We start from the raw sequence: 142,591 nt of genomic DNA, 5'->3' as shown, positions 1-142,591 counted from the left end.
AAGAAAAAATTTTAAAAATACTGCCATAGACTGGATGACTTACGAGCAATAGAAATTTATTTCTTATAGTTCTGGAGGCTAGTACTTTGGGATCAGTTTTCCAGCATGGTGAATCCTGGCAAGAGCCTTCTTCTGGGCTATACACTGCCTACTTATATCCTCACATAGTAGAAAGATGGGAGAGAAGTATCTGGGGTCTCTTTAAAAGGGCACTAATCCCATTCATTAGGGTTCCACCTTCATGACTTAATTACCTCCCAAAGTTCCCACATCCTACCTAATACTATCATGGACCACAGCCTCATCTAACTCAATGAAACTAGACCATGCCGTGTGGGTTCACCCAAGATGGACGGGTCATGGTGGAGAGGTCTGACAGAATGTGGTCCACTGGAGAAGGGAATGGCAAACCACTTCAGTATTCTTGTCTTGAGAACCCCATGAACAGTATGAAAAGGCAAAAAGACAGGAGATTGAAAGGTGAACTCCCCAGGTTGGTAGGTACCCGATATGCTACTGGAGATCAGTGGGGAAATAACTCCAGAAAGAATGACGGGATGGAGCCAAAGCAAAAACAACACCCAGCTGTGGATGGGACTGGTGATAGAAGCAAGGTCCAATGCTGTAAAGAGCAATATTGCATAGGAACCTGGAATGTCAGGTCCATGAATCAAGGCAAATTGAAAGTGGTCAAACAGGAGATGGCAAGGTTGAACATCAACATTCTAGAAATCAGCGAACTAAGATGGACTGGAATGGGTGAATTTAACTCAGATGACCATTATATCTACTACTGTGGGCGGGAATCCTTAGAAGAAACGGAATAGCCATCATAGTCAACAAAAGAGTCCGAAATGCAGTACTTGGATGCAGTCTCAAAAACGGCAGAATGATCTCTGTTCATCTCCAATGCAAACCATTCAATATCATGGTAATCCTAAATCTATGCCCCAACCAGTAATGCTGAAGAAGCTGAACAGTCCTATGAAGACCTTCTAGAACTAACACCCAAAAAAGATGTCCTTTTCATTATAGGGGACTAGAATGCAAAAGTAGGAAGTCAACCTGGAGTAACAGGCAAATTGGCCTTGGAGTACAGAATGAAGCAGGGCAAAGGCTAATAGAGTTCTGCCAAGAGAACTCACTGGTCATAGCAAACACCCTCTTCCAACAACACAAGAGAAGATTCTACACATGGACATCACCAGACTGTCAACACTGAAATCAGATTGATTATATTCTTTGCAGCCAAAGATGGAGAAGCTCTATTCAGTCAGCAAAAACAAGACCAGGAGCTGACTGTGGCTCAGATCATGAACTCCTTGCCAAATTCAGACTTAATTGAAGAAAGTGGGGAAAACCAGTATACCATTCAGGTATGACCTAAATCAAACCCCTTATGACTATACAGTGGAAGTGAGAAATAGATTTAAGGGACTAGATCTGATAGACACAGTGCCTGATGAACTATGGAATGAGGTTTGTGACATTGTACAGGAGACAGGCATCAAGACCATCCCCAAGAAAAAGAAATGCAGAAAAGCAAAATGGCTGTCTGAGGATGCCTTACAAATAGCTGTGAAAAGAAGAGAAGCGAAAATCAAAGAAGAAAAGGAAAGATATACCCATTTGAATGCAGAGTTCCAAAGAATAGCAAGGAGAGAAGAAAGCCTTCCTCAGTGATCAATGCAAAGAAATAGAGGAAAACAACAGAATGGGAAAGACTAGAGATCTCTTCAAGAAAATTAGAGATACCAAGGGAACATTTCATGCAAAGGTGAGCTCAATAAAGGACTGAAATGGTAGGGACCTAACAGAAGCAGAAGATATTAAGAAGAGGTGGCAAGAATACACAGAAGAGCTGTACAAAAAAGATCTGCATGACCCAGATAATCACAATGGTGTGATCACTCACCTAGAGCCAGACATCCTGGAATGTGAAGTCAAGTGGGCCTTAGGAAACATCGCTACGAACAAAACTAGTGGAGGTGATGGAATTCCAGTTGAGCTATTTCAAATCCTAAAATATGATGCTGTGAAAGTGCTGCACTCAATATACCAGTAAATTTGGAAAACTCAGCCGTGGCCACAGGACTGGAAAAGGTCAGTTTTCATTCCAATCCCACAGAAAGGCAATGCGAAGGAATGTTCAAACTACCACACAAATGCACTCATCTCACACGCTAGTAAAGTAATGCTCAATATTCTCCAAGCCAGGCTTCAGCAATACGTGAACTGTGAACTTCCAGACGTTCAAGCTGGTTTTAGAAAAGGCAGAGGAACCAGAGATCAAATATCCAACATCCACTGGATCATGGAAAAAGCAAGAGAGTTCCAGAAAAACATCTATTTCTGCTTTATTGACTATGCCAAAGCCTTTGACTGTGTGGATCACAAGAAACTGTGGAAAATTCTGAAAGAGATGGGGATACCAGACCACCTGACCTGCCTCCTGAGAAACCTGTATGCAGGTCAGGAAGCAACAGTTAGAACTGGACATGGAACACCAGACTGGTTCCAAATCAGGAAAGGAGTACGTCAAGGCTGTATATTGTCACCCTGCTTATTTAACTTATATTCAGAGTACATCATGAGAAATGCTGGGCTGGAAGCACAAGCAGGAATCAAAATGGCTGGGAGAAATATCAATAACCTCAGATACACAGATGGCAGCACCCTTGTGGCAGAAAGTGAAGAAGAACTAAAGAGCCTCTTGATGAAAGTGAAAGAGGAGAGTGAAAAAGTTGGCTCAAAGCTCAACATTCAGAAAATGAAGATCATGGCATCTGGTCCCATCACTTCATGGGAAATAGATGGGGAAACAGTGTCAGACTTTATTTTTTTGGGCTCCAAAATCACTGCAGATGGTGACTGCAGCCATGAAATTAAAAGACGCTTACTCCTTGGAAGGAAAGTTATGACCAACCTAGACAGCATATTAAAAAGCAGAGACATTACTTTGTCAACAAAGGTCCGTCTAGTCAAAGCTATGGTTTTTCCAGTAGTCATGTATGGATGTGAGAGTTGGACTATAAAGAAAGCTGAGTGTCAAAGAATTGATGCTTTTAAACTGTGGTGTTGGAGAAGACTGTTGAAAGTCCCTTGAACTGCAAGGAGATGCAACCAGTCCTTCCTTAAGGAGATCAGTCCTGGATGTTCATTGGAAGGACTCATGTTGAGGCTGAAACTCCAATACTTTGGCCACCTTATGCGAAGAGCTAACATTTGAGAAGACCCTGATGCTGGGGAAGATTGAGAGCAGGAGGAGAAGGGGATGACAGATGATGAGATGGTTGGATGGCATCACCGACTCAATGGACATGGGTTTGGGTAGACTCCTGCAGTTGGTGATGGATCAGGTGGCCTGTCGTGCTGCAGTTCATGGGGTTGCAAAGAGTCATACATGACTGAGGGCTGAACTGAACTGAACAAATACTATCACAATGAGTGATAGGATTTCAGCATATGAATCTGGAATTTCAGTCCATAGCAGGGGTAATAGTGAGCTTTTAGTTTGGTGCCAGTTGAGGCTGGTGGAAGATGGCATCTACTCTGTACACTGCATCAGCTAGGCATATGAAGTTCTCCTTTGCAATCCCTCAGCAATCTTAAGGCTCCATGGGGGCCACCTGCAGACCATTCCTCTAACAGAACCTGTCTTTAGGGAATAGCCATGAAACCATCTCTTGACCGACTATCTCTTTCACAGCCTGAGCAACCACATCTTCCTTGCCCTTTCATTTTTTTCAGGGATCAACCCTGGGAATGGCCAACAAGCATGTCTGAGCTGAGGCTCTGCCCCCAGAGATGCAAAGGGAAAAAGGGCAAAAATATAAAATAAAGATTATGCAAAAGAATTACCCTGCATGTTTCTCCCATCTCCCTCATCTCCCCGTGTAAATTACCCTATTATTTTGCTCCCTTAGGACTCCTGATCAGCCTTATTTCTTCTTTTGAGCTAAAGTCATTCATGCAGTAAATTAGTTCTTTGCTTCGAAATAGCTCTGATTGTAGCAGTTGCTGCTACCACCAGCAGCAACACCACGTCCCCCGGACAGTTTCCAAAAAATAAAAAAGGAGAAAAGAAAGAAAAAATCTTCAACAACTCTCCCTTCCTCCCACTCTATTCACTCACATGCACAGAGAGACATGGGGTGCCTATTTCCTGGGAAATGCTTTCTTATAAAGGCAAATAAATGCATGCTGAGAGGGACTGCAGATGAATCCTGAGTAACAACTGAGGATGGGACAGGGGGGATTATAGTCATCAAGACCAAGGGTCAGCAGCCTGAAAACTTCCACTCTGTTCTCCTTCATCAAACACCACGTCTTGGGGGGACTTCCCTGGTGGCCCAGTGGTTAAGACTCCATGCCAAGACTCCATGTTGCTCCCAATGCACAGGCCCGGGTTCAATCCCTGGTCAGGGAACTAGATCCCACATGCCCTAACTAAAGATCCCAATGCAGCAACAAAGCCTAAGTGCAGTCAAATCAAACACACAAACAAAAAAACCAGTCTTGATTCACCATGGGTTACTGGGGAAGCAGTATAACACAGAGGTGAAGAACCCAGGTTTTGGGTTTGAGTCCTGGGTCTAGATACTTTTTAGCTGTGTAACCTTAGGGAAGTGTCTTAGACCTGAATATTTGTTTCCTTACCTCTGACATATCTCACTCCAGCCTCATGTAATCAGTTGCCTACTCAGGATCTCTTCTTAAACATCTAACAGGCAAACGATAGAGGGAGAGGACATATGTATACTTATGACTGATTCATGCTGATGTATGGAGAAACCAACACAACATTGTAAAGCAATTATCCTTCAGTTAAAAACAAATACATTTAAAAAGAAAATAAAAGAACAGGAGGGCTCACTTTGGCAGCACTAAAAAAAAAAAAAAAAAAAAAAAATCAGGAAAGAAAAAAATAATGGGCAGATAAAGTCTTGGTCTTCCCCTTCCAAATCTGCTCCTATAGTCTCCCTTTCCCAGAAAATGTCAACTCCATTGATCCTTTGCTCAGGCTAAAGTTTTCAGTGTCATCCTTGACTCTGCTCTTCTCTCACACTCCAAGCTGTCTGTACATCCTAGTGACAATATTTACAGACATGCAAATTACTTCTTACCACCTCCACTGCTACATTCCAGGTCAAGCCATCATCATTCTTGACCTGGTAACTTCAATAGTCTCCTAACTGATTTCCACGCTTCCCTCCTTGTGTCCAAAGTGGTTCTTTAAAAACATAAGTCAGTTCACGTCCCTTCAGAACTTTCCAATGGCTTTTGACTTAGAGTAAAAGCCAGCTATCTGCACAATCTGTGCCACGCCCCCAATATTGATATGATTGTAATTCATCCACGTTGCAGCGTATGTCACAACTTCATGGCTGAATAATACCCTATTGTGTGTGTATACCACGTTTTGCTTGTCCATTCACCCATCGATGAATGTATGGGCTGTTTCTACCTTTTGGCTACCGTGACTATTACTGCAATGAACACTGGCATACTATTATCTGTATCCCTGTTTTCAGTTCTTTTGGGTGTACCAGAAGAGTAAACCTAAGAGTGAAATTGCTGGGTCATACAGAAATTCTATGCTTAGTTTTTGGTTTTTCAACCAAACTGTTCTCCAGAGTCTATACCATTTTTACACTTCTACTTGAAATGCACAAAATTCTAATTTCCCCAAATCCTCACTGACACTTGTTGTTTATTATTATTATTATTAATACGATCTTTGTAGATGTGAACTGGTACCTCACTGAGGTACCGATACACATTTCCCTAATGATTTATGATGTTGAACATTTTTTCATGTATTTATTGGCCATGTGTATACATTCCTTGAAGAAAGGTCTCAATTCAGTTCAGTCATTCAGTCCTGTCCGACTCTTTGTGACCCCACGAATCGCATCACGCCAGGCCTCCCTGTCCATCACCAGCTCCCGGAGTTCACTCAGACTCACATCCATCAAGTCAGTGATGCCATCCAGCCATCCCATCCTCTGTCGTCCTCTTCTCCTCCTGTCCCCAATCCCTCCCAGCATCAGAATCTTTTCCAATGAGTCAACTCTTCACATGAGGTGGCCAAAGTACTGGAGTTTCAGCTTTAGCATCATTCCTTTCAAAGAAATCCCAGGGCTGATCTCCTTCAGAATAGACTGCTTGGATCTTTTTGCAGTCCAAGGGACTCTCAAGAGTCTTCTCCAACACCACAGTTCAAAAGCATCAATTCTTCGGTGCTTAGCCTTCTTCACAGTCCAACTCTCGCATCCATACATGACCACAGGAAAAACCACAGCCTTGACTAGACGGACCTTTGTTGGCAGTGTAATGTCTCTGCTTTTGAATATGCTATCTAGGTTGGTCATGACTTTCCTTACAAGGAGTAAGTGAAAGTGAAGTCGCTCAGTTGTGTCCGACTCTTTGCAACCCATTGGACTGTAGCCTATCAGGCTCCTCCGTCCATGGGATTTTCCAGGCAAGAGTGCTAGAGTGGATTGCCATTTCCTTCTCCAGGGGATCTTCCCGACCCAGGAATCGAACCCGGGTCTCCCGCATTGCGGGCAGACGCTTTACCGTCTGAGCCAGCAGGGAAGCCACAACGAGTAGGCATCTTTTAATTTCATGGCTGCAGTCACCATCTGCAGTGATTTTGGAGCCCAGAAAAATAAAGTCTGACACTGTTTCCACTGTCTCCCCATCTATTTCCCATGAAGTGATGGGACCAGATGCCATGATCTTCGTTTTCTGAATGTTGAGCTTTAAGCCAACTTTTTCACTCTCCTCTTTCACTTTCATCAAGAGGCCTTTGAGTTCCTCTTCACTTTCTGCCATAAGGGTGGTGTCATCTGCATATCTGAGGTTATTGATATTTCTCCCGGCAATCTTGATTCCAGCTTATGTTTCTTCCTGTCCAGCATTTCTCATGATGTACTCTGTATATAAGTTAAATAAGTGGGGTGACAATATACAGCCTTGACGTACTCCTTTTCCTATTTGGAACCAGTCTGTTTTTCCATGTCCAGTTCTAACTATTGCTTCCTGACCTGCATATAGGTTTCTCAAGAGGCAGGTCAGGTGGTCTGGTATTCCCAGCTCTTTCAGAATTTTCCACAGTTTATCGTGATCCACACAGTCAAAGGCTTTGGCATAGTCAATAAAGCAGAAATAGATGTTTTTCTGGAACTCTCTTGCTTTTTCCATGATTCTGCAGATGTTGGCAATTTGATCTCTGGTTCCTCTGCCTTTTCTAAAACCAGCTTGAACATCAGGAAGTTCACGGTTCACGTAGTGCTGAAGCCTGGCTTGGAGGATTTTGAGCATTACTTTACTAGCGTGTGAGATGAGTGCAATTGTGTAGTAGTTTGAGCATTCTTTGGCATTGCCTTTCTTTGGGATTGGAATGAAAACTGAGCTTTTCCAGTCCTGTGGCCACTGCTGAGTTGTCCAAATTTGCTGGCTTATTGAGTGTAGCACTTTCACAGCATCATCTTTCAGGATTTGAAATAGCTCAACTGGAATTCCATCACCTCCACTAGCTTTGTTCGTAGTGATGCTTTCTAAGGCCCACTTGACTTCACATTCCAGGATGTCTGGCTCTAGGTGAGTGATCACACCATCGTGATTATCTGGGTCATGAAGATCTTTTTTGTACAGTTCTTCTGTGTGTTCTTGCCACCTCTTCTTAATATCTTCTGCTTCTGTTAGGTCCATACCATTTCTGTCCTTTATCGAGCCCATCTTTGCATGAAATGTTCCCTTGGTATCTCTAATTTTCTTGAAGAGATCTCTAGTCTTTCCCATTCTGTTGCTTTCCTATTTCTTTGCATTGATCGCTGAGGAAGGCTTTCTTATCTCTTCTGGCTATTCTTTGGGACTCTGCATTCAGATGCTTATATCTTTCCTTTTCTCCTTTGCTTTTTGCTTCTCTTCTTTTCACAGCTATTTGTAAGGCCTCCCCAGACAGCCATTTTGCTTTTTTGCATTTCTTTTCCATGGGGATGGTCTTGATCCCTGTCTCCTGTACAATGTCACGAACCTCATTCCATAGTTCATCAGGCACTCTATCAGATCTAGGCCCTTAAATCTATTTCTCACTTCCACTGTATAATCATAAGGGATTTGATTTAGGTCATACCTGAATGGTCTAGTGGTTTTCCCTACTTTGTTCAATTTAAGTCTGAATTTGGAAATAAGGAGTTCATGATCTGAGCCACAGTCAGCTCCTGGTCTTATTTTTGTTGACTGAATAGAGCTTCTCCATCTTTGGCTGCAAAGAATATAATCAACCTGATTTCGGTGTTGACCATCTGGTGATGTCCATGTATAGAGTCTTCTCTTGTGTTGTTGAAAGAGGGTGTTTGTTATGACCAGTGCATTATCTTGGCAAAACTCTATTAGTCTTTGTCCTGCTTCATTCCGTATTCCAAGGCTAAATTTGCCTGTTACTCCATGTGTTTCTGGACTTCCTACTTTTGCATTCCAGTCCCCTATAATGAAAAGGACATCTTTTTTGGGTGTTAGTTCTAAAAGGTCTTGTAGGTCTTCATAGAACCATTCAACTTCAACTTCTTCAGCGTTACTGGTTGGGGCATAGACTTGGATTACTGTGATATTGAATGGTTTGCCTTGGAAACAAACTGAGATCATTCTGTCGTTTTTGAGATTACATCCAAGTACTGCATTTTGGACTCTTTTGTTGACTATGATGGCTACTCCATTTCTTCTGAGGGATTCCTGCCCGCAGTAGTAGATATAATGGTCATCTGAGTTAAATTCACCCATTCCAGTCCATTTTAGTTCGCTGATTCCTAGAATGTCAACATTCACTCTTGCCATCTCTTGTTTGACCACTTCCAATTTTCCTTGATTCATGGACCTGACATTCCAGGTTCCTATGCAATATTGCTCTTTACAGCATCAGACCCTTGCTTCTATCACCAGTCACATCCACAGCTGGGTATTGTTTTTGCTTTGGCTCCATCCCGTCATTCTTTCTGGAGTTATGTCTCCACTGATCTCCAGTAGCATATTGGCCACCTACAGACCTGGGGAGTTTCTCTTTCAGTATCCTATCATTTTGCATTTTCATGCTGTTCATGGGATTCTCAAGGCAAGAATACTGAAGTGGTTTGCCATTCCCTTCTCCAGTGGACCACATTCTGTCAGATCTCTCCACCATGACCCGCCCGTCTTGGGTGGCCCCTCAGGGCATGGCTTAGTTTCATTGAGTTAGACAAGGCTGTGGTCCTAGTGTGATTGGATTGACTAGTTTTCTGTGAGTATGGTTCAGTGCGTGCCCTCTGATGCCCTCTTGCAACACCTACCGTCTTACCTGGGTTTCTCTTACCTTGCTGCTTCTGCTCTTTGCCTTGGTTTCAGTGAATCTGGGGGACTGGATGGGAGTATCACATAATTCTCTTATGTATGTTGACCCCAGAAATGCACTCAAGTCTCTTTTAGCAAAAGTTAGTTGTTTTGTACTGAAGAGACCCTTTACGTTATCTAGTCTGCTACTTCTGGAAGCAATACAAGAGGACATTTTGAAAAACTCTGACATAGAAAATGACACATTAGCTCTCATGGCCCAGTTTAATGGCCCTCTCTCCATTTCATCCAGAATAATAATAACAAGGAGTATCATGACAATAGAAGCTGAGTCACAGAGAAAATCTGGAAGTTAGTCAAGTTTACAGGGGTCAGAGGTATCTGTGGGTTGGGGGCAGGGACTAGGGAAGCTAGTTTGAAGGATGAGAGATCAATAGCTCTTGTAACCCATATAGCAGCCAAATTTGTCCCATTTCTCAGCCAGGTGTCTATTCTAGTGTCCCATATGTAGCACCTTGCAAATGTGTCTTCAGTTGCTAGGGAACTTACCCTTGTGAACCGAAATCATATTTAAGTTTAAGCTGCTTGTCTTTCTGTGTGTATATGCATGAGAGACACACACACACACACACGCACGCACACACACACACACACGCACACACACACACAAAGGAGAGCGACTGGGGAAACATATTTTGGCTCTTCCCCTCTCTTCTCTTGCCTGTTCTTTTTCCTGGGGCCTCAGCATCACCCTCACTTTCTGGGTCTCTGGGTACACCCCTCCCTTAGTTCCTGTAAGCCCAGGTGTGTGGAGGTGGCTGTGATTCCTCCTGCCCAATAAGCTATTGAGATATGTGACCTCCTGCTGATGCCTGGGGGTGATGTTGCCCAGCTACAGTTGCTGGGGGAACCTCAAGTTAGAATTTCTTCACTTCAGGGTATATAAAGTCTCAATCACTCTGGTGAATTAATATCACTTTTCCCTGGCTAAATGTGAAACCATATAAGTGAATGTCTGCTTCTGGGATGATTGAAGTTAGAGCATTCTTGCTTGGATCCTGTCAATCACCCTTCCCTCCTCTCTGCTGAGTGTGTTCAAGCCGCAGAGCTCAAGTGGGAGTCTTGAAGGAAATAAAGAGAAATGACTGGCAGCCCTCTGAGCAGCTCCTATCAGGTGGCAGATACATCCAGAGAGGCCTTCTGGTCTGATGACAGAATTAGTCCCCATTAGTCTTCCACAGGCTGATGGAAGATACATAACTTCTAGCCTAAGGAAGCTCCTGGTATGATGGGAAAGATCTATGTCCTGCTTGAAGTAAGCTTCTGGACTGATGCGGAAGACCTAGTGCCTGCCCTGGAGAACCTCTGGTTCAAAGAGAAAGACACCCTCCCCTGGAAGATGGAAAACGTGATGAACCATGCTGTTCTCAGGTATCCTATTGGGTAGGATCAGGCTGGCTGGGGGTGACTGTTGACTAGTATTGACATGTGTCCTTGAGAAAGTACACTGAGTGCCTTTCTTACAAATAAGGTCTATGAACCCCAGCTGAACCCTCACTGTCCCTGGAAAATGCTGACCACCCCTTCCCGAGCTCACCTCAAGGCTCTTCTGAGTTTTTCCCCGTTCTTGACAAGTCCTGCAACCCCTGTCTCGACTTCCCTATTGAAATTCTAAGCATAGAAAATTGGATAGAATGTTGAGTACTCACAATTGAGTCTTTGGCATAGAGATTCTACAATTGTTAACATTTTGCTGTATCTCTTTCATCAAATACCTCTCCATATATCTAGTATTCAATACATCTTATTTCTGGTATATTTTAAAGCAAAATGCAGGCCATCAGTATACTGCATTCCAGACACTTCAGCATGCATATAATTAAGTAGAATTAATATTTGCATGTGTTTTTTTGGTGCATATGTATGGGGGAGGGGTGTTACACTTACATGCGTGAAACTATAAAATGCACAAATCACAAGTGTATTTTCTGAGATTTCACAAATACTTTGTACGTGTAACCCCAATCCATATAAAGTTATGGAACATTTCTATCAGCTAGGAAATCTGTTCATACCCCCTTTCTAGTCAATCGCTGCTCTCATCCTGCAGAAGTAATCCATTTTTATTTAAAAAAAAACTTTCTAAAATTTCACATAAATGGAATCAAATAATATGCACTCACATTTTTGAGGTCCATCCATTTACTTATTTTTGGCTGCGCTGGGTTTCTGTTGCTTTGTGTGGGCTTTCTCTAGCTGCGGCGAGTTGGGGCTACTCTTTGTTGCAGGGCATGGGCTTCTCACCGCGATGGCTTCTCCTGTGGAGCGCAGGCTCTAGGTGAAAGTGCTTCAGTGGTTGTGGCTCCTGGGCTCTAGAGCACAGGCTCAGTAGTTGTGGCGCACAGGCTTAGTTGCTCCACAGCATGTGGACTCTTCCTGGACCAGGGATCGAACCAATGTCCCCTGCATCGGGTTCAAATCCACCACATCACCAGGGAAGTCCAAGATTCATTCATTTTGTTGCATGTGTTAATACTTTGTCCCTTTTGTATCATCAGGAAGTGGTTAACAATTTGTGTATCCATCTGTCTTCATGAGCAGTTTATTTGAGGTTGTTTTCCAGGGGTTACCATAAATGAAGTGGCCATGAATGTTCTTGTACACATCTTGTTGTGGACCTATGTCTTCCTTTCTTTTGGGTGAATGCCTGGAAGTGGAATTGCTGGGTCGTAGAACGGACATGCGTTCAGTCCACCTAACTTATTGTGAAAAGTCTGTTCAAACATCTACCCTTCTTTTTCCTGGGTTGGTCATGTTTTGTTTATTGCATTGGAGCTCTTTATATAGGAGAAGGCAATGGCACCCCACTCCAGTACTCTTGCCTGGAAAATCCTGTGGATGGAGGAGCCTGGTTGGCGGCAGTCCATGGGGTCACTAAGAATCGGACACGACTGAGCGACTTCACTTTCACTTTTCACTTTCATGCATTGGAGAAGGAAATGGCAACCCACTCCAGTGTTCTTGCCTGGAGAATCCCAGGGACGGGGGAGCCTGGTGGGCTGCCCTCTATGGGGTCGCACAGAGTCGGACATGACTGAAGCGACTTAGTAGTAGTAGTAGTAGGGATTTTCTACAGAAACAATTATGCAGTTTTCGTATATAGTTTTACTTCTTCCTTTCTGATTTTTGTGCTTTTTATTCTTTTATCTTGTCTTGTTGCCCTAGCTAAAACCTCCAATGAAGTGTTAAATAGAGGTAGTGAAGTGGCCAGCAGCCTTGCTGTGTTCCTGACCTTAAGGGGAATGGCTATTAAATCACATTGAATATGATGTTAGCTGTAGGTTTTTCATAGATGTCCTTTCTCAGATTGAATAAATTCCTTCTCCTCCTAATTTTCTTTAAAACATATGAACAGGCATTGGGTTTTATAAAAACAATCATCTGGGTTTTCTTCTTTATTCTGTTAATACAGTGAATTATATTGAGTGTTCAGACAATTTTTCATTCTCAGGACAAACCTTGGTCATGATGTATTTTTATTTTTGTGTATTGCTGGATTTTACTTGCTCGTAATCTGTTAAGGATTTTTGACTTAAGTTTGTGGTGGATATTATTTTGTCATTTTCTGCCTCTTTTTGTAATTTCTCTGTCAGGTTTTAATATCACAGTTAATCTGGCATCATGAAACAACTTAGAAATATTCATCTTCCTCCATTTTCTGAGTTTGTGTAGGATTGACAATATTTATTTCTCTCATATTTGATGAAATTCATAGTGAAATCATCCATGTGGAAATTTTGTTTATGGGAAGATTTTTGACAAAAAATTCCCTTTATTTAATAGATATAGGGCTATTTATCTTCTTCTGTTTTATCTTGTGTCGGTTTTAGAAACTTGTATTTCTCAAGGAATGTATCCGTTTGTTTAAGTTGTTTATGGTGTTCTTATTTACCTTTCTCATGTCTATAGGAAATGCAGTAATAGTCCCTCTTTTGTTCCTGATATTAGGAATTGTGTTTTTTTTCCTTGATAATCTAGCTTGGCTGGGCCCCTTAACCCTCCCTAGTTTTTTTGGTTTTAATGAATGTCCTTGCCTCTGACTTTTCTGGAAAGGCCATGGGTGGACTTCCTAGGCCTGTCAGTTCCCACCCCCTAAATCAAAGTGTTTTGCCTTTTTTTTTTTTTACTTTCTTCCTTCCCTCCTACCTTGAAGGAAGAATTGTCCTTGATTTTCTCCAGTCGAACTTTGCTCTTATATGTCTGATTCCAAACCCATACTGTAAACTCCTATCTTTTGCCCTTTCCGGTTACCACACCCTGATGTAACGCTCTTCTTGACCCTTCCCTCTTTCTGTGTTATGATCCACACTGTTGTCCAGGCCACGGTCCCTTGAGGCATCTCCAGCCTCAATTCTGGATCTGATAGTCTTGAATATCAGAGAGACTTATAAGTCTAGGATGTGACATAGCTTTTCACTCACTGGTATTTTTCTCACGCTTTCCTTTCAGACAGAGTATGTTTTCCCCTAGCTTCCTGGAAATCTACTCAATTGATGAGTACCTTGGCTTCCCTGGTGGCTCAGATGGTAAAGCATCTGTCTACAATGCGGGAGACCCGGGTTCAATCCCTGGGTTGGGAAGATCCCCTGGAGAAGGAAATGGCAATCCACTCCAGTACTATTGCCTGGAAAATCCCATGGACAGAGGAGCCTGGTAGGCTACAGTCCATGGGGTCACAAAGAGTTGGACATGACTGAGCGATATCACTTTCTTTCTCACTCACTTTCTCCTTGAAGCCTGGTGAAATCAATCATTTCCTGGTTCAGCAGCTACTTGGACAGATAATGTGGGTAAAGCAGCTGTTACATGTCATTGCATGTATTTGGGATGTCTTTGCTACCCCCACTGATACTACAAAGTCCTTAGGGGCAGGAACCATGTCTGTTCATATTATTTTTTTCAGTATTTATTTATGTGGCTGCACAGGGTCTTAGTTGTGGCACGCAAGACCTTCAGTCTTTATCATGGCATGCGGGTCTTTAGTTGCAGTGTGTGGGATCTTGTGGGATCTAGTCCCCCAACCAGGGATAGAACTGCGGCCCCCTGCATTGGGAGCACGGAATCTTAGCCATTCTTTAGTCCTCATATTTTTTTCCATTAGTTTTTCTTGCTTTATTTTTCTCCCTTTTATTTTGGCATAAACATTTTTCCCCCCGCAAAAATCCTCAACAAAATACTAGCAACTGAATCCAGCAATACACTAAAAGAATCATATACCATGATCAAGTGGGTTCATCCCAGGGAGGCAAGGATTTTTCAATATTGGCAAATCAATCGGTGCCATACAGAACACCAACAAATTGAAGAATAAAAGTCATATGATCATCTTGATAGATGCACTAAAAACTTCTGACAAAATTCAGCACCTATTTATGATGAAAAAAAAAAAAAAAAGACTCTCCAGAAAGTGGGCATAGAGAGAACATACCTCAACATAATAAAGGCCATATACCACAAACCAACAGCTAGCACCATAGTCAACAGTGAAAAGCTGAAAACATTTCCTCTAAGATCAGGAACATGTCTGTTCAAATATATATTCTTACTGCCTAATGCACTGTAGGTGCTCAAGACACGTCTGCCAACTGAATAAGGAATATTTATGTTGTATGAAGATCAGGGGTCTCCACTCCTCCTTATTCCCACTGGCCTCTTTTCCTTCTGTTCTCTCAGTCCCCCTCCTTTCCCTACAAGTGTAGAGCCACTGGTGAGTCCTTCTTTTTCTCCATCACCAATTTTGTTGTTACCAGTTTGTTGCCAGCTTTGCTGTCTTGGGTCTTCCTTCAGGCTGCCTCCTTTCCTTTTTCTTCCTTTCAGCCTCTGTCATCTCCACTAAATTTTGTAAGCGTCATTGTCTCACTCAGGAACCACTGTCTCTAAGTCAGTCTTTCAGCCCTAATAAGTACGAAGCGTTGGGGAGACAGCCAGAGTCGAGGACAAGGATGAGACAATGATGGTGATGGTAGCGCGTGGCTACCTCAATCCTAATCACAACTCAATCCTCACCATAACTCTAGGAGGTGAGCACTACTTCAGCCTCATTATACTGATGAGGAAATTGAGACTCAGAGAGATTAAGAAATTGGCCCACGATTACACAGTAAATGGCAGAGCAGAAGCCAACTGTCTTGGCCAAATCCAATCCAAACAGCTGGGGAGGGACTTCCTTAGAGGTCCAGTGGCTAAGACTCTGAGCTCTCAATGTAGAGGGGCTTGGGCTCAATCCTTGGTCAGGAAGCTAGATACCACATCCTGAAACTAAGAGTTCTCATGCCACACCAAGGATCGAAGATGGAAGATCCCGTGTGCCACAACAAAACCTTGGCCTGGCACATCCAAATAAATAGAATATTTTTTAAAAAGCCATGCATCTGGGGAGCTCCCATTTCATTGTAGGTTTACTAATTATAGAATACTAACAATAACCACTTATCAGATATTCAATATGGGCTAGGTACTGTACTAAGCATGTTAGTTACATTGCTTCGTTTAAATCCTTTCCAGAAAATCCTACAAAGCAGGTGTTATGCCTCACATTTTACAGGTAAGGAAATAGAGGTTCAGAGAAAGTTAACTCGCTTAAGGTCACATGGCAAGTAAGATGCAGAACTGGGACCTGAGCCCAGGTCTGTCTGACTCCAAAGCACCTGCTTGTAACCATTGTTCTTCTTTTGCCTCTGCTATTACAAGATACCAGAGTTGAAAGAGCTGCCTTTGGAAGCCACCAGGCTCTATCTCCTGTTTTATGGGGGAAGTCATCAGGAAGTCATCCTGAGCCACTGATGGGGAGCTCCTATTTCACTGTAGCTTTACTAATTATGGAATATTAATAATAACCACTTGTCAGATATTCAATATAGGCTAGGTACTGTACTAAGCACTTTAGGTACCTTGCTTCATTTTAACCCTTTCCAGAAAATCCTACAAAGCAGGTGTTATGCCTCACAGAGTCACTGATGGAGGATCTTCTCAGCCCAGTTTGAATACTTCCAGGGTTGGGGAGCTCACTCTTTCCTGGGGCAGCCCACCTGTGGTTAGACAGTGATGACTGCCAGAAAACTCTTTTTTTGTAAGGAGCCCAAGAAATCAGCTTCCCTCAGCTGCCCTAGCCTCAGCTGCCAGCGCCCTCTAGAACTGCCCATACCCCTCTCCCTTCAGGACAGACCCTGCATTCTCCTAGCTTTGCCAGAGGCAGAATTGAGTCAGATCCCTTGGGCCAGAGAGGGGCTGACCTGCCTGAGGCTGTGCCGTGGGGGTGGGGAGCCGGAAAGTCACAGGCATCCCTGGGGAAGAGATGTACAAATGTTCTGGGTCTTTCATCTTAAGTGGTTTCTGATGCGTCTGGCTGAGTGGTTGCCTGGAGCCACCCCGTTTAACATTCATGTAGATTCTGGGCTGGGCTATTGCAGGAGTAAATCACCCGTGTCTGCCTTCACCCCCCACCCAATTCCTATCCCCTCAAGATAAGTAGTTCCCTGGTCTCCATGGCAACAGGCTCATCTGTTTTACATGACATCCCAGGCCAGGAGAAGTTCATTCTATCCCAACTCTGCTAAATTATGGGAAGAAGCAGGAGAAGGAGGAGGACGAGGGGACAGAGAGTGAGCCTCTGTAGTTCCTTCTGATCCCGCTTAGAACACTCAGAGCCGAAAGAGCCCTCACGTCCACTGGCCCAACGCTCTCATGTTGGATGCAGGAAACTCGCTTCAGAGAGGAAAACTGGTAGTCACACTGTATGCACATCAGTGACAGAGATGGGTCTAACGGGCAATGAAGAAACATTTGTTCAATGAAAGAATCATGGAATCCTCAAGAGTTAGAGACAGCTGACAGATGATTCCATCCAGTGCCCGAAAATGTCCAGAAATTATACTCTACAACAGATGGCCATCCAAACTCAGCTTGGGTGTTTGAACTGAGCTGTATTACTATCTGAGGGGCTTCTATTGCTGGGCAGTTTGAAGGCAGAAAGCTCCTTTACACACTGAGCGTAAGCCTGACCTCCTGTCCGTTACCCATCAGTTCAGATTCTGTCCTTTGGAGCCATGGAGATTCCAGTCCTGCACTTGCCCTGTGTGACTAGCTCTGGGGGAGGTATGAGAAAGGTAAGGGGGGTATGGGGGAGGTATGTGACCCCCCATCTGCAGGGGTGAAGTAATTGACCAGAGCCAGTTAAAGCCCAGGTGCTCTGGTCCTTGGATGGGGTGGGGGACAGTTGTCTTTATCTCCTCTGGGTGCTTTCCATTCTCCTCCCATTTGGGAGATGGGGGCTAGCCCAGTCCATTTCCTGTCTGCACCATTTGTGGAGTTAGTTCTTGAGCCTGACCTCCCCTCTTCACCCCCAGAGCTATCGTCTCTCTAAGACAAGAAAGCAGTTCCTCTGTTCAACTTCAGGCCAAGGCCTTGTGGGTAGGTGAAGATGATGCCAGGTTCCATCTCCCCAACCCAGCCATTGACCACCGCCCCCCACCAGCTCCTCTATCATGGCTAGAAAAGCTCCCGTGATCCTAAATGGTGTGAAGCTGGAGAAATGCACAGGTTCAGAGTGTCTTCCATCTCCCTGCTGGTAGTGACTCTGCTCTATAATTTTTGGAAGGCCACTAAGCCCCTCAAACATATCCCTTTTCCCTCAATGTCCCTTATGCCTTGTATTTCCTACAGGAAGTTCCACGGAGGTGGGTGGGGAGGATCTATGGAGTGGGCCGTGGGCACAGTGCCAAAAATGCGGTAGCCTTGGTGGAGAGGGTCAGAGGAATAAGGAGTGGCTGGGGAAGGTGACAGAGTTAGGGCTGACAAGGGGGCACTATTTTACTTCTTAAATTCCACCTCTCATTTCTTCCAATTAGTCTGAGAAGCCTCAGACCATCCTTTGGAGACCTCAGCACGAGCTGACAGCCATTGGATGGAGGGATGCCTGGATTCCCTCTGCTTTAACTAGGAGTTTACTTTCTACCCCAGGGGTTTAGCCAGTCGGTGCAAGCATGCAAATGAAGGAATCCTGAGTAGACTTTCCTCCAGCCATTCATCAGCTGAGTTACAACTTCGGCTCTCTGATTGGCCCAACAGAAGCGGGTGGGGGCTTGGGCGGTCAGGCTGTTTCTTTAATGGGCCAGTGGGCAGGGCAGAGAAAAAGCGCGTAGATAGTTAGAACATACACACACCCTTTCAGTTCAGTTTGGAACACACTGCATCAACATTTTGCAACATGTTTGACATAATAATTGATCGACTTTTGCTCTTTGGAGGATATGAGAGATTGGAAGAGGGTTGAGAAGGGCAGACCAGGATAAACGTGGGATGGATAAGGGAACTACCTCCTCCCTCCATCCCCACCAGCTACACTTCCCCGCATTATATTTTGTCTTGTTTTTTATGGTGTCAACCCCCTCTCGTTTGCCCCCTATTTAGAGGTGTTCACCCAGACCTTTCCAACATTTTGCACCAAGGTCCCTGGGTGTGCCTGGAGCAGGGATGTGTGTGCACAGACCAGACATGAAGATGGATTGTTCCCAGCAATAAATATCGACTGATTCATAAATCTGGTTGCCAGATTCGATCACAGTCACTGCCTGTATAATCCAAGAGCAGGAAGATGCCAGCTAATTCTGTGCTGGGCCCGCCGATTCCCAGTGGAAGATGTTGAATAAACGTCAATGTCTCTTAGCCCTGTGCATCTTGGGGTTGTGTGAGGGGCTTGGGGAGAATGAATCCTTCCAGCCTTGGAGGAGGCAGGTGGCAAAGACTCAAGTGAACCGAGGGACAGACAGTTTCACAGGACAGGACTGTGGCCGCCTTCTCCCCCACCATCTCCGCCCCCCTCCCTCCCTTTAGCTTGAACCTGCCTCTACAGCAGCCACAGTCAGGCTGAGCCAGGTAATGCTGAGCATCTGGACGAAAAGCAGAATCAGCCAGCCCATCACCCAGATGTTTCTTCTAAATACCTAGAGCTTTGTGCAGAGAAAAATAAAACACTCTGACAATGATGATCTTTCACTTTTCATCCAGATGTTGGATGTCAAGTAAATACAGCCTGGGGGGGCTCTTAATTGCTCTTTCCTAGAATCTCCATATTAACTCAGGTCCCACAGCCCCTGTGAGGGATTTACTAGAAGGGAGAAGGCAGTTGTTCTTGCTGGCATATACCCCTTGGGTACCATGGGTCTGTGGCTGCCAGTTGACTCTGAATATGTTCTGCTAAAAATTTCTCTCGTCTCCCTCTCCCTCTCCCTCTCTGTCTCCCCTCCATTCTCTCTCTCCCTCCCTTCTTCTTTCCCTCCTCTCCCCCCTCTCTCTCTGTCTCTCTTTCTGTTACACACACACACACACCCCCTCAGTGTTGGTCTAGACCCTCTGAATAGAAGCATATGCTGCGATGGAGAGAAACATGAGGCTATAATTACCGTGATAATTGGGACCACCCGATGGAAATTTCCCTCCTGCCCTGGCCTGCCTCCCACCACCCTCCCTCACACTCTCTTGTTCACAGTTGGGTGATCTTACAGGTGCTTGGATGTGACAAGTGGTTGGTGTTGGGAAGCGGTTGGTGTTTGCCGCTTCCAAACACCAACTCAGACTGTGGCCCAGGTGACGCTGGCTCCTGCCTTCAGAAAGCTGAAGACCTCATTCAAGGGCTGTGCGGCTATGCGCCAGATACTGTTGGAAACTCCAAGAATGGAACAAAATGGATGAAAGCCCTGCCCTCGCAAAGCTTGTTTTGGGACAGACAAACAAATGCACGCATCCGTTAGAACAAAATATACTTGATGGCCATAGATATTAAGGAGAAAAGGCAAGAAAGGGTGGTCGGGCAACTGTGGGCTGACTTGCGATTCTAGATTGTGTTCCGGACGAGAAGAGGTGAATCAGCGTGTGAGGTCTGGAGGAGGTGCAGGAAGAGGGAACTGCAATTGTGGAGGCCCAAGGGCAGAACTGGGCCTGGGGTACCTGAGGAATAGTGAGGTGGCAGATGTGGCTGGGAGGAGCAAGCACCGGGGACAGAACAGGGCATGAGGTCAGCGAGGTCACAGGGCCCTGACGGTCATCTCAAGATAGTGGGCTTTCACTTGGATGAGCACCAGTCCCACGGAGAGTCCCCCTAAGACCCAAGTTCCAAGGAGAGAGAAGCTGCATTTTCCCACCTGCCAGAGCCTCCTCCCTCTCCCCCTCCTCCATCAGGGCAGGACTTTATGGAATGGGGACAAGTCCATCCTTGGCCCTGGCACGGCCTTGTGGTTTAGTCGCTAAGTCGTGTCTGACTCTTTTGCGACCTCATGGACTGTAAGCCTGCCAGCCTCCTCTATCCATGGAAGTTCCCAAGGAAGAATACTGGAGCAGGTTGCCATTTCCTACTCCAGGGGATCTTCCCCATCCAGGGATTGAGCCTGCGTCTTCTGTATCGGAAGGCAGATTCTTTACGGCTTCCATCTAACTTTACTTTGATGCCACCCAACCCCATGGTTGGGACCACGCCCCTCTTCTGGGTCACGTATCTGTCTTGGCCTGGGAATGGCTGGGAACACGCAGGCAGGGCCAGCTTCCAGGGGAAGAGAAGACAGGCCTGATCCCAGGTAAGCGTCTGATCTGCTGATGCTGCCGGCTGGCATGCACCCTGGTTGGCCATGAGGTCAACCACCTGCTGATTTGCATGGCCCCGGGCACTCCTGACAGACAGGATTTTTTTTTTTTTTTAAATTAGTGGAAAGAATGGTCTTTCAGTCCTATTCTGATTCTGCCCCCCGGCTCCTTCTCGGTGGTGGAACTCTAAAAAACCTAATTTGAGAGAAATATGGGGAAGACTGTGGAGTCTGGAGCCAGGCAGCTTCTGATCCCAGATCTATACTTTATACCTGCTGTGTGATCTTGAACAAGCTACTGGGTTCCTCTGAGCCTCAGTTTCATCATCTGTAGAGTGGGCACAATGGAATGTGCCCACATCCAGCCTCATGGGGTCATTGGGAAGGCTGGATGTGGCTGTGTGTGCAAAGGGCCTGGCACCTAGTGAACCTCCATGAACTTCGGGCTCTGTGATGACAGCAGCCAGACGAGGAGTAGACCCCGGGATCCTGGCCTCACCCGGAGCATCAGGGAGGCAGAGGCATCAAGGCCACTATTTCTTAGTGCCCAAGACCCTGCTTAGGTGCCAGGGGGCTCCAGAGGCAGCTGTGGTTCTAGTGCTGTCCCCCAGGGCCCAGTCGCCAGCTCTGGTCCTGCAGGGACTGTCCTCCTAATTGTGCTGGGCTGGTCACTTCCAAATAAATAACAACAAAAGAAAAAATCTGTTATGAGCAGATTGCTCTACAAGAAATAGTAAAGGGAGTCTTGGCTTTTGCCTTTTCTTGTACCGTGCTTAGTTACTCAGTTGTGTCTGACTCTTTGCGACCCCATGGACTGTAGCCCACCAGGCTCCTCTGTCCATGGGATTCTCCAGGCAATACTGGAGTGGGTAGCCATTCCCTTCTCCAGGGGATCTTCCTGACCCAGGATGGAACCCTGGTCTCCTGCACTGCAGGCCGATTCTTTAGCATCTGAGCCACCAGGGAAGCCCTCTGCCTTCTCTTGGGTGATGCTCATTGGTCTAGTTCTCTCCTGTTTTTCTGTTTAAGCACATAGTTTCTGCTAGTTATAAAAAATGACCATCTGCAGTTGAAAGAGGGGAGTGCAGAAGAGGGATGTCGGGGGACCTGGGTCCTCAGCCCACCTGTGCTATGGTGCTGTGTGACCTTGGGCAGGTCACCTCTCCTCCTGGATCTGAGCAATTATTTTTGTAAAAGCTCTAGCTTCGTCCAGAGGATCAGGGGGTCCCTTTGGCTGGGAAAAAGAAAATTCTATTCTGAAAATCTATTTTGAAAAAAAAAGATCAAACAATAAATAAATCAAATTCCAGTTCTAGTGCCCAAATTGAAAGCCTCTCATCTATGGAAAGAGGATTGATATCACCCTGTGCTTAAAAAAGAAGAGAGGGGAAAAAATGAATGGGGTCTAGAATGGAAAGTCCAAGTCAAACCCTGCTCTGTAGACAAAGGGAGTGAAGGTGGGCAGGATTATTATCTTTAGCTTCTGAGCATTTTGACTGTGATCTCTGCTTTAAAAGTCTTTGCAGGTGTGGCAAGGTGGTGGGAGAGGAACCCCCACCTGAGTTCCAGATTAGGTGTTAAGAAGGGGAGGGGGTGGGCTCCAGAATGAGAAGCTGGGGGAGATGGGGGCCCATGGGGGAGTCTGGCTGAATCGGTCTGGCCTGAAGGTGGGAGGTTAGCTTGAAGGCTGGGCTGGCAAGGATACACTGTCTCATTCTAGAGAGGGGGTCATCTTTGCTGTGGAAAAGCCTGGTGGGTGGTTTTTCCCAGTAAGAGCCTCGCCAGCCTGACTGGGTCTCCAGAACTTGCATTAGCTTTTCCTTTACTCAGTCCGTCTGGACATCAGTGCAGGGCATGGTAGGGGGTGGGGTCAGGGTGGGGAGATAGACCGGGGTGAAAGGTGTGGTGCTCGGGCAAACTGGGGCTGGGCAGGACCAAATCCATGTGTGTGGGAGGGAAGCCCAGACAAACCAGGAGGGAATCACTGGATGAGGCCATTGGTGGGAGAGGTGGGAGAGGGGGCCATCCCAAGGTGTTGAGGGTCGGGGGTTGTTACCCAGCTGGAGGACTTGGAGAGCTACACCATGAAGATCTAAATCATACTTGGTCTGGACCACGAGGGACAGAGATCTGTGGGCAGGGTGTTCCAGGCAGAGGGGACAGTGAGAGCAAAGGCTGGCACAGATAGGTCTGTGCGAGGATCAAGAAATGGCCCAATGTCAACCGTGGTTCTAGGCTCGCTGCCCATTCTGAGAGACCGTGGACCCTTAGACAGGACACAGTCCTATGTCCAATGAACACAGTTGCTTTTCAACGGAGCTGATTGGACCAGGCATGGACACGTGACCTAATGCTGAGCCAATCAGAGCCCTGCTCTTGGGAATTTGAACCTAGAGACCTAATCAGATGGATGGTGGTGAGCAGGTGAACAGACAGGAAGCTCATCCCAGGAGCGGGAATTGGTGCCAGCTCAGGGAATGTGAGTAGGCAGAAGAAGCGGGAGTGCTTGAGGAGCAGAAGGGAGCAGAGAGAAGCCTGGGTCCCCCCATGAGCTGTCCTGTGTGTTTCCCTTGCTTGGTTTAGTCACTAAGTTGTGTCTGACTCTTTCGCAACCACATGGACTGTAGCCCGCCAGGCTCCTCTGTCCATGAGATTTTTCAGGCAAGAATACTGGAGTGGCTAGCCATTTCCTTCTCCAGGGGATCTTCCCAACCCAGGGATTGAAGCCACATCTCCTGTGTCTTCTGCATTAGCAGGTGGATTCTTTACCATGTGTTCCCCTTAACCTCCCTTGAATGAGAATGGATGGCTTTATGTTCCTGGCCACCAATGATCCCTGCGTGGCTGTAGGATGGGGTGTGTGTGCTGGGAGGTGCTAGATGTTAGAAATGAAACTCAGGAGTTTGGGGCCCCATTGGGCAGGGCTTTGAATGCTTGGCTGAGAGACCACAGACTGTGTGTATGTGTGTATGTGACTGAGGTTTCTGAGCAGCCTTGGGAGCCCCAGTAGTAGAAGAGAAGTCCCCAAAGCTTAGACCCTGAGTGTCCCCAGAGAGAGAGCTTCAAGGGCCAGGGGACAGCTCAGAGAGGCTTGCTTGGGTGCTCCCTATAGGGCTTGGGCCAAGATCATGAGCATGAAGGGGTCTGATTCCCTAGTATCCCCTCCCTCCAGTATGGTCAGTCTCAGGTAGCTGGCCCCTCAACCTCACAGCCGGTGATCACCTACCACCCATGGGTCCATACCTGCCCTGTCCAGCCCGAGAAAATAAGACCCTTCTCCACCTCCAGCGTGGTGGCCTCAGAGGAGCCCAGGGTTTGGATTCCGACAGATCTGGGTTCCAGTTACAGCTCACGATTCCAGTGGTGTGACTTTGAGCAAATCCCTTAACCTCTCTGAGCCCCGGGTTCCTCACATGTAAATCATGTGCAGTGTTCTTCCTCCTAGAGTGGTCATGAGGACTAAACCATACAGTGAATGTAAGAGGTCAGCATACGCCTGGCACCTGCACATATTCAGACAACTTCCTTTCCTCCTCCTTCTTCCTCATTCAACGGGGTAAGTCTGGCAAGTGGACACAGCTCTTACTGCTGTGCTCTGAGTTCCGAGAAGGCAAAATGCTGGTTCTCATTCATTCTCCCGCCCCTGATGATGAGAGTGATCCTGGCACTTCAGAGACAGTTAAAACGTGCTCATTGAGTAAATGAACTCATGGAAAAATAGTTCCTAGAGACCCAGCACCTGGAAGCCAGAGGCTGCCGCTTCCTCCCCCAACCCTTCCCTCTCCCCACCATGAGCACCTAGTCTGCAGAGCGGGCCCTCTGCCCACGTCCTGTCGATCCTAACCTCACAGGGTCCCCTGGGGCTACACACAGAGCTTCCAGCTACTTCCCATCCTCTGCCCAGTGCCTCTCCCACTGGAGGCGGGGGACCACTTCCCCCGTCCCCACCCCAGGCCTCTGGCTAAAGCTTCCTGCCTTGCCGGTGTGGGGTCCTCCCCCGCTCCCCACTGAGTGTGTGGGTGTTTGCTTCCTATCTTATAACTTGACACCAGTCTTGCTGACACCCTATCCTTTCCTCTTTCACCCCCCTCAACCCTCTCTCCTCAATGATAACCACTATTCAGAGCATTGTTGTTGTTTAATTGCCTACTTGTGTCCAACTCTTTGTGACCCCATGGACTGTAGCCCGCCAGGCTCCTCTACCCATGGGATTTTCCAGGCAAGAGTGCTGGAGTGGGTTGCCATTTCCTACTCCAGGGGATCTTCCTGACCCAGGGATAGAACCCGGGTCTCCTGTGTTGGCAGGCATGTTCTTTACCACTGAGCCACAAGGGAAGCCCATTCAGAGTATACCGATATCTTTTCAGACATTTTCCTACACAGAGTTCAAAATCCTTCAGTAGCAACTCGTTAACATAGCATTCCAATGCCACACCATAGCTGCAAAGCCTTTTCTGATCTGGCCCCTGCTTTCCTCTCTGCCCAACACAGAGAGGAAAATTGCAATTGCTCCCAAAGGCTTTCTGTCTGTTCCAACACAGCAAGCTCATTCCCACCTCAGAGCCTTTGCCTAAGCTATTCTATTTTTGCCTGAAACAGTCTCACCCTGATTATCACACGACTAGCTCATCACTTAGGTTTCAACAAAAATGCCACCTTCTTGGAGAGGTCTTCCCTGGCCATGACATTTCTTGTTGCTCCCCATTTTATTCCCCAACATGTATTATTATTTGGAATTACCAGTTGCTGATTTATTCGTCTGTGACCCATGGCTCCTTCTGAAATGTAACTTCCAGGAGAGCAGGGTCTTATCTGTTTCCCCATCCTGTATCCCTAGTAACCAGATGAGATCAGGCACATAGAACTCTCTGTAAACACCTGTTGAAAGAATGGATCTTTCTACGTGCATTTGTGTAGTGTTCACTCAACTGAAATGGGATCACGCTGTAGAGATTTTTCAACTTGCCTTTTTCACTGAGCCCTAGGGTGGTTGCTCAGTCGTGTCCGACTCTTTGCGACCTCATGAACCGCAGCACCCCAGGCCTCCCTGTCCATCACCAGCTCCCGGAGTCCACCCAAATCCAGGTCCATCGTTGGCTACCTTCAGCGGTCACTATTGGCTCCCCTGCCTGTCAGTCACCATTCGGAGAGTTTCTAGCGGGTCCGCCCACGGAAAGGGGAGGGCCTACCTTTAGCTTCTCGCAGAGCTGGCTTTCCTTCCGCCCTCCGCATGCCCTGTGGCCCCACGCAGGTTCCCTGGGAGCCTCTGTTGTCTCAGCCATGATCTTAGGGCTCCCATCTTCCAGCTGCTGAGAGTGAGTGACGGTGTGTATTCAAGGCCAAGCCCAGCGGCTTGGATTCGTGCTCCACAGAAGGGGTTTAACCGGATCTGCAAGCCCGCCGCCCCCGACCCCGCACCAACACCTCCCACCACCTGCGAACGCTCAGGGTGGCCCCAACCTGCAGCTTAGAGCTGCACCCTCTGGCCTCCTTGCTCTGTCCCCTCTAGGATAACAGGCAGGAAGGGGACTTCAGAGGCCCGGTGGGAGAGGAGGACTGCCTCAGAGAAGGCCAGACGGGCCCTGAGCAGTCAGCCTGGCCCACTCTCCAGCACCTGCCCTGTCTTCTGGGAAATATAAGAACGAAAATAAGCCTTGCTGTCATCAAGCAATTAGGCAGAAATCAAATAATCCCAAGGACAGAAAAGCCAATTAATAAAGGAGCAACAAAAACTAACAGAACCACAGGGGCTGCGGGGAAATACTGAGAAAACACAAACAGGGCCAGGAGGCTGGAGGCTGTCAGGAGAGGGCTGGGCTCTAGAATGTGATGTCTAACCTCAGAGGAGGCCTTGCAGGGCCCTGAAGTAGCTCACACGTGGAGGATGCTCTCGTCTGATGGGGGAGATGCAGGCACCCCCAAGAGAGCTCCTGGATCCACCAGGAGACATGGCCTCTGCCCTGTTAGGGATTTCGGTTTATTAAGCTACTGCTGTGTTTCAGCCCTTGTGCTATGTATTCTTACAGACCATTAATTCCTGAAAGGTTATTATTCTCAACTTCACCATCTCAATTAATGTAAAACCCAAAGAGTCCTCCCCCATAGCCCACCAGGCCCCCACTGTGACCCCATTACCTCCCCACAAAAAAGTGAAAAATGAAAGTGTTAGTCACTCAGTCATGTCCAACTCTGTGCAACCCCATGGACTGTAGCCCACCAGGCTCCTCTGTCCATGGGATTTTCCAGGAAGAATACTGGAGTGGGTTGCCATTTCCTTCTCCGGGGATCTTCCCGACTGAGGGATGGAACCTGGGTCTCCTGCATCGCAGGCAGGTTCTTTACCCCTGAGCCACCAGGGAAGCCCTTTGTCTCTCCAGGGTCCTCACAACTGGCTTCCTTTCACCACCTTGGTCTCCTTGCCGCTCCTCAAACTCTCCGGGCACACTCCTGCCTTAGGGCCTTTGCCTCTGTTCACATCTGCCTGGAATGTCCTTCTTGATATTCATTCACAGGCCCTGATCCATCCACTCACTTTTTCCAGCTCAACTCAGAGAGGCTTTTCTCGACTATGCTTCCTAAAATAGCTTCCCATCCTACCCTTCAGTCCTTATACCCTTACCCTGCTGGTCTACCTTTATAACAATTATTCCTACCACCTGACATTTAATATATTGATTTGGTTCTTTTCCATCTCCCTCCCACTAAGACATAGTTCCTTGAGAGGAAGTCTTTGCTCAGCATACCTAGGTATTCCACCATCCTTGTTGAGTGAATGAGACAGCTGAAGCACAGAGAGGTTAAGTCACTTATCTAAGGTCACACCAGCACTGCGGGGCAGAACACTTTGTGAGCCGAGACCTCCGTACTCTCCAGCCCACACTCTTTTGCCCTCAGTATGCTGCTTCCCTGGCTTCCGTGGCTGTTGGCATAATGGTGTAGGCAGACAATGGCCTCTCAGAGACGTCCACATCCTTATCCCCAGGACCTGTGGATGTGTTAATTTACGTAGCAAAGGAAATTAGGGTTGCAGATGGAATGAAGTTTGTTAATCAGCTGACCTTAAGGTAAGAAGAATGTTTTGCATTATCCTTGTGGACCCCAAATAATCACAAGGGTCCTTAAATATGGAGAAAGGAAGCTGAAGAGGCAAAGAGGATATGATGGCAAAAACGAGGTTGGAACGATGGATGGTGAAGACTCGCCCTCGAGATGGAGGGGTCACAAGCCAAGGAATGCGGGCAGCCTCTAGATACTGGAAAAGGCGAGGAAACAGATGTTCCTCTAGAGCCTCCAGAAGGAGCACAGCTCAGCTGACACCTTGGTCTTAGCCAAGTGATATGCTTCTGGCCTCTAGAACCGTAGAATAACAAATGTGTTTAAGCCACCAAGCTTGTGGTGCTGTGTTATAGCAGCGATAGGGAAACAGTCATGGCAACTCCCTCCAGTATTCTTGCCTGGAGAATCCCACGGACAGGGGAGCCTGGGGGGCTGTGGTCCATAGATAGCCTCGCAAAGAGTCGGATATGACTGAAGTGACTCAGCATGCAAGCGGGGAAGGAGTACGTGTAATGACCTCAGGCTGGGAGCCCAGCCACAGGACTGAGACCGAAGGGGTGGTTGAACCTGGGGACGGCCCAGTACACAGACCGTCAGTAAACCCGAGACCCTTTGGGGTTTGGGAAGGCAGCTGGGGGAAGGCATTGCCTGTGGACTGGGGAGGTGCCCAGCAGGAAGACGTGGCCAGCCTACATTCCTGGTGATGCTCCCCCTGCCAGGACTAGGGCCTGTTGGCTATGAATGCAGGCTGGGTGGAGAGAGCTTTCCAGAGCCCTGGGAAGCCATGCCCCCGATCCACAGTCCTTGTGTCATGGCAGGGCTCTCAGCCCTCGTCCCATCCCCCCCATGCCTGCCTCTGGCTCACAAGTAAGCCCACACAGGCCCCCAGGGGTGCTGAGCTGTAGTGGACCTTTGACCCTGGCCTGCGTGAGGCCTGGGGGAGGGACATTGTCTGGGAGATGGCCTGGGCTGGGAAGAGAAGCCAGCCAGGCAGGCAGGTGGGGGGCAGAAAGGACAAACCCCTGGAAAGGTTGCTGCAAAGGTCACGCCCGAGTCTTGGACTTAATGCCTTGTTCACAGACATTAAACCTTGCCAGTTTGCCACTCAGAGGTTGCCAGGATGGAAAAGAGGACTTGATAGGAAGGCGCTGGATGGGAGGCAGAAGACAAAATTATGTGCTGATCCCTCTAAAAGGTAAGGTGGCTGTGGAAGGCCTCAGGTCCCAGATGCAGTTGGACAGACCTCAGCCTGGGCTGAGGACATGGGCTGGGCATCTTGGGGCAACAAAGCCTGAGTCCCCTCTCTTGGCTCTGTCACCGCATCTCTTAAATGGGGACAGTAATTCAGTGTACACGTGTTTAGTCACTCAGTCGTGTCTGACTCTTTGCGACCCCATGGACTGTAGCCATCAGGCTCCTCTGTCCATGAGATTTTTTTCAGGCGAGAATATTGGAGTGGGTTGCCATTTCCTATTCCAGGGTATCTTCCCAACCCAGGGATCGTACCTGCATCTCCTGTGTCTCCTGCATTGCCAGTGAATTCTTTACCTGCTGAGCCAGGGAACCTGCAATTCAGGAAGCTAAGGATGCCGGAAACCCGAGCTTTGTTTCAAAACTCATTTTGTGGAGACTTTGACCAGAAATGGAGGGCTTCCCTGGTGGCTCGGATAATTTAAGAATCTGCCTGCAATGTGGGAGACCGGGTTTGATCCCTGGGTTGGAAAGATCCCCTGGAGAAGGAAATGGCAACCCACTCCAGTATTCTTGCCTGGAGAATTCCATGAGCAGAGGAGCCTGGCGGGCTGCAGTCCATGGGGTCACAAAGAGTCAGACATGACTCAGTGACTAACGCTTTGACCAGAAATGAGGCTGTAACCATACTGTTTACTCATGTTGCTTCCTGTCAATAGTCAGGTGATTCTCTGCAGATACATACATGAGTGTCTTTGACTGTGGCGTGCATCCTTGGGATCAGCATGAAAGAAACAGAATAGGCAATGAAAGATTTTTTAAAAATCTGGTTCCAAGAGTTTTGGGAAGTGGATTTGTACCTGTTTGTGGGGCTGACTTGAAGCACCCCCCATGGCTCCTTGGCCTCACTAAATACCCAGGTGGCCCTTGTAAGGAGGCAGTAGTATTCTCATTTTACACATTGGAAAACAGAGGCTCAGAAAGGTTAAGTAACTGTCTCAGGGAGCCAAACGGCAGAGCTGCAGTCACACAAAATTTACAATCTTAGACACGACGTAAGGCACTAAATTGAGATGTCTGTTAACCCAGAATGAGTTCTAGCCAGTGACTTGTGCCCTGCCCACCCTCCTTGGCTGTGGCTGCTGCTGGACACAGGACTCAGGGAAAGGCTGGCTGGAGTCCTGGGATATTCTTCTGTGTTCAATTTGACACAGGTGGAATTTGGGAAAGCTACCACATCCCTGGGAGACCGGGGCCTTGTGCCGAGAGCTGTTAAGTACCAGCGCGTGGAAATGATCTGCCATCCAGTAGCTCCTCCTCCCACAGCCGTTCTCATCAAGGCCTCTGGACATCAGAAAGGCAGGCTCTTGCTTCATCACAACTGGTGGGAGGGTGCCGGCTCCTGATTTGCTGTTTGGAGCCTGTGTGACCTCTGATTTCCTCGAGCCAGGGAACTGTGGGGTCCGAGAGGGATGAATGAAGGTGACTCAGCATCAGTGGACCATGCTGGGCCGTGTGGGGGCCTGCCCAGTGAAGCCAGTGTCCCCGCTCTCTGGCATAGCTAGGCCACTATGTGTAGCATGAGTGGGCACTTGAAGGCGGTGGGCAGTTCAAAGAACCAAAGCATTACACACATAGATCACCACTGAGGAGCAAGGGGAGACACAGGAGCCTTGTGCTTAGCGACACCCAGAGTGTCCCCAGCAGTGCCCCTGAGTCCAGCCCAGAGGTTGAATGGAGCCCAGAAGGGACTGCAAATAAGCTGAGTGCTGCAATCAGGATCTAAGAGCATCTCGGTTGTTTGTAGCAAAGACTAGAATCTGACAAGATGAAGTTTTACAGGGACAAAGAGGACATCCTGCTTTGAGGCTCTGCCAGCAGGATAACGAAGATTTGGGGGCTTTAGCAAATAAGTCAGCTGATACGTAGCAGCAATGGGTTGGTAGGGGAGGTATGGATACCCAAGCAGCTAACTTCTGGGATTTTGTCATACAAAACAGGAGCCAAAGTAAGTGGAAGGCGGTTCTTCTTTGGGCAAGTCTGGTTCCAAGTGAAGATTTAGGAGGGATATTGACAAAGTGGGCCAGTCCAGAGATGGGCACACAAGGGGCCTTGAAACTTATTTAAAAGGAGGGCCTGGGGCTGATACTAGACATTGAAATCCAGGGATAGGAAACTCCCTGAGAGGTCACCGTTTTCACACAGCTGGGAAGACTCAAATCTAAAGGCTGGAAGGCGTGGAAAAGCCTGAGAGACTCAGGCTAGTGACAAAGAAGAACTTTCTAAACCCATCAGAATACCAGTGCCAAGGTTTCACCTCCCTCGGGCTTCTATTAAGAATAGGATACTCTCTTTCCTCCACCTCCTTGATACAACCACTATGGAGGACTGTATGGAGGCTCCTTTAAAAACTAAAACTAGAGTTACCAAGGGAAAAAAACTGAAGGTTGCTCAGTTGTCTGACTCTTTGCAATCCCATACACTGTAGCCTGCCGGGCTCTTCTGTCCATGGAATTCTCCAGGTAGGAATACTGGAGTGAGTAGCCATTCCCTTCTCCAGAAGATCTTCCCAACCCAGGGATCAAACCCAAGTCTCCCACATTGCAGGCAGATTCTTTACTGTCTGATCCACCAGGGAAGAGCTACCATGTAACTCAACAACTCCACTGCTAGGCATATACCTGGAGAAAAACAGAATTTGAAAGGATACATGCACCCTGATGTTCATTGCAGCACCATTTACAATAGCCAGGACATGGAAATAACCTAAGTGTCCAACAACAGATACATGGATAAAGATGTGGTACACACATATATATGATGGAATATTACTCAGCCATAAAAAGAAATAGCATTGTGCCATTTGCAGAGATGTGACTGGACCTAGAGACCATCATACAGACTGAAGTAAGTCAGAAAGAGAAAAATAAATATTGTATAATATGGCTTATAGATGGAATCTAGAAAAATGGTACAGATGAATTTATTTGCAAAGCAGAAAGAGACTGACAGATGTAGGGAACAAACTTAGGGTTACCAAGGGGGGAAGGAGGGTAGAATAAACTGGGAGACTGGGATTGACATAAATACACAAATCTGTGTATAAAGTAGTAACTCATGAGAGCATAATGTATGGCACAGGGAACTCTACCCAGTGCTCTGGTGGCCTAAACGGGAGGGAAATCTAAGTATAACTGATTCACTTTGCCACACAGCAGAAACTAACACAACATTGTAAAGCAATTATATTCTAAAAAAACCTATTAATAAAATTATGAGTACACTTTAATAATAATAAAAAGAATCAGATGCCCTCTCTGTGCAGGTGGCTGACACAGTGCAGGGCAGAGATCGAGGTGTGGTGCTACAAGCCCCAGGGTGTGGCTATGGGGAGTTGGATGGAGGGCCAGGAACCCGGGCCAGACAAGCGGCCTCTGCTGGCTCCCAGGCCGGCAGGGGAGGAGGTGGGCAGGGGGCTAGCAGGCATACTCTCCCTTTTAATTACCCCTCTGCCTAATTGGTCTTTCAGCCTCCCCTCCCGCTGCTAGGAAAAGGTCTTTGTTGGCTGTCTGCATGTTTACCAAGCAAATGGTTTTTAAAAGCTTTCATAGACACAGAGAACCCATTTAGGAGGCTTGGTGGATAAAATTATTTATAGAGATTAGTGGTTATCGTTCTCATGCCTTTAGGAAATCAGGAGCCATGTGGGTGGTGGGGCTGGCGGGGCCAGGATGCTTCTGCGGCTGCCCTTTCTCCTGCTGGCCCCGCTCCCGGTCCTGACAGTCCTCCTGCTTCTCTCTGTCCGCTCTCTGCTGCTGTCTCTTCTGCATCTTGTCCGTTTTCCTTTTCCAGTTTCCCTTTCGCTCACTCTGTTTTTCCCCTCCTCCCTTCCCTTCTTCCTCTCTCTTGCTGTAGATGATAGGTTCCCTATTTTCTCACTGCCTGTCTTCCTCCAGGTCTATATTTGGATTTGTAGGTGTATCTCTGTGTGTGTGTTCTCTGTCTTGGTGAATCTCTTTTCGCTCTCTCTTTCTTTCTCTGCTTCTTTGTAAGTCTCCATCTCTCTCTCTCTCCTCCATCTCTCTTTCTCTCTGTTATTTATCTCCCTCATCTATCTGGTCTCTGTCTCTATCTTTCCCCCTCTTCTCTCCAGCTGGATCCTGTGAGCTTTGTCCGGATAACCACATCAGGCCCCAGGCGTTGGTGGGCAGCTCTTCTCTAAGGGCCTTTCATATGTGTCTCCTGCCCCAGTGCAAGGGCATCTCAGTGGGTGGTGGGGTGGGTGTTCCTGAGAGTCTTGGACCCTTTGCCTCCACTGGGGTGGGTTCCCTTAAGGGTCATTTCGTGTGGGGCCTTCAGGGTGGGACCCTCTGCTTCTCCTGCAGAGACAAAGCCTAGAGTGAAAGAACCTGCTGCCCAAGGTCACCCGGGAGTGGAGGGGAGCAGAGAGAGGCGAGACTGGGAGGCAGTGCCCCCCTCAGGCTGAGACCATGAGGCAGAGTGTAGATCCTAAGTGGGGGTGCAAGGGGGCTCCCAAGGGTCAAGGGTTCCAGAGGGAAGTAGGACTGTCATCTCCTGGGAAAATCTGACTCTACTCTCCTTTTCATCCCTCCATCCACCCACCCATCCATCCATCCATCACTCCCTCCCTCCATCTCCAGGCTTGCAGTCGAGCCTCAGAAGCTCTTTACTGAGCCTTTGTGGGGGCTTTCAGATCACCTGCTTTCCAGGAAACCAGCTTGTGGATTCCAGCAGAGCGGTGCCCGCAGCGGCGGGTGGGGGCGGGGTGGGAGGTCATTCCGAGCAGCGGGTGGAGGGGTCTCTGCCCCTACGCTCCCTGGAGGGGGTGCCTGGAGCACTAAACCTTGGTCCCAGGAGCAGTTTGCTTGCCTACAGGGCCCCCTAACTACACTGAGGTGGGCATAGCAAACTGGGCCCTGGACTCCTGGGATTTTGATGGCCAGGACTTTGCAGCAGCATAATCCTTCTGCCCCATCTGCTTATTAAATGGCCCTGGCCTTTTTCTTTCCTGGGGAATTGATGGGGGGAATTCAAATTGGGGTGGGTGGGGGTCCTCGGTTCCTGTTTTCTGGCTCTGTACTTGAACTTACATTTGGAGACATTTTGAATCTCCTTATCATCCAGATTTCAATTTGCCAGTTTATAGGATGGAATGAACAATGCTGACCTCACTTGACCTTTCCTGGGGGGATTAATAATTAATAAAGACAATGCTAGCCGCCAGCATTTATTCAGAGCTTACTGTGCTCTGGGCCCTGGGCTGAGATTTCTCAGCATGGTTCTAGTTCATGCTCACAGCCTCACGGGGTGAGGTCCTGTCCTCTGTGTGGGAAAATAACAGGTGAAGCCCCCGCACAAGGCCCTCAGAGACTAACAGGTGTGTGATGCGCTGCCCGCTTCTCTTTTCACTGACCCCACAGGGGCCCCAAAGAGCCAGAGGTTTGCCAGGGGCTTTGGTGGGAAAAGGTGCTGATCTCCTCCCTGGAGAAGGAAGCGCCGATGTAAGGACGTCTTCCCTGGGGTTGGGGAGAGTGGCCGCTGAGGCAGGTCAGCTGCCCAGGAGTCCAGAAGCCCCCACATCCCCTCGAGGATCTGGGGGACCACGCTTGCTCGGGGTGGAAACAGAGGGCCTGTCTGGGCCCATCTGAAGGCGGGGCCGGTTGGGAGGTGAGTGACAGCAGGGCTGAGGCCTAAGGAAGGTGAAAGAGACCAGATGGGGGCCCTCCTGGTGGTTTCCACTCTTAGAGCTCCTGGCACGCAGCAGGTGCTCATTTAATGCTGCCTGAGGAGCCCAGCGAAAGATCCCGAGTGCCCGTTTTCCAGAGCCCTCCTCTCTGAGACCCACGGACTGGGCAAGACTGGGAAGACGGCCCCTTTCTGCTCAGAATGTGGGACTGGGGCTTCCCTTTAGGAGGAAGCACTGACGTCTTTCCACGCTTCTGTTAGCAAAAACATACTGGACCAACTGTCCAGAAGAATCACTAGGACCCCTCTGGCCTCGCTCCCCACCTGTCATGCCTGATGACAAGGGAACAGCTAGCCAGGAGCAGCAGTCCTGGGGCCAGTCAGACCTCTGGGGTCACACTCTTGTCACTTGGGGGCACCCTGCCCCTAACCCCCACCATCCCAGGGTCCAGATGCCAAGCTGGCCGCTGGAGTATTAAAGGATCATTTATTTTGAAAAAGTACCATCATGACTCTCATACCGAAATAAAATGAACATGTGTCAAGGATTGTATTTAACTCATTAATTAGTGAGGGGCCCCATGAGATGATACAACCTGTTCGAAGGAGAATTCAAAGTACCTCACGTATAGAGTCAAAGAAGGCATCCTGAAATGAATTTACAAATAGATGCAAAACCTGGCAAATCTAGTCTGTAGCCACGGAACAACAAGCAATGGCATTTGGCTGAAAACAATTTGCATTTCTATGGGCAAGAATTATTTGCATTATTATCAGTTGGGATGTGAATGACAGCAGGGCAAGGGTCGAAGGAAAAAGCTCAGAAAAGGGGCCCTGCATTTGCATGTTTGCATGGCAGCCTCCGGCTGGTCTGGCTTGTCCAGACAGGGCATCACCTGCAGGGTCTGTGCGCTGCACACCTGTGCCCAGTCCGGAAGTGGGCTGAATCAAGCTAAGGATCTGAGACCTGTGTTTACCTGCCGATGAGCAGTTCGTGACCTGAGCACTGTACGTGGACTTGTAAATGAGCTCTGCATCATGGACAAAGCACACAAGAGCTGGCAGGGCAGTGAATGGAAGGCCAGATGCAGGAGGAGATGGAGAGATGGGGAGCCCTGGGTGACAGGAGGTTAGGAGTTTCCATAGCTGGTGGGGTGGGACAGGGAGGGGAGGAAGGGGTTTGCAGGGACTGAGGGAGATGCGGAGGGAAAAGGAGAAAAGAGGGGAGAAACAGAGAGGTAGCTTGCCATGGGAGCAAAAGTCCTAGCCTGGAAACCTGGGGCTGGGGTCCCACACTCAGCTCCAGCTGCCTGGCCTTTGGGGTGGGGCCCACTGGGGACTCAGCTTCTCACTGGTTGGAGGTGGGGGTGACTCAAGAGAACCTGCATGGCCCCATTAATTCTGATTGCTCTTGGGTCTGGTATACTCAAGAGCTTGATGTTCCCCAGACCTGTCAACTCTTGAGTGTTCCTTGGACTGCAAGGAGATCCAACCAGTCTATCCTAAAGGAAATCAGTCCTGGGTATTCATTGGAAGGACTGATGCTGAAGCTGAAACTCTGATACTGTGGCCACCTGATGTGAAGAACTGACTCATTGGAAACGACCCTGATGCTGGGAAAGATTGAAGGCAGGAGGAGAAGGGGATGACAGAGGATGAGATGGCTGGATGGCATCACTGAGTCAATGGACATGAGTTTGAGTAGGCTCCGGGATTTGGTGATGGACAGAGAGGCGTGGCGTGCTACAGTCCATGGGGTCGCAAAGAGTCGGACACGACTGAGCGACTGAACTGAACTGAAACCTGTCGTGCACCTCTGTGCCTTTGTGCATGCTGTTCCCTTGCTTGGAATGCCCTTCCTTCCTTGGCTGCCTGGCAAAGTCCTGTTCATCTATCAAGGCCAATCTTGTTGGAACATCATCTCTTTTTAGCATTCAAGATGCTCCTAGGCATAAAGAATGGCTCCTCTTCATTCAGCTGCATTATAATGTAGTAGATGGAGAGCAAGGTACTTAAAGTCAGGCAGGCTGAGTCTAAACTCTGGTTCTGCCACCTCTTTGCAGAGCAAAGATAGTCTCTCTGAGCCTCAGTATTCAAATCTCTAAATTAGCAATAGGGGACTTCCCTGGGGTTCCAGTGGTTAGGACTCTGTGCTTCCAATGCAGGTGGCATGGGTTCGATCCCAGGTCAGCGAACTAACATCCCACATGCAGCATGTTGTGGCCCCAAAAAAATTTAATGGCAATGGGACCATTTCATTTAAGTAACGGCACCCACCTCAGAGTGCTGTGATATTTCCAGGCGATAATGCTTGTAAATCCCTCAGCCCTTCCCTGGAACCTGGATATGCTCAATAAATGTTAGCTGTTACTATGACCTATGAGATTACAGGTTATAATATAACAACTAGCTGAGGTGCCCTGGCCTGAGCCCCAAGAGTAAAGTCCCTGTCCATCCCATCATCAGGCTCCTTCTGGGCCTCAAACTCGACTTCCCTGGTGACTCAGATGATGAAGAATCCGCCTGCAATGCAGGCGACCTGAGTTCTGTCCCTTGGTTGGGAAGATCCCCTGGAGGAGGAAATGGCAACCCACTCCAGTATTCTTGCCTGGAGAATCCCATGGACGGAGAAGCCTGGAGGGCTACAGTCAATGGGGTTGCACAGAATCAGACACGACTGAGTGACTAACACACACACACACACATGCACATGCACATGAGACAGCATATCAGCTTCCATCACTGGGGTCAGTTTTGTCCAGAAGCCCCACTGAGAAGGGCCGCGTCTCACTTCCTCGTGTGTCAGCCTTGCTTGGTGCAGTGCCTGGACCTCAGCGGGCCGGCTGCGAATCCCCATTGGATGTAATGACTTTGGAAACAGGATGACAGCAGTGGAAGGACAGGGAAGGACTGACAGAAGCAGAGAGACTTAGCCAGGCCAGGTGTGGCGGTCTGAGCTGCCAAGCAGAGCTGCCAGGGATGGCGATAATTGGCTTGGGAGGGAGGGAAGGACCGACCAGCTAAGGCTGGCTGCTGAGAGGAGGGGCGGGCATCTGCTTGGGAGCTTATCTCTCAGGACAAGGAGCCCCTGGACTTCCTCCAGGACACAGGAACTCGCCCTGGAGATCTCTGAGGATGGCTGGAGATGGTGAGGGTATGTGAAATTCAAGCCTCAGCTTCCTCTAAGGGCAAAAATGGAAACTTCGCCTTCCTTCCAGGCAGCTGCTGCTAGGAGATGCTCTTCCCCTTTTAGGGAAGATGGAGATGTGGGCTGGGAGGGGAGGAAGTCCTACACTCATCTTGTCCAAGCACTGCCTCATAGAGCTGAGGCACAGAGCAGGACCGCCGCACAGCGGGTAGACCCACATGTGAGTGTATCCTCTCTCGTGGTCTCATTTCACAATCACAGACTGTGGGAGGCAGGGCGGCCAGAGCTTATTCTTCCCATTTTATACATGGGAAGGTGGACACAGAGAAGGGATGCTCAAGCCCAGGTCAAAGAATGGAATCAGTGTTGGGGCAGTGAATTCAGGATCTAGACTCCCATCCAGCCTTCTCCATCTGGGGTGGGGGCTGTCCCTGGACATGGGCTGGGGCTGTGTTCCAGGTCAGTCTGTAGTCAAGTCTGAGAGCCCAGATGCAGCCTGGTGATGGGATGGACAGGGGCTCAGGCCTGGACACCTCAGCTCGTGGTGGCTGGCTTGGCAAGGCCCTGGGCTCCCAGGTTGCTCTGGAAACCGAGGGGCCAGAGGCTGCCAGGCTTGTTGGTGGCATGGCTGCCACACTTTGGGAATGGGGACAAGCTGGGACTTGGGAAGTGGTGATGGGCGGTGCTCCAGCAGCCCTTGGATCCCTTGGATCCCAGCTGCTCTGGGTTGGTCCTGCCACCACACAGGGTCCACCCTGGCGGCCTGGATGCTCCCAAGAGGAGCCACCTCTTCCCTACCCTTAGCCACACGCAGATGGGAACTGAGCCACTGAGTTCCTCTGTGGGCCAGGGAACTCAGGACTCCTGAGCCTCCAGCTCCTCTCTCTGCCCTTCACTCCCTGCTTTAGCTACCTGTCTGCTCTTTCTGGCTGGTTGCAGAGACTACAAGGCCAGGTGAGAGTGGTCAACTCCAGTTTTATGAGGATCCTGGACCTCTAAGCAAAGGTGGGAGGCATGGCGGGGGGTGGTGGTGTGTAGGGACTGACATTTACTCAATCTATCTGTGCCATAATTAATCATCACAAAACTCTACAAAGTAACTATCATTGTTCCCATTGTACTGACCAGAAAACTGAGGCTCAGACACAGTCATCCACCCAGCTAATGTCTTAGAGCTTCTAAGAGGTGGAACCAGGTCTCAAACAAAGCTCTCAAGCACACCACTCTTTCTCCATCCCCCTACACCCCAGTGGTAGGAAGCACAGAGGCAGAGACAAATGACTCCCCAAAACATGATATATGCAATGACAGAAATTCAGGGAAGGTGCGCTGGGAACTCAAGGGAAGAGGCCGAAAATTCAGATGGGAGACACCAAGGAAGATTTCACAAAGGGGAGGCGTTGGAGCTGAGCTTTGGTGAATGAGTCCAGGCTTCTGTATTTGGAAGAAAGAGCCAGAAGAGCTTCTCTGGGGGAACGGGCGGCAGGAACAAAGGCTTGAGTGCCTGTCTAGAAAGTTTGGGCTGGATTCTGTAGGTTTTATCCCTTGCAGATGTGATTATTTGATTATCTTCTATCAATTACCAATAAGCCCCTTGAGGGCAGAGGGGACGTCTTTTATTCACATTTTCTCCATCATCCACCTGAACCTTAGCACACTGTGGGCATACAACAGGTACTCAAGAAGTATTTGTCAGTCAAATGAGCAGGGCTGGTTTTAGCTCACCGTCTCGGGACCCTTTGATTTGCCCGCTCTTCATGGGTCTCCTGCACACCTTGGACTTCTCACCTTTGCACTCGACTCCTGTGTAAGGGATTTCTCCACTGGCCTTCAGACAGCTGCAGCATCCTCTCCAAGGAAGCCCTGGAGGCTGAGTCCCACCAGCCAGACCAGGCTCCTGAACTACGGAAGGTGGAGGCTCCACTCTGCAGCAGCTCTGACCTCTGCGTCCCCTCCCTCCTCAGCCAGACCAGGCTCCTGAACTACGGAAGGTGGAGGCTCCACTCTCCAGCAGCTCTGACCTCTGCGTCCCCTCCCTCCTCAGCCAGCCCATGCCTACCATCGGCAGAGCCCAGGGCGAGTGCAAATAATGACCACATGCCACGTCTAAACACCGGAATGTCATTGATTCAGCAATCAGACAGGCAAATAAAGTGTATTTTCTCCCCCTCCCTTGGCAAACATACCCTCCTAATGACAAAACTGAAAAGAATATACAGAACTATAGTGGCAAATCTTGAAGAGTTTTTTATTACCATGAATGTATGTCCCGGTGTCCTTTGAAGGGATGTCCTGATGTTGGGATGAGGAATACAATGAAGATATATAAAAGAAGCCAGACACCAAAGTGATAATGCATGATTCTGATGATGTGACGTTCAAGAACAGGCCAAATGAATCTATGATGATAGAAATCAGAAAAATCAGTTTTCTCAGGGATTGAAAGGAGTATGAATGACCTGTGTGGGCTGATGAAGTTGTTTTATATCTAGATCAAAGGGTTGGGAATATGCGTGTTTACACGGATCCAAACTCATCCAACTGTATTCTTAAATGAGGACGTTTCACTGTATGTAAATTGCACCTCAAATGCTACCATAAAAGACTTGATAACATCAGAATCATGAGAAAGTTAGAATAGATTAGTGTCAAAATCATGTAAAAAACAAGATGTGAGTAATGCTTAAATGATCACATATTTACTCCGTAAAATTTATCTTTCTTGCCATTATGTCAGCAAAATCACTGATATTGTTGTTATAATCAGGATTTCATATAATTTGTGTTCTCTTGACAGTAATGATCTCAAGCAGTCTTATTGGATAGAAATATGTGAGCCACAAATGTGAGTCACGTATAGAATTTTATAGTCTGCATTTTCAGTTTAGTTCAGTTGCTCATTTGTGTCCGACTCTTTGCGACCCCATGAACCGCAGCATGCCAGGCCTCCCTGTCCATCACCAACTCCTAGAGTCCACCCAAACCCAAGTCCATCGAGTCGGTGATGGCATCCAACCATCTCATCCTCTGTTGTCCCCTTCTCCTCCTGCCCTCAATCTTTCCCAGCATCAGGGTCTTTTCCAAATGCAAAAAATAAGCAGGTGAAATTAATAATACATTTATTCAATCCAAGATGTCCAAACTGTTATTTAAACAGGTAATCAATATAAAATATTATTAATGATATATTTTATGTTTCTTTTTTTCATATAAGTTCTCCTAGTGGTAAAGAACCTGCCTGCCAATGCAGGAAACATAAGAGACATGGGTTCAATCCCTGGATCAGGAAGATCCCTTGAGAAGGAAATGGCAGCCCACTCCAGTATTCTTGCTTGGAAAATCCCATGGACAGAGGAGCCTGGCAGGCTCAAGTCCATGGGGTCACAAAGAGTCAGACACAAATGAAGTGACTTAGCACTAGCGTATCCCAGAATTTAGTGTGTGTTTTACACGTACAGCACATTTCAATTCAAACTGGCCACATTTCAAGTACTCAATTGTAATCTGTAGAGATTAGCTACTCTTATTTGACAGATCAACTAAAGAATAAAAAGATAAAATGTAATTTTATTCAAAGTATACAAAATTTGAACACATTGGAGATCAGCCCTGGGATTTCTTTGGAAGGAATGATGCTAAAGCTGAAACTCCAGTACTTTGGCCACCTCATGAGAAGAGTTGACTCATTGGAAAAGACTCTGATGCTGGGAGGGATTGGGGGCAGGAGGAGAAGGGGACGACAGAGGATGAGATGGCTGGATGGCATCACTGACTCGATGGACGTGAGTCTGAGTGAACTCCGGGAGTTGGTGATGGACAGGGAGGCCTGGCGCGCTGCGATTCATGGGGTCGCAAAGAGTCGGACACGACTGAGCGACTAATCTGATCTGATCTGATCACTAAACACTTAAGTTCAAATGATAACAAAAATTTAAAAGCTATATATGTTCCAACAAAGTATTAATAATGATCTATTAAAGTTAAAAGGTATAATCCATATTGTAATCAATGAATATAAAAAATTAAAATTATTTAAAGAAAGCTGAAATTAAAAAAATTTTTTGAAAAGGTATTAGAGTGTGTGCATACTCAGTCACTTCAGTCATATCCGACTATTTGCAACCCTATGAACTGTAGCCTGCCAAGCTCCTCTGTCCATGGGATTCTCCAGGCAAGAATACTGGAGTGGGTTGCCATGCCCTTCTCCAGGGGATCTTCCTGTCCCAGGGATCAAACCCAAGTCTCTTGCATCTCTTGGATTGCAGGTGGATTCTTTACCACTGAGCCACCTGGGAAGCCTTGAAAAGGTATTTAAGTATCATTAAATATTTTTATTAAAAAGATGTTCACAACTCTAGTGTTAAAAGTCCAATTTTTTTCCTTAATGTAATGAATTAGTACCATGCCTTTTACATCTAGACCTACATTTACACCGTATGATTAATAAGAATTGTTGAAGGTAGCAAAATGTTCCTTAGCTGCCCTGTCAACTAGAGCCAAGACTACAAATAATAACTTGATAATTGTGAGTACTTCCAGAACCATTAATTGGAACAGTCAGACAGCTAGAAAAGGACACTCGGCATTACTTAGAAATGATACTTTGTTTTTTTTAAGGATCTTTGGCATTCATGCTATCTGAGAGCAAGGATTTGAAAAGCTAATTAACTCATCTTCTTACGGAAGGGCTTCTGCAGCTCTCATGAACCCTGTGTTCTCCATCCCACCCAGAGGAGCCTGAGGCTGGCGGCAGCAGACCCCAGAAATCTTCTTAGCATTCTGACTTGGTCATCTCCGATTCTGCAAACCCAGAGCAAAAGTTGTGAAGACCCCCATTTCCCTGGAGCCTGAACAGTGTTATGAGAGCAGGGGTTTAGGGTTAGGGGCTGTGCCACGCCAGCACTGAGCATAACAATCCTGAGTGACAAGAGGGGCCCGTGTGCTCTTTAAGGTGTGTGTTTGCACGTGCGTGTGTGATATTAGAGTTCCAGCAGACAGCCGCCTGGTTGTATAGCTGCACAGCCACGCCCACTTGTTCAGGCATTGTCTGTGGCTGTTCTTGGGCTAAAAGATTGGAGCTGTTTTAACAGAAATCAGACCCTATAGCCTGAAAGCCTGGAATATTCGCTTTCTGCTGCTTTAAGACATTTGCTGTCCAGGGTCTTGACTGGGTCTGAAAGGTTCCCCTCCTTGGGGCCTGTTGAGGCCCCCAAGTTCAATTCTTAGGGGTTCAGTTGTCCTGTAGTGAGTCCCCATGTCATTTGGGATAACGTTCTCTCACCAGTGAGACCAAAGTAACTAAGTGGTTGAGAAGACCAGGAGAATGGTCCTCTCCCCTTCCTTCCTTCTGCCAGCCCCTCCCCAGCCTTGGTAAGAATAGCCATGAGGGAATTTCCCACAATCCTCCACTCTCCTTTCCAGGAGCGCATCTGGCACTAAGCTCTGTCTTCTGGTCCCAGTGTCCTGGGCAGAGGTGGTGACGGCCAAGAGATCTTGCTGTGCTGGGCACCTTGTCTGCCTGGGGGGGCCTGAGTGTGTGCCAGTGTGGCCAGAGATGTAGGGTAAATAGATAAAGGGCATAGTGTGGGTGTGGGGGTGCCCATCTCTGTTGCCTCACTGGTCATAGCAGCATTTTGTTTGATCTTGCACCTGTCACTTCTGCTAGATACATTGTTCTTGGTCAGCCCCTTTGTGGCTACACAGTGCTGGGCACGAGTGGACCCACCATCAAGAGATGCAGTCTGCTGTCTTGGCACGTGTTCTATTCCAGGCATGGTTGGGGTTAAAAAGGAGAATGAAAAGGGTTTGGCGCCTCAAGTAACTCACCCCCCACCCCAGGAAGAGGCAGAGGGGCCAGTGGCTGGAGCCCTCACTCTGAGGACAGACGCCTCAAGCAAACGCTCCCTCTGATGGTTCCAAGCAGGGCACATAATTCAGCTTGGAGGGATGGGGAAGCTTCGGCAAAGGGGTGACAAATTGAGCTACTTGTTGAACGAAAGCGTGAACAGATGAGAATGAGAGCCTGATGCTGGGGCTGTGGACTTTAAAAATGTGGAAAGGGATTGCTTCTGAAGTTTTAAATGGAATTCATTTAAAATGTCCCTCGGCTGAAAGGAGGGCAGGAGGAGAGGGTTGGAGGGGCAGGGCTGCTGGGAGCAGGAGGACCAAGGCAAAGGAGACGGAGCCCCCTGTCCAGGCTCTCAGTGGGCAATCCCTGCCTCAAGCTGCTGGCCCAGGAATCCCTCGCTGTTGAGCGAGAAAGGGATGAGCCATTGTAGCTTGAGGACAGATGTCTTTTAATTTTGTTCTTCGTAGGAGGGGGTGGGCCAGCGTTGGAGTGAGAGATTGGCTTGGTGAGGAACGGCTCTGCTGGCTCCACAAACACCCTCGGTGGGAGAAGAGAGAGAAATGCCCCCTCCCTTCCCCTTTCCTGGCACTGGAGGCCTGGAGGGAGGAAAGGACTGCTCTCCTGGGCACACAGAAGTAGTGCGTCTCAGAGAGTGAAGCTGGGGTCCTTGGTTCCATGGACTCTTTCATGGGCTTCTGACATAATCTGCCTGGAGTTTTAAGGGGAAGTCTGTGGGAGGGTCCTTAGGGGTCCTCCGCCCTCCCTGAGTAGTGTGTGAAAATTTGTATAAGTAGAAAAGTGCGGGGAGTGGACCCAAGTTAAGATTTCATGGATCCTGCTCTCTTGCTTAACAAATGGAGAGGGGAGGGGCTCGTCTAATACCACGCGGCAGGTCTGTGGATCTGGGTGCACGGCTGGGTGGTACCTCCCCACCGTCCAATGCCTACCTGGCTAAAGAGGGGCACTGAATGAGAGAACCAGGTCTCCTGGTGCCCCCCCGCATGCTCTTTCTCCTGGTGATCCATGGGGCAGAAGGCCTGGGGGGGCAAGAAGTAGGGATAAGACTAGGGGGTTTAAGCAAAGTCTTGGTATGTGTAACTGTGTGGATGAGCTGCCCTCCCACTTCCCCAGGAGGTCCTAACAGTGGGGAGGGGGGCACTGGTGATCAAGGACACACACCAGAAGCACCTACAAGGACCTCTCACCTGGGGCGGAGCTTATCTCCCCTCTCCCCACTGCAAACAATGCCTACCTAGGGCAGGGAGAGGGGCGGAGGGCAGGTCAGATACAGATTCGAGGTGATTCTGAAATCCAAGTCTGCAGTGGGGAGAGGTGGGCGGAGAGGCCAGGGAGGAGGGTGCTACGGTGGTCCCAGGGTAAGGAGGGGCTGGGAAATTAGATAGAAAGAGCACTGGAGTCAGCCTGTTCCTGCTGGTGACAAAGGAGCCAGCAGGGGCCCTCACGCTGGGGCTGGGAGCTTTAAAAATGCAGAAAGGAATCGCTTCTGCAGGTTCAGAATCAATCTAGCTCCAGTCCCTGCTCCGACTTTGTGTCACCCTGGGCCAGACTTGGTGTCGGTCTCAGTTTTCCCATCTATTAAGCAAGATAAGACATTTGGACCCCATCTGTTAAATGAAATAATCATAGTTGCTGCTCTTCTTAGCAAGTGAGGTTCGGAGACAGAAGTGTGGACGTGAAGGCACTTTGCTGCTGAGAACAGACAAGGACTCAGCAAGAAGGTTGGTGTTGAAAGAAATGATGGGGCAGGGGTAGGGGAGGAGGGGAGCAGGGAAGGGGCGGGCCGGGAGAAGGCAGCGTCGACCCCACTCAAAGTGTCCAGGTGTTTTCCTGGAAGCACGATGTACTTGACACTGAGCCTTTGACAGAACATGCCAGGGGGTGGCCTCTCATCTCGGAGGGAAATGGGGAACTTTGGTTTTCTGAGAGTTCCAGCTGAGACCTTGATTGCCCTAGAATGCAGGTAACTCACTACAGGGAAAGCTGGGAGGAACAAGGCTCAGAAAAGATATGCCTGTGGGGTGGAGGTGGACACAAGTTATTCAGCTACCTAGAAGCCTACTTTAGTGGAGAACCTCTGAGTTCTGGGAGATAAAGCTGGGAGGATCTGGGAAGGCCCCTTGAAGGAGGTGACGTGTGTGCTGGTTTATGGGTAGGCTCCCCAGAGTCACATGGACTGGGGACCAGCCCAAGGCAGGAGACTGCTTGGGGGAGGGCACGGCTTCAGGAACTTGGAGGGGGCCCAGCCACTGCCCCCTTGGATCCATCACAGAAGTGAGAACAATTATGAAGCAGAATTTATGGTCCATCTCACTTGGTAACTTTTGGTTTTTGAAGGTGCCGTGTGACTCCACAGAAGGTCCCACCCAGTAGGTCTGCACCCAGGAGTCCTCCCAGCCTTGGGCACCCAAGGAAACAAATCCCAGTGCTTCCTTCCAGCCTCCCAGCCCCTGCGGGAAGCCTGCTGAGCTGGGCTCAGCTCCAGGCTGCTCTCCGAGAGCGCGCCTGTTTACCGCTTCGCTGCAGAGCGATGGATGACACGGAGGCCACATTTTTCTCCCCTCGCAGCAGGGAAATGAATCTCACCAAGTGCTGCCGACACCATCCTACCAGGTTCCACATCCATCGTGGGCCGGGGCTGCTGACAGGGCACAGGCCCATCCCTCAAGCCGGCTCTGAGCCCGGGGGGAGACCGTGGAGACGAGATGAACATTTCGCATCCCTCCTTCCTCAGCACTGCTCTTCCTCTCCCTTCCCTCCCCCGCTGCAGATCATCCACCCACTCGACCAGGTGGTGCACCCCCAGAGGCAGCACCCCCGGCCTCGGTTCTGACTGCACTTGGCAGCAGACGCTCCATGACATAGAAGATGGGTGGTGATCGGGAGAGAGGCGACAAGAAGGCATTGGGTTCAAACTTGATAACCCAACACAGTCTGAAAGCATGATGAGGGGCAGTCACGTCACTGAAACGCCTGGAGGTCAAGTCCGCCCCGGAGGGGGACAACTGAGAAGATGGGACAGAGGTCAGGAGACCCGGATCCCCATCCCAGTTCCTTTAATTGATGAAACTCTAGGAATCTGGGTGAATTGACCCATGGTTCTAGGTCCAGTTTTCTTCCAAAACTGGAATGGATTCCTTCCGGTGCTGGTAGTGGGTCATGTGCTGGGGATTTAAAGACACGATACTAATACTCACCCATCTGTTGAGCACTTACTATGTGCCTTCCATGGTACGAAAAGAGCATCGATCCTCACATGAACCTTGTTAAGAAGCTAACTTCCGCCTCATTCTACAGATTACGTAACTGAGACACTGACTTGAAGTCACTTGTAGGAAGCAAATGGCTGAACCAAGATTCAAACCCACCCTGTTAACTCCTAAGTCCTTTCTTCTTACTAGATGATGTGATGATCCCAGGGCACAGAGACTCTTGGGGGCATGGGCCCTTAGGGAATCTAATGAAAGTGAAAGTCGTTCAGTCTGACTCTTTGTGACCCCATGGACTATACAGTCTATGGAATTCTCCAGGCCAGAATACTGGAGTGGGTAGCCTTTCTATTCTCCAGCGGATCTTCCCAACCCAGGGATTGAACCCAGGGAATCTGGAGGAATAAATAATTGAAAGGAAGGATTTGAAACCTCAAGAGAGCCATTTGGGAAAGCATTTCCATTCTTGGCTTCAGTTAACACTTAGCATAGCTCCATCTCTCATCGGGCCCCAGTCCATCCTCATCTCTCTGCATCATAACCATCTTTCCAAACCCTCATCTTCTTTTCTTAAAAAAACTCCAAAACTATTTATTATTTATTTTTACTTATTTGGCTGCACTGGGTCTTAGTTGCACTTCGAGGGAACTCTTAGGTGCTGCACATGGAAACTTTGGTTACTGCAAGTGGGATCTAGTTCCCCGACCAGGGATTGAACCTGGGCCCCCTGCACTGGGAGTGTGGAATCTTAGCCACTGGACCTTCAGGGAAGTCCTGCAAAATCCAAAGCCCAGTCTTCTTGGACCACTCTGTACAAGTTTCCACTGAGGCACATCATGCCTGCCTTGCCAGTTTGCTCACGAGCTCATGGGGAGCAGTCTTGTGAGTTTCCAAAAATCCCCAGGACCCTCTGTTGCTTCTGAGTCTTTGCTCGATTCTGGGTTTCCTCCATTGCCAGCACAGGTCCTCCTTGTGCTGCTTCTGGGGAAAGTTCTGACCTTCCTGGTACCTTTTCCGTTTGGCCAGTTGGACTTTGTTCTCGTCCTTCCATCCTCATCCCGGCTCCTCCCTCCCCGGGGGAAACCATCCAGGTGAGACCGTAGAGCCTCTTTTCACAGGAGGCTGAGTCACAGGCAGGGGTGAGCCTGAGCAGCCCAGGGTAGGGCTCTTCCAACGCAGTCTTTGAACACAGCTCCGGTCATGCCTGCCTAGTGGCTGTGCGTTCCATTTCCACAGTGCAAGGGACACGCTCCTGGTAGTGGACACCAGCCTGAGACAGAATCTCATCAGACCACCTCATAGACAGGGAACTGGATGAGGAAAGAGTCAATTCGACTGCCTTCCAAGCTGGATCAGATTGTCCAAGGTGACCCCCAAGCTCACCCGGGGTGCCCTTTTCTCCCAGCCAGCCTCTGCAGGGGTCTCTCCATCCACAGGTGTTTTCATAACCTCTCCAGGATCTCCACCTGGTGCTTTCCTCCCAGAAGTCTTCTTGGCTTCTACGTCAATCAACCCAGGCTCCAGGGCACACCCTCTGTGTGAAGGTTTCTGGTTCTACCTCACCTGGCATGATCCCCAAATAAATCATTTTGTTAGGGTTAATAACATAGTCCCTTTAACTGCAAAGTGTTTCCAAATAGAAGGCCCTCCAGTCTGCTTTAATGAACAGATAAGAATCTTTGTAATTAACTCAGTGATGGCTTGTATGTAAGTATTCTTCTGAATGCTGTGAGACTATTTGGTTATTGTTTCAAGTATAGGGTAAACATGCCCCATCCCTCTCTCCAACAAGCTCTTATACAAACAACTGCTCTGTAGGTTATTTATAGGATGGGCAGCTGCGCCTGGCTTCAGACACCCCGTGGGTACACTGGAACCTAGAGGGCTGTCTGTCTTTATTCCAGCCTCTCTTTGTTGGGTCCACCCATCCATCCTTGACCCACAGCTCTGGATCTGGCCCCCACTCCTGTGATCTCTGCCTTCCCTCCTGGCAGGGTAGAGGGGCTCTGAGGACTCTGCCCCTTTGTGTGATCAAGCACGCCTCCGGTGATCACTGCACTGGAGCTATGGGCTCCAGCTGCCAGTGTGCATGCGTAGTATGTGTGTGTGTGTGTGTGTGTGTGTGAGTGTGTAGGGGCATGCTCCCATCTGTGCGGTTGAAGGGCTTGTGAATGAGTAGGGGTGCTCAGAGAGTTTGCATTTGTGATGTGTGCTGTGTGTGCGGGTAGGGTGGGTGTGCACGCGTGCTCTGGGTGCCCCGCCCACAAGAGCCTGGTTCCTCCTCTTCTAACAAAGGCAGCACTTTAATCGCTGGATGCATCTGGTGCTTTGTCATGTCTGTTCCTGGAGCAGGTTTGCTGAAGTGGAGGGTCGCCCCGTGGCTCTGGCATCTCTGGAGATTTCCTCGAGACACTGCAGCTGCTGGAATGTCCTTTCCTCCCCCTCCTTCCCTTCTCTTCCCTCCCTGGGAGATGTGGTCCCTGCCTGGTGCGCTAACCATGGTCCAGCTTCCCTCCCCTGGGCCCGCCCTTTCCCTTGATAGAGAGCCATCTCATAGGGGATTGAAATCTGGAATGGAGCCCAGATGGGGTGGGGAACAGACTGCGGAAGGAGGACCCCGTGGGCGAGTGTGTGTGAGGGAGGAGACCCTGGAACAGCATCTCAGCTTCTGTCGATGCTGATGAATTGCATCTCATCAGGCGAGGGCTGGGTTCCACTCTGCCCTTTGGAGGGGTGGACTGTGTGTCGAGGTGGCGGTAAAAAATAAATCAGAAGGGGCAGAGAGGGGGAGCCATGCCAGACCCTTCCCTTGCTCCCTCCCACCATCGGCATCCCCCCAGGCTCCTTCGTCCCTGATCTGTCTGGGCTGGGGGTCTGCAAATGGAGTCCATTTCAGGACCAGGGCTCAGCTGCTGGCTTCACTAAAGAATGGAAGCATGGGGGTCCACTCTCAGGACACTGCTCACTTTACCTTCGCTTCCAGTCAACTCTCCTAACTGGCAGGACCCCTCCTAATGGGAGAAGCCACAGGAAGCAACCCCAGAAACCCTGCCCCAGGACAAATCGTAGGAGGTCTGTTGGGAGCTGTTGCAATGAAGGAGAAGGAAAGTCACTCTAGAACTGTAGAAGGTTGAGAGGGAGAGGGTACCTCCATGAAGCCCAAACCGAGCTGGGTGGGGGGCTGCCTGACTGTGCACAGGAAGATGGCAGCAGACCTGGGGCTCAAGTCCTTTTGGCCTCAATCTTCTGGGGTCCCCACAGCAGCCTGCCCCATGGGACAGGGGCCTGAAGACCCCTCTGTGCCCCAGGGAGGGGCTGGCAGGCACCGTGAGTCCTGTGTTTGAATCCACTTGACAGATGGGTTCACAGTTGGGCTCCAGACAAGGGCACAGAGGGTCAGTCCAGGGACAGACCTCAGTCAGAATCTAGTCCAGACCCTTCATCTCGCAGCAGAGGGCCAGAGACTCACGCAAAGTCACCCTGCAAGTGGTGGGGCACTCAGGAGACTGGGACCCAAGCAGCTCAGCAGCACAGGGCTTCTCCAGGGTCACCCGTGGGAGGGTCCCTTCCTCACCTCCCCTGCCCACGCCTCTCAGCCAGGCCCCTGCAGACCCCATCCCCCAGCTACCAGAGTAAATCCAGCCCACCTCCTCATCCCCAAATGTCTGTTTCTGACTTCCCAGCCATCTGGTAGACCCCTCCTAATGTCTTCCCTCAATGCCGCCTACAGCCTTGTCCAGGCTGCGTTTTTGGGAAATAAAATTTCCCAGCTTCCACGTGCACTTCACTTCTGCTCTGTGGGCTAAGTGTATGTGTAGGTTACTTTGTGCTTATTTGCACGTGTTCCTATATTTTGCCGAATGCTTGATGGCATTTCTTCAAGTGTCAGTCTCTCCTCTCAGACTAGGAGCTGTTACAGCACGGGCCCTGTTCCTTTTCCATCAGATGGGGATCTCCTGTGGAACAGACTCTGGGGCCCTTCCATCAGACTGAGAGCTCCCTGTGGGCAGGGGACTGACAACTGGAATGCTTAAGCTCTGTCTTAGCCCCAAGACTCGCTGCCTTTCTGGCACACACAGGGAAGCTCCATCCCAAGCTCCCCCCAGGCTCCATCCCTATGGACCCCTCGCCCACAATCCGGCAAATCCCAAACCTACAGAAGCAACTGCCAGCGGCAGCATCAAGCAGAGGATGGCAGAGACAGCAAAGCTCAGAGAGCCGCTGAGGACATCAAAGCTGTTACCCCCACTCCTGCCCGTAGCATCTCTCTAAGAGGGTGGAGGGAGAAGGTGCGAACTGGCAGGGCTGGTTGGTGCTCCAGGCTTCACACCTCCAGATCTGAGGACCATCACAACGGAAGGCACTGGAGGGACCATCTGGCTCTGGATTCTAGTTGAGGTCCTGGCTTGTCCCAGACATGGGCGGTGCCAGACTCATGGCCACATGACCAGTCAATAGCAGAGAGACAACTCCCACCAAACTACTGGACTCCTGGCCTTGTGCTCTTGACACACTGCATCAGAATGATTCTCTGAGCTCCTGGTCCCCACAGAGGGGGGCAGCATGGGGCTGAGGAAAGATGGGAAGCTTGAACCAGTGTAACCTAGGTTTGAATCTTCCTGCTGCTATTTGTTTGCTGTGTGGCGTGAGACAAGTCATAGAACTTCTGGGCCTCAGTTTTGTCATCTATAAAATGGACATAATGATACCACCTACCTTACTTGGTTATTGTGTAGAGTCAATGGAATGATGACTATAAAGTGGTTAGCATGGAGCTCCAATAATTTGGCCGCCTGATTCAAAAAGCTGACTCATTAGAAAAGACCCTAATGCTGGGAAAGGCAGGAGGAGAAAGGGATGACAGAGGACGAGATGGCATCACAGACTCAATGGACATGGGTGTGAGCAAACTCCAGGGACAGTGAAGGAGAGGGAAGTCTGGAGTCCTGCAGTCCATGGGGTTGCCAAGAGTTGGATAAGGATGAGCAACTGAACAACAAAATCAACAACAACAAAGAATGGAGTAAGCTCTCAGGAAATGTTAGTGATCGCTATTTAATCCTTTTGCTTCCTCTGTGCTTGGCACGCCAATGGATCCATGACAAGGGCTTAATAAATATCCACTGTGCTACCATGCCCAGGGTGGGAACATAAGGGTTGGCCTCAACTTCCCAATGTCTCTTACTTACTCTCCGCAGGCTGAAGGGACTGCCAGTTCCCCAAGGGAAAGGGCAGTACAACTCACACCCACTTCCTTGTCTGTGGGACCCGCTCTCCTAACAAGCCCAGCTCACCATCTTGCTTGGGAAAGCCCCGCTGGCTCTCTGCTCCTAGGGTGACCAAGAGAGGGTTGGATGGCGGTCTGTTGTGATGGTCAGCTGAGGGTGGAGCTCCTAGTAGAGGAGGGAGCGAGTCCCCTCTAACAATGGGAGAGGAACCATAGTGTTCAGCGTGTTCCATCTGCCCCTCAACAGTATCCACAGTCTATGCCTTAAATGGGAGTCCCACAGCCTTGCTCCCATCACATGCCGTCACTTCAGTCGTGTCTGACTCTTTGTGACCCCATGGACTGTAGCCCACCAGGCTCCTCTGTCAATGGGATTCTCCGGGCAAAGAATACTGGAGTGGGTTGCCATTTCCTTTTCCCAACCCAGAAGGGGATCTTCCCAACCCAGGGAACTGCACCCCCGTTTCTTACGTCTCCTGCATTGACTGGCGGATGCTTTACCACTGGCACCACCTGCTTCCATCACCGAGCACATCAAATCCTTACAAGACCCTCCACCCTCCACCTTTTGGAGGCCCTTTCCACCTCCAAAACTCTCCAGCGTCACCTCTCCTTCAATTGTTAATATCATCAGTTGCTTCAGGTTGTAGCAGAAAGGCAGCAGGTTTGTAGCTGCCTGCCAACCTACTTCTAAGCTGGAGGTCTTGGGCAAGTTACTTGCCCTCTCTGTGTGCCTCTCACCTCCCCTAGAAAATAGGAGTTAATAGTTCCTATCTCCCTGGACTTTTGCTTAATACAGGCGTTGAGCCCCTGCGGAAAGATCAGTGGATATTGTCTGGTATATAGTGGCAGCTTCCATGTTTGCACAGCTGGAGAAACGAGGGCCCAGAGCTGGTCACGTTCTGGCTGAAGGTCGCACAGCAAATGCACTGTCAGACCCCAGGGGTCCTTCTCACTTGTCTGAGGGTTTCATCCGTTTAAATGAGAATTTCCTTTTCTGGCCCCTATGTTGTATTTCCCATGCTCTCAGTTTGGCTCCAAGTCTCTCCCCCTTCTCTTAAGGGGGGCATAGTACCCGGCACACAGTAGGTGCTTGTTAATATTTAGTGAAGACAGGCTTGGAGGTGCGTCCCAGTGTGCAGGGTGTGACAGGGAGCACTGACGGGTGGGGGAGCGGGGAGAGCTCAGCATTTCTTTCTGCACCCTGACTCTGCCCTCACGCGCCGCCGGCTGTTGGCTGCCTGAGAAATCTCATTTGGCCACTAAGCTGATTCATGGGCCGGGTTCCCCGCTGCTCCCTGAGCAGCTCTCTTGTCAATAACTGTTCTTTACAAGCTCCCTTGATTCGTTTTTGGGGTTGAAGACAAATTTTTAAAGCAGAGTTCAGCGCCCAGGCCATTCCAGAGGGGCTGTTAACTTAATGTCCTGCCTCGTTCCCTCCAAGCTTCCTGCCTCTTGATTCCTATGTGGGTCAGGACTCGCCATTTCCAGCAATTGCTTCTCTGGGTCCTTGCCTTAGAACAGGGAGGTGAAGAATGAAGAGAAAGGAACCCAAATGACAAGCCAGGGTGGCAGGCAGGGCTCGGGCTCTGCTGCTAGGGTGGCTGTGTGACTGTTGGCCGAGCGCTCCCTGTCTCTGGGTCCCCGTTTCCCTGTTTGTGAAAGCATGGATTCTGATAAACACCATGACATCGCTCCTGCGGTCGTCCCTGGAGCAGCCGGTACTCTGAGGCTCCTTTGGGAAGGAGATCTCGGTGTCAGTAGCATCTCATGGCTCATCCCTTCATCCTCACGTGGGGTGATGCAGCTGGCAAATTCTGCAGTGAATGCCATGGTGTCCACTGGCTCTCTGCTGCCCCTGCCTTTCTGCTGTAGCCTCCTCCTAAATGGTCCCCTTGCCCCTCCAACCCTTCCTTCCTTCACCCAGTGAGAGGGAAATGACCTGAACCTCAAGCCTAAGCCTGATTCCCCAGTCCATTTTGAACCTGTTGGCCTCCGCTCCTTGGCATATATGTTTTGTGTGTTTCTCCATCACCAGAGACCCATGGTCCAGGCACAGGGAAAGCACGTACAGAGACAAGGCAGCAAAAAAAAAACAAAAAAAACAATGCCCCTGGGGTGTCGAATATGCAGCCTCTGGGCCCCCACACCCACTGTTCTCCCTTCCAGGAATGCCCTTGGCCTTGTTCTCAACAAACTAAGTTTGAGTATGTCTGCCCCTCCCTTCTTTGCATCCCGCCAACCCAGGGCAAAGCTCTATCATCAATCATCCCAGGCGACTGTGGTCAGATGACATGTTCATCGTCCCTGTGGGGCTGAGGCTCCTTGGGGACAAGCCCACGCTTTTGCCTCCTCTCTCCCTGGCAGGGCCCAGCACACAGTAGGAGCTTGATGTGTTAAATAAACGAATTGGACCCTCATTCCAGATTCCACACCAGCACCTTCCATGCAGACACACCCCAGCTGACATGTTCCTCCTTCCTTGACACACACCTATGTCCTTCTTGTTTCTCCCTGAAACTGTGCGTGGATAAGTGGTGAAGTGGCAGAGTGGATGGGGATTAATGGAAATAAAAATGGGAAGCCATTGAAATGGAAAGCCATTCATAGCTTGCATCTGAACTTTAGTTACCAAATATTTGTTGAGCACTTGCCAATCCTGGGCACCATGGGTGAAAGAAACTGACAGACAGCCCCCTCCCCGCTCCTCTAGGACCCTCTAGGAGGCCACCATCAAGGCATATTGGAACAGCAGGTACCTGGTGTCCTGGACATTCCAGGAGCGCCCTCATGCCAAGCCCACCTATGGGTCTGCCCTACATGGCTTTCTGGCAGCTCCCGGCTTCCCTGCCGCTGAGCCACACCTGTTCTTTGTTGCCAGCACATCTGGGGCAGAGCTAGCCTTCTTTCAGGCTCATATATTACCTGAACACGAAGACCTGAATGTTGCAATCTCCGTTTACTGAACACCTCTGCTTGCCAGGATCTGTGCCCGCAGCTTTGTCTGCTGCTGGGCACCGTGCACAGCACTTTACAGACATGATCTCATCCAATCCTCATCCCAACCCCAAGGCTGCCCCTGTCGGTTGAGCAGAGGATCCTGGCTGGCAGTCTTCCTTTGGTCGTGGGCAACAGCCGTTTGGGGCAGTTGCAAACACAGCGCTCGTCTTGCCCCTGATCCCTTCTGGGACAGATGCAACCAGCTGGAGCCACCTGTTCAGGGTGCTGAAGGCTGGCCAGGGCGCCTTGGCTGGGCTCTTGCTCCCCCCAGGCTTCTGGTGGTCCCCAGGGCTGCGGCCTGCACTGGAGAGAGGTCTCACAGGGCCAAGGGAGGCCGTGAGTAGCTGCGGAGGGGCTCACCCAGCAGACATTGCTCTCTCCCATGTGGTTTTCTGACCCAGAGACCCCCAGATTGTCCCCATCAATCCCTGGAGAAGAGAGGCTTCCCTGGGAGAAGTTGATGGTGACAAGGAGGGTCACCCTCTGAAAGGTGGACTGAAGGCAGAGGAGGAAGCTGGTGTGAGCTCTGCTGTGCACACAGCCCTCTCACCTCTCTCCTTATTTTTCTGTCCCCCCTACCCCTCTCCTAGAGGAGGCATCTCTTTATAAGGGCACACTTCTGGGTCTAAGAGTCCTCCATCCCCGTGTGGACATCCCTCCAGCATCAGAGGATTTAAAGGGACCCGGATGTTGGAGAAGGAGGCGCAGAACCCCAGGCGGCTCAACCTGTTTCCATCTCACGTCATTTAGCGTGATCTCCGTGTGTGTGTGTGTACACGTGCGCGTGTGCACGCACCTGCAGGGCAAGGAAGGGACACAGAGCCAGCCACCACGTGCTGTCTGTTCTCCGGGAGCTGTTGCCCCACCCCCAGTCTTGTTGCCTCCGTTTATTTAAGAAAAATCTGACACAGTGGCAGGTAGAACCCCAGAGAAGGGCGGCCGTGGGATGGGGTCAGGGAGCCGCGGTTCCCTTTGCCTTGCTCATCCCACAGTCCTTCCCAGCAGATGCCTGGTGCCCTCGCCCCCTCTCACGGGACGCTGCCCGGTGGGGGAGGCGGTGGCCACCCCTACAGAGAGGAAGGAGGGGGTGGGCGGAGCGGGAGTGGGGGCTAAGGCGTGGTGTTGATCTTGCTGAGGGGTGGGCGGGAGGCACCCAGGGCTCCTGGGCGCCCAGACCACAGTGCTCTGGGGTGGACCCAGGACTCCTCCCCCTGAGGGCCTGCCCACAGCCCTTGGGGGCAGAGGATGGAGTCCTGAGATCTCAGAGAGGGGTCTGGCTTGACCCCAGACTTCTCTATAGAGTCAGCTCCCAGATCCTAGGAAGGGACTTGATGGGGAGTGGGGGCACCCGGAAGCCAGCAGATGCTACAAACATTCCCTGCCTCCCACCACCCCCAATGTTTTGTCCACAGCAAGATCCTCGGCAGGGCAGGCAGCCGCTGCCTCCCAACCCTGCAGGACAGAAATCCCTGAATAGTGGTTTGAGAAAAGTCTTTGTGCAGCTTGTAACACAAGGCTCCCCCCAGAACCCCTCCCCCTGAATGGGGGAAGCAGGAGACATGGGGGGAGGCGGGGCCCTCTCGGCCCAAACTTGACTTCCGTGCCCCACCTTGGGGCAGGGGGGGTTGTCTAAGATGGGAGGAGGGTTGGAAAGGGGAGAAGGAGGGCTGGGATCGCTTTCCTCTTAGCCAGCTCCAGGAGGAAGGCGCCTCCACCTTTGGGGGCAGAGGAGGGGTAGGGGGAAGCGGGGAAGAACCACCGTGAGGCGGGGGCGGCCTTCCCCACCCCGGAGGAGCAAAGCTGCAGGGGCCGGACTATAAAATCCACTCGCTCGCTCCGGCCCACATCACATGTGAGCAGGGTCCCGGCTGTGAATCACAGAGCCCACCCTGCCCTGGTCGGGCTGGGGGAATCGGGACGGCACCTCTACGCAATCTCTTTGATTCTGCGCATGTAATTGTGCAGGTCAGGGGGCGGGGCGGGCCGCGTGGTGCCGGTCACATCCGGGCAGCCCCATCCCAGGTCCTCTTCGTCTTCCTCGTCCTCTTCGCCGGCGGGCACCGAGTCATAGGCCAGCTCCTCCGAGGGCAGCGTGGTGAAGGTGGTGAACTTGACCCGCTTGCGCTTGGAGGTGGGCGAGCTGGCGGGGTCCTCGGCCTGGTCCCGGGCCGAGCCGCCGGAGGAGCCGTCGCCCCGCCCGTGCACCTGACTTTGGACGCTGGTCTGCGAGCTGCCGCTGCTGTGGTGGTCACCGTGGCAGCAGGCGGGCACGGTCTCCATCGGGTTGCTGGCGGGCGGCGACAGCTCCCCCTGCACCCGCAGCGGCTGCCCGTTGCCCAGAAACACCCAGTGGTGAGAGTGGTCCATGCTGGTCTGGCCCTCGGGCGGGATGCGCTTGTGCCGGTAGCGCAGCACGAAGACAATGCAGTTGATGAGGAAGACAAGGATGGCCAGGCAGAAGACGCCCAGCAGCGCGTACATGCCGATCTCCAGGTCCGTCAGCCCCCGGGGCATCTGCAGGAAGCCGGTGGGCAGCGGCAGGAAGTCTTCCGTGGGTGGCACAGCCGGGCTGGCAGTGTCAGGGCCCGCGGCCTCGGGTCGGGGTCCCGCCGTGCCCGGCGGGCCAGCTCCCCGGGCCTCGTCCTCGCCCCCGCCGGGCCCTGGCTGGCTGGGGCCCGGGTAGTCGTAGGTGGGGTCCTCCTCGTCCCGCCCAAAGTGCACCCGCAGGCCCACGCGGGTCGTGGCCAGCACACTCTTGCGCTTGGTCTTCTGGCAGCTCTCGGCGATGGTGAGCTCTGCGCGGAGCAGCTCCCCGGCTCCCTCGGCTTCGGCCACCACCAGCGGAAAGGCCCGGTCCTGGGTCACCGTGGCCACGCGCTCGTCCAGACTGCTCACCAGCAGCCCGTAGTCCCGGGGGCTGTAGAGGGAGAGTGGGGCCGTGGTGCCATCGCTGTAGGAGAGCCAGAGGCTCAGGAGGGCTTCCTGGAGGTGGAGGAGCAGGAGAGGACGGGAGTCAGAGAACTCTTAGGGCTGGCTTCCCTGCTGAATCTTGAGCTCCCTGCTATTCCCAATGCTGGAACAGAGCCTGGTGGGTGACCAGTGCTGGGAACCATTATTTGCATGGGAGTTCTCCTTTGGAGGTGGTGGAGAGGGCACACAGAATAGACTCGTACCTCCCCGAGAGTATCCTCGCCCATTTCACCCTTCTCCCCTGGATGAGTTGATGGTAAATCCCACCTTGGGTCTAACTCCAATCCTCCTTCCTGCTCTAGGAGCCACACCCCACCCCCTGCCTGACTTTGGGATCACCCCCAGCAGACACATGGACATCGAGAACACAACATACTCAGCCTCAGCCTTGTCTTCTGTGTGTGACACCTCCTGAGAACTAACCTCCTGACCTCCTTGTGGATGGAGACGCAGGGCCCAGAGATAAGCCACTGGCCTGGGGTCACAAAGCAAGTTGAAGCTGAGAACTCCTGAGTCCTGACTTCTGGCTTGGTGCTCAATACCCACCTTTGCCCTCCCTGTGTCCCCACATGTAACTTTTCACCTTAGACCATGGCCAGTGTCCTGATATATCTGTGGGGAGGGGCAGCTGTAGTTGATTGGTGGGGGGCCATCCAGAGATGGGTGAGGGTAATTCCTGGGGGTGGAGGAAAAGTTAACGGGCCTTCTGAGAATCCAGGAGGGAACCCTCTGCTGGAATGCCTTGTGGTGGCAGATGCAGGAAGCGAGACCTTGGCCAGACTCCTATGCAGCTGGCAGGGTGATGGGGTGGGACAGGCTTGCTGGGCATGAAGAGTAAACGGACCTTCCATTATCAGAGCCCCAATCTGGGGGGACCTGCAGCCAGAGCCTGCAGGTTCTCCTTCCACACTCCAAGCCCCAGGCTGGCCAGTTGGGCATCTGGTTACCTGCTTGAGGAAGCTGAGGGTCTGCTGGGCGGCAGCGGTGGCCAGGATGGTGTGGCTGCTCCCAGGGCTGGGTCTCAGGGAGAGGGCGAGGCTGGCCACCACCTGGGCCTGCAGCTGTGTGATGCTGACCTTCTCCTCCGTCACTGTCAGCAGCGTCTCCCCGAGCACGGACTCCGTCAGGGGGGACACCACCTGCAGCAGAGTGGGGTGAGAGTGGGTGAGAGCCAAGAAAGCAGGACGGCCCCCCCAGATCCCCAACCAGGGAGGAATCCACAACCAGGAGGGTCCAGAGGCAAAGTGAGGGTCAAGGGCTCACAGGAGCACAGACGAGAGGGGTAGGTTGAGTTTTAAAGAAAACAACAGTCCTCCCCCCAACCCCCACATTGGTAAATAGCAATTGGTGGTCAGCCTCGATGTCAGGGAGACAGAAGGGAGTGGTGGGGACTGGGGCAAAAGGGAGAATTCCTGCATATGTCAAAAAGGCATCAGTACTGACTCTGGCTGATGAATGCCAGGTCAGAATGCAGACCCAGTGTGGCCAGATTCATACTTTCTAAAATCAGAAATTTACATTAAAAAAAAAAAAAAGGGAAACCTCCCAATTTTTAAATGGTGGATCCATTGGTTTTTAAACCAAATATGTCTACAAGCATATTTCAGCCCATGAGTCACTATTTATAATCCTTTAGGTGGATGATATCTGCCCAGGCACCCAGTTATCAAGGAGGAAGGTCAAAGTTGAGTTCCTAGATCTCCACAATTCCCTTTCCTGGCCTCTGGGTTGGCTGAGCCCTCCCCCCGCCCCACCCCCTCCTCACCCCCATCTACTCTCAGGGACCACACCGAGCCATGCGAGGTTGATGAGCCTGGGAGAGAGAACCTTCGCCAAGGTGAAGTTGACCTTGACCTTTGATGATGGAATTTCCAGCAAAAGGGCAGGTGGGGAAGCAAATGTGTTTCGGGGGCTGTCTGGAGTTACTCCCTGAAGCTGAGGCCCCAGAAATCCTGTCTTGGGGATGTCGGTATCATGGTGCACTCCCTACCACATGCATACCTTGAAGGGAGTGGTGCCCGGCTCCAGCCCAGCCAGCGTGCTGCTGTCTACCATGCGTGCCACTCGGGGGTCACCCACCCGCATGAAGTCGCTGACCAGGTCGGTGACCTCCACCAGCCAGTCCGGGCCCAGCATGGTGACCACCTGGTCGGTGCCCTCCGATGACGTCGTGTGGAACTGGGTGAAGACCTGCAGGGTGGCATGCTGGTACTGCAAGGTGCAGCCGCGACTTGCGCTCTGCGGCCGCTCCTCCTCCTCGTCCTCATCCTCGCTCTCCCGGGCTGACCTGGGTGGGAGAAGCCGGAGATCAGGGCTCCCCACCTTGGCTTGGACCTGCACAGGTCCCACTCTCTCCGTTGCCCTGCCGGCCCCTCCCCGGCTCCCGTGGGTAGAAGCCTGGGCTCAGCCCTTCTGTCTCTGCCAAGCTTGAAGCCCAGAGTCTCAGGCTTTGCTATCCCAGATGGGTAGCTTCTTGACCCTCCCCATCCACCCCAGGTCCCTCTCCACCCCTGCTTGGCTGAATCCACACCTGTGACTAGCTGGCATCAAATATCAGCAAATGCTGCCTCTTTCTCAGCACTAAGCACGTGCTGGGGCCTGGGCTCAGCTCTAAATTGGAGCAAAGGCGATCCTTGCTCGAGTGCCAGCGGGCTTAGCTGCCTCCTGTCCTACAGCTGTGTGGCAGGCAGAATTTGGATGTTTAGTTGATGAGATTTCCAAGTCGCCACTTGGGAGGTGTGTCCTGGCTTCCTGTGACTGCTCACAGCGAAATGCAAGAGGAGAGGGATAAATGGAGGGAGGAACTGGCAAGCAAAAGGGAACCCAGACTTGACAATTGGGGAAATTCTCAAACTCTCCAGATTGCCAAAAAATGTGAAAATCAGGAGGTTCACCCAGGAAAGCAGGCTTTGGAGAGAGAGGAGGGTGTGGCTAGTGCTTCACAAGGATCAAACCACTGGAAAATTCATTCACATAGAGGGTTCTTTATGTTAACTAATTTAAGCCTCACAGCAGTCCTCTGAGTTAAGTGTTAATGTGCCCATTTCAGAGATGAGGAAACTGAGGCACAGTAGCCTCAGGTTGCCCAGTTAGCAAATGGCAGAGTCAGGATTTCAATCCAGGCCATCTGGCTTCAGAATTCTGGTTAATTCTGACAACAAATGAGAGTCTGGCATGCTAACTAGTTATGAGACCCAGGTGGCCAGTGTTCAAACTTTGTAGGGTTAGGGTCCTCACTACTCAAAGCAGCTTCAGCATCACCCAGGAGCTGGCCTGAAATGCAGGCTTACAAGCCCTGTCCCAGGTTCACAGAATCAGAATCTGCATTTTAACAGCATCCTCAGGTAATTCATGTGCAAGTTTGAGAGGCTCTGGTCTACACCCCCTTGCTTTTCCAAATCTCTGCAGAATTGAGCTGAGCCCAACTCTCACTGTGCCACCTGCTTCTCTCCCCAGCCCCACCCCTCCCGCTCAGCTGCCTGCCATTCTGCCTCTCTTCTCTTCTCTGCTGGCTTGTCTCTCCAGCAGCAATGAGTGGGTGAGTGAGCATGCTGAGTACCCATGAACCTGCCCCACAGATGGGCACACGTCCAGGTGTGTGAGCCTGGATCCCAGTGAGGGGGCCTAGTGTAAGTCACTGTGTACCTGGCTGACATACTCACAAGTGTGTCCCTATTGTGCCCAGGCTGGGGCACGCATGTACAGTTGTGGGTATGCCTGTGGTGGTGTTTCTACTCCATTCTGTCTTCTCCTTGACTGCTACTGGGCCAACTCCTTTTTCACTTATCCTTTAAAACATAGCTCCAGAGTCACCTCTTCCAGGAAGCCTGCTTTGATTTCTCCTGGAGGAAGAGGTGGCTTTCTCCTTTGTGCCATTTGATTCTCTGCACTCGGGGCTTCCCCCATCCACTGCTCAGCAGCATATATATGACGGCTTCCCTGATGGACCCAGAGCTTGGCTGGGTCAGGCTCTGGCCACACTGACCCCATCCCCGCCTCAGAGCCTGGCACACAGTAGCTGCTCCATAAAAGTTTGTTGATTGCATAACCGACCTGCAGACTGTGTACACCTAGGATCATAACACACACATGCAGACGAGTCTCCCCAACATCCGTGGTGTGTGGTGGGGCTGTACCTTCGGTCGGGAAGGATAGGAACCCTCCAGCCCTTAACTTGGCTGAGGCGGGCATCCGAGAGCTCGATGTGCAGGGGCAGCTTGGGCACCCAGACGGTCATTTCCAGGGGGGCGTTGAGGACGTCGTAGCGAAAGGTGACCCTGGCGTTCATGGATCCGCGGGATTCCTTTCCGCTAACAAACACATAGTCACAGCTACTGGATACCTGGGGGGTGGGGGGTGGGGAGAGAGCTTGGTTGGCCTATTTTGCCCTACAGGTCATCCTAGGGGCAGAGCAGGGGAAGGACTTCAGTCTAACCAGGAAAGTCAGCCAGAAGCCCATTGGATAGAGAAAGTGCTAGTCACAAGAGGCTGAAGGGGCGGGACTGGGAAGGAAAAGGCTCCTAATTTAGCTCCTCTGGGAAGAAGTGAAGTGAAGTCGATCAGTCTTGTCCAACTCTTTGCGACCCCATGGACTGTAGCCCACCAGGCTCCTCCATCCATGGAATTTTCCAGGCAAGAGTACTGGAGTGGGTTGCCATTTCCTTCTCCTCTGGGAGGAGGTGTCAGCTTTCCTTGTCTCCAGAGATCATCTCTTAGTGGCTCCTGTGGGAGGTTTTTTGCTCCCTGGCAAGAAGTCAATGTGCCATTCCTTTGAAAGGGGCTGCTTCTGATGTGCCAGGCCACACCGAGGGCAAGTCTGCAGGCTGAGGGTCCCCTGCACTGGCTCCCCTCCCCAGCATGACCGCCTGGGCTCTGGAGTAGGTGTCTGATGGCAGAGGAGTGGCCTGTCCTGAGCAGGACACTGGGGTGTGACTGGGTGGGGAGGAGGTCATGGAGGAGAGGGTGGCGGAGGGGCAGGCCAACGGCTCCTCCAAGGTGCCTCTGGCCCCAAGGTTCCGGGCAGATGGGCCAGCTGGTTAATTTCAGGAGGGGGCTGTTCCAGCCAGAGGTGGAGGTGAGGGAAAGAGAGAGGGAATTTCAGGACCAGAGAACCCTAAGCACAGACAGGTGGATGACTGCCACCAATGGGAGGAGCTTTTTTGCAAATGCATGCCCACCGGGACACCACCTTGCACTCTTAGAGGTTCCCCGGTGAGCATATGCTCACTGAACACATCTTGGCGGAGAGCTGTGCCCACTCACCGAGGTGTCCGTGCTAGTACTTCAGGGTAGATGCAATTGGTGTATGTGGAAGTGCCCATGTATACACCTGGCACGCCTGGAGAGAATCCTGCGTGCAATGCAATTAGGTGCTTCAACCTGTGCACACCCAGGGGTGTCCATCCCTGCATTTGGAAGAGGGTGTATCAGGCAGCCTGTAGGCTGAAGACACCCTGAAGGCTCCGGTGGGGGGTGGTGAGGAGGGGGCTGGGATGGCGGCTCATCTGTAGAGAAGAGCCCCTGACGGTCCCAAGCTCCTCCAGGCTCTCTTAGTCATCTGGCAGTGGGTGGTGGGTGAAGGGGCGTGGGATGGCGACCCCGCCAGAAATGCTCATTTCCCACTTTGGAAGGCAGAGAATCCCAGCTGAAGGCTGGCAGATCCCATTTAGAATATTGGCAAACTCCAGAAAGAACCTGAGCATATTTCGCTGAGAATGGAAACTAATTCCATTTAGAATCTTTGCTAATTCCCTTTGGTGTCTAAGCCACGGTGACTCTTCTGGTCCACTCTGGGGTGGGGCTGGGGGAGTCTGGGTGGCAAAGGAAGGTGCTGGGTGAGGGCTCTTGGGGGCAGGCCCACTTCTCCCCATCCTAGCCTTCCAGCAGTGGAGAGCCCCACGGGCCTGGGCAAGGCTTCTGGTCCTCAGGAGGCTGTGGGCGTGTGGTACCAAGCCATCTGCTCTGGCTCACTCTGGGGACATTATTCCTGAATGTGGGGGAAGGAGGAGGTGAGTCTCGGGCACCCCCATTCCTGGAGGGATCTAGTGTAGAGCGTGGAGAGAGACAGCACACATTCCCAGGGAGGGAGAAGGAAACTCATATCCCCGGTGCCCCCGCTGAAGGATTTGCAGGAACAGAGACAGATCCTGCTGTCTGATCATTTGATTTTGACACCAGCTGGCAGCTGCATAGCAAGCAGCTCGCCCACTTCCAGGTACCAGAGCTGGATGCCTCTCGCATCACTGCCTGCTCCGCTGCCTTCTCCCCACATCTCACCTCTGGCCACAGTCTAAAGCCAGGGGAAATCTGAAGGCCTTCCGGGGGGAGATGGCAAACTGGGTGGGATGGCCTTCACTGACCATCCATGGCCACCATCCATGGAGGATGTTCGGCCCAGATGGGGTCCCTGGGGAGGAGCTCAGGGAGAGCTCTTCGGGAGTTGGAGGGATTGCAGTGGGTGTTCCCAGAGTGGGTCCTTTCATAACAACCTTCACTCCTGGCCTAACTAATGAGCTGCTGCTTCTTCATTTTAAAAATATTTGTAATATTTATTTTTTAAATAATTTTTAATAATATTAAATCTAGTATTTAATATTTACATTTAAATAATATTAAATTTTATTTATTTTTAAGTTTATTTTTATTTATTTATTTATTTTAATTTTATTTTATTTTTAAACTTTACATAATTGTATTAGTTTTGCCAAATATCAAAATGAATCCACCACAGGTATACATGTGTTCCCCATCCTGAACCCTCCGCCCTCCTCCCTCCCCATACCATCCCTCTGGGTCGTCCCAGTGCACCAGCCCCAAGCATCCAGTATCGTGCATCGAACCTGGACTGGCATCTCGTTTCATACATGATATTTTACATGTTTAAATGCCATTCTCCCAAATCTTCCCACCCTCTCCCTCTCCCACAGAATCCATAAGACTGTTCTATACATCAGTGTCTCTTTTGCTGTCTTGTACACAGGGTTATTGTTACCATCTTTCTAAATTCCATATATATGCGTTAGTATACTGTATTGGTGTTTTTCCTTCTGGCTTACTTCACTCTGTATAATAGGCTCCAGTTTCATCCACCTCATTCGAACTGATTCAAATGTATTCTTTTTAATGGCTGAGAAATACTCCATTGTGTATATGTACCATAGCTTTCTTATCCATTAAATAAAATATTTTAAATAAATATTTAACAACATTATTAAATGTTTTAATATTTATTTGTCCGCATCGAGTCTTAGCTGCTGTGTGCAGGCTTCTCTAGTTGCTATTCGTGGGCATAGCTGCCCCACAGCATATGGGATCCTAGTTCCCCACCCAGGGATCAAACCCACGTCCCCTGCGTTGCAAAGCGGATTCTTAACCAATGGACTATCAGAGAAGTCTCCTAACTCATGTTCTTCTGGAGGCTTCCACCCTGGGCTGGATCTCCATCTGTTCACCAGCCCCCAGGTTTAGGGCCTGTCTCTGAGTACCCCCAGGACCCCCTCCCCTATTGCCTTACCCAATGTTTGCCAGATAGCAGGGGTCCATAGCGACTTGGGGATTGAATTCAAGTTGTCAACGCTGCCGTTTCCCATCAGCCTGCCAGAAGGGCTCTTCTAGGGCCTCCCCTTGCTCAGGCTGGACGTGGGATGCTCTTCCTCCCCCATCCCCTACCACTTCCCTCCTCTTGTCTACCAAAGGAGCCTGTCTCAGATGTGAATTGCCCTCTAGATTGGTGTCCTACTCCCCCTGAAGGTCTGAGGCCCTTCTCCCAGGGCCCCCACCTCCAGGAAGCCCACCTTGATGATGTCCTCATTGTCAGATTCGCATTCCACCAGGGCAGAGACGTCTAGGACAAGGCCGGTCACCTCGATGGCGATGACCTTGACGGGGATGGCCACTGTCCGGCCCGTCAGGATGGCGGTGTTGATGATCTCTGTGTCCTGCAGGGAGGAGAGGAGGGTGGGCTCTGTGAGTTGCCTGAGGCCCCCTGCTCTCCCAGGACCACCAGCCAAGGCCCCCAGCTCCTGGCTGCCCCAACCCCACAGATGGATGTCCTTCTTGGAAGGACACCGGTACACATGCACAGACAGATGCATCTACCCAGCCTCATGTGTCTTCTCTGATGCTCTGCTCACGTGGACTCCCATGGGTGCCTTCAGGGTCTACCCCATTCTGCTGCCAGAAAACAATGCTTCCCTAATCCCGCACCATCTTTTCAACATCTTTGATGCTTGTCCAGGCTCAGAAGAACATCCAGCACATTTGCCTGGCTCTTCCACGTTCCCCTAGGCTGGCTCCACTTCCTCCTGGCCATTCCAGATGCCCCTGGGCTGGTCCCAGACAATCATTCCAGTGCACTCTCCCTAAAACCCATTGCTTCTTTGAATAAACTATTCCCTTTCCCATCACTGCACATTTGTGCACAAGATCCCCTGCCTAGAGCACCCTCATAATCTTCGCTGTGTGAGTTCTTCCTCCATGAGTCCTTCAAGGCTCCATTGTATGCTCACCTCCTCCAAGAAGCCCCCCATGGTGACATCTCTCACCTCCGTGCCCCTCAGCAGTCACTGTCCCATTCCAGCACCAGGCACAGAGTTTGCCTGCCTTCTGCGAGGGAAACTCACCATGGCCAGGGGCAGGATGGCCTGCACATCCCGCTGGATGACCGTCAGCTCAGTCACGGCCCTCTCCAGGTCCGGCAGGGCTCCATGGCCCCGGTAGTCAATGTGCCACATGATCCTGCGCTTGACTGACTGGCTGGTGAAATTCTCCATCTCAAAGTCCAGCTGCAGAATCTCCAGGGGCCCCTGGCCCTCCCTGCATGGTGGGAGAAGGGACGAGAGCCCAGGAAGAAGAGCTGGGAGCAGCTCAGGGGCTCCGAAACCTTTGCTGGGGACTCTATCCCTCCTCAACGGCCCGCCCCGGGGCTCTTTGAGCCCTCCCCAGCCTGGGGAGTCCCTAGAAACTAAGCCCCAGCCCTTCTGCCGGCTTGGCCTCCTCCATCAAGACTTCCCCTCACACTCCCCCGTGGTATCCTGCAAAAAGGTGGACAGAGGAGCCACCCTGGCTCACCAGGGGGGCAGCGGTGTGCCCTGGGCCCAGGACACATCCACGGTGGCTGTTGAATGCTTGGCCCCGGTCAGCAGCTCTGAGGTCACGTGCCATTGGCCACTCCGTGACTTGGTTCCTAGAAGGGTCACACCCTTCTTGGCCTTCACCCTGGGACAAAGCAGGAAGAAGAGGGAGAGGGTCAGCCTGGGGTCCCAAGGCTGCCCACCTGGCTACCATGCTTAGGCTGCAGCTGGGAGAAGGGGGAGCGGCTGAGTAAGTTACCCCAAGTTCTAGACTCAAAGCTTGAAACTAATCTGGGGACTCTGGTATCACATAGCTGCAACCTCTGCCCTCAGTGGAAGCTGTAGTCCCTTCTATTATATCTCTACCAGGTCTTGCCATACGTCCATTTGCATACCTTAGTGACAGGGGACTCACTACTTCGGCACACATCACATTGCATTTTCAGAAAGTCCCTGAAAGGAGAAGCCTCTTCCCTATAATTAGCTGAAATAGAACAGTCATGGGCTCTGTTAGGGCAAGAGAGAGCAATTCTCCACCCAAATAGACACCTGGGGAGGTGAGCAGGTATTCTCTGAATCTTCTTTTCTTCAGGCCTAAAAGCTTCAGGGCCTCCAACTGTCAATTTTGGCCATAGTTTCAAGTCGCCCGTAGCCTAGTCACCCTCCTCTGGACACTCGGAGATATATCTAAAGTGTAGTGTCTTCAGCGGTGCTCTAATTAACACTAACTAAAGCAAAACGATTATCACCTCCCTAATTCTACACCGGAGAAGGCAATGGCACCCCACTCCAGTACTCTTGCCTGGAAAATCCCATGGATGGAGGAGCCTGGTAGGCTGCAGTCCACGGGGTTTCGAAGAGTTGGACACGACTGAGCGACTTCACTCTCACTTTTCACTTTCATGCATTGGAGAAGGAAATGGCAACCCACTCCAGTGTTCTTGCCTGGAGAATCCCAGGGACGGTGGAGCCTGGTGGGCTTCCGTCTGTGGGGTCGCACAGAGTCGGGCATGACTGAAGCGACTTAGTAGTAATTCTACACTCTCTACTCCCATTAATGTAGCCTGAGATCTCTGAGGACTGATTTAACTCACATTCACATTCAGGTATTAATCACTGAATTAGGTATCACCCTGGGCATGGCAACCCACTCCAGTACTCCTGCCTAGAGAATCCCATGGACAGAGGAGCCTGGCTGGCTGCAGTCCATAGGATCGCACAGTGTCGGATGCGACTAAAGTAGCTAAGCAGCAGCTCTCCAGGAATATCTGTACTTCAGGGTAAGACATTCAGGAGAGAAGGCAATACTTGAAGAAGCTGGAGGTTAATGGTGCTGTTTCGGGCCCCATGTATCGTGTGCTTGGGTTGGTGGGGAGCATTTTGGTGGGGCTTTTCTTATATCCTCAGAATCACTCAGTAAGGCTCAAACCATGGATTCTGCTTGCGAGACATCATTATATTTTGTGGGGATGTGATATGATTGAAGGCAATTCTGAATCTGTGAACTGTATCATTCTCAGGGTGTAGAAAAAGCTGGGACTCCCCCCAACTTTTCTCCTAACCCCAGGATTAACCAAATGTCCTGACACATGGACACTCTCCTGTTCCTATTTTGGCTTGCAGTCAAGGGGCTGCTCTCAGATGTCCATGTCTCCTCTTTGGCCTCAGTCTCATTATTTGTAAAATGGGGGAGCTGCACCCATTAACGTCTAAGGGCCCTTCCAGCCCCAGTTCTATCATTTTGGATGTCCTTGCTTGTGAAAATAGATATTTCCTCTCTATCATGACACTAAAGAAAGCTGAGCGCTGAAGAATTGATGCTTTTGAACCATGGTGTTGGGGAAGACTCTTGAGAGTCCCTTGGACTGCAAGGAGATCAAACCAGTCAATCATTCTAAAGGAAATCAGTCCTGAATATTCATTGAAAGGGCTGATGCTAAAGCTGAAGCTCCAATACTTTGGCCACCTGATGTGAAGAACTGACTCATTGGAAAAGATCTTGATGCTGGGGAAGATTGAAGGCAGGAGGAGAAGGGGACGACAGAGGATGAGATGGCTGGATGACATCACCGACTCAATGGACATGAGTTTGAGCAAGCTCCAGGAGTTGGTGATGGACAGGGAGGCCTGGTGTGCTGAAGTCCATGGGGTCACAAAGAGTCAGACACGACTGAGTGACAGAACTGACCAACCATGACCCTATGTCTGTGAGATAGGGAGGTCAGAGCTGCTATTTTGTGGCCATGAGGCAGAAGAGAACACTGAGGCTCATCAGTGAGTTGTCTTTCTGAAGTTGCTAAGTGATAACAGGAAGAACTGAGACTAGGATATTGGAGGAGCAGGTCTGGGCGCGCCCCCTACAAGGTTTTCAGGTGTACATCAGATCTTGGGAGGAAGCCAGCCAGCTCCCGCCCAACCCTCCCCCTCTACCACGCCCCACACCCCACCTCCCAGCCATAGCCCCCTACCTGAGAGTGAAGTGCTCCAGGCTGGGGCTGGAGGGAGAGGAGGAGTTGGGGGCCAGGTAGAGCACGATGCTGAGCACCTCCCCCGGCTTGAGGGGCCGGTCTGGCAGGCGGATCATCAGGTTGCTGTCCAGCCTGTGCTCCTGCAGGGTCCTCCTGGGGGGCGGGCGGAACAGGCTGATGCTTCCGATGCGTAGCAGCGGGTGCTGGGTGGGGCTCTCGGCCCGGGCCCCGACTCCGGGTCCGGCGCCCCGTCGGGTCCCCCCACACCCACCAGACGCATCGGGGGCATGAAGTGTGTAGTAGAGCTCGGCTTGCTGACTCTCCCCGGTCGCCTCGGGTTCCAGCCCATCCGGAGACTTGCGGCGGGCGCTGGGCGGCGCGGCCGGAGCCGGGGGCCCGAACCAGGCCAGGGGCAGCTCGGCCCGCACGAGACAAGTGGCCAGACCCCCGCTGAGGCGGCAGGAGCTCTTGACCTCCCGGGCGTCGCGGAAGGCGTGCAGGCGGACGCAGGGCAGTCGCTCCGTGACGCCGAAGTCATCCCAGTCGCGGCCGGCCACGTAGAACAGCACCTGGGCCACGGGCTGCGAGGCGGGCACGCGGGAGTGGACGATGAAGGCGCGCACCTTCCAGCTGACCGTCAGGCGCTCGGGGATGTCCAGAGTGCTGGACGGCTGCAGCAGCTCCCGGGCTACTACCTGGCTGGTGCTGAAGGGCCCCAGGGAGACGTTGAGGACGGGCAGCTCCTTGGTCTGGAACACCACGAAGGGCTCGGAGCGCTGCAGGGAGCCATTGGCCACCGTGGGCGGTGGGGGCCGCGCCTCGCGCAGGAAGAAGGCCAGTCGCGTGTGCGACAGACGGTAGCTGATCGGCAGCACCGGGCTGGCCTGCGGCCCTGGCGGACTGGGGCTGGCCGGGTGGGAGCGGCCAGAGGCTGGGGACAGACAGAAGAAAGACCCCAGAGTGGTCAGGAGAGGGGGCTCTCGGACCCCAGGGCACCCCAGCCTCTCACCTTGACAGAGGGCTGGCCACTCCCTGCCAGACCATGCTCTCCATCCTTGTGGCTCCAAGCCTGGCCCCACCTTAACTGGTGTGTTAATTGCCCTCTTTGCTGATTCCTTCATCCCGGAGGTAAGGGTAAAGCTAATCCCTGTACAAAGCACTGGAAAGCTTTAAAGAGGCTTTTTCCTCCCGCATCCTCATTTGTAAAATGACTATAAAAATTGTTTCTGCCTCCAAGTGCTCTTGTGAGGACTTACCAAAGTCATGTGTGTAGAGTGCCCAGAGCAGAGTGTGGTGCTGAGGCAGTAAGTTTTCTCTTACTGTTATTAATGGTACAGTGCAATACATATTACCGGCTTTCCCAGTGGCTCAGCGGTAAAGAATCTGCCTGCAGTGCAGGAGCCTAAGGAAATGTGGGTTCGATTCCTGGGTCAGGAAGATCCCCTGGAGGAGGGCATGGCAACCCAATCCAGTATTCTTGCCTGGAGAATCCCATGGACAGAGGAGCCAGGTGGGCCACAGTCCACAGGGTTGAAAAAAGTCAGACATGACTGAAGTCACTTAGCACGCACACGCAGTACATATTTAATGGTTTAAAATTGTTTATTAAAATCAAATGATTATTTGTGTATTATTATGACAGGCAGTGACTTATTTGATCCTCCAATTAAGCCTTTGAACCAAGTATTATTATGATCTCCATTGATTCAACCAGTTTTCTATCAGCAAGTTCTCTTTGTTGAGGGCCTATACTTATCCAATACTTATCTCTTAAAAATGAAGGGGCTGGAAGCTTAAATAACTTACCCAAGTCCACATGAGTGAAAGGGGCCAGCAGTAGGATTCGAACCCGGGGCTACCTGGCTTTCAGACCCAAGCCTTTATGGCTCCAGCTGCCTCAGGTGGTGCAGGGTCCCCAGCGATTCCATATGCTCCCCCCCAACTCCCTTTATGCTTACATGAATGCTCAGTTGCTAAGTCGTGTCTGACTCTTTTGTGACCCCATGTACTATAGTCCACCAGGCTCCTCTGTCCATGGGATTTTTCTAGGCAAGAATCCATGAGTGGATTACCGTTTCTTTCTCCAGGGGATCTTCCCAACCCAGGGATCGAATCCACATCTCCTGCATTGCAGGTGGATTCTTCACCACTGAACCACCTGGGAAGCTCTACCAGCCCACAGATACACACAGGGAAGTGGATCGCCACTCCCCAAACCCACACGTGGGCCTTCGGGTTTTGGGCTTGACTTCCCCCTCCTCTTGGCCCCTCTCCCCATCCTCACAGGATTGCGCCAGGTTCTAGCAACTCCACCCCTTGGTGCTCCGTTTCTGGGTTTGAAAGCCAGGTGGGCGCAGGTTCAAATCCTACTGCTGGCCCCCTCCCCAGGTTCCTGCTCCAGCTGTGGCTTCACTCTTGTTGTTATGACAACATAACAGAATCTAACTGGGTCTGTCCTCTCTCCAGCTCTTCTCTCATCCCCTCCCTGCATCGCAGCCAGAGGGATTTATTTCCCCCAAACACCAATGCTTGGCTCCTCATTCCCAGCTCAGCACCTGTTTGACACTGTCAGGGGGCAAGAAGGACCGATGTGGGGAGGTCTGAGGTTTGAGAATCGGTTCTGGATCTTCCGACGGACCTCTGAGCTGTGTTCTTCACTTTTGATGTTGTGTTGTCATTTGTTTTTGAGAATCAAGAAATTCCCCTATAATTCATGCAACACAATGCAAACGTGTATACTGTTAAAGACTCTCTTCTTTCTTCTAACAGAATAAAATTCAAGCTCACCTTGCGCCTGAGCATGGCATTCAGGGTCCTCTAACAGTGGGCTCTAGGCTTCCCATTCCCCAGCATTCCTCTTCCTAAGCCCCTGCTGCTAGCATAACGAAACAACTTCTGGTTAGTGCTTGCTGATGCTGCCTTCCCTGGAGAAAGGCATGGCAACCCACGCCAGTAGTCTTGCCTGGAGCATCCCTTGGACAGGGGAGTCTGGCAGGCTACAGTCCATAGGGTTGCACAGAGCTGGACACGACTGAAGCGACTTGGCATGATGCTGCCTTATCGCACCTCCTATGCTCATGCTGTGCTCTCTGCATTGGATTCTCTCCTATCTGCCCACATCCAAATCCAAACCGTCCTCCAGGGCCCTGCTTGAATGGCGCCTCCTCCATGAAGCCCTCTAAGAAATGACTTACACTTCTGGGAATTTCTTCAGAGTTCTGCCCTTCTCTGTGGGGACCTCTTATCCTGCCTGGCGGGACAGTTATCTGTGAGGCCTTGCACTCAGCAAGCCTTTAACAAATCACGATTGATTGACACTGAGTGATTCACAGAGACCTCGAGCCCAACGAGGAGACTCCCAATTGATTACACGGTGGTTACTGCCACATATGCATATTATTATTTTACTACCGTCAAACCTTGACAGTTTCACAGACATTCACACCCAATTCCTCATAAACCCAACGAACTAAAAATTCTCTGCTCTTGAAGTTCTGATGTCTGTGTCTGATTTTTTATTTAAATCTGTGGTTTAATTTTCTAATTTAACAAATGAGGCAATGAGCTAGGGGCATGACAAAGACCCTGGGTCAAATGTCCTAAGAGGAGTGGAACCTGGTGTCTGTGACCCTTTAGGGCCCCTCCCAAGCAGCCCTTCCCATTACCTGGGGAAACCTCTGGTCCCTGGTCCTCTGGACAGCCTGTACTTTAATCATCAGACTGCTCCCTCGTTTCCAAGAGAACTCTGTTCTCAGGCCACCCTTCCCCACTAGACACTCTGCAGTGCTGCAAAGTAAGCCAGTTTTCAGTGATGGGGTGGAGGTGGGGGCCGGGTCCCAGATGAGGATGGGAAGGTGTCTGGAGAGACGACAGAGACTTCCTGGCTGGTGCCTGGAATCCCTGCCCCATGGTTACCACTGGAGTCTCTGAGAAGGTGTGTGTGTGGAGGGGCTGGTCCCAGGCACACAGGTGGGATCTAGGATGGTGACCTGGGTCAGGGCACACAGCCAACCAACTGCTTTGGAAGTAGCAGGAAGCAGGCAAACAGAAGCTTCGAGACTCAAATTCAAGGCTTATCCTTGCCACACTCAAACGGCAACTTGCTTCCCATTTTGAGCCTCAGTGTCCATCTCTAAAATCGAGGTGGTAACATCAGGCCCCTCATGGAGATGTTGAGGGGAGCTGAAAGACCAAAGGTGGGGGCACTGCTACACGTGATGGGATGTCCAGGGCCTGTGGGTACTGAGCCGAGATGGGCAGAGGCCACCGTGCCCGTCCTGCGGGGGTGGAGCAGGGCAGCGGCTGTCAGGACTGTGCTCAGGCTGGGTGGACAGGGCGGGGACATGGATGTCAGAACCACCGGCCCCACCTCGCTTATCATCCCCAGGAGACCCCGAAGGCTGCTAAGTGGCACTTAATCCCCTTGAGCCGCTCACCGTCCCAACCTGAGGGCTGGCCATCTGGACCCCCCCAGAGGCACAGTTGGGGCGGGACCGTCAGATGGGCAGCAGACGTGGAGGGGCGTGGAGGAAGGGGCATGGAAAAACATGCCTGCCTGCCCTCCTCCACCCTCAACAGATTTTAGCTGGACGAATGCAGTTCTCTGAATGAACCTCTCAGCACCAACTGGGAAAGCACAGGCTAATGAGAGCACCCTCAATGGGGCTTCCAGGGGAGACCTGATGGCCAGTGGGCAGAGGGTTGCTGGCCCTAGGCTTGGGACTCCTGACCCTTCCCAGCAACCTTGCAGATAAGGAGACTGTGCTTCTGAAACGGGAAGCAACTTATCTTAAGAAACCAACTAGCATTTAGAAAAGGGAGCCAGGAAAGAAGATAGTGTGCGGGTACCACAGTTTTTGTACTGATGGCATCACGACACACAAACATGCCCCCCATCACTACCATGAATCATTCTATCTTCTGGGGCCCTGAGGACCTTCTGTGGGCTGAGCGGGGATGGAGGTGTCCCCGAGACCCCCGCGCTAATCTCTGCTCTCCGGCTCACTAACTCTGGAGCCTAAAGGAGGTGGCTTGATCTCTCTGGGCCTCAGTTTCCCCAGGGAGGTGGAGAAGGCCCTGGAAGCAGTCTGGTGGGGCTGCGGGGAGGAAGGGGAGACTGGTGGAGCTGCCAACAGATCAAGTTTTCAGGGACACGGTGTGTGAATGTGTGTGCACGTGTGCATGTGCCGACGTGCACGCTGGCCTCCACCTCGAGCTAGGTCCTGAGGTGGGGAAGGGGTCCTGCGGGGGTGGATGTGCCGGCCTGGATTCACCCTGCCTTGGAAACAACTCAACTCCCTCCAGTCTAGTGGGAAGCATACACACACACACACACACACACACACACACACACTCGTGCTCACATAGAGCCGGGCACACACCTGTCTGTCAAGCCCCACAGCAGGCACCCCTTGACAGGTGGTTCTGAACCCCTGCTGCCCCGGCTCTCATCGGTTCCGCTCGACTTGCCAGACCCCAAACTCCACCTGCTGACTTCTGATTCGGCTCGGCTTGCCCTGTGGACCAGACAGCATTGTCTTCCTGTAAGTGGCCTCCCCTCCCCGAGGAGCATCACTTGGATTGTCCCCTGCCCACCCCACCATCCACACAGCCTTGGGCCTGCAGAATCATATGGGTCTGCTCCTGACCCCGTTGCTGTTTCCCTAGGAAGGCGGTTCTCCCTGTCTCATCATATCTCATGATCAGCATTATGGGCTGAGTTGTGCCCCCTCCAAGTCCCAACCCCCGGCACCTCGAAATGTGACGGTGTTCGGAGATGGCGATCTTTGAAAGAGGTGATTAAATTAAAATGAGGTCATACGGATGGGCCCTAATCCAGTAGAACTGGTGCCCTTAAAGGAGGAGATTAAGACACAGACACACATGAGATGAAGACCCACGGAGAAGGCGGACATCTACGGGCCACAGCGCGAGGCCTCAGAAGGAACCCATCCTGCCATCACCTTGATCCCAGACTTCCAGCCTCCCAAACTGCAAGGACATAAGTTCCTGATGCTTTGCCACCCTGTTCTGGCAGCCCAAGCAGGTTAATGATTGGAGGGATGGGCTATTTCCGCCCCTCACATTCTCAGTTTCCCCAGTGAGATGTGGACACACTGTAAGGGGGTGGAGGAGGAAGACAGGCTGGAACCATGCAACTTTTTTTCTTGGCCGCTCGGCGTGTGTTCCCCAACCAGGGATCGAACCTGCAGCCCTTGTGTTGGAACTGTGGAGTCTTAACCACCGGACAACCAGGGAAGTCCCTGGAATCATGCAGCTTTTGTCTTCGGTGATAATGAAGGTACATTCCCAGCCCCCTCCCCTGACTGTGCCTGGCCTGGGACCCTTCCCAGCTGAGCTGAAATCACTCCTTCCTCCCGCAGCCCTGGGAGGGTGCATACAGGTCTTTACCATTTGGGGACTATGGATGGGGCTTCCCTGGTGGCTCAGACAGTAACTAGGATGGGGTGTCTGTGAATGTAAGAGGTCTGAACTCCCATCCCCAACCTCCATCAATCTCCCGCCCCCTCCCCTGGGCTCTGAACCTGCCCAGGCTTGGGGACCCTTGGGAGCACCATCCTTGAGGCCGCTTCTGGACGATGCCCAGCTGGGAGGCAGCAGGCTTCATTCTTCCCCTCTTGTTCCAGAAAGAGACTAAGGCACCACTGGAGTGAGAAAGACACTGGACCCGCCAGCACTGAAGAGAAGATTTGCACAGGGTGTGGGGGGTGGGGTAGTGAGGACCCCCATTCTGCCATGCCTGGCCCAGGCATCACCTCCTCCCTGAAGCCTTCCTGTATATCTCCGCTGGCATCACCTGGGTAGTAAATTGTTCTGTGCAGCTCCAACTCTGGCTAATCTGGAGCTTAGCCCTGGTATGAGCGTGAGATGCAAAATCGATGTTGTGTCTCATTGGTCACCTCTGTGAATGCTCCCTGCGGGGTGGGGTGGGCAGGATGCTGGTCCACGTGCCTCTTCGTCTCTCAAGTCACCTCCAGGACCAGAGGGCAGGTACTTATTTATGCTTTCGCCTTTCCAGCTGGCTTGGGATCCGGGCAGATACTGGACTTAACCACTTTCACGTAGTGTGCAGAGTGGTATGCACGTAGGTGTGTGTATGTGCTTAACGAATGTCAATTCTATCCTCTTCTAAGGCTTGGGGCACATGCTTAGGGCCACTGGCTGGGACATAGGCCCTTCGTTTTCGCCTTAGCCTGGCCCCAGGTGTCTAGGAGGGCAGCAGGGGCCTTTGCTACCCCCAGATATGCGTCATACCTTCTCCCCAGACACAAAGGCCATCCTTCCAAATCTATAAATGAATCTGCGTGGAGGCTAGGGCCAGGGGAGGGGGCACCTCTGGCCATCTCCCTGCCTCTAATCAAGATCAGATGCCTCCTGCTTCTATCTCTAATTGTCCCCAAATTAAAACTAATCACTTGCAAATCAGAAAGAAAAAAAAAGATTGTCATTAGCTTTATGAATTTGAGGCTGTGGGGTCACAGCAGGGCATGTCAGCAAGGCCAGAGGGTGCAGGTTTGTGCTGGGAGAGCGCCTGCTCACATGTGTGTGTGTGTGTGTGTGTGTGTGTGTGTGTAAGCACCACACCCAATGTCTGGTGCTTAGGGATCCTTCAGCACTTACTCTTGAACTTGCCTGAATGTAAGACACAGCCACAGAAAATAAAACAGCCACAGCAAACAGATTCTAGAAAGGCTGGACTCAGGCTGACACAGTCACAGTGTTCAGGGAGAGACCTGGCCCCTTGTATGCTTATTAAGCCTCCCAGGCGTTGCCATTATCATCGGAGTTTGGACCACACAGCACTAAGCAGGCGGGATTGGGAGATGCTGAAGGGCTGTGGCCTGCATGCCATCAGGTGGCCATGCTGACGGTGCAGGATGAAGCGTCCGGAGCCTAGAACAGTGCCAGGCACACACTGGTGCCAACTCTAGAAACAGATGGGTGACACAAGAGAGGAAGCAAGAGGCGGGGTTGACGCAGGTGGTGAGGATGCTAGTGAAGCTGAGCAGGACCCTGTAGCACCCTTCTGGGTACAAAAGCCTTTCCCTGCCCCCTCGTTTCTTGTCTGTAGGGAAAAGGCTTCAGTCTCCTAGTTGGAACTTGGGGAAATCTTCCCTGAGTTCTAAAGAGCAGGCACAAGCAGTTAACGATTCGGAGAATAGAGTCACAGAGCTCCTGGGTCCTCCTGCAAGGATGAAAACAACAGTCTGATGCATGTCTTTGAGTTGTTCTGCAGAAACTAAGACTCCCCTCCTGACCCAGGTGGAGGATGGTGACTATATGCTGACCACAAGCACGCAAACCCCAGAGTGGCTGGGACTAGAAGGCTGAGATTCCCAAAACATCACCCTATGACCTCACCACCAGCCAATCAGAAGAAGGTCTGTGAGCTGATCACCCATCCTCCAAACCTCCCTCTTAACATCATCTTTAAAGACCCTCACCTGAAAGCCATTTAGGAATGTGGGTCTGTTGAGCACAAGCCACCCATTCGCCTTGCTTGGCCCTTGCAATAAAACTTTCTCTGCTCCAAATGCCAACCTTTTAGTTTGTTTGGCCTCACTGGGTATTGGGCACATGAACTAGGGTTTGACAGCACTGGAGGCCATGTGGTCTAGAATCAAGAGCCCATGGATGGGCTATATCCAGTGACCCCTCCTAACCCTGACCTCCAGGCCCACAGGAGGGGTATGACCTACAGAGTACACTCCCCTGGCCCAGGAGTTGGCAGTGGAGGAAACTCTCCACTGAGGCCCTGAACTAGAAGAGAGAGGAGGGATGTCTGGCTGATGAGTGGATCTGATCCAGTGCAAGCGCATCATTTCTGCATTCTGAGGCCCTACTTCCCCATCAGCAAAATGATGATTTAGCAACCAGTGTACTAGTTACTGGGCTTCCCTGGTGGCTCAGACAGTAAAGAATCTGCCTGCAATGCAGGAGACGCAGGTTCGATCCCTGGGTCAGGAAGATCCCCTGGTGAAGGGAGAGGTTACCCACCCCAGTGTTCTTGCCTGGAGAATTCCATGGACAGAGGAGCCTGGTGGGCTACAGTCCATGGGGCTGCCAAGAGTTGGACATGACTGAGCGACTAACACACACACACACACACACACACACACACACACACACACACACACACACACTAGTTACTCCAAAGTGAATGTTGGAGTAGGAAAAACCTACATCTTGAGAAAGACTTTGTTTTTTAAATTAGTGATATGTGGTGTCAGTAAGGGTTTTAAGATATAAGATGTTCACATGACCTACTATTGGGGGCTGAACTGGGCAAACTTTCTAGAACGCAATTTCAAAATATGTTTTAAAGGCTTTGAAATCATTCATGCTCCTTGCCCCAGTAACTCTGCCTTTGGGAATCTATTAAGCAGAAACTGGTTCAAAGATTTTTGCTGAAAGATATTCACCGCAATGCTATGCCTATTAGTAAAAAATTAGAGACAACCTAAATGTCCAAAAGCAGGGTATTGTTCAATAAAAGCAAATGCCTAAGCATGGAGGTTTTCAAAAAATATTTACTCAGGTGGGAAAATGCTCCCCAAATAGTTTGAACTGAACAAAGGAGGATGCAAAGCTGGCAATATGGCAGCATATCAATTTTTTATAAAAATATGTAGACACTGGGAGGAAATGCATCAAAATGCTAATGGTGGTTATCTCTGGGGGTGAGGATTATGCATGATTGTTATTTTTTACTTTATGCTTTTATGTATTTCTAGTTGTCTGCAAAGAACATGTATTGCTTGTAAAATTAGAAAGAAAACAATAAATGTCATTAAAAATGAAGGAAAGTGTTTGAAGCTGTTCCAAGAATTAAAAAATAAATAAATAAATAAGGACATTAAAAAATAAAAGGAAGAAGAATCTATGTGGTTTGGGAGCCACACAAATTCACATACAAATCCCAGATCTGACACTTCTTAGCTGTGTGAACTTGAGTCAGTTATATAACCTCTCTGAGCCTCTATTGCCACATTTGTAAAATGAGGACGTGTTGTGTTGTGCTTAGTCATGTCCGACTCTTTTCGACCCCATGGAATATAGCCCTCCAGGCTTCTCTGTCCATAGGAATTGTCCAGGCAAGAATACTGGAGTGGGTTAATTATCACGCCCTCCTCCAGGGGATCTTCCCAACCCAGGGATTGAACCCAGGTTTCCTGCATTACAGGTGAATTCTCTACAGTCTGAGCCACCAGGGAAGCCCCAGAATACTGGAGCGGGTCGCCGTTCCCTTTTCCAGGGGATCTTCCCGACCCAGGAATCGAACTGGGGTCTCCTGCATTGCAGGTGGATACTTTACCAGCTGAGCTATCAGGGAAGCCCAAAATGAGTGTAACAGAATCTATTTCATAGAGTTGTCATGACTAAATAAGCAAATTACTTGGCATAGTTTCTGAAACAGAGTCAGTGATCAGTGCTCATTCATTCATTCATTCATCACTTATTGGTTCTTTGGTTCTGAGAGGAGGGAAGTGCTGACCTGCTTTTCCCCAGAACTTGGTGCATTGTTTAGCTCCTGGCAGGTTCCCTGTCAACATCTGTTAAGTTAAACAGGACAAGTGCTGAGGTGACAGGCACATGGAGCAGAATGTCTCGAGGACCTGGAAAGTGGCATTGAGGCTGGAACGAGGGCTCGCTGTTGGGGTCCCTGGAACCCAGCCCAGGAACCTGACCTCAGCAGTTTCCTCCTCCCTCTGGGCATCAGTGTCCTCACCTGGGAGAAGAGGCTAGTCCCTGCCCTGCCTGCCACATGGGTGACCTTGGGCTGGGCAGGGGCCATGTGTGCAGGGAATCCTGGTGGGTTCTCATCCAGGCAGGGATGGCCGGATAAAGGGGAGGTGACAGCTGGGCCCAGCAGGCCCCAAACACCCCCCGCCCCCACCCCTCCGCTAGGGTAGGGCTTCTATGTACTCTAGAGCAGTCTGGGTCTTATACAAAGATGCTGAAACCCAGCCCCACCTCTGCTCATCAAACCCAGCCCCACCTCTGCTCATCAAACCCAGCCCCACCTCTGCTCATCAAACCCAGCCCCACCTCTGCTCATCAAACCCAGCGCCTAGTGCGAGGCTGTTTCTGTCTCTTTTCAAACTGACAAAGATGCTTTATAGGCTGGTCCATACAGGCAAGACCGCACCCGAGGTGGGACGGTGATAATCCACCCCTTGGAGAAGGAGTCCAGCAGAGGAGAGCTCCCTGAGGTCTGGGGCCTGAGACAGATGTCCACCTCCGCTCCGAGCACTCCTGCACCTCCCTCCTCCACTTAGCTCTACCCCTTCCCAAAGCAGCGCCCTTGGGGCAGGGCTGTGTGTCCCCCCACCAACCTGGAGGCTCCCTGTCCTCTAGCCCCTGTGTCCCCAGCACTGAGGGCCCCTGTGTGCCGGCAGCCTGGGCTGGGCTGGGAGCAGCAGGAGCTGGTGGGAAGGACTTCCATTCAGTGAGTATGTTAATAACTCACTGCAGGGGCGGGGGCAGGGTCAGGGTGGCCCCTGAAGTCTCCAGTGGCCCCTGTAGCCCCCAGGGGCTCCTGCTGCCTCCTTGGAGGCTGCAAATCCTGGGGCAGCAGCTTCCCAGTACTGTCCCATCCCCGGTGGGGCTGGAGCACAACACCAGAATAGTGAGCTGGGGGAGGGGCAAGTAGGAGGGGCTCCCTTCCCCCACGTTGCCCTAAATCCTGTTGGCCTGCTTAGTCCCAACAGCACTGGGTGATTGGCCAGGTCATTTCCGGCCATCTGCCTGGGAACTCCCGGAGTCTTACCTGAAGGATGGCAGGGCCCCTTCCCCCATATTTTACAGATAAAGCAACTGAGGGTCAGACAGGCTCTGTCATTTATAAATTGTGTGACCTTAGGCAAGAGGCCTAACATCCTTCTATTGGATTTCCTGGCTTCCCTGGTGGCTCAGCTAGTAAAGAATCCGCCTGCAATGCAGGAGACCTGGGTTTGATCCCTGGGTTGCTAAGATCCCCTGGAGAAGAGAAGGGAAAGGCTACCCACTCCAGGATTCTGGCCTGGAGAAGTCCATGAACTATACAGTTCATGGGTTTGCAAAGAGGTGGACATGACTGAGCGACTTCTACTTTCATTTTCACTTTCACATTGAAAAACTGCAAAACGAGGTGATAGCAGTCTCCTTTTTAACTATTAAAAATATTTATTAATTTTAGCTGTGCTGGGTCTTTGTTGCTACCCACGGGCTTCCTCAATTTGCGGAGAGCGGGGGCTACTCTCTAGCTGCGGTCCTTGGGCTTCTTGTTGAGCTGGCTTCTCTTGTCACAGAGTTTGGGCTCTCGGGTGCACGGGCTTTGTAGTTGTAACCCATGGGCCTAGTTACCCCGTGGCATGTGTAATCTTCCCCGACCAGGGATTGAACCTGGGTCCCCTGCATAGGCAGGTGGATTCTTAACCCCTGGACCACGAGGAGAGTCAGAGATGCCTCTCTGAGAGGCTTACTTTGATAATTAAATGCTACTGTTATAAGAAGCAAAGCATTTCAATGGTGCCTGACACCCAGCTATTGTTTAGTTGCTAAGTCGTGTCTGACTCTTTCGCAACTCCGTGGACTGTAGCCTGCCAGCTCCGCTATCCATGGGATTTCCCAGGCAAGAAATACTGGAGTGGGTTGCCATTTCCTTCTCCAGGGGATCTTCCCAACCCAGGGATCGAACCCACATCTTCTGCATTGCAGGAGGTCTCTTTACCACTGCACCACTTGGGAAGCCTAACACCAGTTAGCCCTCCTGAAATGTTAGCTATTGTTTGGGTGTTACTACCTGCGTTATTAAATGGATCCCCACACAGCCTCCTGAGTCCAGGCCCGGAGATCCTTGGAAACCCAGTGACGGGCTCCCCTTCCCCATACGTGAACCCCTACCCTAATCGTCTCGTGCTTTGACAGGTGGCTGACTTGGTGCCACTGAGGGTGGGTGCCTGTTGCTTTCTTTCTCCCTGGCACCCTGCACAGAGCCATGAATGAATGAAACAACGGCTGGGGTGGCCCTATCCCAGGCCATCTCTCCTGACCTGGCCATCTCTCCTCTCCTGACCTTCTGCTTTCATGGCCTAAAATCCATCCTTCCACTGGACCAGATACTGCAGGAAATCAGAAAGACACAGGTGAAAAAGAGCGGAGGGAAGGAATAGATGCTGGTGGATGAAAGAAGGAACCAAACTCAGCTAAGGTGGGAGGTAGGGATGCTTCTTGAGGGTCAAAAGAGGACTAGGACACCAGAAGATCAGGCAGCCATGGGCCCCCAAGGAGGTGCTCCTGGGACAGCCCCTGTGTGCTAGGACCATCTAGTCCTGCTTCTGGGCCCAGGGGAGGGCGCCTGAGGCTCCAGGATGGAAGGAAGACCTGCTGGGTACACAGAAGAGTAGGCCACAGGCCCAAGGGAACAGGGTTCTTATTGCCCTGCTTCTCCCAGGAGCATCTTCTTACCGGCCCCAGAGCCTCGATGCTAGACAGAAGCAATCCCAACGGGAGACTGAGGAAATGTCTCCTGGTCCCAAGAGACTGGTTGGGCTGAGATCACTCCTTCCCCTCCAGCTTCTGCTCTCAAGGAATCCTGTGAGCTGCTTCCCTGATAGCTCAGTTGGTAAAGAATCTGCCTGCAGTGCAGGAGACCCCGGTTTGATCGATCCCTGGGTCGGGAGGATCCCCTGGAGAAGGGAATGGTTACCCACTCCAGTGTTTTGGAGAATTTCATGGACTGCATAGTCCATGGGGTCGCAAAGAGTCTGACACGACTGAGTGACTTTTTCACTTTCATACATGACACCAAGGTGCAGAGCCTTGGGACCCACGACATAGAGGGAGGGTGAGAAAGGGTAGCCCGGGAGGTGAGGATGTGGACCTGCTGGGGGGCGAGGACCTTGAGAAATGGACCACTCAGACGGTGAACCTGGGCTGCAGGTGGCCACCTCCCTAGGGCCTGCTCCGTGAGCCTGCCCTTGTGAGCTGTGAGCAGGTGTCTGTCTCTTTGTCTGCATCTGTGACCTCACGATCAGAACCAGAGGCTCAAAACAGGCTCCTGAAGACAAGGAGGCCTGTATTTTCAGGCAAGCATCGCTCACCGCCCCCCTCCCCACCCGGAACAGCTCTTTCATTTACTTCTGAAAATCTGGAGGGGCCCCATCCTCACCGCTGGCCCCGGTGACCACCGGCAAGGCCAGGGCACGACCTCAGCCCCAGACCTCAGTCTGCCCCGCCTAGTGGGCCGGATGTGACGTCTTTTCAGTGACGCAAAGGCTCTGTGGGGACCCAGCCCTCGGGGAGCCCCCGCCTTCACCCCAAACACACTCGCCTCTCCTGCAGCCCGGCTTCCCCCGCTTCAGGAAGCCCCTCCCTGAGTGAGTGAGGGACGGAGCCTCACTGATGTGGGAAGGGCCTTTTCAAGACAAAGGGCTGCCTTTGCCAGTCCAGTCCTTGAGCAAGCATCAGGAGCCTTGGGCAGGGAAGAAGGGCGGACAGCCGCGGGGCGGGGATGGGGTACACTCAAAAGGAGCAAGCCTGAAGGAGGTCACACCACCCAGGAGGACCGACCCCACCCCAAGGGCATGGAAACCCGGCCTTGAGCCGCTCACTGACCGACCTAACCAGACCACTGGTCAGGCTGCCAAGGAGGGCTCGGGGAGGGAGAAAGAAAGAGCAGAAATAAGGCAAGGATGGCAGGAGGTGGGGGGGAAGAGCGGTGCGGGGAGGGTGGTGGGGGACAGAGAGGAGGTAACTCCATCTGAGCGGGCGGCCAGTGGGTGGAGGAGGTGAGCAGAGGGCAGGGGATGAGGCGTGGGCATAGGACGGAGGCTGGGGGCTGGGGGCCCAGGCCCAGGACCAACCCCCCAACCCTGCCTGACCCAGGAACCTGGGCAAACCTGTACAGCCCAGTCTGGGGCTGCGGCAGGAGCGATGGGGGAGGGGAGCCCGGGGGAGGGGGCTGCTCTCCGAGTTACACTAAATGACTAATGTGCATTATCCTAATTATAGCGGAGCAAGCTGAGCCTTCCCACTGGCGCAGCCGCCTGCATCTCCTAATAAACAATTAGCCGCAAACAACAGAAAAAGAAAGTGTGTGTGTGTGTGTGTGTGTGTGTGAGAGAGAGAGAGAGAGCGTGTTCCTGAGTGTGCCTGCGGTGAGTGGGGGTGGGTTTGGAGCTGGGCCTCCCTCGCCACACACACATACACACTCTCCTGCTGCTCCCGAGGGGAAGGCTCTGGGGGAAGCTGGAGAACCACGTCACTGTTCTAGCTCATTCCATCAGGTTGGGGGTCAGGGCTGCAGCCAACAGCAGCCCCCTGCCCCTCCGGAGGTGGAGGGTGGGCCCGGGGTTCATATTTAGAGGCTGCTTATGGAGAGCAGGCACTTGGACTGGGTCCCAGATTCCTCACTGATAACCCTGGGGACTAGCATCCTTGCTTTTGCCTATGAAGGAACCCAAAGCTCCCAGAGGCTAAGGGGCTTGCCCAGGGACACACAGCTGGGGTGAGGCCCCACCTGCCCCTCTGAGTTCCCTGAGCTCATTGAGAAGGAGCATTGGAGCCTGGAAGTTGGAGACCAGGCGATCAAATAAACTATGTTCCCAGACTGGCACTGCAGGTGGGCATGACTTTTGCTCAGTTGCTAAGTCGTGTCTGACTCTTTGTGACCTCATGAACCACCGCATGCCAGGCTTCCCTGTCCTTCACTCTCTCCCAGTTTGCTCAAACCCATGTCAACTGAGTCAGTGATGCCATCCAACCATCTCATCCTCTGTCACCCCCTTCTCCTCCTGCCCTCAATCTTTCCCAGCATCAGGGTCTTTTCTAATGAGTTGGCTCTTCTCATCAGGTGGCCAAAGTATTGGAGCTTCAGGCATGATTATGAAGGTAAGATTTTGTTGCTGGGCCACAGAAGCATCCCTAATGTCTTGACAGCAGTCCTGAGATGGGAGCCTTTTTCCTTGCACTTAGGCGGTTGGGAAGGAGGAAAGTGTGTGTGTGCTGGAGATGGGAGAAACTCAAGGACCAGGGAACCGCCACCTGCAAGGAGAGATCTGGGCTCCCATCACCTGCAGAATGCACGGGGTACCAGTCCGTCTTGGTTTGCTCAAGACTGTCACGGTATAATGGGCTTCCCTGATGGCTCAGTGGTAAAGAATCCGCCTGCCTACATCGTGCTGCACCTTCCTTCCCCTCTGTACTGTTCGTTTACAGATTTTGCTTTCTCTTATTTTTTCCTAAATAATTTATTTAGGCTGCACTGGGTCTCGGGTGCTGTGTGTGGGCTTTCCCTAGTTGCAGTGAGCAGGGGCTACTCTCGAGTTGCGGTGCATAGGATTCTCACTGAGGTGGTTTCTCTTGTTGAGCAGCATGGGCTCTAGGCACGTGGGCTTCAGTAGCCGTGGCGCGGGGCTCAGTTGCTCCACAGTGCTAACTCCTGGACCACCAGGCAAGTCCTCTGCTTTCTCTTAGACTGAAGCCTTGCTGAGGGCAGGGAGCGGGCCCTTCACTCTGCAGCCTGTCTGCCTAGTACCGTATCATAACCAACACTCAATATAGTCAACAAATAAATATTTATTCAGCCCTTTCTCCGCTCACAACCCTGCTGGGAACTGCCTAGGGAGACAGAGATAAAGAAGCTGGTTTCTGCCCTTAAGGAATTTGCTGGCTACCAGCGAGACCAGACAAGTACATAAATAACCATGCTACAAGGTAGGAAGTACTGTAAGGCTTCCCAGAAGAGCAGAGCTCCCTGGGCATGGGAAGAAGGGTCAGATGTCTACACAAGCAACGTGGGAAGAAGGAGGAGGAGGAGGAGGGATGAGAGCATAGTGTCTTGAAGAATAAGTGGGAATTCAACAGCTGCCTGGATGTGTTGGGGACCTTTCAGGTGGAGAGAAGAGTGTGGCAAAAGGGCCGGGGGTGTTAAAGGCCGCTTTGGATTGAGTGCCATGTCCCAGGGAGAGCTGAGACTGGGTGGGCATCAGGGAGCAGAGGGTTTCGAATGCCAGGCAGAGGCATCTGAGGATTTCATCCTAGGGATTTTCAAACTGAGTTCTGTGGAGCTCTGAGGCTCCGTGGAAGCATCCAGGCCCAGCGCAGGGAGGATTCACAGCCATCGTCATCAGCTTTGGTAGTCATGAATTTCCACCTAGGAAATAATGGCTCCTGCGCCTTTGAACGTCTGCCCACCATGCCATGGGCGAGGGGGAGCCGCCAGGGTTCTTGAGCAGTGGGGAGTGACACCAGGAGGTGGTACCTGGCCCTGTCTCCCTGTCCCCTCCCCCCCATATACCCCCAAGACAGCAGGGCAAAAGCAGGGGAGATGAATAAAGCTGCTGCTGCGAGAGGCTGATACACAGCGTGAGAAGCGAGCACTATGATTAATTTCCTGAGCTTCTAAACAACCTGGCAGGTTGGCCTGGGCTCCCTGCCCCGGGCTCAGCTCCTGACATCCTTAGGTGAAGGGGCAGAGACTCCCGGCAGGCACCTTCCCCAGCTCACCCTCCTCTCACCTGATGATCATTTCTGCTCACAGTCGCTTTCCCCTTCTTCCTTCTCCCATCCCCATTTCACCCTGCTTTAATCCATCCCCTCCTCTGTCCTTGCCCAGCACCTGTTATGAGAGTGCTGAGACAGCAGAGTAGCCGAGAGGCTTGTCCTCCAGCCCATGTGCAGAACCGAGCACAGGACGCTCCCTAGACATCCCCCCAAACTCCACACCTAGATCACGCTTTCCCCACTTCCGCTCACTGTGATTCACCCACCATTTTAAAAGATGCTGAAATCCCACCTCTTCCAGGAAGCCTGTCTGGGCTGCTATAATGGAATCTGAGCTGAGAGTGGTTCAGAATCTGAGCCCTCACTCAGGGAAAAAGAGCGATAATCAATGAATGATGTCTGCTCTGAGTGCCGAATGGGAACAGCGGTTTCAATGTCACATCTTCACGGTCTTCACCCTCCTGACTCCTGGCATCAGATGGTTGTACCCAACTAGACATTTTTGACGTCCCTACAGCCCTGAGATTCCAGAAGAGGCTGTACAAGGACAGAGGATATCCTCTTCAATGCTGAGTCCATTTGTTCCTTTGTTGTCCCCCTCTCCTCCTGCCCTCAGTTTTTCCTGAGAGGCAGAACCAAACCAGAACCCTGGGTACCCAGCTCTGCCTAGCGTCTGCTGTGTGACATGGGCACATCCCCTGCCCTCCCGGGGCCTCAGCTTCTGTACCTGTGACCTCTCGGGCCCTTTCCACTTCAGACTCTGGACCACTCTCTCCCTGCACGGTAGACAGAATTATCGTCTCTATTCTTCTGGGCTGTGCAATAATATGACACAGCTGTGCCCCTGCCCCAGCCTGTGGGGAGTGGATCTACTTCCCCAAGTCCTGATTCGGGGCTTTGCCATGGGATTTGTCTAAGCCAATGAGATTTTAGCAAATGACACACACAAAGAGGCTTGAAATGTGCTTGCACAATTGGGCCTTTTCATCAGAATAATAAGCCTCAAGTCGCACACGGTCCAAAGATGCAAGAAACATGAACAAAAGGAGTAACCATCAGCTTGGAGTCCTGCCAGCCAATCCCAGTCCAGAACACCCAAACCCCAGACAGCAGAAGTCTTGCAAGAAATAAATGTGTAGTATTTTATGCCACTGAATTTGGGGAGCAGTCTGTTATGTGGCGTTACCATGGTCATAGCTGACTAATACATCTTTCCTAGGTGCATGGAAACCCGGTGCTGAGGAGGGGCTCTGAGGGGCTGGCTCAGCCCCTCTGCCTGTAGACAAGGCCACAGCCTGTAGGAGGCACAGGCGGTTCCCTGCAGCCCAAGGTGGGCAGCAGGACAGGGGCAGGCTGCTTTTGGGCTGGGGTGTCTCTGGGGAGCCTGGCCCAATGGAGCCTGTTCTGGATAATGCAGAAGAAGTCACCACTGAGGCCCCTCTCATTCCAAAAGGAGGCATCTTTGCTGGGCTGAGCTTTGAAGAGCCATGTGGTTCTGGAGCCGTGTGGTCTCTCTCATCATACAGTTCATGCTCCGAGGGCCTCAATTGCCCGTGTGACAGTCAGGGACGAGGGACCTGAGTCTGCTCACTTAGGGCTTCGCGGCTGATTACATAAGGAAATGCAAGCAGCTCTTTAGACAGCCGGGGACAGGCACAGCTCTCTCAGTGCTGCCTAAGCATTTGCCGGCCCTCCGCCTTGGTATTCTGGGCAGTGGAGATGCAGGCAGTAGAAGTCTGCAGCTTAGCTGCCAGACTCAGATAAACCTGGCTTTGAATACCAGTCCTGCTTCTTTGCAGCTGTGTGACCCTGAGCAGACAGCTCACCCTCGCTGAGCCTCTGCCATCTCTCCTCTTAGGGCTCATGACAGTAGCAGACACTCCATGGGGTGGCCTTGAGGACGAATGCAGGTCCTGTGCGTGAAGCCGGGCACAGAAGTGCTCGGTGACACATGTGAGCAAGGGCTATTAATAATAAGCCAGGAACTTCCCTGGTGGTCCAGTGGTTAAGAATCCGCCTTGCAACGCAGGGGTCACAGGTTCGATCCCTTGTTGAGTAACTAAGATCCCACGTGCCATGGAGCAACTAAGCTCATACCGCGATTATACAGTCCAAGTGCCACAATGAAAGAACTCGAATCATGCAATGACAATCCCCTGTGCTGCAATAAAGTCCTGATGCTGCCAAATAAATAAACACTAAAAGTAATAAATCATCATTATTAAATAATTTTATAATAATTCAGTTCAGTTCAGTCACTGAGTTGTGTCCAACTCTTTGTGAGTCCATGGACTGCAACACGCCAGGCTACCCTGTCCATCACCAACTCCTGAGGCTTGCCCAAACTCGTGTCCATCAAGTCAGTGATGTCATCCAACCATCCCATCCTCTGTCGTCCCCTTCTCCTTCTGCCTTCAATCTTTCCCAGCATCAGGGTCTTTTCAGTGAGTCAGTTCTTTGCATCAGGTGGCCAAAGTATTGGAGTTTCAGCTTCAGCATCTATCCTTCCAGTGAATATTCAGGGCTGATTTCCTTTAGGATGGACTGGTTGGATCTCCTTGCAGTCTTATTTATAATAATTAAAAAATAATAAGTCATTGTCATTAGACTCGGGAATTTATCTTCCCCAAGAAGCAGTCATTCCTTTACTTGGACTTTTAAAGGCTTCCCAGGGGCCGGATGGGACACAGAGAGGTCACGGTTAATCTCTGAGGGGGACGGATCCACAGGCAGCTAAGATGCTGAAGGTGTGCAGAGCAAGGAATGATGGAGTTGGCCTGGAGAGTCAGCAGAGCCCTTAGCTGGGAAGGTGAGTAGGACTCTGCCAGGAGGAGCAGGGGACGAGCGGGGCGGGGTGACAGCTCAGAACTTGGTGTGTTCAGGCACTAGTGTGGGGGTGCACTTTGAGTGTGTGTGTCTGGAGGGGAGAAGGCAGGGATGGGTGATGACACAGGAGAATAAGCAAGGCCAGATCACGGGGCGTCGGTATCACTATGGCGAGCTCGGAGGAGCCATCCTACACACGCGACGGGAGATGGGAGCTATTAAAGGTGGAAGGGGAGTGGTGACCTAGTCAGCTTTTCAATTTGAAAAGAAGCGCTCTTGAGTTCCCTGATGGCCTAGTGGTTAACATTCTCAGCTTTCACTGCCACATCCTGGATTTCAGTCCCTAAGATCCTGCAAGCTGCATGGCAAGGCAAAAAGAAGAAAAAAAAAAAAAAAGACATTCTCCTGGAGGGTGATCCCAGGAGAGAGCTTGGGACCAGGCAGAGCACGATGGATGTGACTGCAGTGGTCCAGGGGAGAGATGCGGGGGCCTTAGTGGCATGGTGACAGTGAGGAAGGAGAGGACCCTTCCCGTAAAGCCATTCATTCTGAAGACTCCAGGGCCTGTCTGCCTGAGCCGGGTCTTGGCTCCACACTTTACTGCTACTGTGTGACCTTTGGCAGGTTACCACCCTCTCTGGGCCTGCTTCCTTGCCTGCTAAGTGGAGACAGCACTGGGACCCACCTTGGAGGGTTGCTGTAAGGATTAAATGAGCTAATGTGCAAAGCCCTTAAAAAGATGCTTGGAAGTAGGTAAGCACATGAAAGTGATGACTACTTTTACTGTTACTTTAAAACAGCACAGGGCTTTCCTCATAGCTCAGATGGTAAAGAATCCACCTGCAATGCAGGAGACCTGGTTTGATTCCTGGGTCGGGAAGATCTGCTGGAGAATGGATAGGCTACTCGCTCCAGTATTCTTGGGCTTCCCTTGTGGCTCAGCTGGTAAAGAATCCACCTGCAATGTGGGAGACCTGGATTTGATCCCTGGGTTGGGAAGGTCCCCTGGAGAAGGGAAAGGCTACCCCACTCTAATATTCTGGCCTGGAGAATTCCATGGACTGTATAGTCCATGGGGTTGCAAAGAGTCGGACATGACTGAGTGACTTTCACTTTCACTAAAGCAGCACAATTGACCAGACCCAAGGCCAGGCGCGGGGAGGGGGGGAGAGGGAGAGACCGGGGGTGACAGGCGAGTGTCCCACTTTGATGTTTAGATGGAAGGAGGGCAGCTCCACTGGGTGAGACGGGGGAACAGCAGGGGGACCAGGCCTGGGGAAGCCATGGGAACACAAAGGAGATGGTGGATGGGGCCAGGCCTGGCACTTGGGGCTCTGAGCATGGCTGAGATGCCACAGGGCAGGGCTGCCCACAGAGGCCCATGGCTGAGAGTGGTGGGCATTGAAGAGGAGCTGCACTGGGGCTGAGAAGGCAGGGTCAGAGGGCACGGAGACACTCAGAGGGAAGAGCTGGCCAGAGGAGGAGCATGCTACAGACCACACCAGGGAAGGACTGGCCCCTGAGGGCTCCCTCCGGGGTCCTGGCCAAGGTCCGCTCAGCATCACCACCTGTGTCATCCACTGCGTGTCCTGTCCACTCTATACCCACGCAGGGGCAGGCGGGGCTGGACGCATCCCCGTTTCCCATGGTACCCGGCATGACATGGTTGTTCAGTTGCTCAGTCGTGTCTGACTCTGTGACCCCGTGGACTGCAGCACACCAGGCTTCCCTGTCCTTCATCATCTCCCAGAGCTTGCTCAAATTCATGTCTTGAGTTGGTGATGCCATCCAACCATCTCATCCTCTGTTGTCCCCTTCTCTTCCTGGAGGAAGGAAAACAGCCTCAGGGTGTTTTCTAATGAGTCAGCTCTTCGCATCGGGTGGCCAAAGTATTGGAGCTTCAGCTTCAGCATCAGTCCTTCCAGTGAATATTCAGGACTGATTTCCTTTAGGATTGACTGGTTTGATCTCCTTGCAGTCCAAGGGACTCTCGAGAGTCTTCTCTAACACCACAGTTCAAAAGCATCAGTTCTTCAGCACTCAGCTTTCTTTATAGTCCAACTCTCACATCCAGACATGACTACTGGAAAAACCATAGCCTTGACTAGATGGACCTTTGTTGACAAAGTAATGTTTCTGTTTTTTAATCTGCTGTCTATGTTGGTCATAGCTTTTCTTCCAAGGAGCAAGTGTTTTTTAACTTCATGATTACAGTCACCATATGCAGTGATTTTGGAGCCCCCCAAAATAAAGTCTGTCACTGTTTTCATTGTTTCTCCATCTATTTGCCATGAAGTGATGGGACCAGATGCCATGATCTTAGTTTTCTGAATGTTGAGTTTTAAGCCAGCTTTTTCACTCTCCTCTTTCACTTTTATTAAGAGGCTCTTTAGTTCCTCTTCACTTTCTGCCATAAGGGTGGGGTCATCTGCATGTCTGAGATTATCGATATTTCTCCCGACAATGTGGATTCCAGTTTGTGTTTCATCCAGCCCAAAATTTCACATGATGTACTTACTCTGCATTTAAGTTAAATAAGCAGGGTGACAATATACAGCCTTGACATACTCCTTTCTCAATTTGAAACCAGTCCATTGTGGCATGGCGTGGAGGCTTATGAAATATGATCAAGAGAGCAACACTTGGCTGAGCCTTGGGGTCATCAGCTGGCCTCCAGGGAGCACCTCTGTATGGTGTGACCTCAGACAGGCTGTGTACCACTGGGCCTCAGTCTCCCCACCAGTAATAATAGGAGGGGGTTCCCTGAAAACCCATCCAGCCCTGATGACCTCTGCCCTCGGGCTCTGAGTGGTCTTTCACCCTGCAGCCTCTTTCCGTGGTGGCCCCTGTACCCATCGGCTGGGGACTCTGAGTTCACACACGTTTGAGATGCAGCACTGGCTTATCCTCAAAGGGAATAAACCAGGAGACAATAAACAGGAGGGAACGGTCTCCTCCATTTGTCACCATCCTGCACCCTGACCCTCCCCCATCCCACTATCAGCCAAGATGCAGCCACAGAGATGAATTAATCTAAGAAATTAACCCTCGGAAACTATTTCTGGGCCCTGCACAGACCATCCGGTCCATCTCCATCACATGCAAGCCAGGCCTCGGCCAGGGGGACGTATCTTGCAGAAGGACCCCCCTCCCTGGGAGACAGTTCTCCCACTCTGCCTCCTGTAGCTGCTGCTGGTGTTTTGCACCAGCATTTCCAGGAACATCTCCTGAGAGGTGGTTCTTTTCTCTCTGCGGACAGTCGGATAACTTCCATCCCGCTTAGACCTGCTTCCCCACCTTCTGCCCTTGATGTACATGATTCTGGTCGCAAGATGGGTTAAAGGCAGCCAACTGGCAGGGTCTGAAAGGGCAGCTTAGCTAATTCCATAGTGGACGCTGGCCCTGCTGGTGCATGGTTCCCAGACTCTCTTCCCCAGATGACCTCCTCAGGAACCACTTCCTGGGTCATGCTGTCCCTCTGCAATGAGAGTTAGGTTCTAACTGGTTCCATGGGGCTGAAACTTGAACTCAGCCTCCTGAAGAGGACACTGGAAAGCTCTGGATCTTCTTCATCCCTGCCGGTCTCCCGAGGTGACACGTGTCCCCCCTGCTCACACCTGTTGGGAATGGACATAGAGAGGGAACACTTCACTTCCCAGCCAGTGGTTCCCAAACTGCGTTCCTGGGAACCCCTCTGGGGGCCCACAGACAGAGCACCTGGAGGTGATCACGGGGCCCAAATGACGCAGGGAGAGGAGGACTGGCCCAGGGCACAGAGTGCTGGGTTCAGATCCTTTCTCGTCCCCTAACCTAGAGACACTTCCTCCCCGGAGGACCCTCAATTGCTCATCTGCCTGAGGAGGATTAACCCTGCCTGACCTGCCTTATAGGGCGGTTGCAGGGAGGAGAGCTGTGGAGTCTCCTGGGCAGTGTCATGGGAGGGGTCACAGGTTCAGAAATGTCCCTGAACCTAGGGCTTTGGGACAGGAAGGGGGAGAGAGGCAGCCCTGTAGCCAGGGCACTGCCCCCTCATTCCCTCCTTTCCTCCTCGGAGGTCCCAGAGGGGACAGAGCCATTACAGAGGAGGGACTTCAAGTCGACAAAGACAAATTGGCTTAATTGACCCAAATTAGCAGCAGGGACACCGCGATGGCCCAGCTGCCGGTACATTTAATCATTGTCACCCTGTGTGGTCAGGGCCGGCCCCCTCCCCCAAGGCCATTAGGGTCATCTCCCCTAATGAAAGCCGCCTCTCTGGAGTGTCCTCTGTCAGCAGGAAGTAGGGCTGCGACTTTGAGGACAAAGACAGCCTTAGTGGCCAGGGGTCGGCGCGCCCTGCAGTGCGGAGCCTGGCTTCAGGAGAGACAGCCTGATCTGAGACGGGGCAGCCCCAGGAGCTGGGGCTTCTTCCGAAGCCCCTCATTCTGAGCTCCACGGCCACCCCTTGGAGCAAGAGGGCTCCGCTGGGGCTGGCTGACCAGCACGCCTTCTCTGAGATGCTGCCCAACGCATGCTCCCTACGGAGGCTCACTGACAGGCAGGTGGCCCAGGCCTCTTGACAGGCTTTGCTTCTCTCTTTCCACTTTCCACCATGACGGCTGGGGTGATGCTGGGGCGATGATCAAACTGGAGTCTCCTGCAAACCCTTAGAAGGTTTCTAGCTGGAGCCCTCCTTGGCCTCTGGTGACACTGTCACCAGAATCACTTTTGGCTGTTACTGCCGAAGTCCCACACCAAGACAAGGCTGGCAGGACACTCTTCCCCCCTCCCCCAACCCCCTCCTGGTGTCTACCTGCTGCTTGGTGGGGACTGTCCCTCCTCCCTTCCCTTCCCTTCCCGCAGCACCCACTGGGAACTGGGCCTGGGCTCAGCTGGTCCTGTGACCGGGTCACTGGTCTTGAGATCTCAGGGCCTCCAGCTCATAGCTGCCCCTCTCCACCTGCACCTGTCTTTCTCTTGCTGGGAATCTCTGATCTGCCAGGACTGTCCTTGCATCGCTGACAGAGGCTGTGTGGCAAGTACCCCCACACTCTGTGCACTCCACAGATCCTTCCTGGGCCCCTACTCTAACCCCTGCCCCTCCCTTCCACAGGTCTGCCTTCCCTTAAGGACCAACCCTTCCCTGGCTCTTCCCTCATGCTTCTCTCCCCAGCCATTATTCAGGCCCACCTCCCTCCGACCATATTCCTCTCTTCATCTCCATAAACACTGTTGGGTTCAATCTGGGTGCCGGTATTACAAAGCACAGACCCCCAAGGGTGGAGTCCATGCTTGGCTCAATGAGGCCAGAACATTCTCTTTCTCCCCCTCTCTCCAACTTGTCCATGGGCCACTTGAAAATTGGCTGTTAGAACTTGGAAACACAATTCCACCCTTTTCTCTATAGAGATAATATTATCAATAGCAGCTACCTCCCAGGGCAGCCCACCAAAAAGCTGTTACTTATCATCCATCCCATAAATATTTATGGAGCATCTACTATGGGTTATCATGAGACTGAACAGTGGTTCTACACTGGGACAGAGGACTAAGTGAGGGAGAGAAAGGGAAGGAGAGAGAAAGAAGCTTCCCTGCAAATCATTTAAAAATAGGACAAGTCCAATCATCAACACCTTTTCCACATGCCTCCTCCTTCCCAGGGCCCCTCTCCTCTGGGGCTTCCTAGTCTCCCCTCCCCAATGGAACCCCCAGCACTGGGATGGCCCCTCTAGGATCATCCCAGTTTCAGGGAGCTTTATGAAATGCAGGTTCCCAAGCTCCTCCCCAGCCAAATTAATCCAGAATTTCTGGTGGGTCCTGAGAGGGGACTCCTACTATTTCCACCCCCTCTACCACATTTAGAGAGTCTTGCTCTCGTTGTTGCTGTTGTTCAGTCGCCAAGTCATGCCTGGCAATTTGCGACCCCATGAACTGCAGCACGCCAGGCTTCCCTGTTCTTTACCAGCTCCCGGAGTTTGCCCAAGTTCATGTCCTTTGGAACAGTTCTCAAAGTCTCATATTTAGGGAGAAAAAAACCCCTGAATAACTTGCTAATACAGAGCTTTTTTTTGAAACAGACTTTAGGATTTTTTTTAAATTAATTAATTAGGCTATGCTGGGTCTTAGTTTTGGCACTCAGGTTCTTTGATCTTCGTTGCGGCATGGGACCTTTAGTTGAGACATGTGGGATCTAGTTCCCTGACTAGGGAACAAACCCGGGCCCCCTGCATTGGGAGTGCAGAGTCTTAGCCACTGGACCACCTGGGAAGTCCCTAGGCTTTAGTTTTTAGACCAGTTTTAAGTTCACAGCAAAACCAAGTGGAAGGGAAGTCCGTATACCCTCTGCCCCTACACTTGTTCAGCTCTAGTAGCGAGCCTCAATCATGGCTTCCCTTTAGAATCACCTGGGAGACCAGACTGCACCCCAGACTAGTGAATCCAGAATCTCTGGGGCTGGGATCCAAGGCACGTGCATTTATTAGAAAGAGAAAACCAAATATCGTATATTGACACATGTGTGTGGAATCTAGAACAGCAGTACGGAGGAACCTAGTTCCAGGGCAGGACCAGAGTGTGGACATGTTGGGGGAAGGAGAGTGGGGGATAAACTGGGAGATTAGGCTTGACATATATACGCTACCGTGTGTAAAACGGATAGCTAGTGGGAAGCCACTGTGGAGCACAGGGAGCTCAGCTCAGTGCTCTGTGATGACACAGAGTGGGGATGGGGGTGTGTGAGGGAGGCCCAGAGGGAGGGGAATATGTATACACATAGCTGATTCACTTTGTTGTACAGCGGAAACTAACACAACTTTATAAAGCAACTATGAAAAAGTGAAAGTGTTAGTTGCTTAGTTGTGTCTGACTCTTTGTGACGCTTTTTGACTGTAGCCCGCCAGGCTCCTTGGCTCCTCCGTCCATGGAATTCTCCAGGCAAGAATATTGGAGTGGGTTGCCATTCCCTTCTCCAGGAGGTCTTCCTGACCCAGGGATCAAATCCGGTCTCCTGCATTGCAGGAGGATTCTTTGCCCTCTGAGCCACCAGAGTAAGCCCAAAGCAACTATACTCCAGTAAAAAGCAACACCTGACTGTGTAGGCAACCCTGAGAATCACTGCTTGGGTTGTTCTATTTTTCACAGAAGCTTTCCCTTCCCTACCCCTGCATCCACAGATGACCAAAACTCATCCCTGCCCTCTCTCCCTACTCCCCTCCACCTCTCTGTTTCTCCTTGGGACTCAGGTCCGTGCCTCCACGATGACACTATTTCCATCTGCTGGGACCTGGGATGGCAGGTCCACACTTCGGTCAATGCCGTGTGTTTCAGTGTGGTTACCAGAGGCTGGGGGCCCAAGGCTGTGCTCCAGCAGCAGAGGCTGGACTGGATTGCTCTGAAGCTCTTCCCACAGGGTGGGGTGGTCAGGAGTTCTATAGGTCACCCCGTGGAAACCCTCAATTGCTGGGCCAGGGCCGGGTCCCAGCCTGGGTCCCACAGGCTCACGCTGAGCATGGGCTTCCATCCTCAGGTGGCTGGAAGGTGATTTCACATTTGTAACAATTACTCACTTAATTGGGTTCCAATTAAATCAGAGAGGGAGTGGAGGGCTGTGTCTGTTCCCCCACCTTCCTCCTTCTGCACATCAAAGAGAGTGCAGGGAGGATGACAATGGGGCTTCGTGAATCTGGAACAGTCCTGCCTTCTTTTGGGGTGGGCGGGGCTCTCCTGGGCTGGGGCCCCCTGCCCCTTGCTGAGCGACTCTCACGCCTGCATTTCTAACTGGTTGCTGGACTCATTCAACGGTCCTAGTGGGTGCTGGGTGCTCAGGCAAGAGCCGATTCTTCTTATGCGCTCCCTGCCCTTCGAACTGAGTAGGGTCCTAAAGAATCGGTGGCCAAAGTGAAGGGACCTCCGCCCATCAAGCAGCACCATCCAGATTCCTTCAATGGCAGAGCATCAGGGCCCCAGGGACAGGTTACAGATAGGCTCACCGCGGGTCTCCAGGGCTGCCACCGGGTGACAGCGTGGGACAGATAACAGGGAGACACTGCTGCTCTCCATCCAACCAGCGGCTCTGCTCTCATCTACATTATATACCACCTATACTCTACATAATAGGTGCATGCTGTGCTAAGTCGCTTCAGTCGTGTTCAACAACCCTTTGTGATCCTGTGGACTGCAGCCCTCCAGGCTTCTCTGTCCATGGGATTTTCCAGGCAAGAATACTGAAGTGGGTTGCTATGCCCTCCTCCAGGGAATCTTCCCGACCCAGGGATTGAACCTGAGTCTCCTGAGTCCTGCGTTGCAGGTGGATTCTTTACTGCTGAGCCACCTGGGAAGCCCAATATGTTGTATAGTATAATGTATTATATGTTATATGTACTCTGCATTTTTCTGGTTAAAAAAAAAAAGAAAATCAATGATTGAGTGCCATCCTATCACATCTCAGAAAAGGAAACAGACCCAGAAAGTGGAAGGGACTTGCTCATGTCCACACACCACCACCATTCTAGAGGTTAGGCTGCTTGGATCAAGGTCTGTTGGCCCTGATCTCACTCCCTAGTGGCCAGGAGATGGTGGCACTCCAGGGGCAGGAAGTGAGATGGGGATCAGATGGAAGGGTGAGCCAGGCTGGGGTCTTGTAGGAAGCACCTACCTCCCACCTCTGGCCTCTGCCCTCCAAGAGGGACCCCTCTCTGGTCCACCCTGGAAAGAGGCCAGGAGGTCATGGGTGGTGACCAGGGGCTGAGGCTGGACTCATGTCCAAGGGGCCCTTTGGCTGGATGCCCTACTCCATGGAGAACCAGGTCATGTCTGGGGGCTTTGGTCATAGGAGCACCTCAAAGGGGCCACATCTACAGAAGGACATATGTCTGATCAACCTTTGGAACACAGCAAGTATTAAAGAAAGCTTTGTAGAATGAAGGAAGGAAGGAAGGAATAAACAAAGCAGATCTCAGTCTAGAAAGCAAAACCTAGATTTCTAATCCAGGATGAAAGAAATGAGGCCCTGTTAGGGAGCAGGTTGCAGAACCAGGAAAGTTAGAGTCAGAGGAGCTGCTGAATGCCCCCCGCAGCCCTGCCCAGAGAGAATCCCCTGGCACGCACAGTCTCTCCTGGGGAAGCCCCTAGTCTGATGAGAGAGGCACGGCATTCTCTGGAGGTGCCCCAGAGTGATGATGGAACCCAGCTGTCTCCTGGGAGAGTCTGCAGTCTGGTGGGGGTGAGGGAAAGGATGGGAAAGATGCTGCTGCTTGGGGGGAGCTCCCCGTCTAATGAGAGACACACGTGGGCAGCCTCCTGCCTGAGGGAGGAGGCGAGGCTGGGGCTCAGAGGCCATGCACCCCTTCCTGGGTTTGGAGCGGAGGAGCATGCATCTGGGTGCCTGGCAGCAAGGTGCTGGGAGCTGCGGCCAGGCAGGAGGGGAGCCATCAACATTCCGGTCAGGCAGCCAGTGGCTGAGTTATTATTATTTCTTTTTTTTTTTTTGAGCTACTTAGAGCAATTTACAGAAATCATTTAGGGGCCGTTTAGGGAGAAGAGAAAAGATGAAGACTTTTAAAGGCAGGGCCTGGGGATGGCTTTATGCAGATGGGCTTTGCAGGGATATGGAGAAGGAAGGAGAGTCTGGATTCTTAAAGGTGTGGGAAGGAGGGGAGGACTCCGGTCTGATAAATTTGGCTGGGAGCACCCCCCTGCCCCCGCCCCAGGCAGCAGCCAGGGACTGAGAAAAAGGGATGGGTGGGGAGGGTGCCTTGAGCAGAAATGGCTGAAATGCAGGAGGAGGTGAGAAGGGTCATGGGTGGGTGAGCCAGGCGCTCTGCCTCAGCTTCCTCTTCTGTAATCAGGACACCTGCAGGTGTGAACGAACCACACGGGGACCAAGCTGAATGGGTGTGTCACTTCTAGGATATTGGGGCCCAGAGGAGGGGCCCTGGGACCTAGAGCTGCAGACTCAGGAGATTAGGGCCCAGGGGGAGTGGGAGTCACCGTCTCTCCACCTCCTCTCTTCTGGGACCCGAGCCCACCACTTCACCTCTCGAAGTCTCAGTTTCCTCATCCATCCACATGACTGGCATGTCAACCTCACAGGTGAGGCTTACCTGTGATAAGGTCGTAAAGTGTAGCCATTTTTTCAACTGCCAGTGGCTCCAGGAGCCTTGGTCATGGTGGAAAACAGGGGGAAACTTCAGAGTTGAGGACCTGACTTTCAAATACCCGCTCCTTGAGCCCACTCCCAAGATGGAGAACTCACACTTCTAGGGCTAGACTAGGACAAAACTGGCCTTTCCCGAGCCGGGATCAGAGGCCTGATGGGGATGCCTGGGGAATTCAGGGGTGTGGGTACGTGTGTGTGTCCACACGCACGTGATGTGGAAGACGAGTGGGGATCCTAGGGAGGGAAACAGAGGGAAAATGAGAAAACCGGCCATACATTTATCAAAGTCTTCCCCGCAGTTTATATTCAGGCTGTTTGTGACGTGATCATTGGAGACGGAATCTGGTTACGCCATGTAAACAGCATGCCGGCTGGCTCATCCCTTGGAAACGCTCCTGGGGAAGCTGAAGGTAGGGGGAGTGGTGGGGCGCTCAGATCTGTGACCAATCAGTTTCCTCTAACTGTGGCTGGCCATGCTGACTCCCCCTCAACCTCAAACACCCTCATGTAAAACCTCTGAAGACACAACAGCAAGCCCACTGGCCTGGGAGAAGAGACCTGGGCCTCAGGTCTGGCTCTGCCACTTCTGACTGCTGTGTGTGCTGGGCTAAGATCGGTCCCCTCTCTGGACCTTAGTCTCCCCATCTTCCAAATAGGAGTGTTTCCAGGACAAGAGATGCCGGGAGCGCCCATCTATCTCCCCTGACTTTTAGTATCTCCCCCTCACTGAGCGGCCCCTCTGTGCCACAGTCTAGAGAGGATTTCAGGGTGCAAACCAGCTTCCAGTGCATACAACAGGTGCTGATGGAGGGCCAGCTGCACTCAGGCACTGCCCACGGAGTTTCACACGCTCTCTTCCCTTTGGCCAGTACTTCAGCAGGGAGGGGACTGATAGCAACTCCTGTCTATCCAGCCTCTAGGCAGTGCTGGGCACTCTACACACATCGGCTCACTGAAGCCCCATGATCTGAGATGCAGGTGGTATTTGCTATTCTCCCACTTTACAGATAAGAAACCTGAGGCTTAGGGAACAGAAGTAACTCCCTCCGGGTTGGTGGCAGAGTAGGGGTTCCTGGCTGCCATGCTGCGGACTTTTCACTGCTGTAGCAGGTGGGCAAAGGTCACCCCTTGTGGCTGCTGGAACTCATCACACCAGATCACAGAGATTTTGGCACTGGTTGCATTCTCTGAAGTCCAGGTTAGCCAGTCTCTGGTTGCCTTCACCTCTGCCCCCCTGCACTGAAGTTATCTGCATCCTCTACCCACATCAGCCGGTAACCATATCTTCTTGCCACGTGACTGGTATTTGTCACAGTGCTTGGCCTGGAGCAGATATTCAAAACCCCACACTGAAGCAACCTGTACCTACTTTTTATTGAGCACGTACTACAAGCCAGGCTCCGCTCCAAGCACACTCCATGAATTAATTATTTGTTCATTACTACAACCCTATGAGGAAGGAACTCTTATTATCCCACTTTATAGGTGTGGAAACTAAGCCATGGCATTGTGAAGTCATTTTCCCAAGACCTCAAAGCCAGGACATGGCAGCTGAATGTTTGAATGAAGGCAGGCAGGTTGGGGGGCTTCCCAGGTGGCGCTAGTGATAAAGAATTTGTCTGCAATGCAGAAGACACACGAGATGTGGGTTTGATCCCTGGGTCAGGAAGATACCCTGTAGTAGGGAATGGCAACCCACTCCAGTATTCTTGCCTGGAAAATTCCATGGATAGAGAGGAGCCTGGCGGGCTTCAGTCCGTGGGATCCCAAAGTGTTGGACATGACTGAGTGACTGAGCACAAGAAGGCGGGAAGAAATAAACATCACCCCTCTGGTCCCTGTCATCCACTCGGTACCCAGATGTTTCTTCCTGGTGGTGCCCTGGGAAGAAACACTGAGAGAAGGGGAAGGAGCAACCTTTCTGTTCATTCATTCCACACAATAGATGCTGAGTATCTCCTCTGGGTGAGGCGCCAGTCCAGGTGTTGGGAGTACAGCTGTGAACAGATGTTGCCCTGTTCTTGGGGGCTTCCATTCCAAGGGGAGTGGGTGTCAGTTATGAACAAACAGAGACATAACTGTATAGTTTGTCAGAAGGAGGAAGATAGAGCAGGGTCGGGGCAGAGGAAGGGGTGGGCAGGGCTGTTTTAAGTAGAGGGTGGCCGGGGAGAGCCGTTCTGGTAAGATGCACTCGAGCACACACCTGAAAGAGGGAGGGGGTGGTGAGTCATGCTTCTGTGGGGCAAAAGGTCAGGCGGAGGGGTAGCAAGGACCTGAGGCTTGGTGCCTGGCATGGGTATGGACTGCAGAAGGGACAGTGCAGCTGGAGCTGAGTGGGGGAGAGGAAGATACGGTCAGAGAGGCATTGTTGGGAAAAGGGACAATCAAGTGGCCTTGTCCGCCCCGAAAGACTCAAGCTCTCACTCTCAGTGAGCTCAAGGGTTCTGAGCAGGACGTGACTTGATCAGACCTATACAGGTCTACAGAATCTCCCAGTAGAAGGGGAAGGAGCTGAGAGCTGCTGCCTGCCTGAATCGGAGCCCCCAAGGCCAGCAGGCACCATGCCAGGGCTGGGGAGGAGCTGAGTGAGCTCCAGGCTGGACAGGGAATCTCTGAGAAGGACCGCAGAGAGTCCCCAGGGCTCACAGGTCCCCAGAGCACTGAATCCTCGCCCCAGAAATTACTTCTCAAGGGAGAGAAGGTGGTAGGGCCCTTGGGGATCACCCAGGCCTGCACCTTCCAGGATGGCGGCCACTTGCCATGTGTGGCTACTGAGCAGCTGAAACGGGGCCAGTTTGGAATTGCGATGAGCTGCTGATAGTGTAAAAGGCATGGGGGATTTCAAAGATGTAACACAAAGGGAAAAAAAATGAATGTAAAAATCTTTGCATATTGAAATGATCGCCTTTTGAATATTTTGGTTGGAATATACTGTTAAAATTCATTTCACCTGTTTCTTTTTACTTTTTTATGTGATAACTAGAAAAACTGAAATTATATATGAGGCTCATGGTACATTTCTGTTGAACAGCACCGGCCCAGCATGGCAACCCTGGTCTCATGGGTAGGGAAGCTAAACTCTGAAAGGAGGAAAGGATTTGTCCAAAGGCAAGTAACTGGCTGAGAGAACACCCAAGGCAGAGGGAGAACCTGGTAGGGCGCTGGGGAGACGAGGGCCCACTGGGTGGATTGGGACATTTGAGGACTCCTAAGGGTTCCAAACAGGAAAAGGAGTACATCAAGGCTGTATATTGTCACCCTACTTATTTAACTTCTATGCAGAGTACATCATGAGAAACGCTGGGCTGGAAGAAACACAAGCTGGAATCAAGATTGCTGGGAGAAATATCAATAACCTCAGATATGCAGATGACACCACCCTTATGGCAGGAAGAGTAGATGAACTAAAAAGCCTCTTGATGAAAGAGAAAGAGGAAAGTGAAAAAGTTGGCTTAAAGCTCAACATTCAGAAAACGAAGATCATGGCATCTGGTCCCATCACTTCATGGGAAATAGATGGGGAAACAGTGGAAACAGTGTCAGACTTTATTTTTTTGGGCTCCAAAATCACTGCAGATAATGACTGCAGCCATGAAATTAAAAGACACTTACTCCTTGGAAGAAAAGTTATGACCAGCCTAGATAGCATATTGAAAAGCAGAGACATTACTTTGCCAACAAAGGTCCGTCTAGTCAAGGCTATGGTTTTTCCAGTGGTCATGTATGGATGTGAGAGTTGGACTGTGAAGAAAGCTGAGCGCCAAAGAATTGATGCTTTTGAACTGTGGTGCTGGAGAAGACCCTCAAGAGTCCCTTGGACTGCAAGGAGATCCAACCAGTCCATTCTAAAGGAGATCAGCCCTGGGTGTTCTTTGGAAGGAATGATGCTAAAGCTGAAACTCCAGTACTTTGGCCACCTCATGCTAAGAGTTGACTCACTGGAAAAGACTCTGATGCTGGGAGGGACTGGGGGCAAGAGAAAAAGAGGACGACAGAGGATGAGATGGCTGGATGGCATCACCGACTTGATGCATGTGAGTTTGAGTGAACTCCAGGAGTTGGTGATGGACAGGGAGGCCTGGCGTGCTGCGATTCATGGGGTCGCAGAGAGTTGGACACAACTGAGTGACTGAACTGAACTTAACTGAAGGGTTCATGATGAATTATAAATGGTTATAGAGACTGAGTTCTGACTATTTTCCATTGTTATTGAATAATCAATTTGTGTCCAACTCTTTGCAACCCCATGGACTGCTGCTTGCCAGGCTTCTCTGTCCTTCACTGTCTCCCAGAATTCTCTCAAATCCATGTCCATTGAGTCAGTGTTTCTATCTAACTGTCTCAGCCTTTGTCACTCGCTTCTCCTTTTGCCTTCAATCTTCCCCAGCATCAGGGTCTTTTCCAATGAGTTGGCTCTTCGCATCAGCTGTCCAAAGTACTGGAGCTTCAGGTTCAGCATTAATCCTTCTAATGAATATTCAGAGTTGATTTCCTTTAAGATTGACTGGTTGGCTCTCCTTGCAGTCCAAGGGACTCTCAAGAATCTGCTCTAGCACCACAATTTGAACGCATCAATTCTTTAGTGCTCAGCCTTCTTTATGTTCCAACACTCACATCTGTACATGACTACTGGAAAACCATAGCTTTGACTATATGGAGCTTTGTCGGCAAGGTGACGTCTCTGCTTCCAGGCCCCAACAACCATACAGGATGCTTTTGCTTTTCTTCCCATTCGCAGATGAGGAATTCGAGACTGAAAAGCAGGAGGAGTCAGCTCTGGGATCGGGGTCTCCACAAGCTTTCAGGCTGCAGGAGGCACCAGAGGAAGAAGATCAGGGGCCCCTGGGCTCTGTCAGAAACTTCTTACACCCCTAGATCTTATTTCTGGCAATGGCACCGGCTGCCTGCTGTGATGGTATACAGGCAGCTTTTACGCCCAGCTTGGGGCTGCTGTGGAGGAGATGCAAATATTGAGATGCCATAGCCTTGATGGCCAGGTACCACCTTGGCATTGCGTGGGCTGGGGCTAGCTGCGTTCCCAGGAAGGCCTCCTCCACTCAGGGAGGCAGAGGTCCCGAGAAGGCGGGGCGAGGCTTGAGACTGCTTTCCTAGGAAGGGAAGCCCTTCTGCTCTCTGGACTTCAGCTGCTAAAATAATAATAATAAACAAAAAAACTCCAACTACTAAGCCACACGCTATGGACTCCCCATTTGCCATCCAATGTTGTGCTAAGTCACTTCAGTCGTGTCTGACTCTTTGTGATCCCATGGATTGTAGCCTACCAGGCTCCTCTGTCCTTGGGATTCTCCAGGCAAGAATACTGGAGTGGGTTGCCGTTTCCTTCTCCAGGGGATTGTCCCAATCCAGAGATCAGTATCTCTTACTTTTCCTGCATTGGCAGGTGGATTCTTTACCACTCACAGTACCTGGGAAGCCCGCCATCTGGTCTTACAGAGGCAGAAACCAAGGAGTAGAAAAGAGAGGTCAGAGCTAAGAGGTAGAGCCAGCTCTCAGATCCACCTCCCTGCTTCTCAGAGTGGGCCTTCTGCCATGCGGTGGCACCTCTGATGACTTCCAGTGGTCATCCCCCATCCCAAGAGCCCTTACTCTCAGCCCCCAAGATCAGCTCCTCGAATACCTTTCTTAGCATTGCTACCATCTGCAAACTGCCCCCAGTCAAGTCACTGTTGTTTGATTTCTGCTTTGATCAAGCCACTCCCTCGCTCCACAGTGCTCCACAGCTCCCTCGTGCTCCATGGAACACAGGGTCAAAGTTCTGAGAAATCTTAAGAGATCATCCAGGTTACCCTACACTTAGCCCCCTGGCCTGCTATTCCCTCACAGGCAGCTGTGGCTCTTTCCATGCTGGACTCAGAGCTGGTAAGCCGGGGACAACTTTTGTCCTGTGTTTCTGTCTCCCTCAGGGTCTTGAACACACAATGGATGCTGATCGATTAGTCTTGAGAGGCAGGATTCCTGAGCTTGTTAAAGCCATCTGCAGTGGCATCTCCTCCCCGAAGCCTCCTCTGATTTCTCCAGCAGATTCACGATTTCTCCCTTCACGGACTCTGTATCCCTTCCAGCACATCCGAGGCAGAATTTCATCACAGTCTGTGCAGAAGCGGCTCATCTCCTCAGGACACCACCTTAGAAGTTCCTCGTGGGACAGGACTTGTATTGTCTTCATTTTCACATTTTTAACACGGTGTCTGGCAGGCGCTGATAATATCAGTAACAATAATACTGAGAACTATCATTTTCGGACACTCTGTGCCAGGTGCTATTCTAAATATTTGACTTGGAATAATGACTCAATCATCACAACAGCCCTCTAAGCTGGATGTTTTTATAATCATTTTCAGATGAGGAAACAGGCATAGTGGTTAAGCAACTGGCCCAGAAATCACAAGGGGATGGACAAAGCCAGGCAGTTTGGTGTTAGAGCTCAGTACAGGGAGAGGGTGGGGGTGGAAAAAGAGAATTTTGAGCTTCAGGAGAAACCGGACAGCCGACTGCTGGCTCCAAGGGTGTCCAGCACAGGCCATGACACATATCAGGTGCTCTGTTAGTAGTAAGTGACTGTGAAGGTAACTAGATAGTCCAATTGCTGCTCAGACCCATGTGCATGGTCAGCGGGGCTGGGTGGGGAAGGGCTTCCCAGACAGGAAGGCTGCAGCCAAGTGGTGAGCCCAGTCCTTTGTGCCAAGCCAGCCTGGCCCCCACCCCTGCTTCTCATCTGACCACCCCCTCCAGTTCCAGCCCCCTTTGCCCAGCATCAGGCTTCATGGAAGGGCCTGGTGGCTGGCAGTTTTTCTCCCGCAGAGAATAGCCACAGAAAATTTGAGATCATTTCTCTGCTGTGTTGGCAGCTGAGAAAATGGCAAAATTTCCTATTCCCTATCCAAGAGTTCCTTCCTATTGGACAAAGGCCCCACATGTCTCTCTGTTCCCAGGGGAGGCAGGGCAGGGGAGAGTGTGGGTCAGCCTGGAGGCAGTTCACCGTGTTGGCTAAGAGGCGTGGGCTCCTGCAATCTCATGACAGCAGGGGGCTGGACGTGGGAGGAGGAGGTGACCAACCGAACCCCGGCAGACATGCTATGGACAAGCAGAGGGGGTCAAAGCAACAGGTGATCTGGAGTTGCCCCTGGGACTTCTCAGAGATCTGAACAGACTGGGTTTGGTTGCAGCCGCATTTTATAGACAGGAGGCCTGAGCCCACAGAATAGGCCTATGGCCGTTGCCAATTTGGCCGGATGTGTCTGGAAGCCAGCCTTGCCAATCGTTGGGTGGTCTCTGCAGCAGCCTGCCCCCTGCACACCGTGGTCCTGCCTCTGACAGGATGGCCGCAGGATGGCAGGAAAGACAGTCACAGCCAGGATGGTGAGGGGCAAGGGGTTATAAAGAGAGCAGAGGAAGGTCCCTCTCTGTGGCGCCGGGGGTGGGTTCTCCACCCCACAGGTCTGGAGCTCTGCAAGCTTGCAGCTCCCAGCAGCTCAGGTCACTCCCACTCCAAAGCCTGCTACGGCTCCCCATTTCACTCACCAGTTCATTTTCTCCCAAGGGCCTCCCTACTCCCCTAACCTCCCGGCACCCTCCCCAGCCCACAATACCTCCCCCGTGCTCAGCCCCTCTGGCTCCTTGCTGTCTGGAATGGTACTCAGCCCTGCCCTAGGACTGGTCCAAGTGTGATATTCATGCATTCGCTTAGTTTGTTCTCTTGACTCATTCATGTCTGCTTAATGACACTTAATCAAGTAACCATTCATTTATAAATACTGCACAACCCCTTCCCACAGACTCACACACACTGGAAGCCCCAATTCCCATGCCCTACCTTTTTTCTTATTTTCCTTGGTTCTCGTTGCCTTCTAACACATCATATAATTTATTTATCATATGTATTTATTACTTGGGTTTCCCTTGTGGCTCAGCTGGTAAAGAATCGGCCTGCAATGCGGGAGACCTGGGTTCAACTCCTGGGTTGGGAAGATCCCCTGGAGAAGGGAAAGGCTACCCACTACTCCAGTATCTTGGCCTGGAGAGTGCCATGGACTGTACAGTCCATCGGGTCACAAGGAGTTGGACACGACTGAGCGACTTGCACTTTCACATTTATTTCTTACTATCTGCCTCCCTTCCACCTGCACAGGAATAAGGCTCCAGGAGTACAGGACTTTTTGCTACATTGCTATATTCATGGATTAAGACCAAGTAACTAGAACAGTAGCCACTAGCTGAATACTTGCTGAGAGACAAGGAAGAGGTCTCTGCCACATGTATTTGAGTGACTGTATGTCCATTGACTCATCTGACAAACCATTAAATGCCTACTTTATTCCTAACATCTTGATAGGCCCCAGGGGATACAGCAGCAGGCAAGTGATCCATACCTTCAAGGTCCATCCAAGTTTACAGCCAGCAGGGAGGCCAGGCAGTGCAGTTTACAAAAAAGGCAAAACGAAAGGGTGGCAGGGGATGGTGGGTCTGTGTTCAACTCAGAATCTGGTGGGCTTCCAGGAGGAAGTGTGGATACACTCGGGCCTGGAGGCTGAGTAGGAGATGGGGTGGGAGAGTGTTCTGGTCAGAGGGAACAGGATGTACAGAGGCTCTGACATAAAAAAGAATGTGACTCATTTAAAGGACTGGCAAGCTGAGTGGGGTGGGATAGGTGGGCCTCACTCAGGTACGTGGGCATGTGGCCATTGGTGCCTGTCTGGGCTGATTCCCTATATGCATGAAACAGAGGGGTAGGGGAAGAAGACCTCCATATTCAGGGTCAGAAAACCTGACGGCAAGAGCTGGTGTGGCCAGGACTCCGTTGGGCCTCAGCTTTGCCCTCTGTAAAATGGGATCATAGTTGCTGCCTTTACCTGGCGGCTGCTGGGAGAATCAAATATCGCGAAGCTAAACTCCAAAGAACTGTTGGGAGCCTCAAGCATCCAGGTGAGTGCCCGTGACCGTGTGGGCGTGCATTTGAGCGCACTGCACTGCCAGCTCCCACCGACACCGTTCTCCTGCCGTGACAAGTCTGCAGCATCATCTGTCCCAAGATGCCAAAAATACACTTGCTTCTGGCCCCGAGCCAGGCTCGTCAACAGCCTTGGAGGCTGAGGGGAAGGAGAAGGGAGGCCTGAAAAGTGGGGTCCTACAACTGCTGGGCCAACAAGGTCATCTTGTTTCTCACCATCGGACCCTCAATGTGCAGGAGGACAAAGGCCACCCTTGAGGCCTGGGGCAGTGCCCCTCCCATCAGATGGGGGCCTCTCTTGTCAGACTGGGGCCTCCCTCATCAGACTGGGGTCTCTCTGAAGATGAGAGTGTCTCCCTTGCCATAGGAGGCACTCCCTGTGGGCAGGAATCATTTCCCCTCTTCCCCCAGAATAGCAGTGAGGCTGTCACTCAATGTGACTCTGGCTGATTCTGTTTAAGGGCTGACCACCTCCAGGGTGGTGTCCCTGGGAAGGGGGTCAGGCTTAAGGGTGCCCTGGCTGCCTGTTCCCTCCCAGAGTGAGGGGCCCATCCTATAGGGTCTGATGATGTTCAGACCTGGATCCTTGGATGAGATGCCTCTGAGAACCTGGACCATTTTGAGCATCATCCTCTATCCAGGTGACTCTCCTAGCCCCAAGGATCCTAAATGGTGGGCTCAGGAAACAGACACAAACTGAGAAATTCCTCCAGCAAGCACACAGCCTGCCCACTGCCCTACAGCTTGAACGGACCAGGAAATCACACAAGAGAAGACAGTAACCAGTTGTCCACCCTCATGGGCCAAAAAAAGTGTGGGCGAGAATGAAGCAGAAAGGACTCAAGTTTGAGTAAAAGCAGAACTTTGCAAAAGCAGATAATTATCTAGATAATTTGGACAAAAAATTTTTTCTTCAATTACCTTTTTTTTTTTTTTTTTGCACTGAATTATTCATTCTTGCATTCATTCATTTGTGTAACAAGCATTGAATAATCCAGGTAATTGCTTCCATTTTCCACTTCATCCTGCTGGGTTGTCTGCCAGCCAGCAGGGCCTGGGGTGGAGGTGTGGGAAGGCGGAGCTGGGGAGGTGGTGGTGGATCAGAAAAGGGTGAACACAGCAGAGGAAAGGAGATAATGACTTCTGGACACTCGGCCTGTCTCCCGCGAGGCCACACCTATCTTAGGGCATCCTTTCCCACCCTGGCAGCCCTGTGATCCTCCGGAGATGGATGCGGTATCTGACAGAGCGTTGGTGCTCCCTGATACACTGCCCCATCCTTGGGGACTGCTGGAGTATGGCATCGCCAGGTGAATTGATGATAAGGAGGCCCACTTTTCATTTAAAAAGACAGAGCAGGAAAATAGAAAAAAAAAATTTTCCAAAAAACAAAAACACAACAAACCCACAACTGGTTCATTAATCTCTTATTAAAATTCTGTGCTGAGCACTGGCAAAGAAGAAGTAAAGACCTGGGGAAGGGCCAGAGAGGAAGAATCGTATCCAGTCGTTAGCATCCGTGGCTGGTCTCCAAGGATGGGAAGACCAGGGAGGTGACCAGAGGCTTCTCCGTGGCACAGCCAGTGAACTGGAAGGGGGGCAGGCTGGGCATCACCCGCTGTCACTCGGCAGAGGAGAAAAACAAGACTTGGAGGAAGAGTGACTGTTCTGTGGCTACACAGCAGGTGATGACCAAGTCCGGATTTGAAGCCCTATCTGTTGGATGCTGGGGACTCTGATTCCAGACTGCCTCGAATGTCAGAATCAGAGTCTTTTTTCTCCTCTCCCCAACTGGACTTCAAGCTCATGAAAAGGAGTTGACGACTAGGTTTTGAGCCCATCCACGTGCCCTCTGGAGTACTTGGCAAGGTTTGTTAACACTACTGGTGATTGGTTATCTTGACTGTGTGGGACCCGAGGCTAGCTTGAGGCCAGAAGTGTATCTTTGCATGAAGCCGAAGCCGCAGACAGAGGGTATGACAGAGGAGGTGGAACCTCTGCCACGGGGCCAGGAGCAGACTGCCAGTCTCGAAAGCTGGACTCCGGCACTAGTTCTGCTTCCAGAATGAACTGGCAGGATGACCTTGGCTGGTCCTTGCCTGAGTGTCCATTTCCACCTCTACACGAGGGCTGGATTGAAGCTTCTGCAATCTCTTTTAGTTTCAGGGTTGTGAATGGACATCACTGTGGGCAGGGCAACAAAGAGAGACCCCCTCCACCGGCCACTCCATCCCTCTGCCCTGGTGCCTCTCTGGGTCTCAGTCTGCAGCATCACAAGTACTTACGACTGATCTCAGGCTTGAGGGGTCTATCGGTTTCAGACAGGCCCCCACTGAGGACCTAGGAGATACCCAGGTCCCGCCCTGGTACTCCAAAGTGGCCTTACCTCCCGCAGCCAAGCATTGAGCTATCTTCAGAATGGATTCCAATAAAGCTCATTTTCTGCCACCAAGTTTATAACACATCCCCACCTACTGGTCTTAAATGTTAACAAGGCTGTGTTGTGTAGGGCTCCATGTGGCCTGGAAGATGGGTGTGTGTGTTGGGGGGCGCAGGGGAGCATCATTTCTCACTTCCAGCAGCGAGGGGGCCTCCCAAGACCAGCAGTGACCCTGTCCTCCTGCCATGTCCTTCCTGCATCTCCAAAGGAGCCCAGAGCCTGGGTGATCAGTGGGGTGGCGAGAGCACAGATACAGCCTGGAAGAGAAGCCAGGCTGGTGACCACAAAGGTGAGGACAGAGGCACTTGGGATCACGTACTCGGAGCATCACGAGACATTACCTTCACATCTGTGTTATATAACATGTCACCCCAGACATGTGTATCCTGTATATGCCACTTAAGGGGTGTGGTACAGCCCTGCCCCACCCCCTTGCTCTCTTCCTGGTGTCTCTGTCTCTTCCCTCTGCCCTCTTATGCTCCACACCCCAGAGCTCCCTTTGCATACTGTGAGAACCCCACAATAGAGTTGTCTTCCCACATCATTCATCTCTTCTGAGTGCCTACTATGTGTCAAGAACTGGAGAGTTGGGCAAAAACAAGACATGGCTCCTGCCCTAAATGCAAGTATGTGGGGATCAGGAGGGGTACACATATAAATATTACCACAAATATGCCCACACATACCCTTTCACACACACACACACACACACTGCTGTTCCTGAGGAGTGCTGGGAAGGCAGCATGAGGGGCCAAAGCAGCACCAGAAAGAGACCAATTATTTCTGTTGGGGGTTTGATGCTGCTGATAAGCCAAGGAGTAATCTAGGCAAACTCCCTGGAGGAGGTGACATTTCAGTTGGGCTTTGAAGGCAAGGTAAGGATTTCTGGAGGCAAGGTATTCCAGATAGAGAGGGGCTGGTGGGTGCAAAAGCAGAAAGGCAGAAAGGTGAGAAGAATGATATCTCAAAAGAGGCACAGAGGATGAAGAGAGGACAGTACCAGAGAAGTGACGATGTAAATTGAGACATGAACAGAAAAGGCTTTGTATGTTAAGAAGGCAAAGGGTATATCCTTGATCGTACAGGCAGTGGGGAACCAGTGAGGGGTACTGAGTGGGAAGCTGACATAATCAGTCCTTGAATAGGTTAAACCACCACCATGCCTCACTAAACTCCTATCCAAGCTAAAAATGGAGCAGAAGGCCTCCCCAGAGAAGTGGCCTTCTCAGACGCCTTCTGGCAGAAGCCTTGACGGTGACAGCAGCGTAGGGACTGCCACCCCCGGGGCTGAGCTGGGCCCTGAAAGGTAGCAGGACGCTGTTCCCAGACGCCATTGGCCCAGAGTCTTGACAGACAGTGAGGATGGGAGGGATGGGCCAGAGGCCACACTGCTTGGGAAAGATGGGGAACATGAGGGAGGCAGCCCAAGGTCACCCCACTCGATGGCGCCAGAGTCAGAAACCCAGGCTATTTGGCTCCCAGTCTGGCTGTGTGGTCAGAGCCCTGCGGCCTCAGGAGCCTGCCAGGCATGAAAAACTGCAATTACACCCCCACCTCCACCCCAGCATCTTCGAAGAGCCCAGAACCCAACCAGCTTGAAATGAGACTAAATCCATGTATCCTTTTCCTGATAGAGGCATGCTTCCGGTGGGCGGGTTTTAGGTATTCCTGAAGGAGGAAGGCCCAGGGGAGATGATATTTTGGGGGGAGGAACTTCTTTGGCCTTATCCATCTGGGGGTGGTTCCCAAACTTTGAGCATCTGCTGGTACCCTCCCCTAAGGAAGCGGAGACTGAGGCATGGGATGGGGATTCAGGGAAGAAACTTGGAAAGGGAGACAGAAAACCAGGAGGGGGAACTGCCTGCTCCATGGGGGGACCCTGCTCCATCTCCTCAAATTGCTTCCTTCTGACCACCTGTCTAGGGTTTCCCTGTGGCAGTGGGAAAGAACCCGCCTGCCAAGGCAGGACGCTAGGGTTTGATCCTCGGGTTGGGAAGATGCCCTGGAGAAGGAAGTGGCAACCCACTGCAGTATTCTTTTCTTTTTTCAGCAAAATGTGTCCACGTTACATTTTTCTCTTTTTTAAAATCTATTTTTAATTGAAGGATAATTATAATATTGTGATAGTTTCTGCCATACATCAACATGGATCAGCCACAGGTATACATATATCCCCTGCCTCTTGAGCCTCGTGCCCCATCTCCCACTCCCTCCCACCCCTCTAGGTTGTCACGGAGCCCCAGTTTGAGTTCCCTGAGTCGCACAGCAAGTTTCCCCTGGCTATCTATTTTACATATGTTAGTGTGCATGTTTCCACTCCAGTATTCTTGCCTGGAGAATCCCAAGGGCAGAGGAGCCTGGCAGGCTACAGTCCATGGGGTTGCGAAGAGTCGGACATGACTTAGCGACTGGACAACAACAAATCACCTGTCCACCCAGGGCCCTGAGTGTCCCGGGCAGTGTGCTAAGCCCTGGCGGTGTGGGGGACAGAGCAGAAAAAGCCCACCGCCTGCCTGCACTACTCCAGAACTAACTGAGCACAGAGAAGACACCGATATCTAAGGAGAAGGCAAGGTAGATAGATTTACTCCAAGAGAAGCAAAGCCAGGACACGGAGGCCCTAGTGGAGCTGGGGTTTAGTAAGCAGGTGAGATTCTAGCAGGTGAGGGAGGCCAAAGGATCCTTAATAGGAGGCTCAGGGGTGAGGAGGGTGCACCGTGGGAACTATTGAGAGTGTCTGAGCTGCCTGGAGGTGGGACCCTCACTGGGCTTTTGGAAGGGAATTCTGGTAGCAAGACACAGTGGGTGGGGGCAGAACCGTGCCTAGACCCAGCCTTGAGCTGTGTTTCCTTCCTACTGCACCCCCAAATGCCCTGGGAACAGGCCACAAGCACAGCCCCTGCGGTTCCAGTGCTCAGACATCCAGAGGCCCCCCTCCCCATCTCCCCCCCCCGCAGTCTTGCACGCAGAGCCCCAGATTTCTTGTTCCCAGCTGCGTTCCCCCAGCCCATTCTTCTGATAAAGCACTGAGATTGGCTGTTCTTGGTGAAATGAACGCAAAACAGCTCCCCTACCCTGAGCCACCCCCTTCCCCTGAAGCCGGGGAGAATCAATCTACTAGTAGAGGGAAGTCAGACCGTTCCCCACCCACTCCTAGCCCCAGGACCCTAGATTCCCAGAGCCTGTTCCTGTTATTCTTTCAGGGTAAGAGAGGCCGCTGGTTAGAGACCTTGGCCGCGCTCACGGCCCGCTTGGTCATGTTCCTAGGAACCGGGTCGACGTGGGCAAAAGCTGAGTGCGGCACATGGATGGTCCTCCGCCCATGCGGAGAGCCCTCCGCCCCTCTATCCTAGCCCCTCTCCAGGCTGGCCAGGCTCACCCCTCGGCGTGGGGCAACCAGGTCCCCCACCCCCTTGCGGGTTGGCTAAGGGTGTCCCAGCTCCGCTCGTCTCCCGTTGGGAGGGGTCGGAGCATCTCTTTCTTCATTCTTCCTCCCCACCTCCAGCTCTCTCCCTCCCTGCTTGGTCAGCGCCCCTGACCTCCTGGAGCGCCTCCAGCTTGCGTAAGGCCCGCTGCAGCCTCCTTCCGTCGGATCTGAGTTCCCACTCCGGGGTGGGGGGGTGGGTGCTGTTCCGCGACCCTCGGGCCCCCATCCGTATCCCTGCCGTCTCACTGCCAAAGCGCGCCAACCCCGGCTCCTCCCTCTCCCACCCCCTTTACCGCGGAGCCCGAGGCGAGCCTGGGGAGCAGACGCAACAGATTGCAGAACCCGAGCGAGAGAGAAAGCACGGAGCCCGCTCCCTCCGCCCGCCGCCCCGGCCTGCACCCGCGGCCCAGACCCCCGCCCTCCGGCTGGGCTCAGCCGGCCATTTAGATGCAGCTCACAGGACGGCGGGCGGGCGAGTCGCGCGGCTCCCCGGGCCCCTGTCAGTCCACTCCCCTTCTCCAACACCGCCGCAGGGAGCGAGGCAGTGGGCGGCGCGGCCCCGCACCCGGCTGCGCGCCAGTGGCGGGGTAGACACAATCCCCGCGGACCCGAGCAGCTCCCCCGGGGCCCCGCCGGTTGCCAGGTTGGGAGCGACGGGAGGGGTGGCCCGGACGCGATCCGCCGGATCCCTCGGGTCCCTTTAGATTTCCGTGGGTGGACACGCCCCCAAGACTCCCGGGTTTGGACCTTTCTTTCTAATCCGGAGAGGGTTGAAGGGATACCCCTGCACCCTCCCGTCCTTTTCCAGGGCCGGATTCGGCCCCCAGGGCGGGGCTCGCAGCCTCCGCTCCCGCCAAAGGGTTTGCGGGGGCTAGAGGTAACTCGATCTGCAGCCCGAGATGCTAAGCTGGGAGCGGCGGCTGCGAGTCCAGGGGGTGGGGGTTCGTCTTCTCCGGGCTCCTGTCTGCCGGCTCCAGCGGTACCCGCCGCATCTTCACTCCCGAGTCCGCGCCGCGACACTTACCGTGGGCGAGCAGCGCCGAGAGGCAGAGCAGGGCGGCGCCGCCGCGGCCCGGCATCCCTGGGGCCATGGCCGGCCGAGGAAGGGGCGGCAGGGGGCAGCGGTCGACGACGACTTGGTCCTAGGCTGGGCTTGGTCACATCCAACTTCAGGTGGCCGTGGGCGCCCGGCTGTCTCTGCTGAGGCTCCGGGGGCCAGGGAGTGCAATTGGGGGTACTTTGAGGGGAGGGGGCGTCCCAGGCGCCGCCGGCTACACCCTCAGAACTGGTGGGGGCGCCGCTCGGGGCGGGAGGAGCCTCTAACTCCCCCCGTCTGGTGCCCCCTGCAGGATCAGTGCGGCTAGTAGGGGGGGAGTCGCACGTGCGGGCCCCGGGCCGGGTGGCCACTAGCGTCTCGCAGCCTTGCCTAAAGCCCAGTGTCCGTTTCCCCAGCCCCGCGGCCCAGCTCGAATCCGAACTCGCTGGAGGGTGCAGATTTCCAAAGCAAGCCCCAGTTTCTTCGGCTTCGGTAGTAACCCCACATGGATAGCGCGGCTTTCTTCCTCCCGAACAGCCTGCAACAGCAGCAGCAGCTCCAGCATAAAAATCCCAGGTTAGGCGCAAATGAATAATTTCTTTCGCAAATGAAAGGGAAAATCCAAGCAACTTTAATCCATCTAGAGAAGGAAAAGTTTCCGTGCAGTGCTGAGACCGGCGGCGCGGGTCGCCACGACCCTAGACAACGCCCGCACTGAGGGCCCCGGGGTGGGCGGCCAGCGGCTGGTCCCTTCGCCGAGCTCCCTTGCTTGGCTCTCTCTCCAGTCTCGACCAGGGCCCGGGCTCCACACGGGCAGGCTCAGCGCCGCCTGCCCGGGCAGCGGCACCGCGGCTGGGGCGAGGGTGGGGCGGCCGGAACGAGCTGCCCCATGAAGATGGGGTTTGGAGAAGCTACGGAGCGGGAAGGCGGGCTACATCGCCCGAGCCCAGCCTTTCCTGCCCCGAGCGCCGACTCCAGCCTCCTGGCCGCGAGCGTAGTGGGATGGAGAGGGCTTCGGCCAGCTCGCGGCAACCCCTGGTCGCCTCCCTGTCCTCCCGGGTCTCGCTGTCTCAGCCGAGGGGCGCGCTGCTCCGCCGCGCTCCTCGCCTTCCCCGGGGGAGCCTGCACAAACCTTGAACTTTTCCGGGGTTCAGAGTCTCCGACGCCTCCTTCTCCCCGCCGCCCCCGCCCTGCCCCCGGACGCCCGAGGTCTCGGTGCAGCCGGGCATCCGCTCGTGCTCTCTCTTCCTCTCGCGGAGTCAGTTTGGGTGAGCGGAGCGCCGCGCCAGCCTGGGCTGCGGGCGGCGAGACCCGGGCGCCACGCCAGGGGCCGGGGCACCGGGCGCCGGCGCAGCCCGCGGCCGGGGAGGCGGCAGCTGGTGCCTACCGGGCCAAGCGGAGAGGAGGTGCCGGCAGGAGGGCCGGCTCCCCATGGACGAATGTGGGGAAGGGGGTGGGGGGAGAGAAGAAAAATCAAGGAGCAAAAAGGAAGAGGAGGTGGGGGGCACAGTTGCACGAAGCAGCCGCCGCCGCCGCCGCCGCCGCCTCCTCGGCGATCGCGCCGGCTGCTCCGCCGTAAATGACTCGAGAGAGACACACACACTAGCGCTCGCCCGCCCTCCTCCCCCGTCCGGGATCGAGCGCCCACCCCGGCGGCGGCAGCGGGCGCCGAGCCGGGCGCGCTAGCTCCTCTGCCCTCCCCTCTCAGATTCCCCGTGGTCACGTGGCCTCGGAGCGCGCGGCCCACGACTCGCGCGCCACGGAGACCCCCCCACCCCCGCTCGAACTCCCCCTCCCGGTCCACGTGTCCATTCCGCATTCCCAGCCTGGGGGCGCGCGCGGTTCCTTAATGAGACTTGGGCGAGGGCCGACCTCGCGATTCCGCGGTTTTATTTTTTTCCTCCCCAGTGTAGGCTAGCGCTGGGGCCCGAGTGGGGCCCGCCGGCCGGCTGCGGCGGTCGCGTTTCGCCCCGGGTAGACGCCAACAGCAGCCTCCCGCTGTCCCTTTTCAAAGGATGCTCGCTCTTCGCTGGGCGTCAGAGCCGTTTTGCAGCCTCTCGGCCAGATGCGCGGGGCGAGGGTACCCTATCCACACCCCCAGAGTCTGGGCGTGGGGTCTCTCCAGAGCTCCGGGTAGCAATCAGCCTGGGCGCCGCGCCCAGCTTCGTTTGGGGATGGGGTCCGGGGCGCCGGTCCCCGGAAAACCTCTGCGTTGCTGGGGATGGAGGGGGCGCGGAGAGGAGGAAACGTGCCTTCCCACAAGTTGTTTTGCAAATCTTTAAAGGGACGTGGCGTGGGGGTGGGGAGCTGCCCTCCTGCACACTCACCCAGGCACCTGCTAATGGGGGGTGGGGAGCGGGGCTGGGGTGGCGTTCTCTCCCACCGTCAGGCCCGTTCCATTAGAGCGCAACCCAGATCAGACCAGACAAGTCAACCGTCAGCTGTCAGCCAGGCATCAGATCAATAGAAATGATTTTACAGCCTCGTTGGGTATCAAGCCCCAACACTCCAAGGGCTGGGTCTCAATCCCACTCTACTTTGGAGGAAGTGGGTCTTCAGTCCTATGGACATAGCTCTTTTGGGGGTGGGGGCGGTGGTGTATGGACCTTTAGGGTCACCCCCCCACCAAAGTTCTTCACCCATCCTGACTGAGAATGTGGGTAGAGGCAGGTCAGAGCAAGGCCCCCTGGGGCGCTTCCTCTCTGTCCCTCAATCTGCTTGACTGGTCCTAGATCTACGACACAGTGAGTTTCCTTTTCATCTAGAAAAGTGACATCTCCTGTTTGGAAAATGGGCTTGGACGGGTCTCAGAAGCCTTCCTCCTCCCGGCCTGCTGGCTGTGGCTCCTCAGCTTGGTACTGGGGCCTGTGGAGAGCAGCTCCCCAACCCCACATCTGTGTGGAGCTCTGAGGTGCAGCCTGGGGCCAGCTGGCCTGGCCCTCGGAGGCCCTGGGGATGGAAGGTGCTGGAGTCGTCAAGGCAGGCGATTCTCATTAGGCCCCTAATGCCTGCTGGCAATTAATGTCACCCAAGGGCTTATTAACCATCCCACTGAGAGGCGAGCCAGCAATCAGGCTCTGTACGGGAGAAAGGGGGAAACAAACTGCCTCCTGAGACCCTGCTGGGGTAGAGGGAGGGGGGGGTGCAGGGAGGTCTCCCACTTCTGCCCACCTCCCCCCAAGGAAGGGGCCCAGTCCAGAGGACAGACATGTTTGCTTTTCTGAGCCGAGGACCCACTTTCCCCAGGATGTGGATCAGCAATCTCAGCCCACTCTCCTGGCCTCCTCTGGAGACTGGGCACTGAGCTCGGTATTCTGGTTCTTCTCTCCACTCCCTGCCACCTACAGCCCTTAGGTAACAAGAAGCTAGTCTCTCTTGGCCCACTCAGTTTCCCCTGCTCCCTCCTTCCCTCCCTCTGTCCCTACAAGAGATGGTGCATATTTCTGATGTCAAGCCCCTGCTCAAAACAGTGAGCAAGACAGACCTAGCCTGTCCTTATGGAACTTCCATTCTGGGGGTGGGGGGAAGGCAGACACTAAGCATGGAATTGATTACAACTGTGATAAGATATGCTGCATAAAAACATATGCATTTTTTGCTCATCTTACAGAGAAGACTGAGGCCCAGAGTCAGGGAGGGTTGTGGGGAGGCAACTCGCTGTCATCAGAGAATGTAACTTCAGCCTCAGATTCTTCCAGTTACCTTCTATGTGGGTCCACCTTCATGGGCCCTGGAATAGTCCTAGCCTCCTGCCAGGCAGCTGGGCTGAGGTTGGGCCCAGTGCCCTGCATGGATGCCCACCAGGGACCCACACAGAATCTGGCCCCCACTTCCTCTTCTGCCTGACTTGCCACCATGGTGGACCTAGTGACATCTGCCCCTGTTTTTCAGGACCCCTGCTCATAGAAGAGGACTTCTCAGGTGGCACTAGTGGTAAAGAACCCGGCTACCAATGCAGGTAGACGTAACAGACGTGGGTCCCATCCCTGGGTTGGCATGATCCCCTGGAGGAGGGCACAACAACCCACTCCAGTATTCTTGCCTGGAGAATCCCATGGACAGAGGAGCCAGGCGGGCTAAGGTCCATAGGGTCACAAAGAGTCAGAAGCGACTTAGCATGCATGCACGCCCATAGAGGAAGATAGGACAGGCCAATGTGGGCCTGAGGGAGCTCACCATTTGCGCGGGGCTCCTGGGATCCTCCTGGAATCCTAGTCTGGCTCAGCTGGGGAGGACCTCAGGGATTTTCTAAGATAGCTCTCTCATTTTACAGCTGCAAATACCTTCATTTTCTTAAATACCTTGACTTTTTTTTTTATTGAGCTCTAAATTGTGTGTGCAGCATTGTGCTAGGTAGCAGAATACATAAGTTGAATAGACAGACAAGACCCCGGTGGGGAAGTTCAAGGGCTTAGTTCCACAAACCCATATTGAGCGCTGAGTCCTATTAATAGCTAACATTTACTGAGTGCTTTTTACGTGTCTGGTGGCTCAGATAGTAAAGAATCTGCTTGCAATGCAGGAGACCTGGGTTCAGTCCCTGGGTTGGGAAGATCCCCTGGAGAAGGAAATGGCAACCCACTCCAGTATTCTTGCCTGAAGAATTCTATGGACAGAGGAGCTTGGTGGGCTACAGTCCATAGGGTCCCAAAGAGTTGGACATGAAAAAGGACTAACACTTTCACTTTCACTTTTTACTTGCCAGGCACTGTGCTGGGCATTTTGCATGCGTTATCTGGACCCTGTTAAGTAGATACTACTACTTATTACTATTCTTACTGCTGTTTTTCAGATGAGAAAGGTGAGGTTCAGAACAGGTAAGTTTCTTGCCTAAGGTCACACATCTGGAAAGTAGCTGAGCCACAGCTCAAGTATGTAACCCACTGAATCACTTTACTATGAGGTGTAAGATCCCAGGATTACATAGATGACAAAGCTACCACTCCCGGCTGGAGGGGGTACAGTGAGTAGCCCTCCTTTGTGACTTCAGCATCCACAGGTCGTTCAGTGTGGGGAGGGGGCAGTGCTGTGGAGGCCAGCATGGGGATCTGGGGGTACAGGAGCCTGCGATGAAAGGGTTGCGCTCTCTCCACAGCCTCTCTGTCCTCAGCACCCACACTCAAACCTTCATGCTCTTAGATATGTACCCAGTTGGGACTTCCCTGGAGTCCAGTGGTTAAACTCCACACTTCCAATGCAGGAGGTTCGGGTTTGATCCCTGGTCAGAAAGCTAAGATCCCACATGCCATACGGTGTGGCTAACAATTAATTTTAAAAAAGATATACACCCGGTTAATACACAGTCTTGCATGTGTGTAGCTATTACAATAATCTCTTGCCTCAACCCTGCAGGCTGATCTCCCAGCTCAGATTCCAGGACCCGTACCAATCCTCAAGGGCTTCCCAGGTGGCGCTAGGGGTAAAGAACCGCCTGCCAGTGCAAGAGATGAGACATGGGTTCAGTCCTTGCGTCGGGAAGATCCCCTGGAGGAGGGCATGGCAACCCACTCCAGTACTCTTGCCTGGAGAATCCCATGGACGGAGGAGCCTGGCGGGCTACAGTCCATGGGGTCGCAGAGAGTTGGACATGACTGAAGCAACTTTGCACACACGCGTGCATGCACTGATGTGTGCATCAAGCCGGGAGACTGGGAACCTGTCAGCAGCTAAGAGCAAATGCTCAGGGCCTCACATCTCCAAGCCTTAGTTTGTTTCTTCATTGGTTAAATGTGGATAATCATAGCAAGCCCTCGTCACTTACCAGCTAATGCATACTGATTGCCCAGTAGTACTGGGCAAAATGCATGCTCTGCAACGTTGGCTGGTACTGTTATTGAAATCACACAACTCGCTATGGTCTACGAAGCCCTAGATAATTTGACCCCTAGCTGCTTTCCCAAACTCATTTTACCACTCTCCTGTTTTATTACACTGGAGCCGCAAAGGCCTCCCTGCAGTAATAGGAAACATATCCCAGCCTCAGGGCCTTTCCGCTTCCCGTTACCTCCACCTGGCACGCCCTTCCCCTGGAACTTGTGTCTTGCTCTTTTACTTCGTTCGGGTACTGCTCAACTATCACCTCCTCTGAGACACCTCCCCGGGCCACTTGATTTAAAATAACACAACTCTCACCCTGCCCCATCGCGCTATCTTCATGCCCTGCTCTATTTTGTGGGAATCCAAGGATCGAACCCACATCATCTGCGTTGGAATCGCAGAGTCTTGACCACTGGACCGCCCGGGAAGTCCCACCCTGTTATAGTTTGATCCACAGCAGTTGACATTTAATTTTAGAATTTGTTTAATCTGTCTCCTGTAATAGAATGTAAGCTCTTATGAACTGTTCACCAGTGTACCCCAGTGCCCAGAATGCCTGGCATATGCATTCAAAAAAAATAAGTGGGATTATTTATCCATATTCATTGATTTCTGTACTCAGATCATTGATCATACCCAGTCTTTATAGTCAGGTTTGGGGCTGAGTTCACTTAAGGGCTCTGCCTGAAACCTCATTCCCCAGACTTTCTAGAGCCTAGGAGGCCACTGACCCGGTCACCTTTGTCCCTGATGCTCCTTGTGGTTGTGCCAGCTCCTACTGTGTCCCAGCTCCAGTCTCTGCTGAGGCTGGAGTCCCTTCAGCTGTCATGCCAACCTCACCCTGACTAGTCAGGGCTTGGGCTATGACGCAAGAACTATCTGCGTCTCCTACTATTCCCCAGCCTGAATCCTCTGTCCCAGCCAGGCCAGGCCGGCCACCAGCACCACCAGGCATGTCCCTCTTCCTGCCAGACCCATTCCTGCCTCCACGCTTCTGCTGTGCTATACTCCCTGCTGCAGCGATGTTCTTCTCCGCCAAATGAAATCCCACCCATCTTAACTTTCCATCTCAAGAGTCTTCCCAGACTCAGTGTGATAGTGTTACATGGCTTCTTGGAGAAAAAGAAGTGAACAGAGTCTGGGGAATCAGTCAGGGTTCAAGTCTCTATCTCGTTGCCCTCTGCTCCAGTTTTCTCTGCATCTTGAGCACCCAGTCATCAGTTCAATTCAGTTCAGTTGCTCAGTCGTGTCTGACTCTGTGACCCCATGGACTGCAGCACGCCAGGCCTCCCTGTCCATCACCAACTCCCCGAGCTTGCTCAAATGCATGTCCATCGAGTCGGTGATGCCATCCAACCATCTCATCCTCTGTCGTCCCCTTCTCCTTTTACCTTCAGTCTTTCCCAGCATTAGGGTCTTTTCAAATGGGTCAATTCTTCGCATCAGGTAGCCAAAGTATTGAAGCTTTGGCTTCAGCATCAGTCCTTCGAATGAATATTCAGGACTGATTTCCTTTAGGATTGACCCAGTCATCACTACCCAGTAAATCTCCTCTGGGATGAGGTCATGTTCTCCATTTGGTCTGTAGGTCAGAATTTACCCTCCTCCTATTTGATACATTGAAAAAACACAGGGCCCAGAGAGAGCTAGTGACTGGCCCAAGGACACAGACAGGAGTATACCCCCAGGCAAGGACAGGCCTGTCTCCCTCCCCACAATGTTCCCATTCCCAAAGTTTCAATACCTGGCTCAGTTCCACCATGGACTTGGGAACCAATCTTCCATTTGATGGAGGGGGTGAGGCTCCCCAGGTCATTATTTTGAGAGTTCAATCCTGATTCAGTGTGGCTGCTGCTTTAGCTCAAATCTTGGACTCCAGTTTTAGGAATTGCCTTTACATCCTCATTCACTCATTCCATTTCACTTCGGACATGTCTTCTTCTCTGGAGCCTTCCTCGACTCTGCCCACATCCCATCCCTGTTCTGTGCACCTCTCAGGCCCCGATTCCTGCATCTAAGCACGCATCAGAGTGTGTTGCTTTGTCTGTCTCCTGTTTTAAAGAGTGTCCCTGTGGTGTGCCCCTCACCTGACCTCCGTTTGTTGTTGTTCAGCCGCTAAGTCATGTCCGACTCTTTGCAACCCCGTGGACTGCAGCCAGGGTCCTCTGCCCTTCACTATTTCCCAGAGTTTGCTCAGATTCATGTCCATTGAGTCGGTGATGCCATCTAACCATCTCATCCTCTTTTGCCTTCAATCTTTCCCAGGATCAGTCTTTTCCAGTGAGTTGGCTCTTCGCGTCGGCCGTCCAAAGTACTGGCACTTCAGCTTTAGCATCAGTCCTTCCAATGAATATCAGGGTTGATTTCCTTTAGGGTGGACTAGTTTGATCTCCAAAGGACTCTCAAGACATCAGTTAATGGTTATTGAATAAATAAATTATTAACCAGCTACTATGTATCTGGAGCTATGGTAGCTAAATAAAATGGTCTCTGTCTTCAAGGAGCTCACCACTGTGTAAAAGAGGTAAGTGGGCAGACACATGGGATTATGACACAAAGGTGGCTGTGAGGGATGCGGTAGAGGGAAGCATAGGCATTGCGGGGCCCGGAAAGAGGCCATCTGGCCTAGGTCATGGGTGTTGCAGGAAAAGGAAGGACTTCCTGGAGGAGGTGAGCTTTGAGCTCCATTAAAGGAAAGACAAGTCGGTGTGGGCCAGGGAGATGGGGAGGAGAGGGAAGGGAAGAGGCTGTTGAAGGAAGAAGGAGCAGATTATTTATAAAGGCTAAAGTGGAGGGGGGAATACAGTGTGATCAGGAAACAGAAGTCCGGAGCATGGAGAGCTGGGGGTCAGGTGCTGGGGAGGGAGCTGGCGAGATGAGCAGGCGCACAGCCTCTGCACACAAAGCTACGTGCCTGTGATGACACTTGCCCCTGGGTTATGATGCTCAGTTGCACCAAACTTCACATGTACACTGGTCAAAGACTCAGAGATGCTTGTAAAGCATCTTAGCACCTACGTGTGCAGACACACACACACACACTCACACACACACCCCAACTCTTTACAAAATGCGTTGCCCCCTGAACTGTCTGTTTACAGCTTTTCTACTCTCATTTCCCTGGAGCACCCCACCTTGAGTTCTTCAGCAGGCAGCGCACTCTGTGCCACCCCACCCCCTACCAAACCCTGATCTAGCCATCCATCCCCCATCCCTCCTCCCTCTGGCACATGGAGACAGTGAGCTAGCACCACCCCCCAGGCACCCAGCCAAGGGAGGATTTGGACTCAGGCCATGCGGGCTGGGCTGTGCTCTCCCGTCTTTTCCTCCCCGCCCCCACGCAGCTCTGCTTAATTCCAGGGCAGAGCTCTGATCAAATGTGAAGCGGAGAAGTACAGAGCCAGAGCCAGAGGGAGAGAGAGAGAAAGATACAGATTGAGCAAGCACGCTGTCTTTGCCACAGCCCAGCAGCTAAATGGCAGTCAACTTGTGATGTTCCTACAACTTACTCAGCTTCTCTTTCATTCACCAACTTGGCTGCCAGACACAGGGGAAGAGGAAGGACCCAGGGACCCAACTTCTCCCCAGAGCCTCCCCAGCCATCATCTGCACCCCCACAGAATTGTCGAACCAGCTCTGCCCGGCTCCTGGGGTTGGCAGCGCCCAGGAGTCTTGCTTTGGGTAGAGATCGCCTGGCTGGGCTGCCGGGGAAGATGAGAGGGGAGCCACGACTGGAGAGAAAGTCCTTGCACCGTTGATGTGTGTGATTGTTAGAGGCCATCCAGGAAATCAATGAGTGTTATAGGAGGGAAGGAGAGCAAAGCAGTGAGTGATCCCTCTGGGGGACAGAGGGAACTCATTTCAGGGTTTGGATCAAAATCCAGGTTCTGCTTCCTGTTCCCTTAAGATGGGAATCTTCACTTTAGCTTCCCACCCCACCTCTCAAATCTGATTCTCAGTTTCCTCCTGTCTCACTCTTGTTACCAAAACATTTATGGCGACCTCCCTGATGGTCCAGTGGTTAAGCATCTGTCTGCCAATGCAGGGGGGCACCGGTTTGATCCCTGGTCTGGGAAGACCCCAAATGCCTCAGAGCAACTTAGCTCATCTATTGAGCCCGAGGAACGAGAGCCTGTGCTCCACAACGAGAGAAGTCACTGTAATGAGAAGCCCTCGCACCGCAATGAAGAGGAGCCCTTGCTTGCCACAATTAGAGAAAGCCTGTGCACAACACCGAAGACCCAGGGCAGCCAAATATAAAGAAACATTAAATTACAAATTATCTATGGCACCCCACTGCTTAGAGGATTAATTCCCAATTCTTCAGATTTGCATTCAGTGCTTGATTCATACCTTCTCCCTCTTTGAGCATACTCATGCTATATTGCTCAGTCGTGTCTGACTCTTTGTGACCCCATGGGCTGTAGCCCTCCAGGCTTCTCTGTCCATGGAATTCTCCACGCAAAAATACTGCAGCGGGTTGCTGTGGCCTTCTCCAGGGGGATCTTCCCGACCCAGGGACTGAACCCTTGTCTCCCACATCTCCTGTACTGCAGGTGGATTCTTTACAGCTCAGCCATTGGAGAAGCTCCCCACTCCCCGCCCGCCTTTGACCACTTTTCCCTAAACAGGCTGTATGCTTCTTTGCCTTGGTGCCTTTCGCCTGCCATAATCTCTGCTCGGAATACCTGTTCCTCCTTTCCAACCTCCTTGTGGAGCCTTTTCTGCAAAGCCTTATTCATCACTCCAGACGGAATCAATCACTGTCTGCCTTGTAGTTGGAATTCACCTGCTCTCTTAGCTTCTGCGTATAAAATCCTTAAGGACAAAGCTTATATCTTATTCATCCTTCAATCTCCCACAACACTGAATGCAGTCCCATACAAGCCTGTAAGTGTTTAATAAATCTCTTCTGAATGAACGAATGAACGAAGGGCAAAAAAGGCCATAGTCTGGACACCAGTGTCCTTCAGTATCTCGGGTACCTCCTGTCTCTTACCTTTTTGAATCTTCAGTATAATTCTGACCAGGATATGAATATTATCTCCCTTGAGGGATGAGGAAGCTGAGGATCAGAGAGACAAAGCAACTTGCTCAGAGTCACACAGCTTGAAAGTGAGAGAGCTGGGATTCAATTCTGTCTTCCCCAAAGCCTGTGTTCTTTACACTTGTTCAGAGCACATAGGATTATATATATACCCTCTCAAATGGTCTCCCCAGGACTCCTCAAGCCCACCTCAGAATCAGGCAGCAGGGGAATCCCAGAAAGACTCTGAAGTGACTATAACGTTTTCCTCGGAGATTGGCCCCATCCTCAGGCTAATTGGAAGGCATCTTGGTTTCCACCTCACCGCCTGTCTCTCAGAAACTCATGGGCAGTTACCAGGGGCTGTCTAGTGGGGAAAGTGAAAGTGTTAGTCGTTCAGTCATGTCCAACTGTTTGCAGTTCCTGGCTCCTCTGTCCATGGAATTCTCCAGGGAAGAACACTGGAGTGTGGAGCCATCCCCTTCTCCAAGGGGATCTTCCCGACCCAGGATCGAACCCGGGTCTCCTGCATTGCAAGCGGATCATTGACTGTCTGAGCAAGTCTAGAGGGTGATTTGGGTCTAGTTCCTGGAGTCAGATTGCCTGGGGTCAAATCCCGAGCTCTGATGCCACTATCTGTGTGACCTTGATTTAACCTCTGTGTGTCCAGTTCCCCACCTGTAAAATGAGAACAGGGATAGTACGCTCCTGGTAGCATGGCCAAGCACCTGGGAGCAGTAACTGGTAAACTCTCTGTGTGTTTTATATCATCGGTATCAGTTTCATGTTCCTCCCTGAGAGGCAAACCCTCTGGGGTTTCTGTGAAGAGTGGTCTTCGTTTTTTAATTTTTATTCCCCTGTGTGTTCTTAATGGACCCCCAAACTCCCTAGGTGTCCTGTGTAAGATAAGCAAGCAAAATTGGGCAGGGAGGGCAGCTCCAAAGAAAACCAAATCAAAGTGACTTTTGTGGTGACAAACGCTTAATAATAACTTTACAAATCCAGTTGAATTACTATGAATAAAAAAATCCCTCTCTCTTTTTTTTTGTATGGATACTGCTCTTGTCTCCCAGAAAGCACGCAGCCACAACCCTGAAATCCACCCGAAAGGATCATTACTGGGAAAACAAGCTAAAAATAACCCCAAGGGAAGCAGTGCCAGCCCCAAAGCTGTTCCTTGGAGGTGGGGGCGTCCAAGAAGCCTCCGCTGTTGCTTCTGGGGTGATAGATTCTAATTTACAATCTGGAGTTGCTTTGGGTGGTGGGTCCTGGCTCCCTGCCCCCAGACTCTAAGCTGCTGGGTCATCTTCAGTATGCTTGTGGGCCTCTGGCCTTATGACATCTTCTGATGCCCAAGGAGGGCTGTTGGGGCTCCGTTGCTTATCTCACTGCTGGCTCAGTTACTACCTTGTGGGACATGGGCTCCTTTCCCCTCTCTTGAGGGCCGGGTTTCCTGAGCTAGCCAGGCTGCCTCTCTGCCCAGTCCTGTGAGTTGACCTGTCCTGGAGGCCACAGCCCTCCAGTGAGGGTCCCTCTGTGCCAGACACTCCATTGGGTGCTTCACATACACAGCCTTCCCACCTCCTCCTCAAGGCAGGTTCCCTGTTCTGGGTTAAAGATCGGAGGCTCAGAGAGGTTGAGTCACCGGTTAAAGGACACACAGGAAGGAAGGCAGATAGTTGGCATTTAAATTCAGGTCAAGCCTGCCTGATGCCAAGGATCTTTCGGGAAGCCCTGCATTACGGGCTCTCCATCCCCAGGGCCCACGAGGTGGGCGTGCAGGACACGTGTTCATGAGCAGAGACCAGGTTTAGCCATTAAATATGTTTCCCAAGGCGGGTGTTGTGTCTGCCTTTTTACGCCTGGGGTGGCAGGTCCCCTGGGCAGGGACTGTCTCTCAGATTGGGTTTTCTACAAGGCAGGGTTATGTCTCCCCCTTCAGAAAGGGGTGTCCCCAGGGCAAACCTTCCTCCTAATCTGGGACTCCCCTAAAACAAGGCTGTCATCAGTCTGGAAGAGGCTCTGGGGTAGTATCACACCCTCAGATTGGGGGCTCCCTTATGGAAAGACTGAAGCTGCCTCATTAGGGAAGAGCACCCCACCCAGGAGCCCTGCCCTCCCACAAAGAGGTCCCATCAGACCCTGTCCTAGGTCTCCCTTCCCCCTGCTGGCCCCTTCCTGGGATTTCAGAGTTCACGGCTGGCCCGGCTGGCTGGTGACAGCCCGACTAATGGGAAGGGCAGAGGCATAAACTCGGGGCTCCCCTTGGCAGGGACCAAGGCTGTTTTTCTCCCCCTGTGGAGATGAATGCTTGTCCCTGGGAAGGCTGACGGCTTTTCTTCCTGAAAGTGCTGCCATTCCCCCTGATTGAAATGTGTCCCTGTCACGCTGAGGCCAGCTCTGGTGGGGAGAGGGTGGGAGACTTCTGGTCCCCCGTGCCTGGCCTGTAGGCTCCTTCCGTCTGCGGAAGATAGATGACGTTATTCCAAGCCGAGATGATGCAACCAAGGTCAGAGTGAAGTGTTTAATTGGAATGTCAGGGGCCGGGGCCTGGCTCTGCTGGGGTGATTGATTTCCCAGTGGTTCTTGTCAAAGGTGCAGCCATGGCGGGGTGGAGGGAGGAGTCTGTGAGTGACCCTGGGGAGGCCAGGGTGGTGGGAGGCTGCCAGTCCCTGACTGCTTCTTCAGGGAGGGTACCCAATGGGCTTCTGTCTCCTGCAGAGGGTAAACTGAGGCACAAGAAGAGAGGGTGACATAAGGGAAGATGTTATTGGCATGCGGATGCCAGAGCTTCAAACCTCTGCCTTCATTTCTTTTCTTAAAAACGTTTTATTTATTTATTTATGGCTGTGCTGGGTCTTCATTGCTGCCCAGGGTTTTCTCTAGTTGAGGCGAGCGGGGGCTCCTCTCTAGTTGCGGTGCGCGGGTCTCTCATTGCAGTGGCTTCTCTTGCTGATGAGCAAGGGCTCTGGGGTGCACGGCCTTCAGAAGTTGTGACTCCTGGGCTCTAGAGCACAGGCTCAGTAGTTGTGGCACACAGGCTAAGTTGCTCCAAGGCATGTGGGAATCTTCCCAGATCAGGGATCGAACCTGTGTCTCCTGCAATGGCAGAAAGATTCTTTTCCACTGAGCCTCCAGAGAAACCCTCTGCTTTCGTTTCTGGCCAATAGCTCTGTTTCCCTCCTTCTCTCCATCCCCTCTGGTCCCCGGCCAGTCCCGACTCTTTCCTGTGCTGAGAGGAGGGCCGTAGAAGAGGGCATGGATATCCCAGGACACAGATAAGACCCAACCCATCCTTCAGCCTCCTGTCACTCTGCTGGCTCCAGTCTGCTGAGGACTGGCCAGGGTGATAACAGAGTTTGGAAGCCACTGACCCTCACCTGTGCCGGGCAGGAAACTCTTCTCACTGTCTCTGGAGACTAAGAGGTCACTTCTTTGTGGGGAAACTGAGGCAGGGGGCTGGACCTGGTGGTGTCACCACGTGAGCATCCCTCTTCACCCAGCAGTGGTCCCAGGGGGTGAAGGAAGAGCAGGGTGGTGGGGGGCAGGTGGGGGGCAGCAGGCAGGGCCCTGTCCACCTTTCCTCCCATCTTAGAAAGCTGGCTGCAGGCCGGTGGGGAATGGAGGAGGCCAAGGCAGTAGAAATGTGAGGTGTTCCTGGGTATAAATAGCTACGGTGAGCGTGCTCCTTCTCCTTGCCTGGGCGTAGGAGTGAGTCAAGGGAAAGAACAGGCTGGGAAGGTGGCTGGGGAAGGGGAAGCTGAGGCTGCGGAGAGAGAGGTGACACACAGGCTCGGGCTAGTGTGGCATCTGCAGGGGAGGAGCTGGAGGAGACGGGAAAGCTGGAGACCTGGATCTACAGCTTGGGGTGATTTAAAGGGGAAGTGGGAATTGGAGGGGGTGCTCTCGCGCCAAAGAATACATCTCAGCCCCAGAAGGCTGAATCCAAGATGATCACCGTCAACACCCCTGTGACCACCAGAGTCACTCTCATCACAGCCCTCATCATCGTCACCACCGTCACCATCGTTACTACCATCAGCATCATCTCCAGCGTCATTCTCATGACGTCACCACTCTCATTATCACCAGCATCACAGCTGTCGTCGGCGCCATCACCATCATCCCAGTGCTCGGCACCATCTCCATCACCACCACCACCATCGCGCTCTTTACCATCATCACGGTCACCACTCTCAGCACCACCAATACCAGCACCACCATCATCACCACCGCCACCATTGAGGTCATCACCACCATCATCATCGTCACCATCCACGTCAAGGGTTGTCATTATCACCATCATCAGTCCTTTCCCTTGTCCCGCCCTCCAGGCCTGCCTGAGGCTTTACAGTTTGTTTCAAAGCACTTCTGTATCCTTTGTCTAATAAAAAATTAACCAGAGGCTGGTGAAACAGGCAGCCTTGCTCTGATCATCTCCATTGCACAGCAGAGAAAACTGAGGCTTGATGATGGTGTGCTGAACCATGACCAAGGTTCAACAGCAATCTCACCGACAAGCTATTACTAGAACTGAGCTCTGGCCACTGGCTCAAAACTCTTCCTGCCCCCACCTCGCTGCTGGAGAACCACCATTTTCCTCTCTCCTGTGCTTCCTCCTCCTGCTTGGCATCAGCATGAACTGGTGAGGAAGGTTCTAGCTTTGATACAACAAGAGAGCTTTGGCTGTCATAGTACAAGCCCAGGTGTCTGCCCAGGGGCACTTGCCTTCCCCTTGGTGGGCTCCAGTTTTCTCATCTCCACAAGTACCTTTGGGACCTGATGAAGTCTGAGGGCTCTTTCTACCCTTCTAGACTGTGATGGTGCTGCAGAAAAAAGTCATCAGAACAGAGGAAGCGATAGAAAAAGACAGTGAAATGGAGACGTAGACACGCATAGACCAAGACAGAGATCCAGACAGACCAGAGAAGACATAGCTGAAAGCCTCATTAAGATCCAGGAAGATACAGAAATAGAGACAGAGACAGAAAGCAAGAGAGCGACCAAGAACATGTCAGAGGAGATTTCAGAGGCCGAAGCCCAGGAGGAAAAGCAGGACGGGTCGCCTGCCGCTCTGTGTGGTGGTCTCTTCACGTGGCTCCTGTCCTGTTTCAGGGTGAAGACTACCTGGAGCAGGGACAGGTGGCCTCCCAGGCGGCTCAGTGATAAAGAATCTGCCTGCCAAGCGGGAGGTACGGGTTCGATCCCTCAGTCAGAAAGATCCCCTGGAGAAGGAAATGGCAACCCACTCCAGTATTCTTGTCTGAGGAATCCCATGGACAGAGGAGCCCGACTTGTGCTACAGTTCGTGGACTTGCAAAAGTGTCAGACACGACTTAGCAATGAAATAACAAACAACGAAGAGGGGACAGCCTGTGCTGCCTTGAGGTGCTTCTAAAGGGCTGTGACTGTGAGCCCGGCTTCAGGGTGTTTTTGTGTTCATGCATGTGCGTCCCCATGTGTTGAGTTACAGGTTGTGGGAATCTTCTGTTTGGACAACAGGAAGGATGCTGGGACTCCCACCCTGGCTTTCTAACTCTCCCCAGCCCTGCCCTCTCGGCAGCCAGCGAATGGTGCTGATCTGGCTCCCTTTGCCTTTGTCACGTTAAATCCAGGAAAATGGGGAAGTGGAAGCAATCGGGTGGCAGGTTCAGGCTGTGTTCATAAGGGAGCTGGGGTGGGGCCTGTGGGGCTCCCTGTGCTCTTGCAGGGGGTCACGAATGGCTTCTTCTCTCCCTTGAGGCCCCCGGGTCAGTTCTCGGCCACAGAGGCTCCGCTACCCTGGCCTGGAGACTGGGCGCCTGCTTAGTTCACGTACCAGCTCATACAGTGACCTTGAGCTTCTGATGGACGTGAAGAGGTGGGAATGAGTGAGCCTTGCCTCCTGCAGAGAAGGAAACTGACTTCTTTCAAGTCTGGCTCTCATCAGTGCACTCTGTGCCTTGTGGGCAGACGGGCCAGGGCTGCCCCCCTACTGAGCGGCCCAGCAGGCTCTTCTCGCCCAAGTACTCCGTGGGGCCATCACTTACATCTTCCCATCATCTGTTTAATTGACAGATCCATCACTGTCGCATCCCTCTCTAAAACCTCTCTATGGCTTTGCATCACCCTCGAATTGGGGTCCAAGTTCTTCCTTGGATTTTCTCCAGCCAGACCTGGAGGTGGCTGGGCTGCTCACTCCCACCCCCACCCATATGGGGCAGCCACAGGCCCCCTCCCTAGATCTCAGCCAGCTGGACCTGGGGTGGACTGAACTCAGGGACAGGGAACCCAAGGCAGTAGGGGACTAGAAAAAGGTAGAGGCCACATGCATGCTCAGTCAGGTCCGACTCTTTGGGACCCCACAGGCTGTAGCCCACCAGGCTCCTCAGTCTGTGGGATTCTCCAGGCAAGAATACTGGAGTGGGTTGCCATACCCTCCTCCAGGGGATCTTCCCTACCCAGGGATCAAACTTACATCTTTTGGGTCTCCTGCATCAGCAGGTGGGTTATTTACCACCGTATTACCCGGGAAGCCAGGGGATTAGAGAGTGTGAAAGAGGCCAGGAAAATGAGGCAGAATCAGAGTCTGAAGAGGTCACGCGAGCACAGGCAAGGAGGAAGTGGGGTGCAGGTCGGAGGCTCCGGTGGCCCCAGAGCTCTGCTAGGGGATCCCCAGAGAGCTCCAGCTCCCCAGCGAGACCACCTGTCTCCCGTGTTTCTTACCAATGACGCCCCCATCAGTGGAGGGAGAAACCCAACAAGGCAACACTGAAATACGCGACCCCACTTGTTTGCACCCTTCTTTCCCCTACTCACTCCTTTCGTGCAGGCGTGCATCTGAAGTCGCTTCAGTTGTGTCCAACTCTCTGTGACCCTATGAACTGTAGCCCGCCGGGTTCCTGTGTTCATGGGATTTTCTGGTCAAGAATACTGGAGTGGGTTGCCATGCCCTCCTCCAGGGGATCTTCCTGACCCAGGGATGGAACTGCGTCTCTTTAGTCTCCCTCACGGGCAGGCAGGTTCTATACCATAGTGCCACCCGGGAAGCCATCCTTTCATCCAGTTTGGCCCTAATGCTTTCGCCATGGAGGACTGTGTTCTTTGAACACACCATGCTGTTTAGCATTGTGCTATTCCCTTTGCCTGGAACGCCCCCTCCCAGCTGTTCCCGGGACACTCATCCCTCAGATGGCTTCTGCTGGGAGTTTCCTGACCACCCCCTGCCTCATCTGCAAAGTCGGTCCCTCCTTTGCCTGCCCCACGAGCCCCTGCAATTGCCCTGGAGTTCTTGCTCCGGTCTGTCTTCCCCTTTAGACAGAGACCTTGCTGGGGGCCGAGACCATGTCTTTCATCTCAGCATCCCCAGCTCCTGGCAGGCAGACAGTATTACAACCATGTTGAACAAATGAATAGCTTCAGAAGTTCCTGCACAGACATAGGGATTGTGAGGGGAAGACCAGGTTTGGGGCAGGCTGGGGACAGACAATGAGTGGGGTTGGCAGGTTGAATTGGGGTTGTCTGTGGACTCAGACACAGGGGTGCCCAGGACAAAAAGGGCATCTGGGCCTGGAGCTTGGGAGAAGGGATAGAGAGAGAAGATAAGGAAGCTAGGCAGGGATGGACTTGTAGAGGACAAACTCCCCCTTCACCGGGTACCTGAGCTGGGAGTTTCCCACTGGCCCTTCTGTGGAGGTTAGGATGCTCAAGATCAGGGTATCTGTGCTGTTTGGAACATCTTTCTCCCTCTCCAGTCCCTAGGTTTCAGAGATGACTGTTTTCCTCATTAATGAGCATGCACACCAGCCACTGAGGTTTCCTTCGGATCACCCTCTGCCAGGTAGCCAGCATCCCTGTCTCTCCTTCCATGGGGGTGGGTACCACCAGCAGAAGATGGGTCAGCCTCACTGCAAAGCATGATGGAGCTGTGGAAACCCATGCCAGCAGGGGGCTCATAGGGTAGGGGAGACCCAGGGGGCAAGGCTGGAGCCGGGTTAGAGGATGGGTCTCTTTGGTACCTGAGCCCTTGGGAGGAGAAGCCACCGTTAATCCAGCACCTGCTATGGACCAAGTGTGGCGGCAGGCACGAGACAGGCGCAATCTTTGTGACATGTTTCTGGCAGGGAGTTTACTCTGTTTTAAAGAAGGAAACGTGCTCAGAGAGTACAGAACTTCTGTGATAGCATAGCATGGAGTCACAGAGCCAGCGTACAAACCCAGGCCTCTGGGTCGCCACAGTCCATGGCCTGCTGGAAAGTCACTGGGAGGGGATGATTCACAGGACTGGGCGTGCTTGCCACGCAGGTTGGGTCTCCCTGGGAGCTGCGGCTGCGGGGTGCCGGGCACCCTGTGTCATCACAGCTGCTCCGCCTTCCTCCTGTGGTCACCATCAGGACTGCGATCCAGTTATTTCCAGCTGTCTCCACCTACACGGTAGGATCGCATTGCCCAGTCTCCTCGCATGGGGCTCTACATTCATTCTGACTCCCGACTTGTGAGCGGAATTGATATCTGTCACTTCCAGGCCAAGCACTTAATTGCCAAAGTGAGACCCAGAGCTCTCTTGTCCTTCAAGTAGTGAGTGGCGACAGGAGAGATGGTAGCTACTCCATTAGCCTGGATCCAGTGATGACCAGGAGCAGAACTCCCTGCTACCTACTGATGGATATCAGTGTGAGCAAGAAATACTCTGGTTTCAACCGCTGAGATTTTGGGCTATTTGTTGCTCCAGTGTAAGTGACCCATCCTGCCTGAGACATATCTTTCCCTCATTGCTGTAAAAAAGCATGTAGGCCAGTTTGCTTCTAAGGCACCTGTTGGACCCAGGACATTGGTCCATAAACGCTTCTTAAGAAGGACCCCAGTGTATGTGGACATTCCCACCAGAGTTAACTTGAGACCCTGAACCTGAAAGCCAAGGTTTCTGGGAGCTAGCTAGCTCCCTGATGCTGCCATCAATATCTATAGATGGTTCTACGGTTTACAAAGGCCATTTGTGCTCATGAATGTGCTCGTTCTATCCGAGGGAGACACAGTCATTCGCATTTCACAGATGGCCAACTGGGTGCCAGAGAGGTGTGGGAACTTGGCCAGGCCTTGGGTTTTTTGAGTCACAGACCTGGGAGTAGAATCTAGGCTCTTGGTTCCAGTCCTGTTGGGTTTCTCATGTCTTGGACCAAGGGCAAAGCTGAGACTCCTAGAAAAGAATGCAAACCAGAAAAGAGGTCTTAACAGCCAGTGAGCGAGGCCTCTGCAGATGGAGAGAGTAGGAGTCACAGAGAGAAAGCACAGGGTCACTTAAGGGGCCTGCAGTGCATGTGGAGGGTGGCTGGGGAGCAAGTGGACCAAGACGGCAGGCAGGGTCTACTCAGCTCTGCAATGACTCTGAAGCGGCCTCCTGCTTAACCCTTACTGTGTAGCTTGGGGCAAGTTACTCAACAATTTTATGCCTCAGCTTCCACAACTGCAAAGTGGAGATAATAACAGGGCCTCTCTCCTATGCTTGTTATGAGGATTGAATGCGATAGTATATAATGAAAGTACTTAGAATAATACCTGGCTTTCATAAACGCAGAATAAGTATCTACTGTTATATTACCATCAGCAGCAACATCCCTACCACCATCTTTGTCATCATTCTTATGACTTGAGACAAGTCATTTCCACTCTCTGGGCCTTAACTTCCTTATTTATGACGTAGAGGCAGTAATTATATATGCAGACTCTGTGATAATTATAGATAGAGTTTTCTGAGTGCTCACCACGTGTTGGGTACCATTCTAGGTTCATGAATTTGTTGAATTATTACATGCCCCCACCTCCCGAAGACCAGCTCATAAATGGCACAGGTGGGATTCTAACCCTTGCTGACTGATTCCAGAGTGAGTCTTCTAACCATTATCCTATAAACATTATGGGACTTCCCTGGTGGCTCAAATGGTAAAGAAACCACCTCCAATGCAGGAGATACAGGTTCAATCCCTGGGTTGGGAATATCCCCTGGAGAAGGGAATGACTACCCAGTCCAGTATTCTTGCCTGGGGAATTTCATGTTCAGAGGAGCCTGGCAGGCTACAGTCCATGGGATCACAAAAAGTGAAAGCTAACACTTTCACTCTCACCAAATAAACACACTTGCAGTATAAAGCCTTCCAGAGAGCGGTGAGTCACCTGGCAAGACAGCATGTGATGCTGCAGGACATATCTAGGGCCTTTGATAAACAAACTGTGCTTGTGGTTATGTCAAAGGTGTGTGAGCCCTTAAGTGTTCAATGCCTCTGTGTGTGTGCTTGCACTTATATGTATAAGTGACATGCTATGTAAAGTCTACTTTGATCCCTGGGAGGGATCATGTATACTTTCTGTGTACATGGTTGTCCTTCTGTGATATTGTTTCATCTATGATGACTAAGGGGCTTCCCAGCTGGCACTAGTGGTAAAGAACCTCCCTGCCAATGCAAGAGATGTAAGAGACCTGGGTTTGATTGCTGGCTTTGGAAGATCCCCTGGAGAAGGGGATGGTAACCCACTCCAGTATTTTGCCTGGAGAATCCTATGGACAGAGGGGCCTGGAGGTCTACAGTCCATGGGGTTGCAAAGAGCAGAACATGATTGAAGTAACTTATCATGCACGCATGATGACTGATCTCTGTGTGTTTAAGTCACAGGTACATTTGTGGTCATGATGCCTCATGAACCGAGTGTGTGTATGTATTATTGTATGAACTGTGTGGGCCACCATGGGTGTGTTTGTAATGATATGGAAACTATGCAGTTTGGTTGTGTGTGATATAGTGGGGCTGGTGTGTGTGTGTGTGTGTGTGTGTGTATAATCACATCCCCGTGTGCAGGGTGCTGGTGAGTGCAGGTATGTGTGTCAGTGGGCTGAGTGCCCTGTGTGTGTCTCTGAGAGCCAGAAGGCCGGTGCAGCGTGGGCTGGGGGAGCTGTGTGTTCCAGGGTTTAAACAGGCTTCCCGGCTGGCCTAGATCCAGCTCTCCCCTCCCAGCCTCTGCAAACATAGCCTAGCAGACGGGCTGAGTTTTTATACTCATGGAAACAGCCCTCTAAATATTTACCCACCAGCCTGGTGGAATGGCCTGCTTCCCTTTGCTGCCTCCCCTCCACAAGCAGAACCCAGTGTGTGAGCTCAGCTCTCCCGCCTCTTGCCCCTGCCCTGGGGCTGAGCCCTGTGAGTGGCCCCCACTACCCCCCAGGAGGTAAGGAGGAGGGAATAGAAAGACTGAGAGCAACCCAGTTCTAAGTCTGAGTTGACTCTAACCCATCTGTGCATCCCTCATATCTGCCTTCACATCCACTCAAATAAATAGACGTGCTCTTGCACACACTCACAGGTGTACACAGTTCTGCTTGCCTGACTCTTGCTCCAGGACCCTAACTCATAGCCTCTATACTCACTGTATAGAGTGAGGCTCTCCACCCTCACTCTACTTTTATCCTCACTATGTCCCCAACCCATCCTATTCCCATCACTTCAGGCCCCTCCTATTCTGCCTTCATCAGTTCCAGGAGCTACTTCGCATCATCTTTCCCAGCCTCTCTATACCCAACCCACCCTGACCCAGAACCTCTTCCTCTGGGCCTGTGTGGGCAACATGAAACTCTGTCCATGGTCCTGAACCACCACCCCCCACCCCGCCCCCAACAGAAGGCAATTCTCCTTTATCAATCTTGGGTCATTGGTGGGAACTCTTATCCAGAAGTTTCCAAAAATTCTGAACTTAGTGAAGAGTCAGTCGTAGGAGAAATAAGACTGAGTATACATTCATGTGTACACACAGACATTCTCAGAGATAAAGGAGAGATAAAATAGAGACACATAGGGAAAGAGAGACAGAAAAGAACACAGAGAAGACACACATACACACACATAGAAAGAGAAAGAGAGAGAGGTAGATGGGAGAGGCCACTGGAAATTCAGAAATGCTGAGAGATTTCCAGAGAGGGGAAAAAAAATGGCATTTGTTTTGACATCACTTTCAAATAATCCTACTTACTAAGAAGGCATATTATTTTCCTCTGGGAAGTTGGGGGAGTACATGCCCCTTGATTCTATCTGCTGAAACAATAACTAATTAAGGGTAACCCTTAGATGTTGCCACATCCTGCCGGGGCTGATTCATTTCAAAGGAGAGGCTGGTGAAATCTCCTGCCTACATTTAGATCGGTGATGGGACCCCCAGTGCCCTCCTTAATCCAGGGCTGGCATTCTGGCTGGTCATTGTCTTCCCGTGCCATCCAGGTCGGCTAATACCCCACCTGCCCTGGCCGGGTCAGGTCTTTAAGGTCAGGCTTCATCTGGAAGAAAAGCCGGGGAAACAGGCAGACTTCCTGCTGGCTGCCTGACCGGGTTGACATCAAGGGATGTCACTTGGCTCCTGTTCCCTTCCCCTTTCCAACTGTGCTGGCTTTCCCAGCCTTGCAGGCGGTTTCTGGGGTCACTTTCCTCCTTCCTTAATTATCAGGCAGCTGTTTTGTTTGGGCACTCTGCCAGGCATAGGGATCATACTCAAGTCTCCCAATCACCTTGGGAGATCATGGTTATCCCCATTTTACAGATGAGGCAACTGAGGTACAGAAAAGTAATTTGTTCAAAGTCTTAGAGCTGGTAAATGGCTCAGCCAAGAGTCAGACAGCTTCTTTGAAAATGCGCCCCCTTGAGGTCTGGTGTGTAACATCTTCCCCTGGCAACTCCCCAAGGGTGGCACTGCTGGTTGTGAATTCCAAAGTCAGCAATCTTAGAGGTGGCCCTCGGGGTTCCCACGTGTTCTGGGGTTCCCGCATGTTCTGGCACCACCCAGCTGGGGCCTCCTCAGTCTGGCAGCTCCTTCTTGGGTCCTGAGCAGGGGTCCCCAGGGGGATTCAAGTCAGGAGAGGGAGATGGCAGCAGCAACGCAAGCTGGGCAGGCTGAGTGGGTTCAACCAACCTCGAAATGCCATGGCCGCCGGCTGCAGGCGCGGGTGCCCCTGCCCACCGCAGCAGAGCCCGCTTGGCAGGGCGGGAGCCCGGCTAATGGCCATGTTTATAGCTCAAAGCATTATTAGCTCTTAGGAGCACGCGGCCCTCGCTTGTTGTCAACAGCTGAGCTTATTGATTGAGTGACTTGATGTTTTTGCTTATTAAGTGCCCAGAGTGTCGGCAGATTGGGGCCAGCCTTGGCTGGGGGGAGGAGTATGTGAGTGGAGGGAGGCTATTTGTGCACACACTTCTGCCCTGCTCATTTGTGCAGACACATGTCTTGGGGTGATGGGTGCATGCGTGTGTGCCTGCAAGCTCATGTTTCTGAGGATGGTTTATAGGTGAAGGAGCCTTGGTTTCTGCACCCAGCAGTCACAATGCTGCCCTGGGGGTGCTGGCATTTGGATTTGGGAGGCCTGAAACTTTGAATCCAGGCCTTATCTTTCCAATAGCTGTGAGCCTGGGCAAATCCCTTACCAGCTCTGAGCCTTGGCTTCCTTATCTGGAAAATGGGGATTAAAATAATACCAGCTCTGCCTACCTTTGAGACAGAGAGTTAATGAGATAGAGTGGTTTGTAAACTGTAAAGTGCTGCACACAGGCCTGCGAGTGTAGCTATTATAACTATTGGGAGCTGAGCTGTGATGCCATAATCAGATTTAGGTTTGAGAGACAGGTTGGTGCAGTAGAAAATGAACTAGAAGGGGGACCCTAGGGAACTGTTAGGAACCCCAGTTCTGAGGGAGCTGGACCAGTCTTTGTAGCTGATATTTTAGGAGGTCAGAGCAGCTGGACACTGGAAGACCTGGCTTCCAGATCTGGTTCTGGCATCAAGGTGCTGTGCAGCCTCAAGAAAGTTATTTTCCTTCTCTGGGCTTTTCCCTTTATTTATCACAAGGCTGTAAGCTCAGTTGTCCCTAAGGCCCTTTTCAGCTCTGCCTTTTTATATAAATAGGAGTCACTAAGTCTTTTCCACACATGCGCACAGACATTTGTGAAATTCACAACTCTTTGTGTTCAACATACCCTGTGTAAGTTTCACTGTGCATATCCACAGGGGGCAAATGCGCCTGAGCTAGTGTGTGTATTGCCAAGTAAACAGCTCCCCCTGACCCTGGGTGCTGGACACACAGGTGCCAGCCCATTTGCTCTTTGTTGAGGCAGAGGTGCTGGAAAACCAGCTGCCTCCCTGGACTCCAATTGCTAATGGGGAAAACCCATTTTAATAGCTGATAACAAGATGGGTCCATTAAAAGAACAAATTAACTGCAAATCCAAAGATTACTTTTGTTCTGCTGGTGAAGGGCTGTGGAATGCCAGCTCCATTTGTTAAATGAGCACTCTAGCCCCTGGTTTCCCCAGGCGTGGCTGCTGTCAGGACAAGCGTGCCTGGCTGTCCTCAACCCCTCTTTCTCTTCCTAGGAAAGGGCTTCCTGTCCCCATCCAAAGCCCTGTGCAAAGCTTCTCCTCCATGAACACCTTCCTCATCCTCCACCCCTGGCTGGAGGAAGTCCAGAAACCCTCTCTCCTTGCTCGGAGTGTTCCAGGGCTTGACTGAACAGAGGAAGGTGAGGCTGGCTTTCTCTGACACATATTTCAGCTCTGTTTGGTTTTCCCTTTTGATTCTGGTCTCCATTAGGGCAGCACCTTTTTGTGGATCACTTGGTTGTCACAAGTGGTCAGTGTGTTCTGAAGAACCTACTGAGTGCCAGGGACTTTCCAGGTGGTTCACTGGGTAAAGAATCCACCTGCAATGCAGAAGATGAAGGAGACATGGGTTAGATATCTGGGTTGGGAAGATCCCCTGGAGGAGGACATGGTAACCCACTCCAGTATTCTTGCCTGGAGAATCACATGGACAGAGGAGCCTGGTGGGGCTACAGTCCATGGGGTCGCAAAGAGTCGGACATGACTGAAGCAACTGAGCGTGTATGCATGCATGCCAGATGGTGTGTGGGGCCCAGTCTCTGCCCTAAAAGAAGGGGAAGCAGAAGTGAACCCCTTCGTGCTGTGCAGAGGGCCCTGTGAAGTAGTAGGAAAGCTGAGTAGAAGTGACAGGTCCTGCTTGGGGAGGCCACAGACAAAATGGTATCTGAGCAGCATCTTCAAGTATCGAGGGAGTTTTTTAGGTGGTAAAGGCCTCTATGCAGAGGGACCAGAATGAGCATGAGAGGTACAGAGTTTACTTAGAAGTAGAAGCTGCCAGAGCGCCTGTACACAATAGATGCTCAGTTAATAAAGTGTTTATTAAGTGTCTATTATGGACTAGGCATTTGGTGCTTCAGCAGCAAAGAATCAGCCTGCAATGCAGGAGACCCAAGAAACACGAATTCGATCCCTGGATGGGGAAGATTCCCTGCAGGAGGAAATGGCAACCCACTCCACTGTTCTTGCCAGGGAAAATCCTATGGACAGAGGAGCAGGGTGGGCTACAGTCCATGGGGTCGCAAAGAATTGGACACGACTGAGTGATACACACATACACCCATGGACCAGGCATGGGCAGGTGCTGAGATAGTAGCCTCAGTTTTCTCATCTGTGAAATGGGAATCATAATGTTATTCACCTCCCAAG

General features: G+C 51.9%; 1 protein-coding gene across 1 annotated transcript; it reads right to left on the bottom strand.

Annotated features, from left to right (window-relative positions):
* Positions 1–55,239: 55,239 nt before the first annotated feature.
* TMEM132E (transmembrane protein 132E) lies at positions 55,240–117,666 on the bottom strand. Its single transcript, XM_070390449.1, has 9 exons — positions 116,207–117,666; positions 69,879–70,809; positions 67,409–67,555; positions 66,961–67,153; positions 66,133–66,276; positions 62,476–62,681; positions 60,341–60,626; positions 59,287–59,478; positions 55,240–58,351 (listed from the first exon to the last, which is right to left on the bottom strand). The coding sequence occupies exons 1-9, from the start codon at positions 116,271–116,273 to the stop codon at positions 57,296–57,298; spliced, it is 3,222 nt and encodes a 1,073-aa protein (XP_070246550.1). The 5' UTR covers positions 116,274–117,666; the 3' UTR covers positions 55,240–57,295.
* Between the last annotated feature and the right edge of the window lie 24,925 nt (positions 117,667–142,591).

Source organism: Bos mutus, chromosome 19 (genome assembly GCF_027580195.1).
Source record: "Bos mutus isolate GX-2022 chromosome 19, NWIPB_WYAK_1.1, whole genome shotgun sequence".
Lineage (NCBI taxonomy): Eukaryota > Metazoa > Chordata > Mammalia > Artiodactyla > Bovidae > Bos > Bos mutus.
This window is presented reverse-complemented; position numbering and strand designations above follow the sequence as displayed.

Bases quoted from the DNA above. Each gene is read 5' to 3' on its own strand.
- TMEM132E (XM_070390449.1), bottom strand. From the start codon at position 116,273: ATGGCCCCAGGGATGCCGGGCCGCGGCGGCGCCGCCCTGCTCTGCCTC. The intron at 70,810-116,206 runs GTAAGTGTCGCG...GTCTGTCCCCAG, and splicing joins CTCGGCGCTGCTCGCCCACG to CCTCTGGCCGCTCCCACCCG. The intron at 66,277-66,960 runs GTGAGTTTCCCT...TCCTCCCTGCAG, and splicing joins CCATCCTGCCCCTGGCCATG to GACACAGAGATCATCAACAC.